The 144,179-nt window shown below is 43.2% G+C and overlaps 2 protein-coding genes across 2 annotated transcripts in view; one reads left to right on the plus strand and one right to left on the minus strand.

The window, feature by feature from the left end:
• The first annotated feature begins 11,859 nt into the window (after positions 1 to 11,859).
• On the plus strand, positions 11,860 to 101,402 carry LOC112221659 (sodium channel protein type 8 subunit alpha). Its single transcript, XM_024383871.2, has 26 exons — positions 11,860 to 12,113; positions 17,704 to 18,036; positions 39,141 to 39,259; positions 42,267 to 42,356; positions 42,741 to 42,869; positions 43,732 to 43,823; positions 55,505 to 55,726; positions 55,889 to 55,952; positions 57,803 to 57,944; positions 62,747 to 62,953; positions 63,790 to 64,077; positions 66,627 to 66,917; positions 69,028 to 69,163; positions 70,968 to 71,206; positions 73,414 to 73,587; positions 74,014 to 74,370; positions 74,630 to 75,103; positions 76,605 to 76,725; positions 76,954 to 77,108; positions 78,062 to 78,235; positions 87,030 to 87,152; positions 92,420 to 92,704; positions 93,079 to 93,270; positions 93,599 to 93,703; positions 94,373 to 94,643; positions 95,013 to 101,402. Exons 2-26 carry the CDS (start codon positions 17,761 to 17,763, stop codon positions 96,161 to 96,163), a joined length of 5,877 nt encoding a protein of 1,958 aa, XP_024239639.1. The 5' UTR covers positions 11,860 to 12,113; positions 17,704 to 17,760; the 3' UTR covers positions 96,164 to 101,402.
• Positions 101,403 to 135,838: 34,436 nt separating this feature from the next.
• LOC112221660 (fidgetin-like protein 2) overlaps positions 135,839 to 144,179 on the minus strand; it is a 30,626-nt gene continuing 22,285 nt past the window's right edge. Inside the window, 2 exon segments of the mRNA XM_024383872.2 lie at positions 135,839 to 138,606; positions 138,609 to 139,211. Of these exon segments, the coding sequence (XP_024239640.2) occupies positions 137,066 to 138,606; positions 138,609 to 139,211 (2,144 nt within the window). The 3' untranslated portion in view covers positions 135,839 to 137,065.

Below are 144,179 nucleotides of genomic sequence, written 5' to 3' on the forward strand. Positions count from 1 at the left end.
CCCGAGAAGCCGGTGTTTGGAGGATATATTGGCACGGGTGTTGTTAGGGCCAAGAAGTGGTCGAGGGCCGGCAAACCGTGCCAATATATCCTCCAAACACCGGAATTGAGGGCATTACCACTTTTATACATCGGGTTACCAACATATTCAAATAATGATGGACCTATTTTCATTAAACACGTTATTTTGATTCATTTACTCATACTATTTCATCCTACAAGATATAGTCTCAACACAAATCTAGTGTTGCTTCCTAACCCGGCTGGTTGTTCGTACAATCGGTTCGGTTGCCAGAGACGCGACCCAGTCGTTGTCTTTTTGTTCTGTATCTACGGATGCATCCCAGTCATTCGTTTTAAATGTTCCATTGCCATATTGGCTGACAACGTTCTTAACCCTTTCTTGCTAGCTAGCCCAACTACGGCTAACTTAGTCACTTCAAACAGTGCAGAAGAACAACAATGTAGCTTCATTTGCATTTGTTTAAGCTGTTATCTAGTGACATTTATTTAGATACATCCATAACAATGATAATAATAATGATGCAAGATTTCACCTGGCATAGAAAATGTACTCTCTCGTTGGGACACTGTTGTTCAAGAGCTAGCCATCAACACAGATACCTGTTTTCTATTGATAGTTCTTCGTATACACTATCGGTCAAAAGTTTTAGAACACCTGCTCATTCAAGAGTTTTTCTTTATTTTTACTATTTTCCACATTCTAGAATAATAGTGAAGACATCAAAACTATGAAATAACATATATTGAATCATGTAGTTACCAAAAAAGCTTTGCACAATCTTGGCATTCTCTCAACCAGCTTCATGAGGTAGTCACCTGGAATGCATTTAAATTAACAGGTGTGCCTTCTTAAAAGTTAATTTGTGGAATTTATTTTCTTAATGCATTTGACCCAATTAGTGTTGTGAGGGGTATACAGGGGGTATACAGAAGATAGAAAGTCCATATTATGACAAGAACAGCTCAAATAAGCAAAGAGAAATGACAGTCCATCATTACTTTAAGTCATGAAGGTCAGTCAATACGGAACATTTCAAGAACTTTGAAAGTTTCTTCAAGTGCAGTCGCAAAAACCATCAAGTGCTATGATGAAACTGGCTCTCATGAGGATCACCACAGGAAAGGAAGACCCAGAGTTACCTCTGCTGCATAGGAAAATTTCATTAGAGTTACCAGCCTCAGAAATTGCAACCCAAATAAATGCTTCACACATCTCAACATCAACTGTTCATCAACTGTGAATCAGGCCTTCATGGTCGAATTGCTGCAAAGAAACCACTACTAAAGGACACCAATAATAAGAAGAGACTTGCTTGGGCCAAGAAACATAAGCAATGGACATTAGACCAGTGGAAATCTGTCCTTTGGTCTGATGAGTCCAAATTGGAGATTTTTGGTTCCAACCGCCATGTCTTTGTGATACACGGTGTGGGTGAACGGATGATCTCCGCATGTGTATTTCCCACCACAAAGCATGGAGGAGGAGGTGTTATGGTGTGGGGGTGCTTTGCTGGTGACACTGTCTGTGATTTATTTAGAATTCAAGGCACACTTTAACCACCATGGCTACCACACCATTCTGCAGCGATACGCCACCCCATCTGGTTTGGGCTTAGTGGGAAAAACCATCAAGGTAGATGAAATCCGTGCAAGGGTAGCCTTCCAGAGAGACATCAGAGATGGTAACGTTCTTTGTTTCACGGAAACATGGCTCACTCGAGACACGCTATCAGAGTCGGTACAGCCAGCTGGTTTCTTCACGCATCGCGCCGACAGAAACAAGCATCTTTCTGTAAAGAAGAAGGGCGGGGGTGTATGCCTTATGATTAACGAGACGTGGTGTGATCATAACAACATACAGGAACTCAAGTTCTTCTGTTCACATGACTTAGAATTCCTCACAATCAAATGCAGACAGCATTATCTACCTAGAGAATCCTCTTTGATTATAATCACAGTCGCATATAACCCCCCTCCCCCAAGCAGACACATCGATGGCCCTGAACGAACTTCATTTGACTCTATGTAAACTGGAAACCACTTATCCTGAGGCTGCATTTATTGTAGCTGGGGATTTTAACAAGGCTAATCTGAAAACAAGGCTCCCTAAATTCTATCACCATATCGATTGCGCTACCAGGGCTGGCAAAACCCTAGATCATTGCTACTCTAACTTCCGCGACGCATATAAGGCCCTCCCTCGCCCTCCTTTCGGAAAAGCTGACCACAACTCCATTTTGTTGCTTCCAGCCTATAGACAAAAACTAAAACAGGAAGCTCCCGTGCTTAGGTCTGTTCAACGCTGGTCCGACTAAATCGGATTCCACGCTTCAAGATTGCTTCGATCACGTGGACTGGGATATGTTCTGCATTGCGGCGAACAACAACATTGATGAATACGCTGATTCAGTGAGCGGGTTTATTAGCAAGTGCATCGGCGATGTCGTACCCACAGCGTCTATTAAAACATTCCCAAACCAGAAACCATGGATTGATGGCAGCATTCGCGCGAAACACTGCTTTTAATCAGGGCAAGGTGACCGGAAACATGACCGAAGTGTAGCTATTCCCTCCGCAAGGCAATCAAACAAGCTAAGCGTCAGTATAGAGACAAAGTAGAGTCGCAATTTCACGGCTCAGACACAAGAGGTATGTGGCAGGGTCTACAGTCAATCACGGACTATAAAAGGAAAACCAGCCCCATCGCGGACCAGGATGTCTTGCTCCCAGACAGACTAAACAACTTCTTTGCTCGCTTTGAGGACAATACAGTGCCACTGACACGGCCCACTACCAAAACCTGTGGACTCTCCTTCACTGCAGCCGACGTGAGCAAAATATTTAAAGGTGTCAACACTCGCAAGGCTGCAGGCCCAGACGGCATCCCCAGCCACCTCCTCAGAGCATGAACAGACCAGCTGGCTGGTGTGTTTATGGACATTTTCAATCAATCCTTATCCCAGTCTGCTGTCCCCACATGCTTCAAGAGGGCCACCATTGTTCCTGTTCCAAAGAAAGCTAAGGTAACTGAGCTAAATGACTACCGCCCCGTAGCACTCACTTCCGTCATCATGAAGTGCTTTGAGAGACTAGTTAAGGACCATATCTCCTCCACCCTACCTGACACCCTAGACCCACTCCAATTTGCTTACCGCCTCAATAGGTCCACAGACTACGCAATCGCAATCACACTGCACACTGCCCTAACCCATCTGGACAAGAGGAATACCTATGTGAGAATGCTGTTCATCGACTACAGCTCAGCATTTAACACCCTCCAAACTCGTCATCAATCTCGAGACCCTGGGTCTCGACCCGCCCTGTGCAACTGGGTCCTGGACTTACTGACGGGCTGCCCCCAGGTGTTGAGGGTAGGTAACAACATCTCCACCCCGTTGATCCTCAACACTGGGGCCCCACAAGGGTGCGTTCTCAGCCCTCTCCTGTACTTCCTGTTCACCCACGACTGCGTGGCCATGCACACCTCCAACTCAATCATCAAGTTTGCAGACGACCCTACAGTGGTAGGCTTGATTACCAACAACGACGAGACGGCCTACAGGGAGGAGGTGAGGGCCCTCGGAGTGTGGTGTCAGGAAAATAACCTCACACTCAACGTCAACAAAACAATGGTCAACAAAACAAAGGAGATGATCGTGGAATTCAGGAAACAGCAGAGGGAGCACCCCCCCTATCCACATCGACGGGACAGTAGTGGAGAGGGTAGTAAGTTTTAAGTTCCTCGGCGTACACATCACGGACAAACTGAATTGGTCCACCCACACAGACAGCATGGTGAAGAAGGGCACAGCAGCGCCTCTTGAACCTCAGGAGGCTGAAGAAATTTGGCTTGTCACCAAAAACACTCACCAACTTTTACAGATGTACAATCGAGAGCATCCTGTCGGGGTGTATCACCGCCTGGTACAGCAACTGCTCTGCACATAACCGTAAGGCTCTCCAGAGGGTAGTGAGGTCTGCACAACGCATCACCGGGGGAAAACTACCTGCCCTCCAGGACACCTACACCATCCGATGTCACAGGAAGGTTCATCAAGGACAACAACCACCCAAGCCACTGCCTGTTCACCCTGCTATCATCCAGAAGTCGAGGTCAGTACAGGTGCATTAAAGCAGGGACCGAGAGACTGAAAAACAGCTTCTATCTCAAGGTCATCAGACTGTTAAACAGCCATCACTAACATTGAGTGGCTGCTGCCAACATACGGACTCTACTCCAGCCACTTTTATAATGGTGTAATAAATGTATCACTAGCCACTTTAAACAATGCCACTTGTATATGTTTACATACCCTACATTACTCATCTCATATGTATATACTGTACTCTATATCATCCACTGCATCTTGCCTATGCCGTTCTATACCATCACTCATTCATATATTTTTTGATGTACATAGTCTTATTCATTCCTTTACACTTGTGTGTATAAGGTAATTGTTGTGAAATTGTTAGGTTAGATTACTCGTTGGTTATCAGCATTTAACATAGATTTAGCATTTAACATAGATAACATTTAGCATTTAACATAGATTACTCGTTGGCATTGTCGGAACTAGAAGCACAAGCATTTCGCTACACTCGCATTAACATCTGCTAACCATGTGTATGTGACAAATAAAACTTGATTTGATGGCAAAGGATGGCTATTTGAAGAATCTCAAATATATCTTTATTTGTTGAACACTTTTTTGGTTACTACATGATTCCATATGTGTCTTATTCATTCCTTTTGTTGAATAAGTGTGTATTTTTTTTAACCTTTATTTAACCAGGCAAGTCAGTTAAGAACACATTCTTATTTTCAATGACGGCCTAGGAACAGCGGGTTAACTGCCTGTTCAGGGGCAGAACGACAGATTTGTACCTTGTCAGCTCGGGGGTTTGATCTCACAACCTTCCGGTTACTAGTCCAACGCTCTAACCACTAGGCTACGCTGCCGCCCCGTATAAGGTTATTCTTGTGAAATGGTTAGGTTAGATTACTCGTTGGTTATTACTGCATTATCGGAACTATAAGCATAAACATTTCGCTACACTCGCATTAACATCTGCTAAACATGTGTTTGTGATATATATATATATTTGTTTGTGACAAATATATATATATTTTTTTTAACCTTTATTTAACTAGGCAAGTCAGTTAAGAACAAATTCTTATTTTCAATGACGGCCTAGGCTCTGGGATTTGAACTTGCAACCTTTTGGTTACTAGTCCAACGCTCTGCCGCCCCTTTGAAGGCAAAGGATGGCTATTTGAAGAATCACAAATATATCTTTATTTGTTGAACACGTTTTTGGTTACTACATGATTCCATATGTGTTATTTCATAGTTTATGTCTTCACTATTATTCTTCAATGTAGAAAATAGTAAAGATAAAGAAAAACCCTTGAATGAGTAGGTGTTCTAAAACTTTTGACCGGTAGTGTATATGAATTTATCAAGCCTACACGCAATACAAGACTCTATTATTATGATGGGAGATTATAATAGTTTTAAATACCTTAATGGACCGCAAAGGAAATCACACTACAAACTATTACCCTCATGCACTTAAGGAAATCACAAATATCATGGATATATTGGAACTAGTGGATATATGGAGGCTTAAATATCCTGACCTTGTGAGATATACAGTACATGGCGGAGGATCAATCATGCTAGTCGTCTTTACTACTTTCTTATGTCATTCTCGTTTGCACCAAAAGTTTAAAAAATGTTGATAGGGAACAGAATGCAGTTGGACCATCAGATAATTGGCATATACATTGCTCTTACAGAATTTCCACTTGGGCAATGATATTGGAAATGTAATCAAAGCCTTTTGGATTACTTAAAAAAAATAAAACTAGGACAAGAACTTATAGCTGACTTTTTCCAACAAAACATAGGTACAGCACATCCATTTATTATATGAGACACTTTTAAATGTGCTTTTAAGAGGCCACGAAAATCTATACTCATATTTAAAACAAAATCAATTTAGGTCAATTGAGTTCATAATAGAGGGACTAACAGTACAGATAGATAGCAATTAAAACTGTACCATAGAGACACAGAATTAGCAAGAGGAAAAACAAAAAGAACTGGAGGAACTTATTCAAGAAAGATCAGGTGTAATATATTGTAAAAAATAAAGTGAACTGGATGGAATATGGGGGATAATGCACCAAATTATTTTTGAACCGTCAACATAGAAATGCTAGTCACCCATCATTCACCAAACTATCTTTTGAAAGAGGAAGCAAAGTACTTTCAGCATATGTTTTCATTTCAGTCTTCTCCATCTCCACTAACCATAGTTAATTGTACAGACGTTTTTTTCTATGAATAATTAACAGCTGTACAGAAAGACTCATGTGAAGGCCAAATTACAGAGGAGAAACTTCTTGATGAAATTAAAGCCTTTTAAATACGGGGAAACTCCAGGGCTGGATGGCATACCAGTTAAGGTACATCAAACCTTTTTGGATGTACTCATAGGACCGTTATTAGCATGTTTTAACCACTCCTAAAAAAAGTGTCATACTCAACAAAAAGGTCTGATTTCACAATTACTGAAACAATATATAGATCCAGTCCATTCAATAAATTGGAGGCCCCTTACACTTCGGTGTTGTGATGCAAAAATTCTAGCAAAATACCAAGCGCATAAAATTAAAAACGCATTGTCGGATATTATTCAGCCTAATCAGATAGTTTTTTTTTACATGGACGATACATTGGAAATAATATAAGACAAGTACTGGGAACAGTAGAACACTATGAAAAATCTGGGATACCAGGCCTGGTATTCATAACTGACTGAAAAGGCTGGAGTGAAGGTTCACCTTCCAACAGGACAACGACCCAAAGCACACAGCCAAGACAACGCAGGAGAGGCTTCAGGACAAGTCTCTGAATGTCCTTGAGTGGCCCAGCCAGAGCCCAGACTTTAACCCAATTGAACATCTCTGGAGAGACCTGAAAAAGCTGTGCAGCAACGCTCTCCATCCAACCTGACAGAGCTTGAGAGAATCTGCAGGGAAGAATGGGAGAAACTCTCCAAATCCAGATGTGCCACGCTTGTAGCGTCATACCCAAGAAGACTCAAGGCTGTAATCGCTGCCAAAGGTGCTTCGACAAAGTACTGAGTAAAGGGTCTGAATACTTATGTAAATGTAATTGCCGGCTGTCCTTCCTTGACTTACCTTTTGCCTGCTCTTGTACTATATATGAACTCTGAGACTCGTACTATCTGCCTCCTGTGTCTGCATCTGGGTCTTAGCCCGAGCCTTGATAATTATAGCATTTCTCCTTTGCCAAAATAATCCATTCACCTGACAGGTATGGCATATCAAGAAGCAGATTAAAAATCATGATCATCACACAGGTGCACCTTGTGCTGGGGAAAAGAAAAGGGCACTCTAAAATCTGCAGTTTTGTTACACAACACAATGCAACTGACGTTTCAAGTTTTGAGTGAGCTTGCAATTGCATTGCTGACTGCAGGAATGTCCACCAGAGCTGTTGCCAGAGAATTTAATGTTCATTTCTCTACCATAAGCCTGCCTCCAACTTTGTTTTAAAGAATTTGACAGTACGTCCAACCGGCCTCACAACCGCAGACCACATGTAACCACGCCAGCCCAGGACCTCCACATCCGGCTTCTTCACCTAAGGATCGTCTGAGACCAGCCACCTGGGCAGCTGATGAAACTGAGGAGTATTTCTATTTGTAATAAAGCCCTTTTGTGGGGAAAAACTCATCCGGGTTGGCTGATGACTGATGACTGATTTCCTTATATGAACTTCAACTCAGTAAAATCTTTGTAATGGTTGCATATTGCATTTATATTTTTATTCAGTATCCTGCGCACCCAAAAAAAGCTACATATAGACAGTACCAAAACAAATGATCTAATGAGTCTGTCTCTTCGTGACCTAAATCTGCAGGGGTGGGATTGTTGTATCCCCTATACAGTGCAATAGGAAAGTATTTTGTTACATTACAGCCTTATTCTAAAATGTATTAAAATGTGTTTTTTTCCCTCATCAATTTACACACAGTACCCCATAATGACAAAGTAAATACAGGTTTCTAAAATGTTTTGCTAAATTATATAAAGTATATGTATCACATTTACGTAAGTATTCAGACCCTTTACTCAGTACTTTGTTGAAGCACCTTTGGCAGCGATTACAGCCTCGAGTCTTCTTGGGTATGACGCCACAACTTGACACACCTGTATGCCAAGGTGTGCCAAGTCTGAGGTCCTGAGAGCTCTGGAGCAGGTTTTCATCAAGGATCTTTCTGTGCTTTGCTCCGTTCATCTTTTCCTCAATCCTGACTAGTCTCCCAGTCCATGCGCGGAAAAACATCCGTACAGCATGATGCTGCCACCACCATGCTTCACTGTAGGGATGGTGCCAGGTTTCCTCCAGATGTGACGCTTGGCATTTAGGCCAAAGAGTTCAATCTTGGTTTCATCAGTGCAGAGAATCTTGTACCTCATGGTCTGAGAGTCCTGTAGGTTCCTTTTGTCAATCTCCAAGCAGGCTGTCATGTGCCTTTTACTGAGGAGTGGATTCCGCCTGGCCACTCTACCATAAAGGCCTGATTGGTGGAATGCTGAACTCTGGAGCTCCCTGACCAAGGCCCTTCTCCCCGATTGCTCAGTTTGGCCGGACGGCCAGCTCTAGGAAGAGTCTTGGTGGTTCCAAACTTCTTATATTTAAGAATGATGGAGGCCACTATTTTCTTGGGGACCTTCAATGGTGCAGACATTTTTTTGGTACCCATCCCCAGATCTGTGCCTCGAGACAATCCTGTCTCGGAGCTCTACGGACAATTCCTTCCACCTCGTGGCTTGGTTTTTGCTCTGACATGCACTGTCAACTGTGGGACCTTATATAGACAAGTGTGTGCCTTTCCAAATCATGTCCAATCAACTGCATTTACCACAGGTGGACTCCAATCAAGTTATAGAAACATCTCAAGGATGATGTTGGAAACAGAATGCACCTGAGCTAAATTTCGAGCCTCATAGCAAACGGTCTGAATACTTATGTAAATAATGTATTTCTGTTTTCTATGTTTTATAAATTTGAAACAAATTCTATAAACCTGTTTTTGCTTTTCATTATGGAGTATTGTGTGTAATTTTTTTTATTTAATCACTTTTAGAATAAGGCGGTAATGTAACGAAATGTGGACAAAGTCAAGTGGTCTGACTACTTTCCGAAGGCACTGTAATGGAGAACACAACTTTATTCTCATAATGAATTCATAAAGGGAAAAAAATGAATAAATTAACCCCTTTTTATAATGCACCATAAGCAGACATATAACGCCTTAATTATGAGACAGGTATAATGCATGGGGTAAGCACAGGGAGCGATTATTTAAAAAAAGTTCAAAATGGTTTATGTCCCAAATCGCACCCTATTTCCCATTTGCTCTGGTCAAAAGGAGTGCACTATAAAGGGAATAGGGTGCCATGTTGGACACACTCACATGATGGCCATCTCACCTGACATGTGTCAACCCCCCCAGTCTCAGAGCCAGCACAGATCATACCATTCCTGATGTAACTGTTGTACCAGTCTATCCGATTACAAGTATTTCTCTCAATCAGCTTCTCCTCAACTTCCTGCAGTATGCCCATCGGCTTTTCTAAAGAGAAACCAGACACACATGCTGTATTCATCTACTGCTAAATTCAACATTCAGCACTGTTGTGCCCTTGAGCAAGGCTCTTATAGTCTGGTCCCAGATCTGTTTGTGCTATCATGTCAACTCCTTGTCATGATGGCACAAACAGTTTGGTACCCAGACTAGGGCTCTTAACCCCTAAACTGCTCTCCACCCAGGGGCACTGAACTGTGGCTGATCCTGTGGTTCTCTCAAATGGGTGTCTTTGTGTTATACGGGGGGTTGAGAGCAGTGCAGGAGACCAGCTTCCGATGGAACAGTTTGATTAATAAAGATAATATTGCACTGTATTGTAATTTCCTAATAGATCCCACACAATCCTTTGAAATAAGTGCTGCCCCAGCTACTGACAAAACACAAATTGAGGTTTAAATTGAATTCCTCCATCTCGTCTTCCACTGTACAGACAGGCTGGACAAAGTCAGTGTACTCCAGTGGAGAGCAGAGACGGAGAAGAGGTAGGTCACTGGAGAAGCTGGGGTGGTCAAACTCATGAGTTCGGACCTCTGTAACATAGCACTGTTAGCACATTGAGTTTTGCCAACATGCGTAGACTGGACATCCTATGGGGTCTAGGTGCAGCAGAAAAGAGAGTTGGGGTGAACAACAAAAATGGCTGTATTTAGCAGAAAAGTGATAGCAGATTTTTTTGCATTGGGCAATGACTAGGAAAAATGACAGCATGTGTGTGTCGGTCACTAGTGTAATTTCAAAGGGTTATAGCATTGTCTTATTTGGCCTAAACAATTAACAAAGTAGTAATCTGAAAGGTGTAGCCAAGCCTGCATGTATCAGTGGCACTGTCAATTACCTATCTCAAGTAATTATACCTTTATGACTTTTTTGGGATTTATCTGCTTTACAGTAATTCCTCTAGCCTATACCAATATATATGTGTGCTCTTGCCAACTACATTGCTGTCGTTGTCCAGCCAAACACATGGCGTGACAATGAGTGACAAGGAGTTGGCATGATAGCGCAATCAGACTGGCATTCAGGCTAGGATTTATCTAATAAAAATATATACTAAATATAGGCTGCCTATTCTTGCAGGCCTGTAAATGACTCACGGAACGACTGTGAAGCAGTGAGAACCCAGAGTTTGTTGAGGATAGTCCCGCCACAGAGGTGCCACGACTTCACCTGCACGCTGGCCTGCCAAGGCCAAGCACCATAGGTGCATCACGCCCTCCGACAACACGTGACCCTCCTGGAGCGTCTGCCAACGGCCGCTGTCAGCATGCGATCATTAACAACACCGAATATTGGACGTTTAGAATGTACATTTATGTTTCAGTTCAAGTTTTGATTTATATTAGAAATGGGGAAGATCTCCCATGTGTCAGTTAAATAGAATCAGCGTTCGCGTCATCGCCTCGGAATGTATTGGCAACTTTGAGACACATTCAGGCCACGTTCAAGCATCATTTAGCGCCGGCTCCAAGTGCAAACCTAGCCTACTCGTTGCGAACAAGTCTACGACTTACTTCCCGGTGCTAAAACTTCAGACAACAATACACTTATATACAGGGCACATAGAAAGATTCCAAATGCCCTAAAGTCCATTATTTGAGTGAGGAAATGTAGGCTAGATGGACTAAACTGACAGGTGGATCCAATCGGGGGTTCCTTCATTGATTGTTTCAAAGTGTCGACATTGTGACGTAATACCACGTTTGGTCACTCTTCAATTAGTACTGCAGGCAGAGGTCACTTGAGTCAATAACCTACTAGGCTTGTAAAAAAACGGGGATAATGTTGATACTCTTGAACAATGTTATAGGTTTATCCTACCATAGCCTACAATCTAATTTCTGATTTTGCATATCCTTATTTGCAACGAATTTTAGGCCCAATTTCAAGTTTCTCATGTAATCATTTTAGTAAAATATTCCTGTAGGTCTATACCAACAACTCATTACTTTGCCCACCATGTACCATGTAAACCGCGTATCATCCATCAGAAATCTTACAAGACTGTAAAAAGTGGTCCACACCATGTTCAGCTGATATGGCTTGGCTCATTCAGTTGCCGTGCCTATGTTGAACGTCTTATAGGCTAGTCTTTTTTTTAACGATTTCACATCTCGTGGAGGTATTTGAGCAAATGTTAGATAACAATTCACCTGTTTATCATAGGCCTATTTTTAAGCGAAGATGAATGGTGGTGGTCACTGATTTCTTCAGTGAAAGGCACTTGGCGACACTCCCTTACATTTCTGCTGAGAGTCATCAATTATGCAGCCAGGGTAGCTGCAAGTACTGAGAGGGAAGATAGCAGCAACAATATGGCGACAACCGCAGTTTCTCCCGAATCTTTTCGACATCTGCAGTCCAACAACGCCTTTCTGGGTTCCTTGTAACGCTTATAAAGTAGGTGAATTCTTAGCTTTTTCTAAAACGGTTGCATGTTTTGACGAATCGGTTGGTTATAGTCTGTCAATAGCCTTATAAAAATGTCGCAGAGCCGCTCTCTGACCAGCATTTTTTTTGTTGCTTGAATAGGCTGCCTGCCAGAGCCTAAACCAGATTCCCGTTATATTTAAGCTTAATCGATATATTGCTAATTTCCTTCACAGAGCTAACCATAATATTGTTCAGATAAATAGGAAAAATTATGAGGTGACGATGTCCCCGATTTTGACTGCTTAAAAAACTAAACGATTACATTTTTTTTTTTAAATCTAAATGTATGATTATCAAACGAAAATGAGTGATTTCATGCTTAAATTTGTATTTATTTTCGTGATAGTTATGCCACGCAGCAAATATGGGCCAATGTATGGCGATTGGAACCAGTAGCCTAATGTGATAGCCTAATTCTCTCCTCCACCATGCATTTAAAAAAATCATCCATCTATTCTAGCCTATTCTAACATGTAGGGAGGGGGGTGTTGGTACCAGAGCCTTTCAAACGGTGCCGCTATCCTTCACACCTCTTTTTCATCCACCTTTCATCTAAAAAAATATATAATCAAAGCAAGAATCTTATTACCATTGTAATTTCGTTGCATACACATACCCTGGTATCGACCTGGTGGTCGACATGGCTTTACGGGTGTGGTAGCCTACATACTGTATCTCCTTCCTTCAAGGAGCCTATTTTAGGACTAGGCAGCGTGTTAAACGCTCAGAATATCCTAGAAACACTGAATTATTGGAGAAAATGATGGAGAACAATATTTTTTTCTTGAGTCTATGATGTTGATGGCGACAAGGTAGGACTATGTGTTCGAGATGGGACTTTTACTCCGTGGAAAAACCTGAGCATAACATAGAAACCACCCACTGCAGCATTTCGCAGTGTTTCCTAGGCTCTGATGGGCCGCACTTTTGGGTAGGCTGCTTGCTAAACGTGTGCATCGCAATATCTCTGCACGATGCTTATCATGCCTTATTATGTAAAGCCTACAAACCGACTTTGTAATTCGATTGGCAACAATAGAATGATCGATATTAATGTTTATACATCAGAACAAACACACCATTCAGCAATAGCTCGCCTATTGCGCCTGTGAAAATGAGATTAGATAACAACGATACAGTGGCCTAGTGTGCATGTCTTTGCCAGGGAGATTGGTGTCATTGAGTTTATAATATAGTAAACAATAGTATAAACTGAAATTGATAGGGCCATCGACTACCAGGAATAATGGCAGGTGGTGCAACAACCCACAGAGACCTGCCTGCTTCTTTACAGAATACAGATTGCCATCAAAGCATGACGCCGAATGTGTAGCCTAGGGTATGTTTGGAAAATGAAAGGGGTGGTCATTATGTAAGGGCTTTTTTAGGTAGCCTAAGGACATTTGGCCACCGGTTTACCTGTGAGACACGGTCGTTAACGGGAAAAGCTGCATGGTGCTCTCTGTCTGAAATGGTTACATAAAACATGCTGGTGCACCGCTACTGGATGAAACAAAATGACTGAAAAACGGTTAATTTCGTATGTCCCATTGGGTCCAAGTAAGAATAGAATGAGGGATGGTTGCTATCACATTATGCTGATGCATAGCCTTATTTTACACCAGCCAGTGTGTAACATTTAAGTCGGTAAGTAAACGCTGTGGCCTAAACAACCATCATGTGCTTTTTGATCTTGCTTGATGAGTTAAGTGTTTGTTTTATCAACGTGACATATTTAATTATCGGATTATACCACACCTGCAGCCCATATCCTTGTTAGTAAGCCATTACCCTGTAGCCTATGTCTATAGGCTCATGGCCTGCATGCATCCCCAAATCTTGTTGTCTTGTTTGTCCTGTCATCTATATCCCTTTTGAGTGTAAAGCAATAACATAAAAACGAGTGACGAAGTTGATATCGCATTAAAACGGCTATTTTGTAACCTGATATTTCAGCCGCTAGTCCCTTTCCTTGCTCGATCTTGTGGTGCTGAAATGGACAGCGCCCGTGAGAAGCGTGAGATGAGGGATTGGAACGCAGTTTTCCTTCTCTTATCTCCGATTTTCGGCTGCAGTATGAGATTTTAGCATTTTCTAAGTGTTTCCTGAGCTGTAAGGTTAGTTATGTTGTCAATCCCTGTAGTTAGTTATATTGTGTGAATGCAAACAACACAATTATACAATCTCTACAGTGGACGAGCATTCAGCATGAGAACAAACCCTGACATTTTTGTCGTTTGTTGAATCGAATCTTTCAATTTGAAATCGTGAGATTTATACAACGTTATTCATTGCAATATGTTAGCAGGAAGTTTCGATATTTACAGGTTTCTAAATGATGAATGATAGGCCCATTTTGGATGTAGGCCTGGGCCTCATCCTCCTTCGACCTTCTGGGTCTGATGAGAGATCTGATTCAGAGGTTAGATATGTGTAGGCTATAGACTGTACCATTTGTAAAATGTGCGATTTGTTCTGATATGTGTTTAACATACCTGTAATCTGGACAGCATGATTTTGCTATATGGACAGAAGTACCCTCCTAGAGACACTTTGAAATGGTCTTTTGACAGATGTGATGCCCCGACATGATTCTGTACTAATGTCATGTACGGTACAGTATCCTATTATGTGAGGTATGATGTGGGAAATAGATCTACTGAATTGCAACTGAATTGGGGCTGTTTTGATACTTTCTTAAGGAAATTCAAAGCAAAGGTATAGTTATACTGTTTTGGGAACCCGTAAGCAAGCTACTGTAAGACAGTGCCAATGTAAGTGAATGTTCCGGTATTTTATTAGTGGGATTAAACTGTGTAGTGACAGTGTGTCAGAGTTTTGCTCTGATTAGGCTCTCTCTCTCTTTGTGTGTGCGCGTGTGTGTGTTTGTGTAGGCTCTCAATGTGTGCTCTCAGGCAAGGGAGGGACTGCTGCTGCTGGCTCATTCATCCCCCTGACCGCTGTCTTAGTATCTTCATCCTTTTCTCTTAAGAGTCACGTGTCCCAAATGGTACCCTATTCTCTGCACTACTTTTGACCAGATTCCTATAAGCACTGGACTACTTTTGACCAGATTCCATTAAGCGCTGGACTACTTTTGACCAGATTCCTATAGGCACTGGACTACTTTTGACCAGATTCCTATAAGCACTGAACTACTTTTGACCAGATTCCATTAAGTGCTGGACTACTTTTGACCAGATTCCTATAGGCACTGGACTACTTTTGACCAGATTCCTATAAGCACTGGACTACTTTTGACCAGATTCCATTAAGCGCTGGACTACTTTTGACTAGATTCCTGTAAGCACTGGACTACTTTTGACCAGATTCCATTAAGCGCTGGACTACTTTTGACCAGATTCCTATAACAATGGACTACTTTTGACCAGATTCCTGTAAGCACTGGACTACTTTTGACCAGATTCCTAAAGGCACTGGACTACTTTTGACCAGATTCCTAAAGGCACTGGACTACTTTTGACCAGAGTCCTAAAGGCACTGAACTACTTTTGACCAGATTCCTATAACACTGGATTACTAATGACCAGATTCCTATAACACTGGACTACTTTTGACCAGATTCTTATAGGCACTGGACTACTTTTGAAAAGAGCCCTATGGGTACTAGTCAAAAGTAGGGCACTATGTAAAGGGAATAGGGTGAAATTTTGGCTGCAGGCAAAACTACGAATACAGTATAGCCCTAAAAGCATGATGTCATCCCATGATCATGTAGCATCTCATGTAGCCATCTCATGTAGCATCTCATGTAGAATCTCATGCAGCATCTCATGTAGCCATCTCATGTAGAATCTCATGTAGCATCTCATGTAGCCATCTCATGTAGCATCTTTAGCTCTGTCAAGTAAGTGTCTATATTGTCAAACTAGAAAACATGACCCTATGAATGCACTTATGAGGCAAAACATTGTAAAACATTTTTTACCTTTAATCAAACCGGGAAAGACCCAAAAGGTAAGAAACCTCTTTTACGAGGGGAAGCCTATGAATGATAGGCTATGCATTGTGCTGCTGTTGTAAAACAGATTCTGTTGTACTATAGTGTGTCTGTGTATTCTCTGAATCAGCAGGAAATACAGGTCAGTGGAAGGTATTTCCTTACAGTTACACATCCCATTAGTCTGTTGTGGTCTGCTGGGTCTGTTGCCAGATGGGTCTCTTATTTCCTGTATTGGCACAGAGATTCATGACATGACACATTTCTATACTACTACTATACTATTACCATAATATTATTGCGTTTTCTACATTGTGCCAAGCATGGTTAGCATGGATTGTGACAGTGAGAAACTTTAAAATTTCATCAAATGAAATGGCAAGTATTCTAATTCTATGCTTGCCATATGTAGACAATATTAGTGTTTTATACTGGGTTGGTAGTCAGGATGAAGCTCCTCCTCCAAGACGCTACCCATCAAATCCTTTCATCATCGTAATAATATCCTTTGAATATTCATAATCCTTTCAGTAAGTTGACACATCTCTGCTTTCAACACGCCTGAATCAACCACACCTTTTAAAAATGATGCAATTAGTATCTTCAATTGATAATGAGCACAAATAATATATCAATCTGAGTAAAACGCTATTGAGTAGTTTCTCCCCCCAAAATACTTATCTTTTAATAAATATATATTTTAATAAAACACAGGGTGTCACCTACAGCACTTAATGGCTTCCTCACAAATGGCACCCTGCTTCCTGTATAGTGGACATCTTTTGACCAGGGTCCATTGGGCTATGTAAACTATGTAGTGACTAGGGTGCCATTTGAGATGCAACCAATGATCAAGCCTACTTGTCATATCTATCATAGATGAAAGCCATTGACTCATATTTGTTCCTTCTTTCTACATCTGTAGTGTGTTTCGAAAATAGCAGCATCATTATTTGATGTTTTCGTTGGTATTTTTAGTTTGATGATCTCACATTAAAACCCTTATCTCTCATTCAGTGTTAGTGTCTGGGGGCCCGTACCAAATAGTACCCTATTCCCTACATAGTGCAATACTTTGGACTAAGGCCCATAGAATTCTGGTCAAAAGTAGTGCACTATATAGGTAATAGGGACACATTTGGGACACACATTCCGTTCTTTTCTTCTTCTGTCAAGACTAGACTGTACTGGTCCATTTCTGTGATGGCTCTGCTGTGACAGAACTAGAAATACCTTCTCATGCTCTGAGGCTCTTCCTTACTGTAGACAAACAGGGGGAGAGTATCTGCACCCAAAATGGCACTCTATCCCCTATATAGTGCACTACTTTTCACCAGGGCACATAGTGCATGCACAAAGAGTTACACTCAGTAATAATAATGATAATACTTCCAGTTCATACAGATACATCTTGCTGTTATGATAATTCATGTATTACATTTACAAAAAATGCAAAAAATTATTCAAACCATTTAAAATATTTTATGCCTTTTATTTTCAAGATCAATTCATCAAAATCTCAAGGGCCTCAACTCCTCTCTTGGCTCAATTGTTCTTCTTTCTCCTCCTCTCTACTCTCTCTCTTTGGCCCCCCAGAGCTGGTTACAGTGGATGGTACAATACTTGACGACCAAGTAGCTGCAGGATGAAAACATGGCTGCACCCCTTATGGCACCACCAGGACCTGACAGCTTCAAGTATTTTACCGCGGAATCATTGGCTAACATCGAGCTCCGGATCAACGAGGAGAAGAACAAACCGCCGCCCAAGCAGGACAGCAGTCACCGTGACGACGATGATGACAACAAACCCAAGCCCAACAGTGACCTGGAGGCTGGGAGGAATCTGCCCTTCATCTATGGCGACATCCCTAGTGGAATGGTGGCGACACCACTGGAGGATTTGGACCCCTTTTACCAGGCTCAGAAAGTAAGTGAGAAACACACCTCCTCCGTATCCCCTTCTCTATCACCCGCACACACACACACACATCCCTTCTTGCCCTTGCTTTTTCTCAACACCTTACATCAAAGATACAGTGCCTTCTGAAAGTATTCAGACCCCTTGACTTTTTCCACAGTTTTTTTAGAAATTTTAGCAAATGTATAAAAAACATACCTTATTTACATAAGTATTCAGACCTTTTGCTATCAATCAATCAAATTGATTTATAAAGCCCTTCTTACATCAGCTGATGTCACAAAGTGCTGTACAGAAATCCAGCCTAAAACCCCAAACAGCAAGCAATGCAGGTGTAGAAGCACGGTGGTTAGGAGAAACTCCCTAGAAAAGGCTGGAACTTAGGAAGAAACATAGAGAGGAACCAGGCTATGTTGGATGGCCAGTCCTCTTCTGGCTGTGCCAGGTGGAGATTATAACAGTACATGGCCAAGATGTTCAAATATGACCAGCACGGTCAGATAATAATAATCACAGTGGTTGTAGAGGGTGCAACAGGTCAGCACCTCAGGAGTAAATATCAGTTGGCTTTTCATAGTCGATCATTCAGAATATCTCTACCGCACCTGCTGTCTCTAGAGAGTTTAAAACAGCAGGTCTGGGACAAGGTAGCACGTCTGGTGAACAGGTCAGGGTTCCAGAGCCGCAGGCAGAACAGTTGGAACTGGAGCAGCAGCACGACCAGGTGGACTGGGGATAGCAAGGAGTCATCAGGCCAGGTTGTCCTAAGGCATGGTCCTAGGGCTCAGGTCCTCCGAGAGAAAGAGAGAGAGAGAGAATTAGAAAGAGCAGACTTAAATTCACACAGGACACCGGATAAGACAGGATAAATTCTCCAGATATAACAGACTGACCCTAGCCCCCCTACACAAATGTTGCAGTATAAATACTGGAGGCTGAGACAGGAGGGGTCGGGAGACACTATGGCCCAGTCCGACGATACCCCCGGACAGGGCCAAACAGGCAGGATATAACTCCACCCACTTTGCCAAAGCACAGCCTCCAAACCACTAGAGGGATATCTTCAACCACCAACTTACTATCCTGAGACAAGGCAGAGTATAGCCCACGAAGATCTCCCCCACAGCACGAACCCAAGGGGGGCGCCAACCCGGACAGGAAGATCACGTGAGTGACTCAACCCACTCAAGTGACGCACCCCTCCTAGGGACAGCATGGAAGAGTGCCAGTGACTCAGCCCCCGAAATAGGGTTTGAGGCAGAGAATCCCAGTGGAGAGAGGGGAACCGGCCAAGCAGAGACAGCAAGGGAGGTTCGTTGCTCCAGTGCCTTTCCGTTCACCTTCACACTACATCCAAGATGGCGTAGCAGTGCAGACGTGTTTTGTTCGTCCTCTCGTGTACTTTTGTATTTTTTCATCTTTTTTGTATATATTTAAATTTTATTTTCAATCTCTTCTCCATTTTAGTTCAATTATACCTTCCGGTAACCTGCCTCACCCAATGTGATACGGAACCACTATTATTTTTAATTTCTAGACCTTATAGCAAGAACCATCTAGCCATCAGAAGCTAACCAGCTAATTAGCTACAAGCTATTTAGTCATTGTTAGCCACTGCTAGCGGCCTTTACCTTCTGCACAGGTACCAGCCCTTTTTTTAGCTTGGATAATACTCGCCAGCCTACCAGTAACGGACTGTCTCTCCACTACAACGCCGGATTCCTGCCATAATCCCTGGACCATTCTCCTGATCTTCACAACTAGCTAGCACCCACCGAGTTACCCAGTACCGAAGCTATCCCTGAGGCCCACTTCCCAGCCTACTCAGTTGTTCACCCGGACTCCACCCAAACACGGCTATAACACACTACTCCACCGGATCCTTGCCGCAAGCTCTGGACCTTGGCAGCGGATCACCGCTGCTACAGAGTGGCTATAGTGGCTAACGCCCCTGCCCCGAAGCTAGCACCAGTTAGCCGTGAGCCAGGCATATCTCCCCGATAGAAAACTAAATTACTACAACTACAATACCTCTTTCGCCATCTGGCTTGGATCCTTAGTCGACACGGCGCCCCGCCGCACCACCAAGACAGGTCTGCCGACGAATACTCCATCCGCTGTGCCTTCAACCGGCCTCCGTCGGACATCGGAGCAAATGTGTCTGCTAGCCCCGGGCTACTAACTCTGTGTCGTCCGGAAGCCGCTACTCCGCGGCTTCCCGGTTCCATCTATTGCTGCGCCCTGGACCCTATGATCACTTGGCTACATAGCTGATGCCCGCTGGACTGTCCATTAATCACGCTACTCCATTCTGTTTATTTAAAATATATATATATATATATATATTTTTTTAAATCTGTCGGCCCCAACCGCAAACTCAGGCTCTGTGTGTAGTTAACCGACCCTCTCTGCCCATTCATCGCCAGTTTACCTGTTTTAGCTGATTAGCTGTTGTTGTCTCACCCGTTGTTGTCTTAGTTAGCTCTCCAAATCAACACCTGTGGTTACTTTATGCCTCGCTGTATGTCTCTCTCATATGTCAATATGCCTTGTATACTGTTGTTTAGGTTAGTTATCATTGTTTTAGTTTACAATGGAGCCCCTAGTTCCACTCATTATACCTCTGATGCCTGCTTTGTCTCCCACACATGCGGTGACCTCACCCATTATAACGAGCTTATCCAGAGATACAACCTCTCTTATCATCACTCAGTGCCTGGGCTTACCTCCGCTGTACCCACACCCCACCATACCCATCTGCACATTATGCCCTGAATCTATTCTACCACGCCCAGTAATCTGCTACTTTTATTCTTTGTCCCCAACGCTCTAGGCGACCAGTTTTTATATATTCTTTAGCCGTACCCTCATCCTACTCCTCCTCTGTTGCTCGGATAATGTGGAGGTAAACCCAGGCCCTGCGTGTCCCCAGGCACCCTCATTTGTTGACTTCTGTGATCGAAAAAACCTTGGTTTCATGCATGTCAACATCAGAAGCCTCCTCCCTAAGTTTGTTTTACTTACTGCTTTAGCACACTCCGCCGTGTCTGAATCCTGGCTTAGGAAGGCCACCAACAATTCCCATTTCCATACCCAGCTACAACATTTTCCATCAAGATAAAACTGCCAAAGGAGGAGGAGTTGCAATCTACTGCAGAGATAGCCAGCAAAGTTCTGTCATACTTTCCAGGTCTATACAAACAGTTTGAACTTCTAACTTTAAAAATGAACCTCTCCAGAAATAAGTCTCTCACTGTTGCCGCCTGCTCCCAGCTGTGCCCTGGACACCATTTGTGAATTGGTCGTCCCCCATCTAGCTTCAGAGTTCGTTCTGTTAGGTGACTTAAACTAGGATATGCTTAACACCCCGGCAGTCCTACAATCTAAGCTAGATGCCCTCAATCTCACACAAATCATCAAGGAACCCACCAGGTACAACCCTAAATCCGTAAACATGGGCACCCTCATAGACATTATCCTGATCAACTTGCCCTCCAAATACACCTCCGCTGTTTTCAATCAGGATCTCAGCGATCACTGCCTCATTGCCTGTGTCCGCAATGGGCCCGCGGTCAAGCGACCACCCCTCATCACTGTCAAACTCTTCTGCGAGCAGGCCTTTCTAATCTTCCTGGCCCGGGTATCCTGGAAGGATATTGACCTCATCCTGTCAGTCGAGGATGCCTGGTCATTCTTTAAAAGTAATTTCCTCACCATCTTAGATAAGCATGCCCCGTTCAAAAAATTCAGAACCAAGAACAGATATAGCCCTTGGTTCACTCCAGATCTGAATGCCCTTGACCAGCACAAAAACATCCTGTGGCGGACTGCAATAGCATCGAATAGTCCCCACGATATGCAACTGTTCAGGGAAGTCAGGAACCAATATACGCAGTCAGTCAGGAAAGCAAAAGCTAGCTTTTTCAAGCAGAAATTTGCATCCTGTAGCTCTAACTCCAAAACGTTTTGGGACACTGTAAAGTCCATGGAGAACAAGAGCTCCTCCTCCCAGCTGCCCACTGCACTGAGGATAGGTAACACGGTCACCACTGATAAATCCATGATAATCGAAAATGTCAAGAAGCATTTCTCAACGGCTGGCCATGCCTTCCTCCTGGCTACTCCAACCCCAGCCAACAGCTCCGCCTCCCCCGCAGCTACTCGCCCAAGCCTCCCCAGCTTCTCCTTCACCCAAATCCAGACAGCAGATGTTCTGAAAGAGCTGCAAAACCTGGACCCGTACAAATCAGCTGGGCTGGACCCTCTCTTTCTAAAATTATCCGCCGCCATTGTTGCAACCCCTATTACCAGCCTGTTCAACCTCTCTTTGGTATCGTCCGAGATCCCTAAAGATTGGAAAGCTGCCGCAGTCATCCCCCTCTTCAAAGGGGGTGACACCCTAGACCCAAACTGTTACAGACATATATCCATCCTGCTCTGCCTATCTAAAGTCTTCGAAAGCCAAGTTAATAAACAGATCACTGACCATTTCGAATCCCACCGTACCTTCTCCACTGTGCAATCCGGCTTCCGAGCCGGTCACGGGTGCACCTCAGCCACGTTCAAGGTACTAAACGATATCATAAACGCCATCAATAAAAGATAGTACTGTGCAGCCGTCTTCATCGACCTGGCCAAGGCTTTCGACCCTGTCAATCACCGTATTCTTATCGGCAGACTCAATAGCCTTGATTTTTCTAATGACTGCCTCGCCTGATTCACCAACTACTTTGCAGACAGAGTTCAGTGTGTCAAATCGGAGGGCATGTTGTCCGGACCTCTGGCCATCTCTATGGGGGTACCACAGGGTTCAATTATCGGGCTGACTCTTTTCTCTGTATATATCAATGATGTCGCTCTTGCTGCGCGCAATTCCCTGACCCACCTCTATGCAGACGACACCATTCTGTATACTTCTGGCCCTTCCTTGGACACTGTGCTAACTAACCTCCAAACGAGCTTCAATGCCATACAACACTCCTTCCGTGGCCTCCAACTGCTCTTAAACGCTAGTAAAACCAAATGCATGCTTTTCAACAGTTCGCTGCCTGCACCCGCACACCCGGCTAGAATATGTGGACAACTATAAATACCTAGGTGTCTGTCTAGATTGTAAACTTTCCTTCCAGACTCATATTAAACATCTCCAATCCAAAATCAAATCTACAATCGGCTTTCTATTTCGCAACAAAGCCTCCTTCACTCACGCCGCCAAACTTACCCTTGTAAAACTGACTATCCTACCGATCCTCGACTTCGGCGATGTCATCTACAAAATAGCTTCCAACACTCTACTCAGCAAACTGGATGCAGTCTATCACAGTGCCATCCGTTTTGTTACCAAATCACCTTATACCACCCACCACTGTGACCTGTATGCTCTAGTCGGCAGGCCCTCGCTACATATTCGTCACCAGACCCACTGGCTCCGGGTTATCTATAAGTCTATGTTAGGTAAAGCTCCGCCTTATCTCAGTTCACTGGTCACGATAACAACACCCATCCGTAGCACACGTTCCAGCAGGTATATCTCACTGATCATCCCCAAAGCCAACACCTTATTTGGCTGCCTTTCCTTCCAGTTCTCTGCTGCCAGTGACTGGAACGAATTGCAAAAATCGCTGAAGTTGGAGACTTTTTATTTCCCACACCAACTTTAAACATCAACTTTCTGAGCAGCTAACCGATCGCTGCAGCTGTACATAGTCCATCTGTAAATAGCCCAACCAATCTACCTACCTCATCCCCATACTGTTTTTGTTTTATTTACTTTTCTGCTCTTTTGCACACCAGTATCTCTACTTGCACATCATCATCTGCTCATTTATCACTCCAGTGTTCATCTGCTAAATTGTAATTATTTGCTCCTATGTCCTATTTATTGCCTACCTCCTCATGCCTTTTGCACACACTGTATATAGATTTTCTTTGTTCTACTGTGTCATTGACTTATTTATTGTGTTATTGGCTTGTTTATTGTTTACTCCATATGGAAATGTGTTGTTGTCTGTGTCACACTGCTTTGCTTTATCTTGGCCAGGTCGCAGTTGCAAATGAGAACTCAACTAGCCTACCTGGTTAAATAAAAGGTGAAATATATATTTTTAAACACTCCTGGGCCAGACTACACTCAATCATAGGATCTACTGAAGAGATGAGTTTTAAAGGTTGAGACCGAGTCTTCCTCTCTCACATGGATAGGCAGACCATTCCATAAAAATTGAGCTCTATAGGAGAAAGCCCTGCCTCCAGCTGTCTGCTTAGAAATTCTAGGGACAGTAAGGAGGCCTGCGTCTTGTGACCGTAGTGTACGTGTAGGCATGTACGGCAGGACAAAAATCAGAAAGATGGGTAGGAGCAAGCCCATGTAATGCTTTGTAGATTAGCAGTAAAACCTTGAAATCAGCCCTAGCCTTAACAGGAAGCCAGTGTAGAGAGGCTAGCACTGGAGTACAGTGGAGTACTGGAGTACACTGGAGCAATATGATCACATTTTTTGGTTCTAGTCAAGATTCTAGCAGCCGTGAAACTCGAAATTGAGCTTAAGTGCATCCTGTTTCCATTGATCATCCCTGTGGTAAATTCAATTGATTGGACATGATTTGGAACACACCTGTCTATATAAGGTCGCACAGTTGACAGTGCATGTCAGAGCAAAAACCAAGCCATGAGGTCGAAGGAATTGTCCGTAGAGCTCTGAGACAGGATTGTGTTTGAGGCACAGATCTGGGGAAGGGTACCAAAGCATTTCAGCAGCATTGAAGGTCCCCAAGAACACAGTGGCATCCATCATTCTTAAATGGATGAAGTTTGGAACCACCAAGACTCTTTCTAGAGCTGGCCGCCTGGCCAAACTGAGCAATCAGGGGAGAAGGGCCTTGGTCAGGAAGGTGACCAAGAACCCGATGGTCACTCTGACAGAGTTCCAAAGTTCCTCTGTGGAGATGGGAGAACCATTTCTGCAACACTCCACCAATCAGGCCTTTATGGTAGAGTGACCAGACGGAAGCCACTCCTCAGTAAAAGGCACATGAATGCCCATTTGGAGTTTGCCAAAAGGCACCTAAAGACTCTCAGACCATGAGAAACAAGATTCTCTGATCTGATGAAACCAAGATTAAACTGTTTTGCCTGAATGCAAAGTGTCTAGTCTGGAGGAAACCTGGTACCATCTCTACAGGGAAGCATGGTGGCGGCAGCATCAGGCTGTGGGAATGTTTTTCAGTGACAGGAAGACTAGTCAGGAGTGAGGAAAGTATGAACGGAGCAAAGTACAGAAAGATCCTTGATGAAAACCTGCTCCAGAGTTCTCAGGACCTCAGACTGGGCAAATGTACACCTTCCAACAGGATGATGACCCTAAGCACACAGCCAAGACAACGCAGGAGTGATTTCAGGACAAGTCTCTGAATGTCCTTGAGTGCACCAGACAGAGCCCGGACTTGAACCCGATCGAACATCTCTGAAGAGACCTGAAAATAGCTGTGCAGCAACGCTCCCCATCCAACCTGACAGAGCTTGAGAGGATCTGCAGAGAAGAATGGAAGAAACTCACCAAATACAGATGTGCCAAGATTATAGCATTATACCCAAGACTCAAGTCTGTAATCGCTGCCAAAGGTGCTTCAACAAAGTACTGAGTAAACGGTCTGAATACTTATGTCCATTTCCATTTTATTTATATTTTTGCAAAAATGTCTATTGCAAAAATGTCTACCTGTTTTTGCTTTATCATTATGGGGTATTGTGTGTAGATTGAGGGGGAAATAACTATTGAATACATTTTAGAATAAAGCTGTAATGTAACAAAATGTGGAAGAAGTCAAGGGGTCTGAATATTTTCCCAAAGGTAAGCAACATAGTAAGCAACATGACTCAGGTCCTGTCCTGTGTAGAATGAGTCAGCTTCTGTGCAGGTTCGGCATTGTCAATGAGTTTTAACCTTATTCAGTTGGTTTAGAGGACAGGATTCCTGTCATCGATGGCTTTGGTGGTTTTGACAGTTTGATGTCAGTATAGATATTTTATGCATATTTAAGAAATGATTTTTATATCAAAATACTGACACGTTGTCCAGTTGAGATATTTAATTAAACCACATAAAGGGGTTGTTCAGTCACATGATATACTGTAGCCGACACATTTACTGTAAGGCCCACTTTGTATATATTATTATTCAATTCCAGATATTATAAACCCATGACACAAATGATCATGGCATCGTGTAAACTGGTGGTATAGGAGTTGCTTATTGGCTCGTGATTGGTCTGTGCACAGTAGCTACTAGGGGTGTAACGGTACACGTATTCGTATCGAACTGTTCGGTACACGGTTCTTAGTTCGGTCCGCACTGAAGCCGAATAAATACAGTAAAACTCAAGGGCCTCAACAATAGGTCAGCCTAGAAAATAATATATAAAGTTGAAGTCGGAAGTTTACATACGCTTAGGTTGGAGTCATTAAAACTAGTTTTTTCAACCACTACACTATTTTCTTGTTAACAAACTATACTTTTGGCAAGTGGGTTAGGACATCTACTTTGTGCATGGTAGTACCCAGCAAACAGGTAGTACCCACAAACCAAAGCATAGGTTTTCAATGAATTGGCCAAAGCACCCTGTGCGTACTTAACAGTGACAGCCATTCCCATTACCCCAGAGTGGGAGATGTACCGTTCTACAGACACGATCATGGTGCATTCGAAACCAAGTGGGAAGTGGGAATTTACCATAAATGATTGGTAAAAATCCACTTGAACGGCTCTAAAACTGGTAATTACTAGTGGGAAACTCGTCTATCATCCCGAGCACCCACTTCTCCCACATGGTGACCTCTGACGTCACCTACACCTAGGAAATGTTTTTTATAACAGCATTTTTGGCAGTTAAATGCAATTATGTATAAAAAGCAATCTATGAATGTGGTTTTTGAACTCTATCATTTGTTTACAAGCATGATAGCTGTGCTTATAGTTTATGGGTGACACAGCTTCTTGGGCGTTAGCCAATTGACGTTTCTCAACGAGTTCAAATCACATGAATGTATCCAACTCGTATTTACAACTTCACAACTGGCATCTCCCACATGGTTATTAACGCAGAATCAGAGTGGCAACTTGAGAGGCCCAACATAACAACCTGGTCACAACAGTAAATGTCATGGAAATTGTGAATGCTGAACATTTTGAATTGCATTTAATTTTCCTGCTGTACCGAAATGGGACCTCAAAACCACATTACCTACTGAATCGTGGGTTTGGTGAACCGGTACACCCCTGAAAGCTACATACAGTATATGTTTTATTATTATTAGGCATTAAAGTTTTAGTGTGCTTGAGTGCAGATTACTCTAGAATACTCTAGTTGTTGAGGTTCAGGTGTTGTACCTGCTTGTCTCCCCCATCTCTCCTCTACCCTCTTCTCTGTGTCCACCTCACTCTCCCTCCCTCTCCCCAATGGCTTAGAGGGCTACTGGGAAAAGGTTAATGGCAGACACTGTTCGTTGAAACACTGACGTTCCAGATGACAGACTTTTCTAATTGTTCAAAAATGTATTCCTGCAGAAGAAATAAGGCAACGCAAACCAGCAGAAATGCATTAGCTAGCTGACTTAAACAAGCAGTGTGGACAGTGTGTTTTTTTGTGAAGAGTGATGCATTGTGATGCATTATGTTGCATTGTTGGTGTGTTTTTTATTTTACCTTTATTTAACTAGGCAAGTCAGTTAAGAATAAATTCTTAATTTCAATGGCGGCCTGAACAACTGCCTTGTTCAGGGGCAGAACGACAGATTTTTACCATGTCAGCTCAGGGATTTGATCTTGCAACCTTCTGGTTACTAGTCCAACACTCTAACCACTAGGCTACCTGCCGCTCCAAGTGTAAGCGTGGCCTTGAAAATGTTTTTTGTCATCATGCATGTTGATATAGGCTAGATATTTCTAAGAGTGTAGCTGTAAAAGAGACAAGGGTGTCCCATCCTTCTCTCTCATCATGGATATCTTCTACACTACCTAAATGAAAATGGAGAAAAACTGTACAAATCAATGGAGGCGAGGTCACAAGAGCGAGAGTCGCACCTTCTGATGTTATGATTTTTGTCTGCACCTTGTCTCATGTTGGTTGAAGTGCTGTCCACTTCCCTCCTTCGTCAGTCTTAACTATGTCGATGTAAATGTAAAATGGCTCCTGACTATTATAGATCATAATGAATGATATTACATTGACGGGGGCCCTGATCTTGGGTCTTTAGCCAAGTAATTGGTAGCGCTGGTGCTCCCAACATAAAAAAGTTAGGAGCATAACATACAATTTAGGAGCACCAGATAAGCAGAGTTTGTAAATTTACTGAGATAAGGCTTATATTGGGCCTATATGAATTTTGTCTACTTTTAAAGCACATCCTGCACCATACAAAGGAATCACATGGTTTATTATAAAAAGCTAAAACGTTAATAGAATACCTGTCATTGAAATTACAAAGCCATTGGTGGAATAGGTTTCTACTATTTTCCTATTGAGGTACATTTTCAATGTCATGCAACACTGTCTCTATAAGAACATCACTGTTGTGAGTGACAACATGCAAGAGATCAGTCATTCATTCTTTAATTACTATGAGTGGGGTAACATCTCACTGCAAGAACTGGCAAATCTGGTGCAGTCATTGATCTCCTGATGAAGCTATCCCTTTTCCTTTCTTTCTGTGCTCCCAAATGATCGGAAACACTGGTAAAGTTACCATGTTATTAGCTTGATAACTGAATAAGATGTAAACAAATGGTTAGCCATTAGTAGTTTTAGAACGGTCCGCGACTTGGTTTATGAATGTAAAAGTCGCCAATGCGTTACAGTAATAAAAAACATAGCGCCAGTAATATGGGTCATATATTTTGAACAGTGTGGGCTAGAAACCATCCGGTTTCTCTCTACTAATTAGGGCTGGGAATTTCCAGGGACATCATGATACAAATTATTATCTTCATACTTATGTGCCAATATGATATATGTTGCAATTCTCACGATCCTATACATATTGCTAGACGATACTGCCATTTTATTGTGATTCGATGTTCCAAACAAATTGCTCACTAAATTGCTTGAATCGCTTATCTGCTGCAGAAGGACAATAGAGAACCATGAGAACGCGTTTTGATCAATCACGGTAACAAAAGTGCTGACAACATGTTGGCTCACCATTTAAAAAGAAGATTATCGCGAAGGAGAAATACCAGATTTTTGGCGCAGGTACAGCCGACTAGCGCTAGCTAACGCCAACTACCCAGCAAAACGTTTGTTTAAAGAAAAAGTAATAAATCGTTCTCCCAAATAAATATTCTAGGTCTTACAGCTAAACCTTTAGGAGCGTTTGCGACCAAAATGGTCACACTTTAGAGCCCATCTATAGCTAACCTCTATGGAAGTTATTGTATTGGATGATGTAGAATTATGTTAAATTATATTCTAAAGAGCCCGCGTGCTCTAGTATATGTGTGTTTCACTTACCTCCCTCTCTCTATCTAGTACTGCTGACAGTTATGTAACAAACAAGTTCAGTGCACAAGACAGAAAGTGTTCTGATGAAATGTGAAAAACAGACAGGGCCAGTAGAGGGAAGGCGAGCCAGTTTATAATCCACCGCCCAGCCACTCTGTTCTTGTCTCTCTCTCACATGAATGCAGGGAGGAACGAGATCTATATTTTTCGTCTCTGTTTTAGGTTATGTCTGAAATGCCACCCTTTTCCCTACAAAGTGCACTACTTTTGTCCAGATCCCTATGGGCCCTGGTCAAACGTAGTGTAATATATACAGGATAGGGTGCTATTTTAGACATAACCTCTGTTTTACAACCACTCTCCCTCCCAGCCTTTTATCAACACCCCTCTCAGCTTTCAGCTAACAGGGGAATCTGATTATGGCCAGCATCAAGTCTTGTGCTACTGCCAAAGGGAATGGATCCTCCTTGGCTAAGATTATAGCATCCCTGTACAGCCATGATGTGAAAACAGTTACTGCTTGAAGGGGCAAAAGCTAATGAAAGGGAAGTCATCCTCCCTGGGCTAAGATTCTTCCATCTCTGTAGCCTATCTACAGTTTCCTCAGCTGGAGAGTCGCGTATGGCTTCCGAGAATACTACAGATGGGAGAACACCATGTTATTGCTAGTAGTCATGAGAGACCATGTTATTGCTTTGGGGAATAATAAGGAAATGAAGGAGACACACCAACAGCCTGTGTACGGAGGATGGATGGACAGATGTGAGGAGAATATAATGTGGAGAAAGCTGGTCTGTCTCCCCTCCCCTGACACAGTACTGGCTCTGTTAGAGTGTGTCAAGACTGAGACTGGGAGAGAGAGGGAAGGGCCGGCCAACGAACAGTCTGGCTGGCTGATGGTTGATGATGCAGCACTCTAACTCAGCCTCAGTCTTCTGTGTGGGGGGCTGGGGCTGGGCTATACTGGGACGCTGTTCTGACTCTCTGAGAATACTGATGCGTGTGTTCCCACTCCCAAATGGCACCCTGTCCCCTTTATAGTGCACTACTTTTACCAGGGCACATATAGGGAATAGGATGCCATTTGGGGCGCAGATGAGAATCTTCATTCAAGGGTATCGCACCCTCTGTGTGTAGGTCAGTTTGTCAGAACACCAGGTCAGCCAACCTGGATGCGGGCTGGGTTGTGTTGGGCTGGGGCTAGGGCTAGGGCTGGCCCATGCTATACTGTCCTGGGTTGAGTTGGGGATTGGCCAGGCTGTGCTAGCTAGATTGTGTTTAGCCTCGATTTCCCCATGTCCGTTCTCAACAGCCGAGTGATGAACGAGACAATGCAGTGTGGTAATGCGAGACTAGCTTGTGCCCGGGTGTGGAATTTTGTCACTACCAGCCCAGTTTAATGGGAGAGAGGCTGGAAAGGAAGGCGGGGGGAAATGGAAGACGTGTGCAAGGATGCGTGAAAGAGTGGCATCACTCTCTCTTAGATGCAGCCAAGCCCATGTTATTGAAATGTATTTCGCTGTGAGGAACCTTTGAGGTACACTTAGACTCAATCCCAATAACTCTTCCCTCACCCCTCCCCCTCATTTTTTTTTGTGTCCCTCGAAAACGGAGCAACTAGTGGTAGGGAGAGATAAATAACGCTATGGAATAGTACATCGCTACAATAGTCACTTGCGAACAGCAGAAGCGGCTAGGATAGCCTACCACACAATTCATTGACGACGTGCCTTGTGTTTTTCACATTGCCTATACTGGCGGCAGTAACAGCTTTCCTTCCTATTTGTCATGCAAAATGCATACTAACCATATGGGCAACATATACTATATATACAAAAGTATGTGGACACCCCTTCAAATTTGTGGATTTGGCTATTTCAGCCACAACCTTTCTGACAGGTGTATAATATCGAGCACACAGCCATGCAATCTCCATAGGAAAACATTTGCAGTAAAATGGCCTAACTGCAGAGCTCAGTGACTTTCAACTTGGCACCATCATATAATGCCACCTTTCCAACAAGTAAGTTTATCAAATTTCTGCCCTGCTAGAGCTGATTGAGTCAACTGTAAGTGCTGTTATTGTGAAGTGGAAACCTCTAGGACCAACAATGGCAAGGCCACACAAGCTCAGAGAACAGGACTGCTGAGTCCTGAAGCGCGTAGCATGTAAAAATCATCTGTTCTCAATTGCAACAATCACTACCGAGTTCCAAACTGCCTCTGGAAGCAACGTCAGCACATTAACTGTTCATCGGGAGCTTCATGAAATTGGTATCCATGGCCGAACAGCTGCACACAAGATCACTATGCGCAATGCCAAGCGTCGGCTAGAATGGTGTAAAGTTCGCCGCCATTGAACTCTGGAACAGTGGAAACGTGTTCTCTGAAGTGATGAATCACGCTTCACCATCTGGCAGTCCAACGAACGAATCTGGGTTTGGCCGATGCCTGGAGAAAGCTACCTGCCTCAATGCATAGTGCGAACTGTAAAGTTTGGTGGTTGGAGGAGGAATAATGGTCTGGGGCTATTTTTCATGGTTCGGGCTAGGTTCTTTAGTTCCAGTGAAGGGAAATCTTAACGCTACTGCATACAATGACATTCTAGATTCTTCTGTGCTTCCAACTTTGTGGCAACAGTTTGGGAAGACCCGTTCCTGTTTCATCATCACAATGGCCCTGTGCACAAAGGTCCATACAGAAATGGTTTGTTGAGATCAGTGTGGAAGAACTTGACTGGTCTGCACAGAGCCCTGACCTCAACTCTATTGAACACCTTTGGGAGGAATTGGGATGTAGACTGCGAGCCAATATCAATTAGTGCCCGACCTCACTAATATTCCAACATTTTCTGGAAAGCCTCCCCAGAAGAGTGGAGGCTGCTTGTTCAAAGTAGAGTAGTACTGAATCAGGACATTCCATAATAGCAGTTTGACATGTAACAGTCGCTTTCCTTTCACTCATTTTCTGCCATTTCTTGGGAATGAATGATTAACCAGTGGAACCAATAAAAAATTAAAACCACTGTTCTGAACTAATAAACTCATAAAAAAATTAATGTTCTCTCACTGTCAACTGCGTTTATTTTCAGCAAACTTAACATGTGTAAATATTTATATGAACATAACAAGATTCAAAAACTGAGACATAAACTGAACAAGTTCCACAGACATGTGACAAACAGAAATGGAATAATGTGTCCCTGGGGGGGGGGGTCAAAATCAAAACAGTCACTATCTGGTGTGGCCATCAGCTGCATTAAGTACTGCAGTGCATCTCCTCCTCATGGACTGCACCAGATTTGCCAGTTCTTGCTGTGAGATGTTACACCACTCTTCCACCAAGGCACCTGCAAGTTCCCGGACATTTCTTGGGGGAATGGCCCTAGCCCTCACCCTCCGATCCAACAGGTCCCAGACATGCTCAATGGGATTGAGATCCGGGCTCGTCGCTGGCCATGGCAGAACACTGACATTCCTGTCTTGCAGGAAATCACGCACAGAATGAGCAGTATGGCTGGTGGCATTGTCATGTTAGGATGAGCCTGCATGAAGGGTACCACATGAGGGAGGAGGATGTCTTCCCTGTAACGCAGAGCATTGAGATTGCCTGCAATGACAACAAGCTGAGTCCGATGATGCTGTGACACACCGCCCCAGACCATAACGGACCCTCCACCTCCAAATTGATCTCGCTCCATTGTACAGGCCTCGGTGTAACGCTCATTCCTTTGAGGATAAACGTGAATCCGACCATCACTCCAGTGAAGACCAATTTTTGTCAGTCCTGTCTGGTCCAGTAACGATGGGTTTGTGCCCATAGGTGACATTGTTGAGGTTGACGTCTGGTGAGGACCTGCATTACAACAGGCCTACAAGCCTTCAGTGCAGCCTCTCTCAGCCTATTGTGGACAGTCTGGGCACTGATGGAGGGATTATTCATTCCTGGTGTAACTCGGGCAGTTGTTGTTGCCATCCTGTACCTGTCCCGCAGGTGTGGTGTTCGGATGTACCGATCCTGTGCAGGTGTTGTTACACGTGGTCTGCCACTGTGAGGACGATCAACTGTCCATCCTGTCTCCTTGTAGCGCTGTCTTAGGCGTCTCACAGTATGGACATTTTAATTTACTGCCCTGGCCATATCTGCAGTCCTCATGCCTCCTTGCAGCATGCCTAAGGCACGTTCACGCAGGTGAGCAGGGACCCTGGGCATCTTTCTTTTGGTGTTTTTCAGAGTCAGTAGAAAGGCCTCTTAGTGTCCTAAGTTTTCATAACTGTGACCTTAATTGCCTACCATCTGTAAGCTGTTAGTGTCTTAGCGATCGTTCCCACAGGTGCATGTTTTTGGTTCATTGAACAAGCATGGGAAACAGTGTTTAAACCCTTTACAATGAAGATCTGTGTATTTGGATTTTTTTACAAATTATCTTTGAAAGGCAGCGTCCTGAAGTTGCTGAGTTTATTTATACCAAACATTTTAGGGTCTCTACACATATTGGCTGCATTGCTATGCATCCATTGGCATATTTTTTATCCTCCACTTCACAATAAGCAAAAATAGTTAGCAAGTTGACATTACTTCAGCTGCATTGCTTGACAGATATCTTCAATCTCTAATGTTAGCGATAGAAATTCAGACTTTTTTATGAACAGCAAGGCAAGCTTACAAAATTGTTTTATTCAATTTGCAGTAACATTAAATGCTTTAGCTACATTCTTTACATCCACTGTGTTTCACAAGATGGTTTGCTGGTTTGCTCAGGAGTACCTAAAAAATGAATTACAATTCATACAAATGTCAAACACCCATATAGCAAACTAAATGTATATGTAGCTGGCTAATGTTAGCTAGCAAGATAGCATGTAAAATAGTGATTTTCGTAAATAGACGTCATGACGAAAAAATATGCAGAATTGTTTGTCTTCTTTAGCTAATATATACCTCTTAACTGTCATTTTTTCACGATTCCTCATGAAGTTATAATGACTTACAATCATCTATTTTCTGTGACAAATGTCTTTTTTTATAGATTAATAGATTTATTTAAACTATTTTCATAATTCCTTATTCATTGTGATAATGTGTGAGTAACCCTTTTAGAGCGTCCCGCGAATCCATGCTAGAATTTCTTTTTATAGCTCTGGTAAAATAGGTCATTAATTTTTAATGGTTTGAGCTAGAGACAAGTGGTTTCCTGCATTGTAAAGGTGCAACCACTGACACAAAGCCATGCTCCGTTTGTTTCTATCGATGGCAGAGGCTGTGGTACAGCTAAGCCTAATCAGACTTGCCTGTGCTAATGGTTCTCATAGGCAAAGTCAAATTCTACAAATAACTTTGCTTGTTATGCGCTCCCCTCAAATTATACAAATGTAACAACATTTCTGAGCGCATCGGACTTGAAACAACAACGATACAGATGTAACCATGTGCTATTCAATCAGTGTTTCCCCTATGTTAATTTATCAGCGACGGATGGTAAAACATTTAAGTGTTAACTTAAAAACCAGATATAAATTATGTAGAAAAGCTATATTTTGTAAAATAACATAATCTTTGAAAATTAACAATCACCGAAATAGAAACTAGATAGTCAAGGAGAATCTAAAATTATAAAAAATATCATGGCATATCGCCCCCCAATTGATTTAGTTATTATGTTTGAGTCGCTCAGATAGCATATGAACATGGCATAAGCCATGACAGAATTGCAGGAATTTAGCTTTAAAACTCCACATTTTCTTTATAGCCCCATGGCAATTGCTGGAAATGACTGTAGCTTTAAAGTAACTGTCCATTGTTTCCAGATTTCTATGAAATACCACAGCTTTTCTGCGTTTGGATGGTGTGGGCGTACCCCAAAAACAGAATGGTGTGGGTGTATACCAGTCATAAAAAATATGAACGTGTGTAGACTGCTGATTGATGGAGGATGATATCATTCTCTGAGGCAATAGCATTTTTGAAGCGGTCTGTTTTGGCCACACAGGCAGCCCAATTTGGATTTCCCCCCCCCCACTAATTGGTCTTTTGACCAATCAGATCAGCTCCGTAAAAGATTTGATGTGATTGGTCAGAAGACCAATTGGTTCTTTGTCCAATTTATGCTTTGGCCACAAATACGAATATAAGATGAATCAATAAAATGTATTTGGGTATGAGTCAACAAAATATTAAATTTGAAAAGTTCGATTTTCACTGGAAAGTTACTTTAAAACTTCGGAGACTCTGCGATTTGCAATGCCAACTACCAAAATGTTGTCAACGTAAAATTGTGTATTTTCTCAACTTGTCTCATATGTTCCTTCAACTAGAAATTATTATTTGGGCGTCTTCACTAAAAAAGGCTGCGGCGCTAGTTACACACACAGTGCATCACAAACAACTTTAGCATTTTAGCTAATTATCAACGTTGCAACTTTTTACTACTTTTTAACTACTTTGCAACTACTTAACATATTAACTAACACTTCCTCTAACCCTTTAACCTTAACCCTAACCTTAACCCATAGCCCTAACCCCTAGCCTAGCAAACATTAGCCACCTAGCTAACGTTAGCGTTGCCACCTAGCTAATGTTAGCCGCAACAAATTGCCATTTGTAACATCTGCTGTTCTGCAAATTTGTAACATATTGTATGAATTTGGAAGTTGTAAGATATCATTTGAAATGTAATTCGTAACATATCATACGAAATGGATGATGGACATCCACAAATTAATACATACCATATGAAACGTAACATATCATACTAATTAGAGAGTCCCAAATTTATGTTTACTATGTTACGTCTACCTCTGAGTCTATGTTGCATAGAGAGGACCACAATGGAATTTAGGTGAATTAAAAAAACAGAGAGAGGATGCTTGACATATGGAAACTGAGAGAGTGAATGACATAGGGGTGTGGTGGCTGGGTAGTGGATGGATGGATTGATTGATTGAAGAAGAGTTGAATTGAGGATGTAAGCACTAAGCAACTGGCCCGGCTAGTTTAAGAGGTTAAATGGCCACTGCTGTCCTTCGGATGCATATCCTGATGCTGCTGCTACTGCAAACAACCCTCTTCTGCTCTGCCTAGTGCCTGGTGACTGGAGCTACGGTCAATGCTATCAGGGATCCTTGGGACATCCCAATTCTGACGTTAGCCCATTAAAGTTGACATTTAAAACGATAAGGGTCGAGGATATTAGGGTTAGCTAAGAGTTATATGCTTAAGGTTAGGGTAGGGGTTAAGGTTTAGGGTAGCGACATCGCAAAGGATTCCAGATAGCACTAACCCTGGAGCTACATCGTTTGAGCTACTGCTTTCTCTCTCTCTCTCACTCTCTCTCACCTCCCCTCCTCACTCTGACTTTCCTTACCGCTCCTTCACCACTCTCCTTCCTTCCCTCTGCCCCCCCGCCCCTCCCCTCTCTCTCTCTCTACCGAGTCTACTGCTACTACTGCTGCTGCAGTTGCTTCTAGCCTGCCCAGAACCTTTTGGTCTGCCTGTCTCTCTCCCTGTTCCTCTGGATTATAAAATGTTCAGTAGCTTTGCAGCAGTTTGGTCATGCGTTACAAAAAGGTCTCTTGCATGCGGGTGTGTCTGTGTGAGACTGTGTGTTGGTGGTGTGATGTCTGTGTGTTTGTGTGCATATGTGTATTGTGTTTGTTCATAAATGTGTCTCCCCTTACATGTAAGTGCATATGTAGCACAACTTGTGTGTGTGTGTGTGTGCACAAGCAACTGCTTCTTTCCAATGTAATGTCATATTGGTATTCTTGGCATATCTAAATGGCAATTGGTACATGTCCAAGTGTATCACACTACAGCTGGACCTGTGTGGTTGGCTTGTAATGTTCAGAATATATGACAGCCTTAATGCCGCTGCCCCGCTATCCTGACCCATATATATATATATATATATATATATATATATATATGTACACAGTACCAGTCAAAAGTATATATACACAAAAGTTTGGACACACCTCATTCAAGGTTTTCACCCGACCTCAACCCAATTGAGATGGTTTGGGATGAGTTGAACTGCAGAGTGAAGGAAAAGCAGCCAACAAGTGCTCAGCATATGTGGGAACTCCTTCAAGACGGTTGGAAAAGCATTCCAGGTGAAGCTGGTTGAGAGAATGCCAAGAGTGTGCAAAGCTGTCATCAAGGCAAAGTGAGGCTACTTTGAAGAATCTAAAATCTATTTTGATTTGATGAACACTTTTTTGGTTACTACATGATTCCATATGTGTTATTTCATAGTTTTGATGTCTTCACTATTATTCTACAATGTAGAAAAATAGTAAAAATAAAGAAAAACCCTTGAATGAGTAGGTGTGTCCAAACTTTTGACTGATACTGTACATACAGTACAGCTCCAGGAGTTAGCACTGTACTGTAGTTAGCACTGTACTGTACTTAATGACTTACTCAATGATCAATGATCACTCAACCCTGCCTTACTTACATCAGGCTCTGATTTGAATTGCAATCAAATTAAGGTATGCTAGCCATGTGACTGAAACAAGTCAAGTCATATGATTTCCATCCTGTGTCTTGTACAGTATTATTCCCCATAGCACTTATCTATAATAACTGTACAATATTTCAAACATAACTGTCCAGGATGTATACAAAATTGCATGTTAGAGCATGTCAGCTGAGGATGATATAGTGTGCTCGCGGTATATGGCCTCTCTCTCTTTCTTTCTCTCCTCTCCTCTCGTCTCCTCTCTGTGAAAGACTAGATGGGGAGCCCAGTTTGAGGTCTCCCAATGGGGCTGGGACACTCTCTCCTCTCTTCTGTCTTTGGGCTAAAACACTGGTCCGTGGTCTATGCTCTGCAAGGCGTAATGCAGGGAAGCCTTGTCTTGTTAAAAGCACAAGGTTACATATCACTTTTACAAATGCACACAGGGTCTCATTAAAGTTTCATGCAAATTGTCATGTTTTATTGAAACAATTATGAGGTTATCTGCTGAAAGAGGTTGGCCAGCCCCTTCCTCCTCCGTCGGTCCCTCTGCTTGCTTCCACTCCTTTCAAAACCACTACAGCCATCAACGGCAGGCAGGGCAGGACACAATGTAGAGGCAGGAGCTGAAACATTACGACAGGACATTTCTCTACACACTGCACATTTCCCGTTATGATTGGGTGAGAGGGGCTGATGTGTAAAACTCAGAGATTTGAGGCTGCCTCTGCCCTGCATCGAGTTTGCTTGGTGGCCATTTTCAGGATGTTGCATAGTACAGTATTTCAAACCTGTAGTTTACCTATGTTGATCTGATGTTAGATAAAGTGGAGAATTAGAAAATGATAGATTTATGCTTTTTTTTAGTGAAAGGTGATTTTTTTTTTTACACAAAACCAACAGTATATATTCTGGTAGAATAGAATACCGGTATTGGGAATTTTCTGTTGAAATAATAGATGAATGTCTATATTATACATAAAAGTTTGGTATGATGTATGTTGTAGACTTGTGTTTTATCTGACATTTTTGTGAGCACATATGGATGGATGAACCACCTCTAGCTATTTTGGGTGTGCATGCCTTAAATGATTACTTCAATATTTCACTTCTCTGTTTCTCTTGATCCCTTTCTCGTTGTTTCTTTCTCTCCACAGACATTCATAGTGCTAAACAGAGGGAAGACAATCTTCCGCTTTAGTGCCAACCCTGCCTTGTACATCATAAGTCCTTTTAATCTTTTCAGGCGAATAGCTATAAAAATTTTGATACATTCATATCCTTTCAAATGGTGTCCTACCAGGAGAGACAACAGTCTTTCCTGTTCGTTTAGAGTATTCACGTTGATGTTGCTCCTTCTGTTTCTGCTGCATGCTGCTATTACTGTTCATATGGCTGCTGCTTCAGTGTTGGTAGTATAGACTGTATCATGTCATGGGTTGATGTTCAAAATGGCACCCTATTCGCTTTATAGTGCACTATATGGAATAAGCCAGGGTGAAGTTTTTGGATGCACAGTTAGCGCTATAGAGTCTGAAAGCTGCAGATATCAGCAAGGGCAAGACTGTTAAACCACAGTGGGAAAAATACATGGATATGCTCTTTAAATTGAAGATTAAACCACCAATGAGAATGGGTAAATGCCAAAGTAGATGATCCTTAATCTTGGAAAGAGTACATGTATGGTTTTACATTTAATCAATCCTTAACCTGACAACCATAAACCCTCTTACTAAGCCCCCTTGTAGAGGGGCTTCTAAAGTCTTCTAAAAAAGAGGGATTACTTTTTCTTCTTTCCCTTTTTTTGGGAGACTTCTAGTATCTATTAACCCAGGCTAGCACCCAATGATTTCCACAGAAACCTTAGGTAACGTAGACATACCTATGTTTACGCTTACGGAACAGATCAGAGCAGATTGTTAAATTGGGAGACCGGAGGAGTGGAGGGCTAGTGTAAGAGTGACTTCGATAAGAATGCAGGTATTAATCCAGTATTATTCAGTTATAGTGTATTAAGACTTGTTATGATAAATTACCCCCTTATAATGTATTATTTCCTCAGGATGACTCTCAGCTATGGAGAAGGGAAGGGAACTCTGACTAATAATGATGTCACATCCCGTCTTTAGATGTTAAAAGAAGGGATAGCTATTGTCTACCAATATAAGAGTAGGTCAGATGGCTTAGTCCATACATCCTACATCCATCGATCTATTAAGATGATGAAAATAGCACTGAAACTGATCCTCATTCGTGATCCTGACCTGGGCACTGACTTAGACATTATATATCGCTACAGACTCGACAGGTAGATGTATAGACATATCCAGTTACAAAATGTGTATTTGACCCACAGTCCATCCATGCACCCACAAGAGATTGTGCTCGAATACCACAGACAATCTGTTTTGATGTATTACTTTGAGATTTGAGAGTGAAATTAATATGGGGGTTGCTGCTATTTTAACAGTCACACAAATCCAGGCCTCAAAGTCATAAACCTTCTCAGACTAGGAGTGCTGATCTCGAATCAGTTTTAAGTTATAATGAATACAAATATATGGACAGGGAGGACCTGATCTTAGATCAGCACTCATACTGTGAGACATTTTGTGAATACGGGCCTGATGAGTCTTAGTTATTGAAATCCTTGAAATTGTTGGTACTATACGGCCTACTACTTCAAGGTTAATCCTGTCTTGAGAAGTTTGATCGTGATGTCAATCACTTCCGAGATTGGACTTCCCACTCAGCACCAATCACAGCCTGCCATGTGGGTCTGCTGACACATCAGGGTTGCATCTCAATAGTCTAAAGATGTGTCCTCTCCTTGTCTCCTACTGGTCGCTTCTCTTCTCTTTGTCATTAAACCACTAGACAGGTGAGATGTAATTCATTGCTAGATAGACTCCGTTTTGATTTTCACATGGTCTGTTTTGAGATCAGTGTAGATAAAGGAAATGAGATGTAGAGGAGAGGAAGTCACTTTAGAATATTGAAATACATCCCTGATTGCTCTACTGCTGACATTGGAGTTTCCTTCACACTACCACGTTTTTTTCCTGTGGTGAAGCCTTGTTAGTCTTGAAATGTAGAGTGCAGTATGGTTCATGGTTACATCCCAAATGGCACCATTATAGTGCACTATGTTTGACCAGGGCCCACAGGGGTCTATAAAGGCAATAGGGGGCTGTCCACTCCCACCACCTATACATTAGATCAATATTTAATGGGAAATAATGGTTTTAGGGGGAACCTATATGTGACCTGTGGACACACTTAACCCATTGTACTAGTATTTCAGTTAGTGTTAAGTTCATCTACTATGAAAAGTCCATTAGGATATACTTTTAGCTAGATTTGATGTGTTCATTCTTGCCTTTTGCAGATGTATGAATAGTTCTACAAATGTAGGATCTTAATTTGAGCCAGTTTGCTACAGCAGGAACATTATCCTGCAGCAACAGGAAATTATAATTAATTGGACATTTTTTTTGTAGGGGTCGATACATTTTTCATAAGGAAAAATCAAGTCTGAATTTTCAAAATGGAAATGACAAATGTCAGAAGCCTTTTTAATCGTCACATACACGTTTTAAATATTCTGCATTGCAGGAAAGTTCTCCTGCAACAGGGTGATCAGATTAAGATCCTAAATCTGTATTTATAGTATGCAGTAGCATGGTTCAGTAGTACTACAGTAGTAGGATATGGGTCATTCTACAGAAGGGGTGCAAAAAATAATACCATTTGGATCCTATTTTTCCCAAACTTTCAGCAATATATAATTTATACTACTCACACACTTTGCTTGTATTAAATATTTGAAATATTTACCTGAATTCTTTACCTCTCCACTAAATTTGTCGCTACCGAAACATAGTGAAGAAGTAATAGAGAGCCATGCACAGCCACCGCTCAATATAAATAGGTGCATAAACAATGACTTTGTTCTATTTTAATTGAACAATATGTTTGTAATAGCCTTTGGTTGAATTAGAACATACAGTACTTGTATCATGATGTAAATAAATGTCCTAAGTTTGGAGACAACTGTTTTTTAAAATTGTTTTTTTGGGGTTGGGACTGCAATTTGCACCACTTCTGTCGAGTCATCCATATCTCCTATGAGAGAGAGTGAAAAGGGTGTACATAATCTGCATGAACTGAATGGAAAATGACCATCAAACGTAATGTGATAGATAGTAAACTGTTTTGGATGACATTTTTGGGTTTGTTTTCCACTGTGAATCTCTGGACTTTTCCTTAATTCATTTCCTCACTCTTTTCAGCATGATCATTATGTGTACTATTTTGACCAACTGTATATTCATGACTTTTAGTGATCCTCCTGAGTGGTCCAAACAAGTAGAGTAAGTACACGTTTATTATATTTATCTACACAAGTACATAGTAAATACTAGAACAAGTTTATTATGCATGTCTCAACCAACATCAGTTCAATTTTGTCATTGGTGTATTACTAACCGTGCTCAAAAGTCATAGGTTGTGTCTGAAATCTTTCTCGCCTACTACTTACTAAAACTACATACTGTGTAATAAAATTAAATCCTGCCAATTAGGCCATACTCATTTCCAACATACTATAAAACGGTCTATTTAGAACGCAATTTGGGTATTCAGATGACGCCTTAGTGTTTTACCAGTGCATCATTTCAACAAATAAAAACTCTTTGTTGTTCATGGATTTGATAAATTGCTAATTCTGATCATGCTTCTATGCTTCTGTCTTCCAGGTACACGTTCACAGGGATTTATACGTTTGAATCTCTTGTAAAAATTGTCGCTCGAGGATTCTGTATAGATGGGTTTACATTCCTAAGGGATCCATGGAACTGGCTGGATTTCATGGTCATTTCTATGGCGTAAGTATCAGACTCATACCTACCTGTTCCTTCTTATAAGAAATACTTAGCATTATTACTGTGTGAGATCATTGAGTAGAGCATAAATACATCTCAAGTTATTTTTACTGTCCAGTCTTTCTTTCTTTCCCTTTACTTTGGGAAAGAGTGGTTCAATCAGGTGTTTACAGAAAGGTTCCTGACTGTTCCTGTATACTTCCTTATCTCTCCCCCATTCTCTCTCTCTCTCTCTCTCTCTCTCTCTCTCAATCTCCATTTTTCTATCTCAATTTGCTCTCACCATGTTGAATTTGACATGATATAGATGTATATAGATGTATAGTTACTAATACATGACATTTTTTACAAACTAACTATAACACTAACTATTTATAACTATATACTACCATGTTTTTGATGATACGTAGAACTAGTTCAGCGACTTGGGCTTTGAATATCTTAAACATCAAGAAGTGCTTCTGTTGAACCACTACATTTGTGATTGTATCTGTGTGTAAATAACAAGAGTTTGTAACTTTGATTTGATTCTGCAGGTATATAACAGAGTTTGTAAACCTAGGCAATGTCTCAGCTCTGCGCACGTTCAGAGTGTTGAGGGCATTGAAAACTATTTCTGTAATTCCAGGTAAGACAGGATGGGGGAATGGGGGTTTGGTCCATTGGGTCAGTGTTAGGTGTATTGTGGGTTGTGTTTTTTCTTTCCTTTTTCCTTTCCTCCCCTTCAGTGGACAGGCTCTGTGAGTGGCGTCGTGGTTACTTCCTGGTTCGGTGCGTGCGTAGCGTGCGTGGTGGTGTTGTGGTGCTCTTGCGTGTGGTTTTGTCATTGGTGTTTGTTTGTGTGTGATCCTTCCCCTGTTTACAGATATATAACAGAGTTTGTGGACCTGGGCAATGTCTCTGCGCTGAGAACATTCAGAGTTCTCCGAGCATTGAAAACTATCTCTGTCATACCAGGTGAGATTCAGTTTAAACACTAAGGCTGATACTTATATCTCACCCTTTTACTTTTCTTATACTCACTATTATTATAATTTGTAAGCAACAAAAAAAAGATTTGGAAATAATAATCATTTTTATTTTATTTTTTTCCAAAATTATCAAAAATGGTACTAATACATTTTTGATAGGCTTTGCAGTCTACTCCAGGGCCCTCCAACGTGTCTGCACTCTCTTCTACTAAAACTCTCATCCTAAATAAGGCTCTAGTTTCCAAGGCAGCTGTGGTTCTCCTCAGAAATTGCTGTAAGCCGCTGCTAATGGCTATTATAAAGAAAAGGACACTGACAGTACCAGTCCGATAGCATATCACTAGAATATAACCAGAGACAAAGTCAAATATATATGTTGATTATATATGGGATACATTTTTCTTTAGCTTAACATAAGGAATAGCTTATAGTTAACCAACCTTTACTAATTCGCTGTACTATACACTTTGTCGAAGACAGTTGAGCTCATCAGCTACAGTAAAGCTCATCCATAGTACTTTCACCATTGGATAAAGCCTCAAGGTTTTTTTGGAAGATGAAGATAATTATTCATATAATATAAAAATAACTTGATAATTGGCTTGGAAGAAAATATTCAATTAACAAAAATCCATTTACATTATTTATTACAAAGGATGGAAATTTCCGAATTTTACTCTATGTATCCGACTTGAAGAAGAAAGCTAGAGTATGTTGACGTCAAGTTGAGAGCTGACATAGCTCTTAGCGACAGCCCACAGAATATATCCAGAAACATATATATAGAGAGTTAGACCAGGTTTTAGAACGGCCTCATGTTAGCCTCCATATAGAACTGTACTCTTGAATTGTTGGTGTTGATGTAACAATACGAGAGCACCTCCGACAAATGACCTATGAAATGACCCACTGTAAACAAGCAAAACAGAGCCTGCGAATTGAACAGACTTTCTTAGTGATTAGCATTCTGGATAACGTGTTGTATCTTCAACAAATTGCATATCTGCTTTCACGTCTTAATAGGTTTTGAAAACTATCCGAAATAAACAGCCTCCCAAGTGGCGCAGTGGTCTAAGGCGTCACTACAGACCCATGTTCGATTCCGGGCTGTGTCACAACCAGCTGTTGAGAGTCCGGTAGGGCGGCGCACAATTGGCCCAGCGTTGCCCGGGTTAGGGGAGTGCTTTACTTGGCTCATCGCGGTCTAGCAACTCCTTGTGACGGGCAGGGTGCCTCCAGGCTGACTTCGGTCGTCAGTTAAACGGTGTTTCCTCCGACATATTGGTGCGGCTGACTTCCGGGTTGGACGGGTGTTAAGAAGTGCGGTTTGGCAGGTCATGTTTCGGAGGACACATGACTCGACCTTCGCCTCTCCCCAGCCCGTTTGGGGAGTTGAAAGATAAGATCGCAATTGGATATCACGAAATTGTGGATAAAAAAGGGCAAAATACAAAAGAAAAAAGAGAAATGTAAAAAATAAACAGCACAAATGGAAGAATTAATAATCACTTAATAATCGCTATGGAGGAAAAAGTGGCGTCTCGGAACGTATGGCTGTGAACTCTCTATATATATGGCTGTGAACTCTCTATATATATGGCTGTGAACTCTCTATATATATGGCTGTGAACTCTCTATATATATGGCTGTGAACTCTCTATATATATGGCTGTGAACTCTCTATATATATGGCTGTGAACTCTCTATATATATGGCTGTGAACTCTCTATATATATGGCTGTGAATATATCTATTATTGATGAAGACTGCCAAGCCTAGTTTGTGGACATATTTTATGCTGCATGATGCTTTTTAGTCACTTGCTTTACAGTATTAGGCTTCCAAGAAGCTTGGCTGATATCAAAATGGCATTGAAATCGTTTGTTTTTCCAGTTTTCGGTTGCTGTTTTGTTTATTTTGATGATACATTTTTAGAAATAATACTTGACAAGAAAGTAGAACACGAGCATATTTTCTGCTGATATTCTAAAGCGTTGTAGAATGCTGATGGGGGGACTGAATGACCCACTAACCTTTAATTGAGTCAACTAATACGGTACCTACAGTACATACAGTACCAGTCAAAAGTTTGGACACACACTCATTCAAGGGTTTTTCTTTATTTTACTATTTTTCTGTTTGTAGAATAATAGTGAAGACATCAAAACTATGAAATAGCACAAATGGAATCATGTAGTAACCAAAAAAGTGTTAAACAAATCCAAATATATTTTAGATTTGAGGTTCTTCAAAGTAGCCACCCTTTGCCTTGATGACAGCTTTGCACACTCTTGGCATTCTCTCAACCAGCTTCATGAGGTAGTCACCTGGAATGCATTTCAATTAACAGCTGTGCCTTGTTAAAAGTTAATTTGTGGGATTTCTTTCCTTCTTAAGGAAAAGTTGTGTTGTGACAAGTTAGGGAGGTATACAGAAGATAGCCCTATTTGGTAAAAGACCAAGTCCATATTATGGCAAGAACAGCTCAAATATGCAAAGAGAAATGACATTCCATCATTACTTTAAGACATGAAGGTCAGTCAATCTTGAAAATGTCAAGAACTTTGAAAGTTTGATCAAGTGCAAAAACCATCAAGCGCTATGATGAATCTGCCTCTCATGAGGACCGACATAGGAAAGGAAGACACAGAGTTACCTCTGCTGCAGAGAATAAGTTCATTAGAGTTAACTGCACCTCAGATTGCAGCCCAAATAAATTATTCACGGAGTTCAAGTAACAGACACATCTCAACATCAACCGTTTAGGGGAGACTGTGTGAATCAGGCCTTCATGGTTGAATTGCTGCAAAGAAACCACTACTAAAGGACACCAATAATAACAAGATACTTACTGGGGCCAAGAAACACGAGCAATGGACATTAGACTGGTGGAAATCTGTCAATTGGTCTGGAGTCCAAATTTGAGATTTTTGGTTCCAACTGCCGTGTTTTTGTGAGATGCAGAGTAGGTTAACGGATGAGCTCTGCATGTGTGGTTCCCACAGTGAAGCATGGAGGAGGAGGTGTGATGGTTTGGGGGTGCTTTGCTGGTGACACTGTCAGTGATTTATTTAGAATTCAAGGCACACTTAACCAGCATGGCTAGCACAGCGTTCTGCACCGATAAGGCATCACATCTGGTTTGCGCTTAGTGGGACTATCATTTGTTTTTCAACAGGACAATGACCCAACACACCTCCAGGCTGTGTAAAGGCTATTTGACAAAGAAGGCGGGTGATGGAGTGCTGCATCAGATGACCTGGCCTCCACAATCACCCGACCTCAACCCAATTGAGATGGTTTGGGATGAGTTGGACCGCAGTGTGAAGGAAAAGCAGCCAACAAGTGCTAAGCATATGTGGGAACTCCTTCAAGACTGTTGGAAAAGCATTCCAGGTGAAGCTGGTTGAGAGAATGCCAAGAGTGTGCAAAAGCTGTCATCAAACCAAAGGGTGGCTACTTTGAAGAATCTAAAATATATTTGGATTTGTTTAACACTTTTTTGGTTACTATATGATTCCAAATGTGTTGTTTCATAGTTGTGATGTCTTCGCTATTATTCTACAATGTAGAAAATAGTAAAAATAAAGAAAAACCCTTGAATGAGTGTGTGTGTCTGAACTTTTGACTGGTACTGTATATGATATGATATATGAAGGATGGTCAAATGTGGTTCTTTATCCTCAGCACACAAAGCTGGGCAAAACTGGTTGAAATTACCTAATGATAACTTCATGCTGAAATGACATCATGATGACCTGTTTCTGGTTGTAATGATGTAATTTTAACCTGTTTACTCACTGGGTTATTGTTCTTCTCACAGAAAAGAGTATCTGCTGTTTTCTCTTATTTTGATGGAACATTTTTGGGGGAATCTGTTGTATTGCCAACTCAGGTGATGTTGAAGCAGTGAGGTGACAAAAATAAACAAATATTGATCTCAGATTAATTTAAAGTAAACGCTGTCTGGATAATAGTCAATGGCCGTGTCCGAAGTTTCGCCTACCACTTACTAAAACTACTTAATGTGTGCTAATCATACTACATACTTTTTTAGAAAGTACTGTGTAGTAAAAATGTATGCAGTAAAAAGAAATATCAACATACTAGACTCATAGATAGCTTGTGGTGCATACTCGAAAAAGCAAAATTTGGTAAGAATTAAGTATGTGATGATGGGTATGCTTAGGCAAACAAACTATGAAGGGAAATAAGTGGCTACTGTTAACACAGATTTTGTTGCTTCATAAAATATATATTTTTAGAAAAGCAGTGTTTTCCCCCTCTGTTGAGTTAAAATTAGTGTATTGAATTATATTTTATTTATATATTTTTTTGTAGTTAACTCTTAAAAACTAAAGTCTACACTGTAACGCAAAACTGTAAATTATACGGTAATATTTTGTATTATCAACAGTAAAATACGTTTTATTGCAGAATACTGTAAATTATGGTGCATTGTGGGAAAATGTTGTGGCCTGGGAAATAATTGCTGTATTTTGAATGGTTCTGTAATTTCACCCCACAGAATACAGTACAGTACCGTATTTTCACAGTGCCAAAAACCTTTTGACCGCTAGTGTTTTTACTGATGCATTAACATATTTTGTATCGTGCCTTGTAAGAGGCTATATTTGTTGCACCGTTAAGTGAGAATGCTGTACCAATTTAATTCGTATGTGGTTACAGTGCCCCATCAATTAAATATTTACAGTGGACAGATTGGAGTCGCAGCGTCTTAAACCTTAAATGGTTGAGCATTTTGCCATGTCCTTTTGGTTTGTTTTCCCTGTAGTCGCTGCAAGTTTGGAAGCCTTTGTTAAGGCCTCTAGAAGTGCAGTTGATATAAAACACCAAATATTCATTAATATGCTGTAATGTTTGTAAACACTTGATTTAGCAGCCTACCCGCTTGCACCAATCCCTTGTAATTACAGTAAAATACTGTCATTACACAGTACTTGCTTTGATACCATGTAATATGAAATACCAATTTACTGCTAAATTCATGGTAACCCCTGTACAGTGTTGGTATCTTATTTGAATCAAATATTGAAACAAAATGGCATCACACGTTACTATACAGTGCCATTGGGAAAGTATTCAGACCTCTTGACTTTTTTCCACATTTTGTTAGGCTACTGCCTTATTCTAAAATGTATTAAATGTTTTTTTCCTCTCATCAGTCTACACACAATACCCCATAATGACAAAGCAAAAACAGTTTTTTAGACATTTTGCTCATTTATAAAAAAATATGACATTTACATAAGTGTTCCGTCCCTTTACTCAGTACTTTGTTGAAGCACCTTTGGCAGTGACTACAGCCTCAAGTCTTCTTGGGTATGACACTACAAGCTTGGCACACCTGTATTTGGGGAGTTTCTCCCATTCTTTGCAGATCCTCTCAAGCTCTGTCTTCTTGGATGGAGAGCGTTGCTGCACTGCTATTTTCAGGTCTCTCCAGAGATCGGGTTCAAGTCTGAGTTCTGGCTGGGCCATTCAAGGACATTCAGAGACTTGTCCCGAAGCCACTCCTGCGTTGTCTTGGCTGTGTGCTTAGGGTTGTTGTCCTGTTGGAAGGTGAACCTTCGCCCCAGTCTGAGGTCCTGAGTACTCTGGAGCAGGTATTCATCAAGGATCTCGATCCTGACTAGTCTCCCATTCCCTGCCACTGAAAAACATCCCCACAGCATGATGCTGCCACCACCATGCTTCACCGTATGGATGGTGCCAGGTATCCTCCAGACCTGATGCTTGGCATTCAGGCCAAAGAGTTGGTTTCATCAGACCAGAGAATCTTGTTTCTCATTGTCTGAGAGTCTTTAGGTGCCTTTTTGGCAAACTCTAAGCAGGCTGTCATGTGCCTTTTGCTGAGGAGTGGCTTTCGTTTGGTCGCTCTACCATAAAGGCCTGATTGATGGAGTGCTGCAGAGATGGTTGTCCTTCTGGAAGGTTCTCCCATCTCCACAACTCTGGAGCTCTGTCAGAGTGACCATCAAGTTCTTGGTCACCTCCCGGACCAATGCCCTTCTCCCCCGTATGCTCAGTTTGACTGGGTGGACAGCTCTAGAAAGAGTGGTGGTGGTTCCAAACTTCTTCCATTTAAGAATAATGGAGGCCCATGTGTTCTTGGGGATCTTCAATGCTGCAGACATTTTTTTGGTACCCTTCCCCAGATCTGTGCCTCGACACAAACCTGTCTCGGTGCTCTACGGACAATTCCTTTGACCTCATGGCTTGGTTTTCGCTCTGGCATGCAATGTCAACTGACAGGTGTGTGCCTTTCCAAATCATGTCCAATCAATTTAATTTACCACAGGTGGACTACAATCAAGTTGTAGAAACATCTCAAGGATGATCAATGTTAACAGGATGCACCTGAGCGCAATTTCGAGTCTCATAGCAAAGGATCTGAATACTTATGTCAATAAAATTTTAAAAAATGTTTTAGCTTTGTCATTATGAGGTTTTGTGTGTAGATTGCTGAGGATCTTTTTTTTATTTCATCCATTTTAGAATAAGGCTGTAACGTAACAAAATGTTGGAAAAGTCAATAGGTCTGAACACTTTCCCGAAGGCACTGTATATATATCCTCACTATGATGAGGCTTTGGGTGTAAGGTGCCTCCTTTCATTTCTGCACCAAATAATGTCCCAAAAAATGTATGTACCATATACTTGCATTTGATTGCTCCAATCATACTCACCTTAAATTGTACTGCTTTATTAAATTAGTAAATTATAAATGTTTAGGCTCCCCTAATGGTATATATATATAACTTATTTAGATTATACATTAGTTTTTCTTAAATTATTAAATATGAAATACATTTACCTCAAAATTGTTTTGCTGGAATGACTTTTAGTTTTTGTTTCGAGGAGAAATATTAGATTATTAGTTGAGCAAGAAGTTTGGCAGCCAGGGAAAGTGTCCCAAGTAAAATTGGTGACATAAAGTGGTTTCTGTGAGAATTATAGGCAGGGGGTTAGATAGCCCACGTTCGTCCTTAGAATGCATCATCTAATATTGTTTTCCACCATTCCATAATTTTGGTATAGCGTGTCCTCTTATCTGATTATCAGATGACTATCAGCTGTTGTCAAATACACGTGGGTATGAAAAGACAATTCTCTTCCTCAATAGCATGAAAAGCCGAAAAGATTATGACCTCCTGGCATTTAAAGCATAGCATTTTCTTTTAAACTTTATATACTAAAAAACATTATATTCGCATATTCGCATGCTTAATATTTAGACCGCAAGTATGGGTATTCGGGCAAGGCCATTAAGAATAAATAGATTTTATTATGTATGAAGTAAATTCACGCAGGAGCGTCACTGAGAATATAGCAAAAATGGTTTCTTATTATGTCAACGATATATTGATTAGGTGCATGACGCCTTATTAGTGGTCCATTTTTTTGCCACTAGTCGGCATCGTAGTGGTTTCATTTTTTGGTGCATTCAAGACAACTGGGGAATCTGGAAAAAACTATGAAAAATTGTGTCGTCAGTGATCTCTTCATGTCAGAGAGGTCGTGACTCTAGGAAGATGCCAGAGTTTCCGATTTGTAATTCCAAGTTGAATGACAGTTTTAAAAAAAAATCGTAGTCTGAGCTCGTTTTTTTCAGAGTTCCCAGTTCTATTGAATGCACTGATGTCAGAGTTCTGAGATTTCCTTGTTCCGAGTTCTGAGTTCCGAGCTGTCTTGAACACACCATAAGATGGGAGCATATTATAGAATGAGAGGCAAAGCCTGTTGTACCACTAGTGCAGGCTTGGTCTAAACCAAAAATGGGCCCTGGGTATGTTGAGAGGTGAGTCGCGAGTTATGAGAATACATCTATAATCACACCCTATTTTGTTCTTAATTTGGGTTGTTGGATGACAATTTGGGTCACCGATGTTCAATTTCACATTTGCGTCTCGAGCTGAAAAGGTTTAAATACCCCTAAAGTAAAGAGTCAACAGAAGCCCCTCAGGGGTTTCGGTTCCATGTTTGAGGGGACTTTCTGGTTTCAAGAGTAAGAGACATTCCGTTTCCAGAAATGTTTGGAATCCTCCTGCACTTTATGGACCCATTGCTTCAGCCACTGTGAGTTCTACCTGAGGATGATGCCTGTCCTGAAGGTAAAATAATATGATTCTGTCTTCAGTAAAGCGCTGTAGGTTTGGAGAAAGAGTCTGGCTGTAGTAGGGTTGGGCTAAGAAGGGGTAAGAGTCTGTGCTTCAACCTAACGACAATAAAATACAAGAAAAGAAGAAAGGAAAGGCCACAGAGTGGCAATGGCATTGAATTGTTTCTGTTCAGCCTTGGAGTTTAAATGACCTGCATGTGGTTGGTTTCGATTCCTGCCTGCTTGTGCCTCTGTCCTCTTATCATGGCCCCCTTGTTGTGCTGCTGTGCTTCCTTTCTTTCTTATGGATTTTCACTGTTCTGTTTCGTCCTCCCCCTCTAGTTCAGGTGTAATCCACCATTGGCCCTGCTGGCTAGAAGTGCAAATCTTTTGAAAGGCAAGATACTATAGGTCTCTTCCTGGTTCAATAGTGATATCTCTTCCTGGTTCAATAGTGATATATTACTTCTGTCATATTTTTCTCTGACTAACTGTATAAAGCCATTGAGTGTCTCAATACTGAAGCTCAGAACAGAGGGGGATGGCTCTTTAATATTTCTTGTTCGTTTTGTATTTAAAAATGTGTTGTATGTGTTCAGTTGTTGAAATTTGTCTAAAGTTTGACTGTCTTTAACCAATGAAATGTAAATTTAAGTGGGATTTCTGTGATTATGTTAATGAAACTACTTTCAGTATTCTATTTGCCAAGATTTAATCAAATGTCAGTTTTTCAGCCCACCTTCTTAAAGACAATTTTACCTTTCTGATAGACACTGAGTATAACAAATATTAGGAACACCTTCCTAATATTGAGTTGACCCCCCCCCCAACAAAACCTTTGTCCCTCAGAACAGCCTAAATTTGTTGGGGGTATAGACTCTACAAAGTGTCAAAAGCATTCCACAGGGATGTTGGCCCATGTTCTCTCCAATGCTTCCTACGTTTGTGTCAAGTTGGCTGAATGGTGGAGCATTCTTGATACATAGGGGAAACTTGAGCGTGAAAAACCCAGCAGCGTTGCAATTCTTGACACAAACCTGTGTGCCTGGCACCTAGTACCATACCCCGTTGAAAAGCACTTATATTTTTTGTCTTGCCCATCCACCCTCTGAATGGCACACATACACAATGCATGTGTCAGTTGTCTCAGGGCTTAAACATAATTATTTAACCTGTCTCCTCCCCTTCATCTACACTGATTGAAGTGGATTTAAGAAATTACATCAATAAGGGATCATAGCTTTCACCTGGATTCACCTGGTCAGTCTATGACATGGAAAGAACAGGTGTTCTTAATGTTTTGTATAATCAGTTTACGAAGTGCATTCGGGAAAGTATTCAGACCCCTTGACTTTTTCCACATTTACCTTTACAGCCTTATTCTAAAATGGATTCAATTGTTTTTTTTACCCTCATCAATCTACAAACAATACCCCATAATGATAAAGCAAAAAACAGTTTTTTAGACATTTTTGCAAATATAAAATTAAAAACTGAGTGCACATTTACATAAGTATTCTGCTCCTTTACTCACTAATGTGTTGAAGCACCTTTGGCAGCAATTACAGCCTCGAGTCTTCTTGGGTATGACACTACAGGCTTGGCACAGCTGTATTTGGGGAGTTTCTCCCAGTCTTCTCTGCAGATCCTCTCAAGCTCTGTCAGGTTGGATGGGGAATGTCGCTTCACATTTATTTTCAGGTCTCTCCAGAGATGTTCGATCGTGTTCAAGTCCAGGCTCTGGCTGGGCCACTCAAGGACATTCAGAGACTTGTCCCGAAGCCACTCCTGCGTTGTCTTAGCTATGTGCTTAGGGTCGTTGTCCTGTTGGAAAGTGAACCTTCGCCCCAGACTGAGGTTCTGAGCACTCTGGAGCAGGTTTTCATCAAGGATCTCTGTACTTTCCTCCGTTCATCTTTCCCTCGATCCTGACTCCCAGTCCATGCAGCTGAAAAACATCCTCACAACATGATGCTGCCACCACCATGCTTCACCGTAAGGATGGTGCCAGGTTTCCTCCAGACGTGACACTTGGCATTAAGGCCAAATAGTTAAATCTTGGTTTCATCAGACCAGAGAATCTTGTTTCTCATGGTCTGAGAGTCTTTTAGGTGCCTTTTGGCATACTCCAAGCGGGGTGTCGAGACTTTTACTGAGGAGTGGCTTCTGTCTGGTCACTCTACCATAAAGGCCTGATTGATGGAGTGCTGCATAGATGGGAGAACCTTCCAGAAGGACATCCATCTCCACAGAGGAACTCTGGAGCTCTGTCAGAGCATTTGTGTCTTGGTCACCTCCCTGACCAATGCCCTTCTCCCCCTGATTGCTCAGTTTGGCCAGGCAGCCAGCTCTAGGACAAGTATTGGCGGTTCCAAACTTCTTCCATTTAAGAATGATGGAGGCCACTGTGTTCTTGGGGACCTTCAATGCTGCAGACATTTTTTGGTACCGTTCCTCAGATCTGTGCCTCGACACAATCCTTTCTCGGAGCTCTACAGACAATTCCTTCGACCTCATAGCTTGGTTTTTGCTCTGACATGCACTGTTAACTGTGGGACCTTATATAAACAGGTGTGTGCCTTTCCAAATCATGTACAATCAACTGAATTCACCACAGGTGGACTCCAATCAAGTTGTAGAAACATCTCAAGGATGATCAATGCTGGAAACAGGATGTACCTGAGCTCAATTTTGAGTCTCATAACAAAGGGTCTGAATATTTATGTAAATAAGATACTTCTGTTTTTTATTTTTAATACATTTGCAAAACTTCCTAAAAACCCTTTTTCGCTTTGTCATTATAGGCTATTGTGTGTAGATTCAGAATAAGGCTGTAACGTAACAAAATGTGGAAAAAGGGAAGGGGTCTGAACACTTTCCGAATGCTCTTTACATAACATATAACATATTTTAAACTGGGTGGTTTGAGCCCTGAATGCTGATTGGCAGACATCCGTGGTATATCAGACTGTATACCAGGGGTATGACAAAACATTTTTACTGCTGTAACTACATTGGTAACCCATTTATAATAGTAATAAGGCACCTCGGGGGTTTGTGATATATGGCCAATGTACCACGGCTAAGGGCTGTGTCCAGGCACTCTGCGTTGCGTCGTGCTTAAGAACAGCCCTTAGCCATGGTATATTGGCCATATACCACACACCCCCAGGCCTTAATGCTAAAATACAAACTGTGTATTATACTGATAACATTTACATTCGTATTGTATGTGATTAAATACCCAGCTCAAGCATTAGGTTTTAATATGCGTATTATAAAGGCTGCTCAGAACAATCCATTCCCTTCAAACAATATACTGTTAGTTGAATACTGTCTGATGAAGGAATGGCCTTAAAACAGACAGGATAGTACAGTACAGTACTGTAGCTATAGCATCTTTAAAAAATTGCAGTCACCTTGTTTGGGAACTTCAAGACACTTCAAGTATACACACCTTCTGCATCACCTCTTGGTTTGTGCGTGTGTGCGTACGTTTGTCTGTTCGTTCGTCTGTGCGTGTGTGTGTGTTTCTCCCTCTCCAGGCCTGAAGACCATTGTCGGTGCTCTAATCCAATCTGTGAAGAAATTGTCAGACGTTATGATCCTCACGGTCTTCTGTCTCAGTGTCTTCGCTCTGATTGGACTACAGCTCTTCATGGGCAACCTACGGCAAAAATGCGTGATTTGGCCAATCAACTCCACCGAGAACTACTTGGCCAACGGCAGCAAAGGCTTCGACTGGAATGAATACATCAATAACGACAGTAAGTAGCCTAGTCACAGTCAAACACACCAGGGTTGTGTTCTGTGGCACACCATAGCAAAAGGTTTCAATTCTCTGGAAACCTTTGTCCTATATCCCTCTACATAGCTAGAGAGAGATGTTTTTTTGATGCTGTTCTGTGTGTGTGTGTTTCTTTCACCAGCCAATTTCTACTTCCTGCCTGGACAATTGGATGCCCTTTTATGTGGCAACAGTTCAGATTCTGGGTGAGTACCTACTCTGTCTGTCTGTCTGTCTGTCTGTCTGTCTGTCTGTCTGTCTGTCTGTCTGTCTGTCTGTCTGTCTGTCTGTCTGTCTGTCTGTCTGTCTGTCTGTCTGTCTGTCTGTCTGTCTGTCTGTCTGTCTGTCTGTCTGTCTGTCTGTCTGTCTGTCTGTCTGTCTGTCTGTCCTTCTCCTCTTCAGACCCACTCTTCACTTATCCTTTTATTAAACCAGACAACTGTACGATACGGCAACCATGATGTTTTTGTATGTACAGTGCATTTTGAAAGTATTCAGACCCCTTCACATTTTCCACGTTTTGTTACGTTACTGCCTTATTCTAAAATGGATGAAATAAATAAAAAATCCTGATCAATCTACACACAATACCCCATAAGCGTAAACTGTTTTTGTGCAAATTTATTACAAATAAAAAACAGAAATACTTTATTTACATAAGTATTTAGACCCTTTGCTATGAGACTTAAAATTGAGCTCAGGTGCATTCCGTTTCCATTGATCATCCTTGAGATGTTTCTGCAACTTGACTGGAGTCCACCTGTGGTAAATTCAGTTGCTTGGGTCCAACAGTTGACCGTGCATGTAAGAGCAAAAACCAAGCTATGAGGTCAAGGGAATTGTCCGAGACAGGTTTGTGTCGAGGCACAGATCTGGGGAAGGGTACCAAAAAATGTCTGCAGCATTGAAGGTCCCCAAGAACACAGTGGCCTCCATCATTCTTAAATGGAAGAAGTTTGGAACCAACGAGACTCTTCCTAGAGCTGTCCGCCCAGTCAAACTGAGCATACGGTGGAGAAGGGCATTGGTTCGGGAGGTGACCAAGGTCACTTTGGTCACTTTGACAGAGCTCTAGAGTTCCTCTGTGGAGATGGGAGAACCTTCCAGAAGGACAACCATCTCTGCAGCACTCCACCAATCAGGCCTTTATGGTAGTGACCAGACAGTAGCCACTCCTCAGTAAAAGGCACTTGACAGCCCACTTGGCCCACTAAAGACTCTGACCATGAGGGACAAGATTATCTGGTCTGATTTAACCAAGATTAAACTCTTTGGCCTAAATGCTAAACGTCACGTTTAGAGGAAACCTGCACCATCCCTACGGTGAAGCATGGTGGTTGCAGCATCATGCTGTGAGGATATTTTCAGCGTTAGGGACTGGGAGACTAGTCAGGATCGAGGCAAAGATGAACGGCGCAAAATACAGAGAGATCTTGATGAAAACCTGCTCCAGAGTGCTCAGGACCTCAGACTGGGGCGAAGGTTCACCTTCCAACAGGCCAACAACCCTAAGCACACAGCCAAGACAACACAGGAGTGGCTTTGGGACAAGTCTCTGAATGTCCTCCCAGCGAGAGTCCGGACTTGAACCCGATCGAACATCTCTGGACAGTCCTGAAAATAGCTGTGCAGCAACGCTCCCCATCCAAACTGACAGAGCTTGAGAGGATCTGCAGGGAAGAATGGGAGAAACTCTCCAAATCCAGTTGTGCCACGCTTGTAGCGTCATACCCACTAAGACTCAAGTCTGTAATCACTGCCAAAGTTGCTTCAACAACATACTGAGTAAAGGGTCTGAATACTTATGTAAATGTCATATTTCAGTTTCTTATTTTTAATACATTTGCAAAAATTTCTAAAATACAGTTTTAGATTTTTAATGATGGGACATTGTTTGGAGATTGATGAGGGGGGGGGTGATTGAATCCATTTTAAAATAAGGCTGGGACATAACAAAATGTTGAAAAAGTGAAGGGGTATGACTCTTTCCAAATGCACTGTATACAGTTTAATGAGTCATTGAATGGCTGTGTGGCCCTCTCTCCTCTCCCCCCAGCCGCTGCCCCGAGGGCTACACATGCATGAAAGCTGGGAGGAATCCAAACTACGGTTACACCAGCTTCGATAGCTTTGGATGGGCTTTCCTGGCTCTCTTCAGACTCATGACACAGGACTTCTGGGAGAACCTCTACATGCTGGTGAGGATGATATACAGTATAAATTATGATAAACAGTATGGTTTACAGTATTATAAACATTATGCAGTATGATATACAGTAGGACATACAGTATGATATAGGGTAAACAGTATGATATACAGTATTATATACAGTATACACTACCGTTGAAAAGTTTGGGGTCACTTAGAAATGTCCTTGTTTTTTAAAGAAAAGCTATTTTTTTGCCCATTAAAATAACATCAAATTGATCAGAAATACAGTGTAGACATTGTTAATGTTGTAAATGACTACTGTAGCTGGAAACGGCTGATTTTTAATGGAATATCTACATAGGCGTACAGAGGCCCATTATCAGCAACCATCACTCCTGTGTTCCAATGGCACGTTGTGTTAGCTAATCCAAGTTTATAATTTTAAAAGGCTAATTGATCATTAGGAAACTCTTTTGCAATTATGTTAGCACAGCTGAAAACTGTTGTTCTGATTACAGAAGCAATAAAACGGCCTTCTTTAGACTAGTTGAGTATCTGGAGCATCAGTATTTGTGGGTTCGATTACAGGCTCAAAATGGTCAGAAACAAAGATTTTTCTTCTGAAACTCATCAGTCTATTCTTGTTCTGAGAAATGAAGGCTATTCCATGCGAGAAACGGAAGATCTCGTACAACGCTATGAACTACTCCCTTCACAGAACAGCGCAAACTGTCTCTAACCAGAATAGAAAGAGGAGTGGGAGGCCCCGGTGCACAACTGAGCAAAAGGACAAGTACATTAGTGTCTAGTTTGAGAAACAGATGCCTCAGAAGTCCTCAACTGGCAGCTTCATTAAATAGTACCCGCAAAACACCAACATCTCAACGTCAACAGTGAAGAGGCGACTCCGGGATGCTGGCCTTCTAGGCAGAGTTGCAAAGAAAAAGCCATATCTCAGACAAGCCAATAAAATATTAAAATTTGCAAAAGAAAACAGACACTGGACAGAGGAAATTTGGAAAAAGGTGTTATGGACAGACAAATCTAAGTTTGAGGTGTTCGCATCACAATGAAGAATATTTGTGAGATGCAGAAAAAATGAAATTATGCTGGAGGAGTGCTTGACGCCATCTGTCAAGTATGGTGGAGGCAATGTGATGGTCTGGGGGTGCTTTGGTGTTGGTAAAGTGGGAGATTTGTACAGGGTAAAAGGGATCTTGAAGATGGCAGGCTATCACTCCATTTTGCAATGCCATGCCATACCCTGTGGACACTGCTTAATTGGAGCCAATTTCCTCCTACAACAGGACAATGACCCAAAGCACAGCTCCAAACTATGCAATAACTATTTAGGGAAAAAGCAGTTAGCTGGTATTCTGTCTATAATGGAGTGGCCAGTGCAGTCACTGGATCTCAACCCTATTGAGCTGTTGTGGGAGAAGCTTGACCGTACAGAGGCCCATGGTACGTAAGAAGTGCCCATCAAGACAATCCAACTTGTGGGAGGTGCTTCAAGAAGCATGGGGGGAAATCTCTTCAGATTACCTCAACAAATTGACAACTAGAATGCCAAAGGTCTGCAAGACTGTAATTGCTGCAAATGGAGGAATCTTTGACGAAAGCAAAGTTTGAAGGACACAATTATTATTTCCATTAAAAATCATTATTTATAACCTTGTCATCGTCTTGACTATATTTCCTATTCATTTTACAATTAATTTCATGTATGTTTTCATGGAAAACAAGGAGTTTTATAAGTGACCCAAAACTTTTGAACGGTAGTGTATATCTATGATATTGTATCTCTATGCTGGTGAGACAGGCTTGTTGTTTCACATGGTCATCCTTTACCAAATTATATATTGGTTTGGTTTTCACTTTTGAGTCAAATGCAAAATGTGTTGTCCACATATTCAGCTGTCCGATTTGCTTAACTTTGGGTGATATTATACATTACATCTTTACACCCCCCCATTACAGTATAGATTACAGCACAGTATAGCAATAACGCCTGGGGGAAGGGAGGATAGTATTTTCTTATACCTGAGATACAGGGAAAATGGCACCCTATTCCCTATATAGTGCACTACTTTTGGCCATATATTTTCTTGGGATTTTTGTGTCTGATGGTGTCTCAAGGAGAGTGGAATATGCAACTGGCCAATAGTAGTGCACTACATATAGGTATTGAATGCCATTTCAGACACATGCAAGGACAACCGCTAGTAGAGAACACTGGATTCCTGTCAAGAGAAAGATATCCCTCCCACCTTCCACCTGCTACTGTATGACCCAAAAACTCCCCATCCTCCAGTCCAATATAAATACTGTGTTCTCCGGGCTCAACTCGCACAGGCTTTCAGCCTAGCAGCTTCACCTCCATATGCTGGCTCTTGGATCGACTCATGCTGTCTTGCAGCTCAGCGTTCTCATATTCATACTATGGCTCTTAGCTCAATTTATCCTGTTTTACAGTTCAGCAATTTAATCTACATACTGTGGCTCCTGGCTCGACTCATGCTGCCTGTTTTACAGCCTAATCTCCACACTGTGGCTCCTGGCTCGACTCATACTGCCTTCTTTACAGCCTAATCTCCATACTGTGGCCCCTGGCTCGACTCATGCTGCCTGTTTTACAGCCTAATTTCCACACTGTGGCTCCTTATTCCATAGTGCACTACATATTTAGGGTGCCATATGGGATGCAGCTCCTCAGCCAGACAGGCTCTCTAGAATGGTGGAAAGAGACGCTTAGGCTTTGTCATACGGAGCAGAGGGGGCAGGAGTGGTCAGAGGGAGGAGAGGGAAATGATGAGGACCTGGGGATTACAGTATGGGAAATCAAGGAGACTACGTCTGCATCCCAAATGGCACCTTGTTCCCTATATAGCGAGCCACTTTTGACCAGGGCCCATAGGGCTATGGTTAAAGTAGTGCACTATATAGGGAATTGGGTGCCGTTTGGGATGCAGGTTACATGGCTTCTTCTCTCTTAGCTCAGAAGAGAGCCGTTTTTTGATCAGATCTCCAAATCTACTGTTGTGCATGTGCCAGTGTTCGCTCATCTGAGCTTTGTAATATGGAGACTCAAGTCACCGTTTGCATTCATCTGTATTCCAGAAGGATATTTGTGCTCTCCTGTTTTAAATCAAGATACTACAGTACAATATTTGCTGGTTTTCGAAAGGAGGAAAATCTGAAATGATCTCAAATGATTTCCCATTGTATTGTATCAGATTGTCAGACCATCATGGTTCAACCTAGCATTTAGATTATGCATGCATTAACTACCCGCTCAAAAATGACCAGGTTTTAAGATTGCAGCCAATCCTATGCACTGTATCCAGAGTATGCTCAGGTGTGTGTGTGTAGAATATTTGGTCTGCAGTACATTTACATTGTGGTCATTTAGCAGACGCGCTTATCCAGAGCGACTTACAGTGAGTGCAGTCATCTTAAGGTAAAACATTTCAAAATGTTTTTGAAACGTAAAATGTTAAGATAGCTTTGAAAGACAACCGCATATCACGGTCTTGGTGAGCCAGTTATTTTATGGACTCTGCTGTCCTAATGTCAGGGGGAAGTCTACGTGTGGAACAGGAGGACAGTAGAGTTCCTGTCCTTTTGGCAGTTTGTGCTCCTACCCTGTCTTGCTGGGGAGTGTCGCAGTGTGTTGTGTTGAATATTCTTACCAGCACTACATGTAAACCGCATCTATAATTGATGGGGTAGGGAATTGCTTCTGCCAGAACCCAGGAAGTCCTCTCTCTCTGCCTCAACTCTGCTCCCTACAGACCATACACCCTCTTTTGAAGGGCCCTAGTGCAGACCATACTTTACTCCCTCTTTTGAAAGGGGAACTAAATGTGCATCCAAAATGGCAACCTATTCCGTAAGTGGACTACTTTTTTTTCTAGTAGACTGAAATATTGCCTCTGCATTTATACAGTAGAAAACTAGTCCATGACATGGATCATGTAATATATACATGGAATTATGAATAGTACTATGAACCATTTAAGCGACGGGCTATTTTTAAAGGCTGCTTTTAAAGGTATGTTGGAGTCTTCTTTGTCTGCTGCTCTGTGCTTCTGCTCGAGCCTCTTAATCCTCTCTCCGCTGGGGATAGCATCCCAATTCACTGAAATCATTGGGCTTCAGTTAGCTAGCTCGCTGGCTCGCTGGTGGAGTGTGCTTCCACTGCACTGCTTGGAAATCTAGGTCAAAATGCAGATATTGGGGAGTTGTGCCCATGCTGGGAAACTAATACACACACACACACACACACTGGGATCCTAGCGAAATGCAGTCAGTGCATGGAAGTGCTTCTGGTGCTGGCACACCCAAGAATAATTCCTACTTCCTAGTTTCAAATCAGTTATAAATCATTGATTATCAGCGTACATAATGTACATGACAGTGAATTCGAATCAGCATCACGCTCTAGTATGCAGAAGGGAATCTAAATATAATTGATTGTGTTTAAGGAAGTGAGGAAGTGTTACAGTAGATTCTACATTTCCACACAGCCTGGATATCTTCACGACTACTCAGTAACTGATACATAACCTCTGACCTCTACCCTCTAACTCTACCTCAATATGAACCTCACAGCCCTGTCATATGTTAGCAGTGGAATGAACCAGATCTGAGTAGGGGGGGAACAAAGTGACAGCCTATTCTGGAGGACTGGATGAGTGACAAGTGTCTGATGCTCTGCTGTACTCTCTGTTCTCTTCCAGACCCTGAGGATGGCAGGGAAGGGATGTTGTTTGGTTTAGAGGTCAGTGGTTATAGGTCGAATATCAGTGTATCTGACCCTCTGTTGTCTTCTCTCTCCCCTCCCAGACCCTGCGGGCAGCAGGGAAGACCTACATGATCTTCTTTGTGCTGGTGATCTTCGTGGGTTCCTTCTACCTGGTCAATCTGATCCTGGCTGTGGTGGCCATGGCCTATGAGGAGCAGAACCAGGCCACCATGGAGGAGGCCGAGCAAAAAGAGGCTGAGTTCAAAGCCATGCTTGAGCAGATCAAGAACCAGCAAGAGGCTGCACAGGTCAGTATCCCAGTGTCTTTGTGTCTCAGCATGTCTATGAGGTTGCGAAATGGCACCCTTTTCCGGATATAGTGCATATGTGTTTGGTCATTTGTGTTTGTTTCTCTGTCTCTGTTGTCACTGGCTCTGCAGGAGGCCACACAGGTCAGTGTCTGTCTGTCTGTTCTGTTCTGTCTGTCTGTCTGTCTGTCTGTTCTGTCTGTCAGTTCTGTCTGACCGTCTGTCTGTCTCTCAGCAGCTTTCTGTGTATACTGTATGTGCTTGTCTTTCTATTGCCACTGTCTCTGCTTACTTTACTCCTATCCTTGACTGTCTCTTTGGTTTAAATCTGTTGTGCCTAATATAAGCAGTGGAGCCGTGTTCGTTACCGTGCTCCTATACCTCACTGTGTTTGTGACGGAGGTGAGTAACCTTGCCTGAGACCTGAAGATCTGCATGGGCTTCCTGAGCCAATGCCTAGGCTTTGGCTTAGCGGGCTAATGCACTCTTCTGGCTCACAGCAAACCGGGGTTCCGAACCCTGTCTGTCACATATGCTTAGTTTAAGTCTGTTTAGCCTGATATAAGCTGTACAGCCATGTCTCTGAAGCCTAGCTACGCAAAATGGCCGTTTTGCGTACTTGCTTAGCAAAAAGATGCACACTTCCACAGCCCCAAGTGAAGTAAGTCAAGTGCAGCTGCAGCCCCGCAATTTGTATCTTGATGGAACTATGCAGGATTGCCATTTTGAGTAGCTAGCTAAATGCATTGCGTATTTGCACAGTGTATAAATTAGGCTTCAGGAGGGCTGGACACACAGGTGTTTTTTTCACTCTCTCTGTCCTGGTGTTGCGATAGGCCAACGCCATGGCGACGTCGGCAGGCACGGTGTCGGAGGACGTAGCGGAGGACGACGGTGGGGGGAACCTGTCCTGTAGCTCGTCAGAGATGTCCAAGCTCAGTTCCAAGAGCGCCAAGGAGCGGCGCAACCGCAAGAAGAAGTGGCGCCAGAAAGAGCAGTCACAGAGGGAGGAGAAGGGGGACTGCGAGAAGTTCGTCAAATCCGAGTCAGACGACGGCAGCAAGAGGAGCCGCTTCCGTTTCCCTGACAACCGGTTGGGTCGAAAGTCTTCCATCATGAACCAGGTGAGATGACGAAGGTTGAAGGTCACGGTGCAATGTATTCTGGGGCATAGATCATTTAGCCTTGAGCGATAAACTCAGATAAACACTATTTAGAGCTTTGTAATGTATCTGTTTAAGGCTCCTACTACAGTGTGAAGTATATTGGTTGTAGCTAAAGGTTATAACCAGTTTATAGCATCATAACATATACAGTACTGTGCGTATATTTGTTGTAGCTGAAGATACAGTAGCATGCATTCAAGGCTTGAATTATTAACAGTGAGTACATGAATGTTTCAGTGAAAGAAGAGCAGTCACACAGTGTTGTTTTGCTCTGGCATCTTTCATAGGGTACTGCTACTGTATCTGTTCAACAACACAGGGCAGTATTCGTTCATGCGTTCATGTGAATTCTATGGGTGTTAGAACTATGTTTTGTCTGAGATCTTGGTCATCGTCATCATCAGTATTAGAGAATAGACCCGCTAACCAGATGAGTACTTAAGCAGGCTTACAGATACAGTACAGGTCCAGGTTCACAGTGAGAACAGTGGTATGCATACAGCTCATATTTCCATAGAATAAGTAGAATGGAGAATCCCAATCAAGTCAATGTTCTGACTTTGCGTGGACTGGCAGCAATATTGAGTGTACCCATAGAAGAAAAACACAAAGTAGAAGCAGGAAGTGAATCTTTTCCCATGCAGCATTGGGCTCAGCTGTGTGTTTCTCCTGTCTGACTGTCCTGTGTTTGACCTTGCTGGGGTAGGATGTCAGTCACCTAATTATTTGATTATACGACACGGTGAACCATCATCAAGTCCTGCTCACCAGACTTGAGGGTCTGGGTATGAGGGCACTGCGCTTTACTGGCTACAATCATACCTTACCAACCGACCCACTACATCTCCCTCAATGGTCATACCTCTGACTCCGCTGCTGACACACATGGTGTTCACCAGGGCTCTATGCTGGGTTCCCTACTCTTCATCATCTACATCCTCCTCCTTGATCAGATCCTCCGCCACTTCAATCTCGACTTCCACTGCTACGCCGATGACACCCAGATCTACCTGAGCACCAAATCCCTCCTCAACGCACCTCTGACCCGCATTGAATCCTGCCACATTAAAAACCTGGATGCAACACAACTTCCTCAAGCTAAACAGTGGCAAAACCTCCTTCTCATAGGCACCAAAACCACACTCTGCAAAGTTGGCAACCTCACTCTCACCATCGATGACACCATTGGTCGTCCCCCCCCGTGCACGCAACCTTGGCGTCCTCCTGGACTCCACCCTCTCCTTCGACCACTACATCCAACAAACTGTCAAATCCTCATTCTTCAAACCTTCCGTCCTGCAGCTGAAACCCTCCTTCACACATTCATCACCTCCTGTCTCAACTACTGCAACTCACTACTCTCCAGCATCAACTCAAGCTCCCTCCGTAAGCTCCAAATGGTTCAGAACTCTACAGCCCAACTCCCCACGCACACTTAAGCCCTGGCAGCACATCACCCCCATCCTCTGTGAACTCCACTGGCTCCCTGTCTCCCAACGCATTAACTACAATATCCTCCTTCTGACCTACAAAGCCCTTCATCAGCTTGCCCCCCTACCTCTCTGACCTTCTTCTCCCCTAGCACCCTACTCGCTCACTCCGTTCCACCACAGCAGGCCACCTTGCCGTTCCCAAGTGCGACACATCACATTCTTTTCCCTTCTTTAAGCCCCTCCCCCTTCTCTTTGTTAAATGTTCTGTTTCTTCCCGTTGTTAGTCTGCCGTTGTCTTGTTTGGATCTCTGTTTTTTGTTTAGTTTTGACAATTGTAAAGCAGCATTGGATCATTGAAAATATAAGTCCAATATATTCTTTTTATTATGATGCATTTCCCTGAGTTTAGTAGGTCACTTGATCACTCTCCATCAGCATTTCCCTAAGTGACACACACACACACACACACACACACACACACACACACACACACACACACACACACACACACACACACATATGTTGCCTTTCATTTTGACCCCAGAATTGATGACAACGAGGATTGTCCCAAGTAATGGCACAATCAATGACTCAAAACAACCCCCTTCGTCTCTTTTCTTCTCTCAAGGAGATTGGACTTCTCATAGGGATCCTATAATTCCATATGAAGTTCAATAGGAATTCCACCTTCCTTTCATGTTTTTGAAGCTACATTTAGACCAGGGCTCTCCAACCCTGTTCCTGGACAACTACTTCCTGTAGGTTTTCACTCCCAACCCCAGTTGTAACTAACCTGATTCAACTTATCAACCAGCTAATTATTACAATCAGGTGCACTGGATTAGGGCTGGAGAGAGAACCTACGGGACGGAGATCCCTGATGTAGACAGTACTAAAACAGATAAAGACGTAAGGCAGGAGGACAGATAGTAGGAAAGGTGGTTGTGGGGATTCAACCCTCGACCTTCAGTGCTCTTTTGTATGCTTTGTGTCAGGAGTTTTACACAGCTACATCAATCTCTCCTCTCGTTTCCTCTTCTCTCCTCATCTCATTGTCTTCTTGTCCCCTTGCAGTCCCTCCTCAGTATCCCAGGCTCGCCGTTCCTGTCGAGGCACAACAGCAAGAGCAGCATCTTCAGCTTCAAGGGCCGCGGCAAGGACGTGGGCTCCGAGAACGAGTTCGCCGATGACGAGCATAGCACTGTGGAGGAGTGCGAGGAGAGGCGGGACTCCCTGTTCAGCCCGTACCGACGGAGCAGCTACACGGGCTACCACCATGGCGGCGGGAAGAGGAACTCAACGGTGGACTGCAACGGCGTGGTGTCGCTGATCAGTCCGGGGACCGGCGGACGCCTTCTGCCTGAGGTGAAAATAGATAAGGCATCTGCTGACGACAGTGTAAGGAAGTCAATGAGTAACTCAGACCCGTCTCGTCTAGGCATGGCCCCCTCTTTCTCAACTTTCTCTCTTCCCTCACTTTCTTATTCTCTCTGTCTCTCTTCTCAACTTTTTTCTTTGCAAGCCCGTATGTCTGCGCTATCTGCGCTCGCCCTCCTCCCCTGCTCCTAGTGTCTCGTGTATGATATGCTGCCCCCCAACCCAAAGAAGCAAAATAGAGAAACTTTCGTTTACTTTATCAGAAAAACATGTTCTTATTGTTACTTTATAACTGGGGTTTTCAGTGACTTCCAGCATACTGTTGTTTTATATCTCAACGTTTTCATTTTCTCACTCCAAACGGTGTTACATTGCATTGACATTAAAGGGATAGTTCGAGATTTTGGCAACAAGGCCCTTGCTCCTGTAGACTTCCAGTCATTGCACTCATGCTAGTTAATAATGGCTCCAGAAACTACCTTCAACTTCCTTCAGACTGCACACAGAGACATAATGGTATCCATGAGTTCATCTGACTCTGTGTAAGTAGAAAAAAGGGCTTAATTGCCAAAATCTTTAACTATCCCTTTAACATTTGAGTCATTTAGCAAACTGTCTTATCTTAGAGCGACGTACAGTCAGTGCATTCAACTAAGATAGGTATAAACAACCACATATAACAGTCATTGTAAGTAAAAACCCTCTTCAAAATAGAGGAAATATTTCCTTCCTTTTCAAACAATCAACAGTGAGCAAACCAAAACAAACAAAATGAAAAAAACCAAACCAATCTTTCTCTCTTGCTAGTAAGCAGCATGGTAGTTTGACCTGCCCTTCTACCAGGTCTTGTACAATGTTTTGAACTAGCCAGCATGATAACAACCAAACTAGTGGCTATGATGTCTATCCTATCCTCTCCTACTCTTTGACTTGGTGCATGCTCAATGCATGACGACTGGAACGACCGCAATCCGAATAGTGTTGCCCCTGTGTTCTCCTAGTGTTCTCCTACAGTAACCAGACTACTCTTCCCTCTATGTTCTCCTCAAATGCTACAGGATTTGTTACAGGACTTGAAGGTGATATTTCAGGGTCAAATAGAAAATGGATTACTATCAGATAGTGTGGAGTTCTGAGTGTGGATGGGGTTAGGGACAGGATAATGCTTGGAAAGTAGAAAAAAGGCTGTGTCTGAAATCTTTCTTGCCTACTACTTAATAAAACAGCATACTGTGCACTAATCATACTACATACTATTTAGAACGTACTGTCTAGTATAAATGTATGCAGTAAGCAACCAATATCAACATACTAGGCTCACCCCATACTGAGAAGGCGTCGTCTAATGCGCAATTGCGTCGTTTCCCGCCACTCCTTCATTTGGGTATAGCGCGTCCTCTTATCTGATTATCAGCTGTTGTCAAACACACGTGGGTCTAAAAAGGCGCTTTTCTCCCTCAATAGTGTTGCAGTGAATTCTACTAGATATAAAAGGCGAAATTAGTATGACATCCTGGCATTTAAACCATATGACCTTTTCAAAACGTCAAAGACTTTAAAACGTTCAATTTTCTTATACTCAATCAGCCTACTATTGAGAACGCAAGTACGGGTATTCGGACATGGTCAAAGTGGCAGCATTGGAACATTTAGGCAGGGGGACATTTAGTTAGAATGGGTGTGATGTAATGGTGGTTGGAACCTATTTTACACGTTTCAGAGAATAGGTAAGTCACAACGTTAATACCTACACACACAAATACAAAACACTTCCCTGCTCAATATCAGAATGTTACATTCTTATTCAAGTATTATGTAGCTGTCAAATATCCCCATACCACTGCTCCCACACTGGCTGCGTATGACCTGCATGTTTCTAGACACAACATATTCTCAACATCTAGCAACAACAAGACAAATACAGTACTATCCGTTGTGCCAACCAAAGAATGACCAACCTCCAATATGGGCCTAACCCCTCCTTCCAATCCAGTCTTGTTACAAGAGCACATCCCTCCCTGGCCAGCGATGGCGCTGTGGGATGGTGTTCATGGTTTGACTACCATCAGTGCTTGATTCTTCTTCTTCCTCCTGGCAGCCCACTACTGAGGTTGAGGTGAAGAAGAAGCTGTCTGGTTCCCTGATGGTGTCTGTGGACCAGCTCAATACCTCCTTCGGAAGGAAAGAGCGGGCCAACAGTGTCATGAGCGTCATCACCAACACACTAGTGGAGGGTACTGTCCCTATACTATTCATACTATTAATTTCCCGACACTAACTAACTAGCTATTTCCATGCTCTATTGTTTTCAGCTGACAGTGTAAAACCAAAAAGTTTCAAATCTGATGTCGAAGAAAGGCAGATCTTTACTTCCCATATTTTCTTAGTCTAAACCTTAGACGCCCTTTTTTTTGGACAAACAGTTCTTTCTATTTCGCTATTTCTTTTTTTAACTGATTTAAGATAAGATTTTTACGTTAAGACTTTATTGATCCCCAAACGGGATTCAACTGAGGTGCCCTTCTCTCTCGTTGGACGAACAGTTCAACATCTCCTATATCTATATCTATATACACTACCGGTCAAACATTTTAGAACACCTACTCACTGAAGGGTTTGTCTTTATTTGTACTATTTTCTACATTGTAGAATATTGGTGAAGACATCAAAACTATGAAATAACAGGTATGGAACGTAGAAACTGAAAAAGTGTTAAACAAATCAAAATAAATGTGAGATTCTTCAAATTAGCCACCCTTTGCCTTGATGACAGCTTTGCACACTCTTGACATTCTCTCAACCAGCTTCACCTGGAATGCTTTTACAACAGTCTTGAAGGAGTTCCCACATATGCTGAGCACTTGTTGGCTGCTTTTCCTTCACTCTGCGGTTCGACTCATCCCAAACCATCTCAGTTAGGTTGAGGTCGGGTGATTATGGAGACCAGGTTATCTGATGCAGCACTCCATCACTCTCCTTCTTGGTCAAATATCCCTTACGCAACCTGAAGGTGTGTTGGGTCTTTGTCCTGTTGAAAAACAAATGATAGTCCTACCAGATGACAGTCCTGCAGAATGCTGTTGTATCCATGCTGGTTAAGTGAGCCTTGAATTCTAAATAAATCACAGACAGTGTCACCAGTAAATCACCATCACACCTCCTCCTCCATGCTTTGCGGTGGGAAATACACATGCGAACATCATCTGTTCACCCACACCGCGTCTCACAAAGACACTGCTGTTGGAACCAAAAATCTCCAACTTGGACTCCCGACCAAATGACAAATTTCCACCGGTCTAATGTCCACATTTTCCGTATTGACTTACCTTCATGTCTTAAAGTAATGATGGACTGTCATTTCTCTTTGTTTATTTGAGCTGTTCTTGCCATAATATGTACTTGGTCTTTTGTCAAATAGGGCTATCTTCTGTATACCCCCCTACCTTGTCACAACACAACTGATTGGCTCAAACACATTAAGAAGGAAAGAAATTCCACAAATGAACTTTTAACAAGGCACACCTGTTTATAGAAATGCATTCCAGATGACTACCTCATGAAACTGGTTGAGAGAATGCCAAGAGTGTCCAAAGCTGTCATCAAGGCAAAGGGTGGCTATTTGAAGAATCTCAAAATATTACATTTATTTAGATTTTTTTTAACACTTTTTTGGTTACTACATGATTCCATATTTCTTATTTCATAGTTCTGATGTCTTCACTATTATTCTACAATGTAGAAAATAGTACAAATAAAGAAAAACCCTTGTATGAGTAAGTGTTCTAAAACTATTGCTTGTCATTCTTGTACTTACAGACACACTGCATGACATACATATTATTACTACATAAACAGAACATATTATCATTATTTTATAACATGTATCTCTGTTTTCTTTCAAATACTTTGAGTGTTTCCTTAAGCCTGGCTGTAGCGCCAGGTGGGCAGGGACAGGATACGCGCTGTTGGAGACTATTCTATTATTTGGAGTTTTGATATATTCCTTTCCTGGCGTGGTCTCTTAATCAATTTTCTCAGAACTGGAGGAGTCTCAGCGTAGTTGTCCACCTTGCTGGTATAAGTTCTCCAACATCTTCCTCATCTGGGAGTGTTGTCCCATCTGGCTGAAGATCAAGGAGATTGTCAACCTGATCGTCATGGACCCTTTCGTGGACCTGGCCATCACCATCTGTATCGTCCTCAACACCCTCTTCATGGCCATGGAGCACTACCCCATGACCCCGCACTTTGAGGAGGTGCTGTCTGTGGGAAATCTGGTGAGGATCTCTTTTTTTTGTGTGTGTGGTATTTTACAGCCGTTATAAGCTGGTACTTAACAGGGCATTTTTTAACCTCATATTCACATGTAGACACTGGTATGGCGCTGTAGATAATGAATATGAGGTTAAAAAAGTGGTGAAGTGACACTTTAAAAAGTACTTTAAGCTGGTACTTCAAGTTAGTACTTTATTTGGTATTAACTTAGAAAGTATATGGTAACATTAGACACTTTCTAGTATTTAGCTCAAATAATTCAACCCACTTGATAGGACAGTCAGTAGAGGGGACGGGAAAGACAGGAGGAGAGTGTGTGTGTCAGACAGATTCATACGTGTGCACCTGGGGGCGGCCACACTAACTGCGAGCTAGACCACGATGTGACCACCGCAGGCCTCTCTCTCTCTCTCTCAACTCTCTGTCTTGTTTCCATTGTATATCCCATCATTGATAGTGTGTTCATTAAAAAACTGAACAGAATCTGGCATGTGATCATTATCTCATCCTTGTCGTGGTGCGTTGACAATGACATCTCCTCCTATAAGATCTATTCGCTTGTCGTCTGCTGAGAGAGCTGTGTTATTTTGGTACACATAATTGGCAGTTCTTTCATTGGCTATTCAAAGCTAAATGAAAACGTTCCCGGACCCCCTACCTACAGTGTCCCTGAATCTATACACATCTTCCTTGTGTCTTTCTCCTCTCTGCTCCTCTCCTCTCTCCTTCTCTCCCCCCTCCTCTCTCCCCATTTCTTACATGGGGCTGGTCTGTATACTGTAGGAGTCTCTCTCTCTCTCTCTGTCCTTTTTCCTTTCTCTCAACCCCCCTTATCATATGATTCTTCTGTGCTGCTATTTCCTTGTCCCATGCAGCAATCTGCTTCTCGCTGCCTGCTCTGTCTCTGTGCTGCATGCCAGGCTGGTGGGTGGCCCACATTAATATTTTATGCTGCCTGATCGATGAGCTCCCCTAAAATGGTGCCTGAAGAACGGCACTTTCTTTTCTGAAATCCCAACCTGGCCCTTTTTACAATTAGCATTTCTACAGGAACTGAGTCAAATTCCTGAGCTGCACATTCGGTTTCAGCATATTGCTTAGGGCCTTAAGCCTACTAGCTAATGCAAGCTAAAGCTATAGCAACTAGCTGATGCTGTTATCATGGATGCTATTAGAATTTCCACAGAAACACAGTAAAAGTAGAGCTAATGCACATAGGATTTTACTGTCTAGTTAGCATGTTAGCTAAAGCTACTAGTTCATGTTGTTAGCATGGATAGCATATTAGTAGAACACAGTCTCTCTTTCTGTGGTATGGTTAGGATATTGACATTAGCGGTTTGATCAATTTCCAGCAGCTGGAAAATGTATCACTTTCAGTAAATTGTGAGATCAGTCTTTTACATATTAGACCAGTGTGTGTTTGTTGTGAAATAATTTGTGATATTCAGCATCGGCAGTGTGTGTGTTCTGTTAGAGGTATTTTCATTCATGGGTTGGGTATAACCTTGAAGCATGAGTCATCTTCACGCACACAAATGCTCTCATGCACACACATACACACACATACACACACACACACACACACACACACACGCGCGCACACAAACACTGCACGGCCACGCCTTGATCTATGGACACCCAGGGTGTTACATCAGCTGACTCCATGATTAACTGTGACCTTTAGCCATTCATTAGACTCATTAGCAGAACACAGAGGTGTCACAGTGGCCTTACTGACTTCAGAGCAGCTGTAAGGAATGGAAAGTAATGATTTTAAGCACTGACTAGCCGGGCTAGTAAACCACAATTTCTACTAGCTTAGGTGACATTCTGCTAGCCAAATGTCTGCCCTGTGATGAAAATGTCACTGTCCTAAGGGAGCTAGTTTTGCACATTATGAATGTGAAGGCAGCCTACACAAGGGTCTTCTTTAGACAGAGAAACACACGCCATGGAGACATTGGAAATGCATTCAAAGAGACTCCAGAAAGCGTTCTTGAATCTTAATTGAAGTAAGTGCTAGCCTCTTGCTAGTGGGCTAATCTTAATTTCCATCTAAGGTAGTGCTCACCGCTAACTTTTTGAAAGAATTATCGTACCAGCTCAGTTCCTACAGTACGTCTGACCTCTGTTTGTCACTTTGGAAGGTAAATGTTTCCGTAGCAGCTACTCTAACTGACCTCTGACCTCTATTTGTCCCTGCCAGGTGTTCACAGGGATCTTTGCTGTGGAGATGTTTGCCAAGCTGGTTGCCATGGATCCTTACTACTACTTCCAGGAAGGGTGGAACTGCTTTGATGGCTTCATTGTGACCCTATCGTTAGTGGAGCTGGCATTGGCTGACGTGGAGGGGCTGTCCGTGCTCAGATCATTCCGATTGGTAATCTCTCTTTTAGCCCCTTCCTCCCCCCAAATGTACGTGTCTGTCAGTTGTGTACACAAATCATATCAATTCCACAGTGTGCATTGATTCACGTGCTGAATGATTACATGGTGTTGCTCAACTACAGCACTGTCTGTTGTAGTGTTACATTTACTTGTATGCAATACAACTTACTCTATATACTGCCTTACTAGTCTATGTACTGCTAGTTTTCATAATGACTACTTCTGCTCTATCAATTATCATACCAATACCCCAAGAGCCATTTCCGCAACCAGGACTATTGATCACTCAAACCCCAGCTGCTAATGAGTATTTTCCTCTCTCCCTTCTTCCATCATTCTCACATCCTCTCTTCCCCCCTCTCTCTCTCTCTTCCTCCCTCCCATCTCCATCACTCTCTTCCATGCCCCTCTCCCTCAGCTAAGAGTGTTTAAACTGGCCAAGTCATGGCCCACACTCAACATGCTGATCAAGATCATCGGTAACTCTGTTGGCGCCCTGGGAAACCTGACCCTCGTCTTAGCGCTCATCGTCTTCATCTTTGCCGTGGTCGGCATGCAGCTGTTCGGCAAGAACTACAAAGACTGTGTGTGTAAGATCGCCCTGGACTGTAAGCTGCCCCGCTGGCACATGCACGACTTCTTCCACTCGTTCCTGATGGTGTTCCGGGTGCTGTGCGGGGAGTGGATCGAGACCATGTGGGACTGTATGGAGGTGGCCGGACAGGGCATGTGTCTCATCGTCTTCATGATGGTCATGGTCATCGGGAACTTGGTGGTAAGTGTCCCCAGAGTGTATCTTTGTATACAATACTAGCCTTCCTGATGGTCCTCAAACCCCAGTCGCCATAACCGAGGGCGGTGACTGTAATCGCCGGCCCAAGAAACGTAACTCCCTGGGAGCAGTTTGCCGTCTTATGAACGGCAGGTTCGTTGCACTACACATACCAGGTCCCATGTGTACACACATCTCCGTTGGCCATACCAGTTCCACCCTCACGTCTGACCTAGTGTGTGCCTGATTCTCCTCCCTACAGGTGTTGAACCTTTTCCTTGCCTTGCTGCTGTCCTCGTTCAGCGCAGACAACTTAGCCGCAACAGATGACGACGGAGAGATGAACAACCTTCAGATCTCCGTCATCCGCATCAAGAAGGGCATCGCCTGGTTCAAGATCAAGCTGGCAGAGTTGGTGCTCAGCTTGACCAAGAAGCCGCCGGTGGAGGATGAACAGAAACCTTTAGACGACATGTACAACAAGAAACTGAACTGTATCGCCAACCACAGTGGTGTGGATATCAACCGCGACCTGGACTACACCAAGAATGGTAACGGCACCACTAGTGGTATAGGGAGCAGCGTCGGGAAGTACATGATCGACGAGGACCACATGTCCTTCATCCACAACCCGAACCTGACCGTGTGCGTTCCCATCGCGGTCGGAGAGTCCGACTTCGAGAACCTCAACACCGAGGACTTCAGTAGCGAGTCGGAGAACGAGAACAGCAAAGAGGTGAGTGAACAGAGAGTTAGAACCTGGTACCTCAATATGGCTCTGATGAAAAGTAGCACATAGCCAGGAATAGGGTGCCATTTTAGACAAACCCATAGTTTGTCTCTTGATAATGATGTCGTTGTAATGTTGTGGTAATGTTGTGGTAATGACGCAGGATGTCATTTGAAGATTATGTTGTAGTAATGTTGTGGTGTTTTTGCAGGGGGTAAGTAACGTTGTGGTTATGTTGTAATGTTGCAGCGATGCAGTAATGTTGCATGGGGGGGTAATGTTGTGGTCGCCAAATGGTGTGGTTATGTTGTGGTAATGTTGCATTAATGTGGTACTGCTTTGGTAATGTTGCGGCAGTCTTATTGTAGTGTTGCGGTAATGTTGTATCAATGCTTTGGTAATGTTGAGGTAATCTTATTGTAATGTTGTGGTGATGTAGTAATGTTGTAGTAATGCATTGCTCCATGGTTGCTGTTTTGTGGTCTCCTGGCGGTAAAGCACGGGTGTGGTCACCAGTTTAACATTAGTTTCCGCTGCCCAAGGCTCTTATTACTCATATATACACACACTCATATAGTAATGGCTACAGCTGTGGATGAAATGGATATCTGCTGACCTGTTTTTTTTTTTTTCTTAAAACGTTGCCAATACATTTAGCAGTATGGCTACAGTGGAGGGTTATTTGATATTCCACCCCTGTAGGCTACAGTACGTCTTAAATCTGTGGCATATCACAATGTTAGGAATTGCAGTCGGCTGCTGTGGCTTTGATATTTACAGTTAAGCCTCATCGTCTGTAGTTTTGCATTTTAAGGCAACTTGAATCGCTCATTGGAGGCTCTCGTTTAACATCTAGTGCTCGCTAATGCAATGTAAAGTCCAGGTGAATCACAACCAGGTCATTGGTACTCTGCTAGTCATGCCATGTGTTTCCTCAAGGTCATTTAGAACACGTCGAGCATGACAGATCACACACTCAGCATGTGGACATGGGTAGATCCAACTCATTGTGTGTACGACCAGAATGTATCTTAGCCCCAGGACTATGTCTACATCATCTTCTTCTTCATCCTTTAATCTTTGTATCGTCATCTGTCTGTCTACCTATATGAAGCCTCAGGGAGGTAGCTATTTATACATCGAGACAGGAAGTGAGACCCGCTGCAATGCACGCAGCAGTATGTATGAATGGCTGTGAGAGAGGTTTCGCTGTTTGTCATGTCTCTCTCTCTCTCTCTCTCTCGTCTGTCTCTCTCTGTGTACCAATAACCCAGGATCCATTGCTGCCGACAGGGCTATTGATCAGTCAACCTGCTGCTGATGATGTGTGTCTCTCTGTCCCTTGTCCTGTCATTCTCTCTCTGTGTGTTTTTGTGTCTGTGTGTCTCTCTGTCGCTCGCTCTCTGTCCCTCTCTCGCTCTGCGTCTGTCTGTATCTCTGTGCATGTGTGTGTGTGTGTGTGTGTGTGTGTGTGTGTGTGTGTGCGCATCTCTGTCTGTGTGTGTAGCTGGACGACACCAGCTCATCGGAGGGCAGCACCATAGACATCAAGCCTGATGTGGAGGTGGAGGCGGTGGTGGTGGAGGCTGTGGAAGAGTACCTAGACCCAGAAAACTGTTGGACACCTGGTAGGACTGCACCTTGCTCTTCCTTGTCCCGCCCCTCTGTGCCCTGCCCCGCCCCTCCCTGCTCTGCCACTCTGAACCACTCCTTGCCCTCCCTGCCCTAAACCATACCCTGACACTCCCTTGTGCCCCTCCCTGCCCTGCTCCTCCCAGTTCGTAATTCATACATTCTTTTCAATGCTTTAGTAACGGTATGATGTTGTGTGTTTGCTCCTGTCCCCTTCCGTACAGAGTGTATTATCAAGTATCCATGCTGCGACGTGCCCATCACTCACGGGTGGGGAAAATATTGGTGGTTCCTGAGAAAGACATGCTATCTAATTGTGGAGCATAACTGGTTCGAAACCGTCATTATCTTTATGATCCTACTCAGTAGTGGGGCCCTGGTAAGTCACAGTGTGGAACGTTAACACACACACAAAAAAATGCATGTTCACACACACAGTGAGACAGATAGGCTTTGGTCAAAATTTGTGCGCTAGAGAATAGTGTAGGGTGCCATTTCGGGCACAGAAAGGAGTGTGAGTGGAGAAGGCTGGCTATTTAAGGGCTGTGTTTCTCTCTGCTTGGCTTTAAGGACATAGGACACAACATGGACTGGTGCAGTCAGCAGGCCCAGTCACTGAAAAGGGTGGGGGAGGGGCCAAGCAGAAGCATCACAGCCAGTCACTGTACTAAAAGGGTGGGGGGCCGGGCAGGAGCATCTCAGCCAGTCACTGTACTAAGAAGGGTGGGGGATGTGCCGGGCAGGAGCATCTCAGCCAGTCACTGTACTAAGAAGGGTGGGAGGAGGGGCCAGGCAGGAGCATCTCAGCCTGTCACTGTTCTAAGGAGAGTGGGGGGGGGGCTGTGTACTACATAGGGAATAGGCTGCCATTTGAGACACATATGGACTCTCTCTGTGATTAATGGACTGTACCATTTATCTGAGAGGGGATCTAATGGACTGTGTGATTTATCAGATAGGATAGGCGGGGGGAATCTATTTCTGGTGCCAATGGAGCTATGTCCTCAGGCATGACGTCAAATCAGCAGGAATGGAATAGTGCAATCAATACTACATTTTTCCTGGGAATTTTAAATATTATTTTTTTTGTCATGATTGAGCAACAGAACCGTTGCTGTGTACATTTTCATCACTTTTAATGTAAATAGTCTGTTGACTTTATTGTGTTTCTAATCCTCCATGATTTGTTATATATTCATTGTTGTACTTATATGGCTGAGGCAAATGATAGGCTATGTATTTAAAATCTTTCAATAAATTCATCAATCCCAGAGCATGTTCGTTTTACCCACCAATTCAGCTGAAGATAACCGTGTATGTGCCTCCCCCCAGGCTTTTGAGGATGTGTACATCCAGCAGAGGAAGACCATCAGGACCATCTTGGAATACGCCGACAGTGTGTTCACATACATCTTTATCCTAGAGATGTTGCTCAAGTGGGTCGCCTACGGATTCCACAAGTACTTCACCAACGCCTGGTGCTGGCTCGACTTCTTTATTGTCGATGTAAGTAACATTTTCTGGTTCTTTACGGTAGATTTGGTAGCCATTTTGTATAGGCAGGATAGGAGGCTAGGACCTTAGAAATAGAGTTGACTTGAATGGGGAGGCCCATTCTAGGAATTCTATTTCTATGGCAACCGCACTCTGTTGAAGCAACATACTATACTGTGTACATTCTAAAACACTGCCTGTCATGTAGAGTTACAGTGAAAAACACACATTGTTATGTAAAAATAGATATATTCCATATATTATATATAGGGCCTATGGCGTGCTTTCAGTCACACAGTACACTGTTAAAGTAGCTGTCCAGTGTTTCCAGATTTCTATGAAATATGATCTATAATTAATTACAATATTCCTTCCAAATCTTTTTTTATTAAGTATGTTTGAAAAGCAGCTTTTTTGTGTTTGAATGGTGTGGGCGTACACCAACAACAGAATGGTGTGGGCGTATACCTGTCAATAAATAAATATTTTTTATGACAAGTAAACAGCTGATTGGCCAGTTCAGCCAATGAGACGTCTCAGACAAAAACATTATGTCATACTCTATGAGGAAATAGAAAACATTTTTTAAACGGTCTGTTTGTGACACAAGTTTGAGTTTTTTTTTTCGAATTTATGCTCTGGCAACAAATATGACTATAGGACGAGTTAACATCTCGATTTGAGTATGAGTTAACAGATGATGTGTTTTTAAAAGTGAGATTTTCACTGGACAGTTACTTTAAGTTATCCCTTATAGAGGTATTCGGTACTGTGATTCCTAACATAGGCTTCTATCTAACAGGGTGTGGTGTGGTATGGTAGGGGTTGGGAGGACAGATAGAGTAGTAAACAAACAGCAACTTCATGTTATGCAATGGGTGAGAAGACATGATGATATTCACATTAACAGAAAGTGTAGGATTCATCAATCTTACAATATCCAATATCCATATCCCAAGAGAACATGGAAGTGTTTACTATACCATGAGTTAGTCCATCAATTTTAAGTGAATCTATGTCTCTCACCACTTGCATCTCCATGAAGTAATTTCTCTCTCTCTCTGTTTACTTGGTTTCTTGTCAATCTGCAATGCTTGAATATGAACGGCAATTCTCTGTTTGTGAGTTTGGCTATTATGTACCTTCGTGTGCGATGAAGCAAGGAATTGTGCGCTCTCTGTTTCCCCATCATGTGCAAATAGAAACCAATTCTATTGTTTTATGACATAACAGCGGTTAGAAAAATGATTCAAATTTGATGACAATGATATTGGAATGTGAATGCTGGTAGCTAAGCAGCAGTACAAATTGGAATCAATCAGCCAATCAATAACAAGATTATTGATCAACATATTCAAGCAATGCTCAGCAACAACAGGGTATGCATCCTCTACTGTCCTCTACCATGTCTCTGACCTGTCTACAGTGCAATCTACTGTATGTCTAATGTACTGGATGTCTTTTATATATCTGTGTTATTGGTCATTCTCTGCCCCTTCTGTGACACAACTCTTGACAGTCTTTGGAACAGTGGAATTTCTTTAATTCCGTTATTAAATTCTAAGTTGATTAATTCATTCTAAATGAATCCAGGACCATTGAATTGATTAGTTATGGGAATGATAATTCACGGTTGGTTGCTTTAACAGTAATATATATATATATATATATATATAAAACAGGCAGAGAAATTCCTTCAGACTTGAAAGTTGACGCCTCAGCAAGGGGCATTGAGTAATGTCATGGTGCCAAGATATGATCCAATCCCCTGACTGAACTGTGTCTGTGGTGTGGAAATCCTGCTTCGATGGTCAGATTTGGCCAATGACCTTGGTTCTTACCTTGCCATTGGAAAGATGAAGAAGCTCTCTTCTGTGTGTTGTTGAACTCTTACCTCTGTCCTTGAACTAACCACCTCTCAACAGTCGCCGACACACTGTTTGTGTGGTCCAGACCAAGCCATCTCTGTCTGACAGGAGTTCTATCTGACCCCTAATGGTTGGAGGTTAGATATGATCAGTGGAGGCTGGTGAGGGAAGGACGGCTCATAGTAATAGCTGGAATGGAATGGTATCAAACACATTGATGGAATTACGTGTTTGATACCATTCCGTTCCAGCCATTACCGTGAGCCCGTCCTCCAATTTAAAGTGCCACCAGCCGCCACTGGAGATGATACAGTATGAGAATGTGACTGTTGACCCCATAGAGATCCTGTGATTCTCTATGTATTTCCGTGGTTGACCCATCTATTCTTAAACACCGAACAAACACTGCTGAGACGCACCGAAAAGACAAACGGCGAAAAGCAGCGGGTGGCCGTGCTCTGTTAGCGAACACCTGCTGGGTGTCAACGAACGGTGGTGATACAATATGTAGACTCGAAATGAACAGAAAATGACGCCCGCCCGCTGTTTTTAGCCGTTGGTAGTCATGGTGTGTTTTGGCCTTTACGGTCACAGTATGCTTGACTTTACAATAGGCTGTATTGATTGGCATCAGCCATTGTCAGAGTTAAAGGCATGTTATACCGATCTCATTTTAGTACAGTTACTTCCTTTTCATGCCTTTTAAAATGACATTGTTACTCAGTAAATCCCTAAGGAATAATCAACTTGAATGAATTAGTCTTTTTGCTAACTAATTTCAGTCGTTGTTAATGTCAAACATGTTCCAGATATGGTGCTGTTTTATGTACAGTAGTAACTGCGGTAGAATATAGTTAACACTAACCTAAAACGTACCGTAGTTTACAAAACAATCATGTAAAACACAAGACACCTTACCTTCAGTGTTGATTCTGGTAGAACAAATTCTACCTAAATCTAATTGAAGTCCTATATGTACCCCACAGAGTTAGTGACCCCTCTATGGACTGACTGACTCCAATGTAACCCACGACCCAGAGCCATTGATATACACTACAATAGAGTTAGGTGGTGAGTTTGGTGCCACTATGGGGTTCTATCAGAACACTTCACCAAACTCTGTATATTGATGGCTCTACCACGCCCCTCCCCAACCCCTTCTTTACCCACAACCCTCGGCTTCAGCCCGAGCCAACAGGGTTGTGATGCACAGAGCTGCAGTGTGTTCATTGTTGCGGTGTGAACCAACACTTGGGAGGATGGCCGTACTGTACTACGGCTGTACAGTGGCCTACATTTCCCAAGATGCACTTGGGATGGTCGTATGGTATGGGGACCGACAATTCCCTCCCAAGCTGTCAATGTTTGACAACAAAGTGTGACATACCCCCAACCCCTATACCCCCTCCCTCCCTCGACCCAACCCCCACCCCCCTCCTGTCCTCCTTAAAGTCTTACGCTTCCTCTTACCCCAGGAATGTTGTGAGTGACCTTTGACCTTGTGCTGAGGTGATGATGTAATGATGGTGGCAGCCAGTTGGTAAGTTTGGTCCTCCAGACTGGCAAACAAGCAGTCAGTCCCTCTTAAAATGCTGCTGTGCCTCACCGAGTCTAGGTCGTCCTGGGTAGTCCGTCTGTTTGTGGCCTGTCTGTGACTCTACTGTCTGTCATTGTCACTGTGATGTCTGTGGTTTGGTTTGGAGTTAACCATGTCTCTCTGTGGGCACCATCAGAAGGGGGACACCATCATTGCTTAAGTTTATACGAGCATGAATTACTCTCTGTGTGTGTGTGCGTGTTTATCTGTTCCACATTCCTTTTGTGTTTTGATATATTTCTGTTGAGTTATATTTTCATTGGCCTCTCTGGTTCTTGATTTGTATTTTAGAAATGTGAAGAGCAAATGTGATACAGTAGAATTACTATGAGAAGACAGAATAACTTACTGGGCCCTTGCTTTGTTTAGCCATACATTACTTACCTCTAGACTATTTGGTCCAAAAGTTGAAGAATAGATTTTTGATCAAATCAGGTGCTTTACATTGTTAAGAAAACAGTCAGTTACAGTACACCGCTATCTTAATGACACTATCTTAATAATACAGTACAGTATTTCTTTGGATACCAACGTTTTTATGCAGGACTCAGTACTCTTCAATTATATAACCACAGTGCTGTAAGGTAGAATCTAGATCAAAACAAATCCTTCTAGTAAAGCTAGTAGCCAGTCGAGTTTGGGGATGGAGTCGTTACGTAATAGCGGAATGAGGCTGGATCCATCCATCCATCCTTTTATTTTATAAGACATTTAGCCATTTTCATCATTGTTGTTTTTGTTCTGTTTGATTTTAGTTTCCGTTGTCTTTCTGTTTTTCTTTCTGTTTCTGTTCCACTGTTCCTCATTGGATCACAGCCCAGAGATGTGATTGGCCTTGCCTTGCAGAGCTCGACGCTGATTCGCTGAGGGCTGCCACACCCACACAGCAGGCCCCTTGATCTCTAAGGGGGAGGGGCACTCCAAGGGGTCAGGCTGAGGCTGAAGGTGACAAATACCCCAAATACTGTGACGGTAGAATAAAGGCAAAATCTTTATTTTATTTTTGTGTATCTGTTTAAAAGAAGCACAATGGAAATAAGTCAGTGACTTATCCTTGAAATGTGTTTTTTTCTCTCGAAATGATTAAGAAATTCAATCAATTTATCATCGCCATGATCATACAGCTTGCTGGGTTATTATACAGCTATACTGATTATTAACAAATGGGAGGTCCTCAACTAAAAGAATTGAGCCACCTAGAATCTGATGGAATCGTGTGTAATATACAGGTCATACGGAGTCCTGGAGACTCAGGAGCCCTTGAACCACATAACCCAGAGATGACTCATCATGAGTCACGTGTCCAGTGGTGAGTTCCATGCCGATAGCTTCATCGCCGTCAACTGGAATGACCAGAGTGCCATTGTACGTAGTATATCAGTTTTCATTGACTGTAGTACCGCCAATGGCCTTAAAATCGAAATAAAGATTTTGCCTTTGTTAGAATCCCCCCTCTATCTGTGACTGGTCTGGTCAGCTTTGGATGTTGTGTTCTTTGCAGTGAGTTTGACCAGTATGGTCTGGTTGGCTGGTTGGAGGTGCCTTCACATGTTTTTACTGTGCACCACTGTTTTCCCTTTGTTAAGGAACTGGTGCTCTCTCTCTTCCCAGTCTCACCACCTGAACAATGGCAGTGTGAGAGATCGGGCCAAACTTTTTGTGTTTGCCGTTCTAAGAACTATTAGATGGACATCTGTAATGTTGAATCAATGAGATACTGAAGTACCATTTAGACACGTCAGGGTGGGGGGTCAATTCTATTTCAATTCAGGAAGTAAACGGAAATGACTAATGATGAAAATTGACATTGTAATTTCAGTTTACTTCCTAAATTGACAGAAAAAGCCATTGCCACAACTGGCCTTGCTCTCCTCTCTTCACTATATGCCTACTGGTTCTGCTTTCCAGACTCATGGTACTCCGACCCCAATTGTGTCTGAGATACAACAGGAAGTGGCTACTGTACAGGCCTACTGGTCACAGCAGCTCCCCTTCATCTTCTAATGACAGACATTGCCTCCTTGAGGTGACCTCATCATTCCTTAACACCCTTCCCTCGCTTCTATACAGTGCATACAGTATGTGCTGCTGCCTATTTATCACCAGACTGTCCTGTTAATGATGACTCTGCAAAAGCTCCCTTTCCACCGAGTGTCTAATCTGACGCTTGAACTTAGTACCAAGGTTACTAGTCCATTTCCATAGGCTAAAACAGAGCTTAGAGAGTCTGAGGCCCAGCTCTGGGCTAAAGCACTTACTGAGCGGTCCAATGCATTATTATCTAGCTATATTACAAAACCTCTGAGATGGAAGCAATTAATTTGTTGACTGTCGGTATGTTGCCTTTCTATGAATGATAAATGTGAAGAATGATGACTAATCAATATTTAAAGTGTCAAGCTTAGGGGAATTGTTTGTGTTGATTACAGAAAAGTCACTGCTGTAAACGTTTATTTTTGGCTAGTGTTATCCCCCAAAATCATGTTTGCAAGTACAAATAAAACCTGATTAACGCTCATGAATTTAAAAAAATAAATATTTAAAAATAAAAGAACTTGGGCCTCCCGGGTGGCGCAGTGGTTAAGGGCGCTGTACTGCAGCGCCAGCTGTGCCACCAGAGACTCTGGGTTCGCGCCCCGCTCTGTCGTAAACGGCCGCGACCGGGAGGTCCATGGGGCGACGTACAATTGGCCTAGCGTCCTCCGGGTTAGGGAGAGTTTGGCCGGTAGGGATATCCTTGTCTCATCGCGCACCAGCGACTCCTGTGGCGGGCCGGGCGTAGTGCGGCTAAACACCTGCCAGGTGCACGGTGTTTCCTCCGACACATTGGTGCGGCTGGCTTCCGGGTTGGATGCGCGCTGTGTTAAGAAGCAGTGCGGCTTGGTTGGGTTGTGTATTGGAGGACGCATGACTTTCATGACCTTCGTCTCCCCCGAGCCCTTACGGGAGTTGTAGCAATGAGACAAGATAGTAGCTACTAAATAATTGGATACCACGAAATTGGGGAGAAAAAGGGGTAAAATTCAAAAATATATTAACATTTTCATTTTTTAAAGAACTCGGACCCCATGACTGAGTGGCAGCTGCGGTACTGTGTGTGAGAGTGGGGGAGCAAGGTGGAGCTATTTATTTATTTTTATTTCACCTTTATTTAACCAGGTAGGCTAGTTGAGAACAAGTTCTCATTTGCAACTGCGACCTGGCCAAGATAAAGCGTAGCAATTCGACACATACAACAACACAGAGTAACAAAAAATACAGTCAATAATACAGTAGAACAAAAGAAAACAAAAAGTCTATATACAATGAGTGCAAATGAAGTAAGTTAAGGAAATAAATAGGTCATGGTGGCGAAGTAATTACAATATAGCAATTAAACACTGGAATGGTAGATCGGCAGAAGATGAATGTGCAAGTAGAGATACTGGGGTGCAAAGGAGCAAGATAAATAAATAAAATAAATAAATACAGTATGGGGATGAGGTAGGTAGATAGATGGGCTGTTTACAGATGGGCTATGTACAGGTGCAGTGATCTGTGAGCTGCTCTGACAGCTGGTGCTTAAAGTTAGTGAGGGAGATGTGAGTCTCCAGCTTCAGAGATTTTTGCAGTTCGTTCCAGTCATGGGCAGCAGAGAACTTGAAGGAAAGACGACCAAAGACGACCAGATATACCTGCTGGAGCGCGTGCTACGAGTGGGTGCTGCTATGGTGACCAGTGAGCTGAGATAAGGCGGGGCTTTACCTAGTAGAGACTTGTAGATAACCTGTAGCCAGTGGGTTTGGCGACGAGTATGAAGCGAGGGCCAACCAACGAGAGCGTACAGGTCGCAATGGTGGGTAGTGTATGGGGCTTTGGTGACAAAACGGATGGCACTGTGATAGACTGCATCCAGTTTGTTGAGTAGAGTGTTGGAGGCTATTTTATAGATGACATCATCAAAGTCGAGGATCGGTAGGATGGTCAGTTTTACGGGGGTATGTTTGGCAGCATGAGGGAAGGATGCTTTGTTGTGAAATAGGAAGACATTTCTAGATGTAATTTTGGATTGGAGATGCTTAATGTGAGTCTGGATGGAGAGTTTACAGTCTAACCAGACACCTAGGTATTTGTAGTTGTCCACATATTCTAAGTCACAACCGTCCAGTGTAGTGATGCTGGGCGTGTGGGCAGGTGTGGGCAGCGATCAGTTGAAGAGCATGCATTTGGTTTTACTTGCATTTAAGAGCAGTTGGAGGCCACGGAAGGAGAGTTGTATGGCATTGAAGCTCACTTAGCCCTGACAAATCCTTTCAGTACTTCACAAGTGCATAGCTTAGGGGTTGATTTGGTGTTGGGCCATTGTGTGTGAGAGTGGGGGAGAAGCACCTGTTTCTTTGAGGTTGTGTGTTGTTACCTGTTCCTGTGTGTAACTCTACTGTACTCAGTGTCTCTCCAGTGGTCCTTTAAGTGCCATCCAGTGCCAAATAACTAATGTGTCCAATCTCCCCTTAACCCTCTATCCCAACCCTTTACTACTGTCAGTGTGTGGTTAACTGTATGAATTGTATGTGGCTCCTATTTGATTATAATGCTGTGTGAATATGATAAGGAGATTTTTGGCAAATCAAAATGACGTACATGTACATATTTACCTGTATTCTTTCTCTTAGGTTCCGTTAAGTTTGTCTGTCTTAAATTATATGGGATATTATGCCTCAGCCGAGCGCGACAGACATGGAGAGACAATGTTAGAGGGGCCAGGGTAAGGTTCCACAAGTCTGTTGGGTTTTTATATTAACTTCTACAGGTTGTAACCTCTCTCCTTTCCTCCCTCCCTCCCTCTTCCTCCTCCTCCTCCTCCTCCTCCCCGGTCCCCTTCGTTCGCCTGTCTGTATCTGTACTGAATCAGTCGTGTGCTGTGGCAAAACATTTTGGCCTATTTTTCCCTTCCTTTGAGTCTTATGTATTTCTCTTTCTCCTCTTTTTCTCTCTCTCTCTCTCAACCACAAGTTTCTTTGCAGGTACAAAGGAGTTTGTCAAGTCTCGTCCAACTGCCCTAAAATTACAGAAACAAACCCCTCCTCCTGCGGCCTACCTACTACTGCTACTAAAACACTACGCACATAAAACCTATACTAAACATTGACCTTCTCTCTCAATGTATATACATATATAAATGCAATATTATACATGTATATACATACATATAGATTTATGTGTGTATGTCAAGCAACTCTCTCCACCCAATGCCAGCCCTATTGCTCCAAGGGCTCTCGTCTGAGTCTCTCTTCTACTTTTAGAGAATATTCTCACTACTTCTAACAGTTTGGAACTCTTTTGCTTCTCTGTTTGTGTGTAGGTGTCTATAATCAGTCTGGTAGCTAATGCACTGGGCTACTCGGATCTAGGTCCTATTAAATCACTAAGGACACTAAGGGCCTTGAGACCCCTCAGAGCCTTGTCGCGTTTTGAAGGGATGAGGGTAAGATCCAGAAGCTAAGCAGCTGATCCTTACGCATGCCCATTCAACAGTTCATTAAAGCATGCTAGGAACTGAAATATTTTCCAAAAAGTAACCAAACTCAATTTTTTTTTAAATGACAAAAAATGATACATTTATTTATTGGGGGATTTTTTTTAATAGTAACTTGAAGAAAATAGTCAAGACAAGAAGTCATCTTTTCATGCACACAAATCCTGTACCATACTTTACACATACAATGTATATATAGATATATATACGCACACGTCATGATGCAGCTGGAAGTGTAAAGTAATGTTAAATAGTAATGCTACAAAGTTATACAGTATTACCAGCAGGAACTATTTCCCTGGTTTCAATTGAATAAAAAAATATAAATACTAATTCATATTTTCAGTATTACTGCTATGAACAGAAAGAAAATAACAAAAAAGAGTGAACTAGAGGGACGTCACAAAGCTGCCTCATCACATAAAAACGAGTGAAATGAACTGTTATTTTTTTTTGTTTTAATGATTGGCTCGAGGGATAAGATAAAAATTTATGTTAGTCAACACTACATGTCAACAAAGCCAAACTACATTTCAAAGCCAAACTACATTTCAAAGCCAAACTACATTTCATGGAACATTTGAATCAACAATTGGCTGTTCATTTGGCCTGATTCTCAATCTCTGCTTTTAATCGAGAAGCCCCCCCCCCGCACCCCTACCACCACCTGTCCCCAGTTCCCCTAACCCACCCCGACTCTCACCCCAACCACTATACCCACCCTATCATTTAACACATCTATCTGGCACAGATAACAACCAGTAGGAACCAGGTACCTGGTGGTAAAGACAGGTTACAACTGGTTGTTGTCACCCCTAGTCCCTCTTTCTCTCTATCACATGTAGTCCCTTTCTATCTCCCTATCTTGGATTGGTTGCGTTGTCGTCTAGTTTGAGCTTACCACCCTCTCCACCCTCACCCTCTCCTGAAGCCTCGTATGTAAGTGCAGCACTGTGCAGCACCCCCTTACCTCTGCCCCTACCTCTCCTCCTAACCTTCCACTGCTCACTCCATCTTTGCCAAGTAGATCTGCTGGGCCTGCAGCAGGTCTCAGTCTGTCTGCTCCTCTCTGTTTCCTGCTTGTCCAGGATCTATCTGCATCATCAGGGACTGAGAAAGAACCACACATACACTCCACACTCCCATTGTTGTGGGTCTGAGAAGAGAATATTTTCTAAGCTTCTGCCTGTGTCATTGTGATTATCACTTTGTGTGATGTTAAATGGCTGAATCGCAGAGGTCAGTTAAGTCATGTCAGCTAGTTCAATGTAGACCAGGGGCTTGAAACTCACGGGCCGTTGGCCAGATGTGGCCCGAGAGCCGATTTAATGTAAATGCAGACCAGATTCAGTATCTTAGCTTTTTTGTCTTCTTCTTGACCCTAAGGCAGAAGGTTAGGAAATATGCTGATAGGCTGCCATCTCACCTAAGGCATTACTATCCCCATGTCATGACACAATACATTACATAGCAACTATACTGCAGGTCTTATAGAGCTTCCTGCTTCCTGTTGCCTTCCACTCCCACAGGAAGTAAAACTGGGAGGCAACATTGTTTAGCACACTGGCACTTTCTCTTATATGTTATATTTTCTCATATAAGAGGAGTGGGTTGGGTTGGGTGGCAGGCAGGCAGGGCCGATATTATATTAAACTACAAGGACCGTATTAGGACAGCACTCGTCTTTCTTAACCCCTAGACAGTCACAGAGCATTTCCCCCATTCCTCTTCATAATGTCCCAAAAATGACAGACCAGGTGTAGTGGCTTAGACGTGTGCTATGCACTACTGTTACTACGGTACAGGAGAGGTTAGCTAGCTAATCATCAATTTGACTGACATTTCTGTTCACACTGAAGTGCCCATTCATATTAAATATCCAGTGGCTAAATATGAGGATGACATTGCAAATACGAGCTGATGACATCACAAAGCCGCTAGACTGGTCAAAATTCCAATGTCATTTTTGAGTGAAAAACCATGGTACATTTTTTAAGGAATGTTGTAGTCAAACATTGCATTGCCCCTATGAATGATCTCATTCATTGGGTGTGTGTGGTAGGAGGTGAGGGTGACCCAGTAGGCCAATACCTGAGGCAGTGATAAAAAAAATTAAAAAATTACGTACTCGCCTATTCAAGACCATGTCTATGTTCATCAATTGCTATTTTGTTTTGAAAACTTGAAATTAAAATGGACAAATCAATGTAGTAAATAAATTGATAGGGGAGTACGAGAATGGAGAGATGACACCGACAACCATAATAATGAAAAGAGATTCTGGAGAGTTAGAATGTTGAGAACTCTTGCTGACTTGAATTTCCTGGCCGTTGCAATGGAAGGTTGTGATTGGAGGAGGCCAATGCAAGTCAACAGCTCTGAGAGAGCAGCATAACACAGCTTTACATTTGAATATATTGCACTGCTTAACATGCAATGATGCAATGGGCTGTTCCTACCTACCTGACTGCCTATGGTCACTTGTTAAATGCTATATCTTTAATTATGCTGCTTTGTAGCCTCATTTTCTTTCTTCTTTTGGAGCAATGCAATGTACTGTACAAGCATGACACAGTCGCCAAGTCACCCTTACACCTGTCTAACTATATATTTTCTAATGAGCTTGCTCTCTAGTCTTTGGTTGCATTTACAATGTTTAGTTCAAAACGTTTTTTTTAGATGATTAACTTTAAATGTAAAAAAATAAATAAAAATACCTTCCAGCTGCATCATGTAAAAAATGTGCAGCAGACACATTAGCAGGAAACATCATGAGTTACAGACCAATCACGCGGAGACCTTAGAACCACGGGACCTTTAGAATTGAGTTCTGAGAACCGTAAAACGGATGTCTGAGTTCTTAGAACAGAGGGACTGAATTCTAACTCTGCACCATCTACTCCTGACTGGTCTTGATTTGTGTCAAGAAGGTACACAAGTGTCAAATCCACTTGTCAGATAGATATGTAACATAAAGACAAGCAACATTTTTGGGGTGGTTATCTCTTTATCTCTCTATCCAAAACATTTCTCTCTCTGTTTAGTTATCGATTTGAACGGTTCTTGAGATTGCACAACAATGCCATCCATGTAACAACACGCATGTACTCTAATTGCCGATGCACTTTATGCACTTTTGAAAGCCATTTTCCCTCTGCTTTGAGAATAGATTTATAATATATGATATATACAGGTATATATATATATTATATGATATAAGGCATGGCCAATTTGATTATATAAGGCATGGCTAATATTACCTTGAATCTTTGAAAACAAGTTCAATTATACTACCTCAGTAGGAGCAAGTAGTTCATTCTCTCAGCATGTGCAGTGATATGTGTTCTCTTATGGGAAAGGTGGGAGGTGTGATGTTAGTGAGATGATGCGGCATACTGCTAACTCTTTACGCATCGTGATTGTTCCTCTCAAAAGGTAGCTTTTCCTTCACAGCTATTTCATTTTTCACAATAGATTCTTACGAATGTATTATTGGAGGTCCAAGAACAAGCCTTCAGCTAATTCAGCTATTTCAGTAAGCTATTTTTATAATATTTTTTGGGATGCTCACACAGAAAGAAGTTGGCACCCAACTACCTGAAGCGTCCATTCTGGCCATATGGTGTTTATCCAACCCCAGTGCCATAGCAGCCAGTTAGCAGCCAGTATCTCCATATGCCATAATCATTCAAGAGGAACAGTCAAAAGCCTGTAGTTAACACTTCCAATAACATGTAGAAAGAGAGTACCTATGATGTCATAATTTACATGTTAACCTCTAAGAGAAGAGTTAACCTATATTTTTGGTTAAAATAAAGACATCCACTTCCGCTAAGCACTAAAAGCATTTGTAAGTAATATTTCTACAAGAACCAATGGGTAAATCAATAAATATCCATCATTGACATGACCGTTGAACAGCTCCCAAAATCCCTGACTGTAGCTTTAAATAATCGTTGCAATGTCCTGCACGTTGCTGAGAGAATGCTGATCGGGAAGCTCTCGTTCTGCTCTCTGTCTGCCTGACTGTATGCAAGGAGGGAATATGGCTCCACAAAACAAGTCTGTCTGCTAAAAACAGATGACATGCATGCTTAGCTCAGCTGTGTGCCTGAGAGCTGCTGGTCTGGTCGGCCTGCCTAACACTGTTAGTGAGCTAGTGGTAAACCCCACTATGCACTACCCTCTTAGAAAAAAGGGTTCCCGAAGGGTTCTACTTGGAACCAAAAGGGTTCTACCTCAAACCAACAAGGGTTCTTCAAAGAGTTCTTCTTTGGGGACAGCCAAATGACCCTTTTAGGTTCGAGACAGTGTAGAATGCTGAGCTTAGTGCACATCAGTGTATGGAAGGCCGGTCTGGGGGGTGTTGTGGAAGTGGGACGTAGTCTATGTGTTGTGCCTCAAATTGCACCCTATTCCCTATATAGTGAACTACTTTTAACCAGAAAGTGCACTACTTTTGTAATATAGTAATGCGCTATACAGTATAGGGAATATGGTGCTATTTAGGATGCACCCTATGGATCAGAATGCTTTCCATTGCATTGAAATGATAATGTTAGTCTGGGTGGAGGGTGTGTAGAGTCTGTTTTATGAAAAGGGACAGAGGGAGGGTGGTGGATGTTTGGGAAGAGATGAGGCCGCATACTGGTGTGGCAAAACACTTGTAGTTCAATTTGTTTGACAGTTATATGCTCACTCTAAAGGAAGGTGTGGCGTTTGTGCGCAGACTCCTTAGGCAACCCTAGCGGTGTGTTCGAACAGATCCTAGACTATTAGTTCTAATTAGAACAGAGCTGATACTGCTCTTTTGCTGTTATACTATATTATATATGATTTTACTAAACTATACTATATTATACTGTAATATACTATATGATACTGTACTACACTATACTATACTGCTGTATTACATTATACGATGCTCTACTATACTACAATATACACAAACATACTCTAAATTGTACTCTAACTATATTCTTAACCGTAGTGTAAACTATACTATACTTGATACAAATATTATAATAATGTTGAAACACAATTTGTTATGTGACTCCAATAATAAAACATGTCAAATTCAATTCCGCTACCACTTTCTGCTATAAGATGCCATGACAGTATGCTGCTGCTCTGATGGGGGTTGATAGGTATCATGGAGTATGTTTTGTCTCTCACACTGTTCTATCCTCCTGTCTCCTCCGTCGGGTCGGGTCTAGGTGGTAGTCAACGCCCTGGTGGGAGCCATCCCCTCCATTATGAATGTGTTGCTGGTTTGCCTCATCTTTTGGCTGATTTTCAGTATCATGGGAGTCAACTTGTTTGCGGGCAAGTACTACTACTGTTTCAACCAGACCTCAGAGGACAACTTTCTTGCCACCGAGGTCAACAACAAGACACAGTGCCTGGCCCTTATTAATCAGAACTTCACTGAGGTCAGGTGGAAGAATGTCAAGATCAACTTTGACAATGTTGGTGCTGGATACCTGGCTCTGCTTCAAGTGGTGAGATTGTCACTTCATCCCCTCTCTCTCTCTTACACCCCCCCCCCCACACACACACACGTCTATTCACTGTTTTTAACCTATTTTGTCATGTTGTGTCTACTCTTCTCTCTTCCTTCCATCCTCTTTCACAGCGCTCTGAGGCTCTTCTCTCTCCCTCTATTCCTCTCCTTTATGCGTTTGTCCATTTATTGGTTCTTTATACTGTTTTCCACATGCCCTCATTTCTTACCATGTACAAGCTCTTCTCCAGGACACACGTCAAATTTGGGTTTGAGTTTGACATTTTTTATTTTCCTTCATATGAAAACGAGACTTAACTTTTTTTTGTGTTTTGAATATTCTAAGTTAATCGGATCTCTTTGCCTCCAAAGGCAACATTCAAAGGCTGGATGGATATCATGTACGCAGCCATAGACTCCAGAAGAGTGGAGGACCAGCCCATCTATGAAGACAACCTCTACATGTACATCTACTTCGTCATCTTCATCATCTTCGGATCCTTCTTCACCCTCAACCTCTTCATTGGTGTCATCATTGACAACTTCAACCAACAGAAAAAAAAGATAAGACCTATTTTCTCTCTTCCTCTTCCTCCTCTTCCTCCTCCTCATCCTCCTCTTTTTGCTAAAACCCTATAGCATATTATATACTGCTCTGTTGTAAAAAAAAATGTATAATGGCTCAAACATGCTTATAACATGTTATAAAGCATTATACCTGGTCATATGAAAGTATCACAGTTTAATGTAGTTATTTACACTGTTTGCATACGGCTCTGAATGTGTGATGCGGCTAATGGTATTGTTATCAACGTTTGGCTAATGGCTTAGTGCTGTATTATTGGTTAGGGTTAGGTTTGGGTTGTAACCAAATGTTTGTGTGCCCCTATACTTTGGAGGTCAGGACATCTTCATGACAGAGGAACAGAAGAAGTACTACAATGCCATGAAGAAACTGGGTTCAAAGAAGCCCCAGAAACCCATTCCCAGACCACAGGTTGGCTGTTGCTCTCTGCCTTTATTAGCCGGGCTTTATGGAGTGATATTAGTACCAACGGTTTGTTGGCAGTAATTTCACTCCATATTTGTTTAGCCAGCTCAACACACAGTATGGGACAAGGCTAGGCCTTTGTGGTGTACAACACTGCCACAAAAGAATGAAATCAGTATTGTCAGTATTTCATTGTTGACGGAACACTGAATAGTGATATGGAAAGATGACAGAGACTGTCGCCTTGTTGCTAGCGCCTACTCAACTTTGCAGTTTTCGGCTGTTTTTAGTGGGGGTTTCTTTTTGTTGCATTATTTGAACTCTTCTCATGTGTCCTTTTTTATTCTTGTATGTATTATATTTTATGTGACTTAGTATGCATAACTGTATTGTTGAGGAAGAGCTTGCAAGGAAGCATTTCACTGTAATTTTTACACCTGCTGTATCCTGTGCATGTGACAAATAAACTCTGATTTGATGCTAAACACTGAAATATTGATTTCAATCGATTGTGACAGTGTTTCCCTGCGATTAACAAAATGTGTGTGTGTGTGTGTCGTCGTTGTTGTTGTTGTTGTTGTTGTTGTCTGTGTGTGTGTTTTCTCTGCATGCGCATGTTTCTGTCTATGTGTGTGTGTGTGTGTGTGTCTTGCTGTTGTCTCCTTGTCTCTACAGAACTATATCCAAGGGTTGGTGTTTGACTTTGTGACCCAGCAAGTCTTCGACATCTCCATTATGATGTTGATCTGCCTCAACATGGTCACCATGATGGTGGAGACAGACGACCAGTCGGACGAGACGGAGAACATCCTCTATTGGGTCAACTTCATTTTCATTGTGGCTTTCACCATCGAGTTCGTCCTGAAACTCTTCGCCCTGCGCCACTACTACTTCACCAATGGCTGGAACGTGTTCGACACGGTCGTGGTCATCCTGTCCATCGCGGGTAAGTAGAGTGAGGCTGTGTAAGAAGTGTGAGTCTCTGTCTAGAATGGCACTCACTTCCTTATGTAGTGCACTACTTACTGGCCAGGACGCAGCGAAAAAGTACATTCTGTTAGCACTACCTCAAAACGCACTGATTTTTATCCGCAACAAGTCCTTTTTGTGGAAACAATCTGCTGGTGGGGAAATGGCATATTTTCTTTATGCGGATTGCAGAATATTCGCATGAAATTCTGGAGCCAATTGGATGGAAACGTAACTATAATTCCAAAAATCGTAGAAGGGAAGAGACATTTTGAAGGTAGACACTGGGTTGAGTCATTTCTGCTGACTGTGTGCTCTGTCTTGTCTCTACCTTCTCCCTCCACAGGCATGTTCCTGGCTGACATCATTGAGAAGTACTTCGTTTCGCCAACACTTTTCAGGGTTATCCGATTGGCTCGAATCGGCCGCATCCTGCGTCTGATCAAAGGAGCCAAGGGCATACGGACTTTACTCTTCGCCTTGATGATGTCACTTCCAGCCCTGTTCAACATTGGCCTCCTGCTCTTCCTGGTCATGTTCATCTTCAGCATCTTCGGAATGTCCAACTTTGGCTACGTCAAACACGGGGCCGGGATAGACGATATGTATAACTTTGAGACCTTCGGGAACAGCATGATCTGCTTATTCATGATCACTACTTCTGCAGGCTGGGATGGTCTCTTGCTCCCAATCCTCAACTACCCTCCTGACTGTGACCCAACCATGGAGAACCCAGGTGCACCGTCTACAGGCAACTGCGGCAACCCCTCAGTCGGCATATTTTTCTTTGTCATGTATATCATTATTTCCTTCCTTGTCGTAGTCAATATGTACATCGCCATCATCTTAGAGAATTTCAGTGTAGCGACAGAAGAGAGCGCCGACCCGCTCAGTGAAGACGACTTCGAGACCTTCTATGAAATCTGGGAGAAATTCGACCCCTCCGCTTCCCAGTTCATCACCTTCCAAAAACTGGGTGACTTTGCCGACACCCTGGAGCACCCTTTCCGCGTTCCCAAACCCAACACCATCGAGCTGATCGCAATGGACATGCCCATGGTCAGCGGCGACCGCATCCACTGCCTGGACATCCTGTTTGCCTTCACCAAGCGTGTGCTGGGCGACAGTGGGGAGCTGGACATGCTACGCACGCAGATGGAGGAGCGCTTCGTGGCGGCTAACCCGTCCAAGGTCTCCTACGAGCCCATCACTTCTACACTGCGCCGGCGCCAGGAGGACGTATCCGCACGGTGCATCCAGAAAGCCTACCGCGCTCACCTGCTTAAACGGGGCTTCATCTGCAAGCGCAGGCCCAAGACCAAGCTGGAGAATGGTGGGACCAACAACGAGGAGAAGAAAGAGAGCACACCCTCCACCGCCTCTCTTCCCTCATACGACAGCGTGACCAAACCTGACAAGGAGAAACAGGAGGAGAACGAGGGAGAGAGGAAAGAGAAGGACAGAAACCAAAAAGATGAGCGTGAATCGAAGTGTTAGTTAGGGTTCAGTGACTTTCATTAGCAAATTAAGACACACAACGAGAACAGACTCTGAGCCCAACAAACAGACAACTGTATAAAAAGATCATTTGCAAGTTAAAAAAAAATGTACGAAAACTATATAAAAAAAAAAAATGTTTACGGACTTAAATACAATACAAAATGAAGGATCGAGATTCGTCGTTGGATACTTAGGGTCGGTTGAAGAAAACCACCGATGGCGATGTACATGTTGCCCACGATAAGGATTTAGTTAGGACACCATCATTATCACAAAAGGATTTTACTGCCTAATGATGAATTTCTTCTTTATATCTTGGAAATAATGTGAGGAAGAACCATGATAATATAAATAATTATCAATAATAACTCAATAATAATAAAAGTGTGCCCGCCATTGACATACTACATATTACATATATGTTGGGTATTGTCGGGAAAAAAAGGGACAGAAACCCTTGCAAACAAAATGGAGGGAGATTTATTGGAGCAAATAGTCTCTGACTGCCACCACCCTGTGTGGACGAGCCCCTGCAGCGAAAGGTCCACCACTATGGGAGCACCCCAGGAGTGGAACGGAACGGAACACTACAGAACCCTCTAGAACTGTTCTACTACGCAGTCTGACTGGGACTCTGGAACATCCAGTTCCTGTACTGTCCTTCTTATCAAGGAAACGCATACAATAATCAACATCTAAGCAAGTTTTAAATACAAAGAATGAGAGATTAGAGAAAGAAGGGAAAACCCCCCAGAACAGTAGACAAAGGGTTTTTACTTTTCGTTTGTTTGTGCTGAATATACTTGCGTCTTTACATTATTTGAGCAGCAAAAAAAAGAAAGAACAAATAACGTTTAGCCCCATGTCACACTTGCCTCTTCTCATCTTCTCTCTCTTTGTTATACCGACATAATGGAAAATACATTTTCTACATGGGCTTTCACACTGTCACACTGGGTAGGGGGCATTAGTCGGCGTTTTGACTTGGGCTGAAGAAGGGCGGGGACTCGCTCTGACCGACCGAGTCTCAGATAACTAATAATTATTGTGCTCGTTCAATGCATAGAAATGACTTGCATGAAGGCATGTTTTGATCAGGAATCATGCATGACGTAATCATAGTCCACAAGACACGAATTCTCTGACCACTACAATGGCTTGACCATACGTTTGAGGCCGTCCACTGGAAAAATGTATAAGAGAAATATAACTGGAAAATGATTTATATATATATATATATATATATATATATATATATATATATATATACATCTATATATACAATATTGAAGGAATAAAGTGGTATGACCTACCCTTTACTATAATGTTGCTTTTCAACTGCCAGACCAATCTTTTTATGAAGCCCGTTGGGATTTTAACAGGGGATGTAGTGAGGCACTCAGAGGCAAAGCTTTATTCAGGCACATTTATGAAAAATAGAAACTAGAAGGGTTTTCTGCTGCTCTGTTTGTGCTGAGAGGGATAGGGAAAGTTGCTGCTGAGTTGTACCAAGAGTATATCTTCAGGATGAGGATGCACAGATTTAGAAAAAAAACTTTTCAGACCATTCTAAGGAAACCAAATCTGGGGCTTAGCAACATACCTTGATTTACCTTTTGACATCCAACGGTTACCACCCTTGCCTGTGTTACTATGGTTACCAGTCTTAACTGTGTTTACTACGGCTACTCCCCTTACCTGTGGTCTCCAACCAACTCCGTCTTGTTGTTGTTGCTGTGGCAGTACGAACAGGCAATGTTTGATGCCATATCCTGTATAGCCATATCCTTTACAGATTTGTGTGTAGCGAGCTCAAGTGTCAGTTGACATGTTTAATTCTCCCCCAATGCTTTGTCTATCTGTGGACAGAGAAGAGAGAGTGTCATCTGTAGGGGGAGATGTAACCGATTTTGAAACAGCTGTTTGAAATGTACTAAAGATATAGCGATGCTTCCATAGATTCCTTCTTCTTTTCCTATCTGTTTCGTCCACTTCTGTCCTCTTGTCACTGAGTTTAGTTCCCTATTAGAATATTGTTCACTGTGACCCAGTGGTACATCGATGGCCTTTTCCAGACACTTTGAGTTGCCAGCTCTGAAGTAAATAGATGTACCTTCTCTGAATCTGATGTCCTTGCAGTGCAATCATTCTCAGAAGAAAGCTCGAATTTTCGAGCAGTGAGAATGTATGTGGCGTAGCCTTCTATAAAGCAGCACAAGATGCATACTGTAGAAGTAACATAGAGGACAGATAGAGGATACATAGAGCAGATGCAGCAAGACGTGCTCAGTCACTCCTGGCATGATGTGCTGTAGGACTAAAAGACGGTCGGCCATGGAAGGTTTGTAAGAGAATAAAAACGGATCTGATTTGATAGGCTTAATTAGGGAGGTGGAGGATGGTATAACAATGGACCAATGGAGAGACTCGACAGATCCTCTCCCGGACCCTCCACAGTTTCTAGACTGACTGCCATGAATGAAAATGATCATAGAAAGTCAAGACGGCGAGCCAGAGCAGCAGGGAGAATAGTGATTTTGTCTTCTTAGGAGTGAGTGCTGAAAGTCCCATGTTTGTCAGTGTATCATTGCGCTTTGTGGGACCGCTTCAACACTGTTTGTAGTGTATGGATGTTGGACCCAGGCTTGCATCACCATGTCATATGCTAGCAGGCTATTATTTTATTGGTCACCTGCTGTATGTTTGATAAATGAAAAATCTGCCTGGGGTAAGCTCAAAGTGGCGTGAACCGTCCAACCATAGTTTCTCACAGATAGAAGTCTCACAGACTATCAGATAGGCCTTGTATGATCAACTCGTATCAACTCATGGTAAGTTGATTCATGGTTCACAGTAGAATCGTGCCTTTAAGAACACGTGAGGCGTTTTCAAAGGCAGTTTGAAGCTACTACGACTCAGATGAAACAAGATGAGAGCGCGAGCGCTAGGCCAGGCCAGGCCAGCGTAGGCCGGACCAACGATACGAGTCAGATCTCTGTGAGTGACAGGCAGGTTAGACAAGATGAGACATAATATTAACACTTCCTCTTTAAGGTGTCTGCTGTTTTTTTTTACACAGGCGTGATGGTCGGTCCTCTATACAAACAAACAAACAAACGGATGCCTGGTCGAACAACGACCTGGTATCTACAGACACACCACTAAAGCCATTGTGGTGTGTTGATTGAACACTGCCTGTACCCGTACCTGATATCCCCATGTCCTGTCTATTATAATACTATCTAGAGGACTGTTTACAATATGAAGACATGTCTCCAGATAACGTCCGTCTGTTTGGCTGCTGCACACTTAAAACCAAATACATTCCCGATTGATCGTTCACTGACGATACAACCATAAAAGCAAACAATGCCATCCAATTTTAACCCGTGTTCATTTTGGATGTGATGTTTTAGATGAGTGATGCATTGATCATTGAACTTACTTGGAGAGAAAAAAAAAATGAACAAAAACAAGAAATATATGTACAGTGCAGGCTATGGTGGCACAATCACTGAAAAGGAAGGAACTTTTTGAGAGAAACTATAAATAATGTACTATATTCTTTTATTTTATCGGCATGCTTTGTTGTGTTTTTTGTAAATACGGAGTTTTAAAAAGTTACCACTAATAATGTAAAATGAAACAATAACAGTATAGAATGGCTTCCAGCTATGCCCTTTGTCACATTTGTTACCTTTTGGATTTTTTGAGACACTTTTCACTTTGTTGACGGAAATTGAATGAAATATAGATATTATATAATACAAAAATATATATACATGTATACATATATATGTCTATATGTATATACATATTACAAAAGAACACTGTTTGTTTGTCACATTTGATTTATGTGCAACATGTTCAGTGGCTGTCTAAAACTGGTTGGTTTCCAGCACCCTACTGTATGTGTTGGGGAATAGCTCATACAATGTCACTGGAGCTGCTGCCATGGATTGTAGCCTGATATGATTAGAGGTTTATGCTACCAGCACATTTCTCACATTCTCCTGCAAACGTTTCATACTTTTTCACCTTCACTTAACAAAACACAAACACAGAATAGACACACACACACACACACACACACACACACACACATCCAAATAAACACACAACTATTCACTCACCAACCTAACTAATCAGTCATTTGTCCCAACAAGATGAAGTAGGTTGGATGTGACTGCCTCTTCCAGTGAAGATGGAGTATGTCTATCCCAGCCGAGGCGTAGTAGATCTATCTATGGATATGTCCAACGCTCTAGTATCTATCCATCTACACATAAGATCTAGCAGGCCAATCTATCGTTACATGTCAATGTAAATGTATCTATCCACACCTACAGCCACAAAGCCTACTAGGAGTAACTACCCACACATAAATACAGCCACACAACATCAGTACTGTTACAGTTCAACACTTCAATGTCTGATCATTTGTGCTTCAATCGTCTCTCACTTTTACTTTGAATGGTTTGTTTCTAATCTAGTGTTTAACTCCACTCATTGGCATGTGCCTTTTTCTGCTTTTTTCTGTGATTTTTGGGAAGATGATAATACCACACTTAAATGTTCAAAACTGTGTAAGGAGGGAACAGGTGAGGGTGGGGTGGTCATTGAGTTGAAACGTATGGAGCACAACGTATATCGGGGACTCGAGACTACAGCACGACACCGTCTGTCCGTACCATACGGCGCAAGGAGTCAGAAATTATACTGCCGAGGATCAGATCATCCTAACAACTATTACAGGCGAGAAAACAAACTAACACCCCACTTCTTCTCTTCTAGATAGGCTTCAACAATGTGATGTTACCTAACAAAACAGCTCAAACTCAAAATGTTATGTTTCTTGTGCTTATGTGTGTCACCCACTTCTATCGCTTGTGAAAAAGCAGCTTGCCTTCTATATTTCTGTTCTTTCCATCTGAAATTTATTTTTGTATCAATATTGAATTAATTAAATTACGGGACTCTGTTTTCTTTTTTTCTTTCTTTTTTTTTGGCATGGATTTATTACAGGCTTTTTTCTTTTTTTGCTGAAAAATAATTAAAAAGTGCTTTTCAAACTGTTGTTTATCATTTGAACACCGTGATATAAAACAGGATATATACAGTATGATGGTAGTGATGCACAACCACTTGGACTCTTAGTAAGAACTTATGAAAGATTGTCTTCATTTGAGCACGAACCTTTTTATTACCAATAAAGCAGCCTTCCAGTTACAAACTGTATTGTCTGTGGGTTATTTTTAACTATAGATCAAGATTCAGAATATCAGTATTCTTACAGTACAGAAGACTTGTACAATATTGTGATTTATTAAAGCAATTGGTTGAGATTTCAAAATATTTCCACATGCAGTGCCTTCGGAAAGTATTCAGACCCCTTGACTTTTTCCACATTTTGTTACGTTACAGCCTTATACCAAAATAGATTTTTTTTTTAAATTCCCTCATCAATATACACACAATACCCCATAATGAGACAGCAAAAACAGCGTTTTAGAATTTATTTGCTCATTTGTATATATAAAAAAACAAAACTGAAATATAACATTTACATAAGTATTCAGACCCTTTACTCAGTACTTTGTTGAAGCATCTATGGCAGTGACTACAGCTTCATGTCTTCTTGGGTATGACGCTACACACTTGGCAAAGCTGTATTTGGGGAGTTTTTCCCATTCTTCTCTGCAGATCCTCTCAAACTCTGTCAGGTTGGATGGGGAGCATTGCTGCACAGCTATTTTCAGGTCTCTCCAGAGATGTTTGATTGGGTTCAAGTCTGGGCTCTGGCTGGGCCACTCCAGGACATTCAGAGACTTGTCCCGAAGCCTCTCCTACGTTGTCTTGGCTGTGTGCTTAGGGTCATTGTCCTGTTGGAAGTGAACCTTTTACCCAGTCTGAGGTGCTGAGCACTCTGGAGCAGGATATCTCTGTAGATGGCTCCATTCATCTTTGCCTCGATCCTGACTAGTCTTCCTGCCTCTGAAAAACATCCCCACAGCATGATGCTGACACCACCATGCTTCACCGTAGGGATGGTGCCAGGTTTCCTCCAGATGTGACGTTTGGTATTCAGGCAAAATAGTTCAATTTTGGTTTCATCAGACCAGAGAATCTTGTTTTTCATGGTCTGAGAGTCTTTAGGTGCCTTTTGGCAAACTCCAAGTGGGCTGTCATGTGCCTTTTACAGAGGAGTTGCTTCCGTCTGGCCACTCTATCATAAAGGCCTGATTGGTAGAGTGCTGTAGAGATGGTTGTCCTACTGCAAGGTTCTCCCATCTCCACAGAGGAATTTGAGAGCTCTGTCAGAGTAACCATTGGGTTCTTTGTCACCTGCCTGACCAAGGCCCTTCTCCCCCAATTGCTCAGTTTGGCCAGGCTGCCAGCTCTAGGAAGAGTCATGGTGGTTCCAAAGTTCTTCCATTTAAGAATGATGGAGGGCACTGTGTTTTTGGGGACCCTCAATGCTGCAGAAATTTGTTGGTACCCTTCTCCAGATCTGTGCCTCGACACAATCCTGTCTCTGAGCTCTACGGACAATTCCTTCGACCTCATGGCTTTGCTTTTTCTCTGACAGGATGATCAATGGAAACAGGAAGTACCTGAGCTCAATTTCGAGTCTCATAAGCAAAGAGTATGAATACTTCTGTACATTTTTTAAAACTTATTTCATCCATTTTAGAATAACATTTGGAAAAAGTCAAGGGGTCTGAATACTTTCCAAAGGCACTGTAACTACAGTATAGACGTATACAATATTGTGATTCTTCACTCATTTTAGTGACAGTAGGCAACACTTTTGATGCAAATTCGAATATGGAAGTCTTTTATAGTTCTTTTTTTACTGACTCTTAGTCATCATTTACCATGTGTTGTTACTAGCCTAGCACTTAGAATCCCTTGCCCTGCACTCTTTCACCATTCTGTGTGTATTAGCTCGTTTTGTTTGGTTCCTACAGTACTGTGGATGTCATTAGTGCATCAACACACACTCCAGGAAATAGAGTCAAGTGTGGTATGGCATAGCAGCTAACAGTCCTTCCTGGCCGTTGAAAGCCATCCTTTGAAATGTAAGGGCTGTATTGAATTTGTTTAAAGCCCCATGTTAACGACATCCACCCCACAGCCATAAGACAGACCAAAGACCATTATGTTGGTGAGTCCATCTGTATAGCAACACGGCTGCTCCTCTTTGTGGTTCATTGTAAAGAACCAGAGAGTAGATAGCCCAATGGTCCAGTATCACTATCACCCCCTAACCTTAAGACCCTGCATGCGTCCCAAATGGCACCCTATTCCCTTTATAGTGCACTACTTTTGATCAGGCGTCCCAAATGACACCCTATTCCCTTTATAGTGCAGCAATATTGACCAAATGGCTCCCATTTGGGATGCAGCATATGTGTGAATTTCTGTCATCGCCTGAAATAAGAGCAGGAAGAGGGGAAATACATTTAGGAGGAGATGGAGTTGTATGTATCTGATGTGGTAGAGTTGTAATTGCTGACATCCACACAGACAGTGTATGGTACTGGCTCTCTTTATGTGTATATTGCACTCTACACATTCACATTTCCTTCCTCTCCTTTCTCTCTCCTTCTCCCTGTCCCATCCCTCCCTCTTTCTCTCCTTCTCATCGCTCCGTCTTCTTGTCCCCTCCCTCCCTCTCCCTTTTTTTCACTGTCACAAAATGTTCAACCCTGCCTGGTTCTCTCTTCTAGTCACATGGTCTCCCCTGCTCTGCTCAGCTCTCTCCCAGCGTTTCTCTCTTCTTCTTCCCCCGCTCCTCCTCCTCTCTCTCTCGTTTGGTCTCACAGTTTTTTTCTACATTAAATGTTTTTCTCTATCTTATCCATTCATCTAGACAATTATGCACGTCGGACCCAGTCCTTTTTTCTATTGACCGTCTCTTCTCTTCCTTTGCCTCTCCCTCGCTCTGCCGGGGATGGCTGTGTGAGTGCAGTGAGGTGGAGAGAGAGAGAGGGAAGGGGAGGGGGAGGGAGTGGTGGAGTGGAGCACTGCAGTGCAGATAAATTAATGCAGCAGAGCAGGCTGACTCAGCAGCCCACTCCCAGTATGCCCCCCCCACACACACACACATGGCCCAGTCACTGGGAGACAACAACCAGAGCACTGGGACATCACCATGGCACTGGGATATGCTGTGCTAGCTACTAGCCTCACTGCCTCCACCTTGCTCACGCTACACACGCCAAAAACACATATCACATTCATAGAGCTTAATAACCATTATAACGGCCAGCCCTTTTACCTCTCTTCGTCTCAGGACAGACATGTACTGAGGGTGTAGTCAGGGATGTTATTTAATGTTTTTATTTTGTGGAGGCGGTGTGATGGGATGTGAGCTGGTGTTCAGCGAGTGCTCTGCTAGCTAGCTACAGTACAGTTAGCGCTGGTCCAGGGCGTTAGTGCAGCTTGCTAACGCTGAGCCTTCCTGAAGGACCAGAGCTACAGAACAAAGTCCTCTTGTCCCATGTGTTGGTGGGAGGGGAAGTTGGCTTGTAGGCATAGGCTGAGCCCCGGAATGGTCATGTGTTTAGTGTGAGCAGGCAGGCTTACAGTCCGACCTACTTCATAGACAGCCACACCTACCGCTCTCTCTCCTGTCTCTTTCTCTGTTTCTCACTTTCCCACTCACTCTCTCTCTCATTCTCTCTCTTTCTCTCTCCCTCTCGCTCTCTCTCCACACTCCTCCCCTCTCACTGGGGTGTATTTGGTCATGTAGCTGCAGTACTTAGCATGTGATTCCTCTCTTTATGACACGAATTGGGGGCCATTATTCTGGCTAACAATTTACGTCTATAATAATCAACCATTATTGTTTATTGGTATAGCTTTGTTATGATCTTTCAATTCCTGTATCACACAGGAATAGCATGTGTATAATATATGACAGGTGTATTGTGCTAGCTATTAACCATTTGAGACGTTTAACACAGAATTTAATCAATATGGAATTAGCCTTTTTCAATACACCCAGGTGGTGAAAGCCAAAATCAGCAGTGAGAACAGCATGTGTGACTTCTCTCAGCATTTTCTAGCAACTCCTGTTCCTCTCTGCCTTCTCATCTACCCTTCTCTCGCTTCTGTCTCTCTCTGCCTTCTCATCTACCCCTCTCTCTCTTCTGTCTCTCCCTGCCTTCTCATCTACCCCTCTCTCTCTTCTGTCTCTCCATGCCTTCTCATCTACCCCTCTCTCTCCCCGCCTTCTCATCTACCCCTCTCTCTTTTCTGTCTCTCCCTGCCTTCTCATCTACCCCTCTATCCCTGCCTTCTCATCTACCCATCTCTCTCCCGCCTTCTCATCTACCCCTCTTTTTCTGTCTCTCCCTGCCTTCTCATCTACCCCTCTCTCCCTGCCTTCTCATCTACCCCTCTCTCTCCCTGCCTTCTCATCTACCCGTATCTCTTTTCTGTCTCTCCCTGCCTTCTCATCTACCCCCTCTCCCTGCCTTCTCATCTACCCCTCTCTCCCTGCCTTCTCATCTACCCCTCTCTCCCTGCCTTCTCATCTACCCTCTCTCTCCCTGCCTTCTCATCTACCCCTCTCTCTTTTCTGTCTCTCCCTGCCTCCGCTATCCTCCCCTAGTCCTACTGCCTCCTCTCTCTCTCCTTCTCTTTCTCTCCCCACCCCCCTCTCTCTCTCCCAGTCCTCCCTGCATCCTCTCTCTCTCTCCAGGGAGCTGTGTAGGGGAACCCGGGTAGAGGAGGGGGGTAGCCGGGAGGGGGCTCTCTCCATGTCAGTAGGGAGCGGGCTCTCTCCATTTCAGTAGTGGCCAGCAGCCTCTCCCTCCAATGAGAGGCAGACACAGACTGCGCTGTACCCCTCCCTCCCCCCCTCATGCATCTACATCCCCTCCCTCCCACCTGCTCCCTCCTTCCATCTCGCCCTCCTTCCATCAGTGCAATTATATTACCGGTAGTCATTCCTCATAGATATCTATCACATGATACAGCCAGCACATATGAGTAACATGGATGATAGCCTGCAATAATTACTGTGGTGGGAAGACACTGTTGATGTTTGCAGTGTATTTACTGTGATTGCTAAACATATGCTGTTACTCACTCCCACGCATAGCGTTTCTAGGCTACATTCCCAAGTCAACATACATGTCTGTGGTGGGAAGCTGTGGTTCTGTTGTTGGTGACTGGTGTGCCATCTGAAGAGCAAGGGTGCCCACTACTGGTTAGGCAATGTAAGTGTACTGAAACTAGTAGGCTGGCATCATTGCTAGTCTACCAACAGTCCCTCTCAGTGGGTCTCATTTCAGATGATGTATTATCTCAATTCTTCTTTCCATGATTCCTTGCGTTCATGATCTCCTTGCCCCTCATCTCCTTCTCAACTGTATTGTAGGAGAAAGTCTAATGTTCCTCCCCTTCTCTCCTCCAACACAGTTTAATAAAATAAAATAAATTGGAGGCTGTCCAATCTGTAGCACTGAACAGTTGCAGGCGTGTTCCTGTGGTCGCAGAGACTGCGTTCACAGTAAATGCTGCATATGCCAGAAATTAACTTGAAATTTTAACACAGGTCTTTGGCGATATGGATTAAGTCCAGCTTGTTTTTACAAGTTAGTATCACAACTTTCCCTGACATTGTTAATGGAGACCCTGGAGCATTTAGGGTTAAATGGCATGCACAAGGGGACAAAGACAGATTATTCACCATGTCAGTTCAGGGATTTGAACTACTGACCTATCTGTTATTGGCCCAACACTCTATCCACTAGGCTCTCGGCCTCTGAGTAAAAGCCGAAGAGAGACGATAGGAGTAATTGAGGAAGGATTAATTGCGAAATCCCCATCTCTGTCACAGCCCTGTGTCTCGAGCGTGACTATGCACTAACAAGGGCAGCGCGTGGCGCCTTCCCGGTAACCAAATAGTTGCTAATAGTTCGAATCCCCAAGGTGAAAATCTGTTGATGTGCCCTTGAGCAAGGCACTTAATCCTAATTGTTCCAGAGTCAATGTTGATAATGGCTGGGACAAATATAAGCACCATTAAAATATCAAACATAATGTACAACCTCTAATATAGAGTGTATCAGTCTGTTGAAATTAATCAGCTTTTTTCCATAAATGCAGATTTTCAGTTCACAATTTCATGCTCAAAATGAAATACTTCACAGTAAAGGTAAATGTCATTATGCAAGAACACGTTTTTTGTCATCCCTTATTATCATCCAATAAAAACCCTTAAAATAATAATAGTACATGCCATTTATCCAAAGCAACTTACAGTTATGCAATTTATTTTTTACATATGGGTGGCCCCAGCGGGAATCAAACCCACAACCCTTGGCACTGCAAGCGCCATCCTCTACCGACTGACATTGTATAGTGTGCTATCTCTGACCGAACTGTCCTTTGATTTTGGTTGATGTGGATTTTTACGGCCCTATTTGAAAACCAAAATGGCCACTTTTACTAACAATACATTGTAAGCTGTTTTGATCAGAAGGTTGACATTCTGTTGCATACCAAACTGAATTTGTATGTTATCACCTGGACTTTTGTTGTAGAAAATCAAAACAGCCGGTAACCATAAATGACATAGTGTAAGGGGTGCGTACTTGCGGCAGAGAAGTCAGACGCAGGAGAGAAAAAACTGTGTTTCCAACGGCGCGGTTTAATAATAAAAACCGGAAAACAGAACAATCAATAAATGGGTCCAAAACCCGACGCACACCAGACATCACGTGCACAAGCACTCACAATAAACAATACCGGACAAGGACATGGGAGGAACAGAGGGTTAAATACACAACATGTAATTGAAGCCAGGTGTGTGGGAAGACAAGACAAAACAAATGGAAAATGAAAGGTGGATCGGCGATGGCTAGAAGACCGGTGACGTCGACCACCGAACTTCGCCAGAACAAGGAGAGTGACCGGAGGAAGTCGTGACAGTACCCCCCCTTGACGCGCGGTCGACACCGGCCTCGGGGACGACCTGGAGGGTGAGGCGCAGGGCGATCCGGCCGAAGACGGTGAAACTCCTGCAGCATTAAAGGGTCCAACACGTCCTCGATTGGAACCCAGCACCTTTCCTCCGGACCGTACCCCTCCCACTCCACGAGATACTGAAGGCCCCTCGCCCGACGACTCAAATCCAGTATGGAGCGAACGGAGTACGCCAGGGCCCCCTCGATGTCCAGAGGGGGCGGAGGAACCTCCCGCACCTCAGACTCCTGGAGCGGACCAGCCACCACCGGCTTGAGGAGAGACACATGTGACGAGGGGTTAATACGGTAATCGGGTGGAAGCTGTAACCTATAACAAACCTCGTTCACTCTCCTCAGAACTTTAAATGGCCCCACAAACCACGGACCCAGCTTCCGGCAGGGCAGGCAGAGGGGCAGGTCACCCGGTGCCTCACTGCGGTGGCGTTCTGCGTTCTCCTTTTGGCGCAGCACGGCCCGCTGAAGGTGAACACGGACAGCTTCCCATGTCTCATCCGTATGCCTGAACCAAGTCGTCCACCACAGGAGCCTCGGTCTGACTCTGATGCCAAGGTGCCAAGGTTAGTGGAGGAGTGACGAAGCGAGTTCTGTGCCATCTCGGCCCAGGGCACAAACGCTGCCCACTCCCCCGGCCGGTCCTGGCAATAGGACCTCAGAAACCTGCCCACATCCTGGTTTACTCTCTAAACCTGCCCATTACTCTCGGGGTGAAACCCTGAAGTAAGGCTGATCGAGACCCCAGACGTTCCATGAACGCCTTCCAGACCCTAGACGTGAATCGGGGACCTCGATAAGACACTATATCCTCAGACACCCCGTAGTGCCGGAAGACGTGCGTAAACAAGGCCTCTGCAGTCTGTAGGGCCGTAGGGAGACCGGGCAGGAATGCGAGAACCAATCCACAATGACCAGGACCGCGGTGTTACCCTGTGAGGGGGGAGATCAGTTAGAAAATCCACCGACAGGTGCGACCAAGGCCGTTGTGTAACGGGTAAGAGGTGTAGCTTCCCTCTGGGCAAGTGCCTAGGAGCCTTACACTGGGCGCACACCGAGCAAGTGCCTAGGAGCCTTACACTGGGCGCACACCGAGCAGGAGGGAACATAAACCCTCACGTCCTTAGCCAAGGTAGGCCACCAGTACCTCCCGCTCAAACAGCGCACTGTCCGACCGATCCCAGGATGGCCAGATGAGGGTGATGTGTGAGCCCAATAGATCAACCGGTCACGAACAGCAGAAAGGACGTACAGACGCCCAGCAGGACACTGGATGGGAGCGGGCTCTGCACGCAACGCCTGCTCAATGTCCGCGTCCAGCTCCCACACTACTGGCCCCACCAGGCAGGAGGCGGGGAGTGGGATCCATGGGCCGCTCCTCTGTGTCATACAGCTGGGACAATGCGTCTGCCTTCACGTTCTGGGAGCCTGGTCTGTAGGAAAGGGTAAACACAAAATGGGTGAAAAACATGGCCCACCTTGCCTGGCGAGGGTTCAATCTCCTCGCTGCCCGGATGTACTCCAGATTGCGGTGGTCAGTCCAGATGAGGAAAGGGTATTTAGCCCCCTCAAGCCAATGTCTCCACGCCTTCAAAGCCTTGATGATAGCCAACAGCTCCCAGTCCCCCACATCATAGTTTCGCTCCGCCGGGCTGAGCTTCTTCGAGAAGAAGGCACAGGGGCGGAGCTTCAGTGGCGTACCCGAGCGCTGAGAGAGCACAGCTCCTATCCCAGCCTTGGACACGTCCACCTCCACTATGAACGCCAAAGAGGGATCCAGATGGGCCAGCACGGGAGTCGAGGTAAACAGAGCCCTCAGGTGACCAAAAGCCCTGTCCGCCTCAGCCGACCACTGCAAACGCACCAGGCCCCCCGTTCAGCAGTGAGGTAATGAGAGCCGCTACCTGACCAAAACCCCAGATAAACCTCTGTTAGTATTTGGCAAACCCTAAGAACCGCTGCACCTCCTTTACCGTGGTGGGAGTCGGCCACTTACGCACGGCTGAAATGCGGTCACTCTCCATCTTCACCCGAGGTGGAAATGCAGTACCCTAGGAAGGAGACTGACGGCTGGAAAACAGGCACTTCTCAGCCTTGAAGTACAGGGCATGCTCCAACAGGCGACCAAGCACCCTGCGCACCATGGACGGCGCGTGTAGTGGAGTATATCAGAATCTCATCAATATACACCACTACACCCTGCCCGTGCAGGTCCCTGAAAATATCATCTACAAAGGCCTGGAAGACGGATGCCGCATTCATCAACCCGTACGGAATGACAAGTTACTCATAGTGCCCTGAGGTGGTACTGAAAGCCACCTTCCACTCGCCTCCCTCCCGGATACGCACCAGGTTGTAAGCGCTCCTGAGATCTAGTTTGGTGAAGAAGCGCACCCCAGTGCATTGACTCAATCGCTGTGGCTATGATTGGTAGCGGGTAACTATACCTCACGGTGATCTGGTTCAGACCCGAGAGTCAATACACGGGCGCAGACCTCCCTCCTTCTTCTTCACAAAAAAAGAAACTTGAGGAGGCGGGTGAAGTGGATGACCGAATGTACCCCTGACCCAGGGATTCGGAGACTTATGTTTCCATAGCCTCCATCTCCGCCTGTGAGAGGGGATACACTTGACTCCTGGGAAGTGCAGCATCTACCAGGAGATTTATTGCGCAATCGCCCCGTCGATGGGGTGGTAATTGAGTCACCTTCTTTTTGGAGAAGGCGAGAGCCAAATCGGATATTCAGAGGGAATGCGCACGGTGGAGTAGTAGCACCAACAGAAACCCCTAATCACCTCCCCGAGCACTCTCGCAACCACCCCGTGAGAGACTTCTGTGGCCAAGAAACAGTGGGGTCATGACAAACTAACCAGGGTAGGCCTAGCACCACGGGAAACGCAGGAGTTAATAAGGAAGAGACTAATTCTCTCCTTGTGACCCCCCTGCGTCACCATGCCCAGAGGAGCGGTGGCCCCCCTGATCAACCCTGATCCTAATGGTTGACTAACTAAGGTGTGAACGGGGAAAGGCACAGCCACGGGGAAAGGCACAGCCACGGGAACAATGGGGATCCCTAAACTATGGGCGAACGATCTATCTATGAAATTCCCAGCCGCGCCTGAATCGAGGAGCGCCTTGTGCTGGGAATGCGGGGAAAACTCAGAAAAAGTGACATACACAAACATATGTGCGACAGAGGGCTCTGGGTGAGAATGGTGCCGGCTCACCTGGGGTGACGCCAGAGCGCCCTGCCTGCTGCCTCCATACCCAGAGGAACCAACCCGGCACCGACCTGCAGTGTGACCTCTGCGGCCACAGATGTTGCACGAGCTGGAACCCCCTCCGGTCTCCCTGCGCACCGCCCCTCCCAGCTCTATGGGTATCAGAGAGGGGGTGCGGGGGGATGGAACCAACAGACCCGGATCTGACAGGTCCACCAGCTGGTTGAACGTGAGGGTAGTGTCTCTGCAGGCCATCTCCCAACGGACGTCCTCGCGCAGACTGCTGCGATAATGGTCAATCAGGGCCCTGTCATTCCATCCTGCGCTGGCAGCCAGCATCCGAAACTCCAGGGCGAACTCCTGGGCGCTCCTCGTCCCCTACCAGCTAGTTTTCATTTTCCACTTCCCACTCAGACCATTCCAAGAGAGTCCTAGCAACATTCTTGCTTGAGAAATTGCTCTTTGCTAAGAAGCTATTTTGTTTCTTATTGACCATTTTAGTAAGGTATTTAATTGTTACCCAGAAATAATTTGATATTGAGATAAAAAATGACTGCATTGAACCTTTAAAGGACAGCTTTATCATCAATCCAAATGCTGAAATACTTCTGTTTGTCAAAATTGTTAGAAAATATCAACTTTTTTGTTGTTGTTAGAATTGTTGGTTATTACATTGTTATTGAAACAAATGTGAGGACCTTCCCCTCCTTAACCTAGAGGGGGTGTGAGATGACCCAGACATCACCAGAAGTACCACAAGGACATTTCCTAGCTCCTTATTACCATATACAGCAACATAAAACAGAACTCTACCACCAAAAAAGAAAAGGCAGTGTCCTGTCATTGGTTTATGCTGTGGTAAATTACATAGAAACCTGGACGTTATTTCTCAACTGTATTACAGGCTATGTGTCACACCTTCCTCCGAAGTCGGTCACTCTCCTCGTTCTGGCGACGTTCGGTGGTCGACGTCACCGAATGTTGCTAGGACTCTCTTGGAATGGTCTGAGTGGGAAGTGGAAAATGAAAACTAGCTGTTATTGGCAAAGAGGTTTGGAACTCTTAAGCAACGTTTTCATTTTGAAGTCAACCCAGGTTGCGCTGGCCTTGGTGGGCTAGCTCAAATTGCATTTCCACTGCATCCATTAATTATAAACGATGTCATGTTGCTAGGTAGCCAAAATGTGACTGCAGCTGGCTTCGCTAATGTTGTAAGCTAGCTAGCTATGACGGTTAGCGTCATTGGTAGCATTACAGGCTAGCTAGCTTAATTCTTACCTTAATTCCTACCTTGCTTGCCATGGTATTGGCTAGCTAACCAAGCAAACCAGATGATAGGTTTGATGTGATGTAGCTAGCTAGATTTAAACACGACCTGGCCAGCTAAAAGTACTGCTAACTCACATTAGCTAGCTAGCTTGTTCAACTCTGATTTGCTAGCTAACGTCAGGTGGCTAGCATTTGAGGGCTAACTGTTCTCATGACATTAGCTAGGTAGCTAAACGGTTCGCGTCATTGTTAGCATAACAGGCTAGCTAGCTTAAATCCTGCCTTGCTTGCCATGGAATTAGCTATTAGCTAGCTAACCAAGCAAACCATGTGACAGGTTTGATATGAGGTAGCTAGCTAGATAGCTAGCTTTCAACACGACGTGGCCAGCTAAAATGACTGCTAACTCATATTAGCTAGCTTGTTCAACTCTGATTTGGTGACTAGCATTTGAGGGCTGACTGTTCTCATAAAGGTTTCTTTGAACTCAAGACTGGCGGGTTTAGAGGTTTCACTGTAATAACAACATGTGCCTGGTGGTAATTGCAGTCTGTAATTACAGAGTTGTAACAACAAATTCTTGTTACCATGTGTGTTACAAAGATATCACCAATTTAGTGTTTATTTTCTTCTCAACGAATAACTGTCACATATTTACTGTGCATTCCTGTTGGTTGGGTAAGGGATACCTAGACTAGAATTCCCCTGGAACCTGGGAGGAGGGAGAGGAGGAGGAGGTGGAGGAGGAGGAGGTGGAGGTAGAAGAGAAGGAGGTGAAGGAGGAGGTAGAAGAGGAGGGAGGGGAGGAGGAGGTGGAAGAGGAGGAGGAGGTGGAAGAGGAGTTGTGGACAGATGCGCTGGGTGTCCAAGATTACAAATGTTGGAGGCTCAATAGGCTCTAATTACCTACCCGAGAATGTGGACTCTTCAAAATCTCCATTCAGTATTGTTGCTAGTACCAAAAGTGTACCACCTGGGTGAAGTTGAGTGTAAAGAAACAGAGCAGAAATAGGTCAACCTCACTAACTTGGGTCTACCATACACTCTAAAAAGAAAAGGTTCCTGGAGTATCCTTTAGGGGTTCTTCATATTGAAACTGTGAGGGAACCCCAATAAGTTAATCAAATAACCCTTTAAAAGGGTTCTTTAAAGAACCCCTTTTAATGGATCCTCGAAGAAACTTTTGGGGTAAATATTTGAACTACCCCCCCTCCCCTATTATTTTTCGCATAACAATAACAACAATAACACACTATTTTAGTTCTCAGTGTTTATTACGATTTTAGTGTAAAGCAGCCCCAAGTCCAATGGGTATATCCTCTGGCTTGCAAAATCATTTTGGCATGGATACGGAGAACAGAGGATATACCTTATCCAGTGATGTTAATGTGTTGATGTTCTCCGTATCCATGCCAAAATGATTTTGCAGTGCATGGTGAATCGAACAGGTTTCCTGATCACCAGGTGTAGGAAGGGAGAAGTCTGTGAATCCCAAAAACAGTAATTACAGATGATTAACAAAACATTCACACAACAGAATTCATACCATGGTTTTGATAATGGTTTTCATACACATACACATACCTTGTCCATAATGTAGAGGCCTATGGTAAACCATTGAAGAGGTAAGGGAGGAGGATGGTAAATGGGATCTGCATAACATACAGGTAGTCTAGTGGTTAGAGCGTTGGGCCGGTAACCGCAAAGAATCTGGATTGAATCCAGGAGCTGACAAGATAAAAATAAAAGTTAACCCACTTTTCCCCGGTGCCCGAAGATGTTGATGTTGATTATGGCAGCCCCCCACACCTTGTACAACTGACTAGGTATCCCCAATAGCAATTGACATACCTTTATATGCCTCCTTGTCTGTATACCTGCAGACACAAAAGTGAGCAGTTCAGTCATCTGCACACAATACAGCTAGCCTTCAACATATTCTTATAGACTACAAATTCTTACCTCTTTGTTGATTGATATCCATTGAATTGTATCCATTTTCTGTTTTAGAAAGATTTGCACAAATATGAAAAGATAGATGGTATCATCATAAAACAATATCTATTTAGATCATAGACAAACCTTACCTTAAATTGAGGAGATCTTTACATTTTTTTTTACATCTTTACATTTTTCAGTGCCTGCACCTGCTGTCCTTTCAAATCCAAATGTTTCAGTTGGGCAGTTAGGTTCCTGCAGAAACCCCCACCAACTAAGCAGGTTCCTCGATGAACCCCACCTCCTATGGGGTCCTTGGAAGAACCTGTTGGGGGCCATTTTCAGTGACAATAACCCTAAGGTTCTTCTAAGAACTTTGAGGGACTTAGAAGAACTCTAGTTTTTTTTAGGGTGCATGGGGGTCACACCAGATTATAATAATAAAATAACATTTAATTAATGTGTACATTACCCATTATGACAACCTAAACCTCCTTACCATCCAAGTGAGAGGATAAACCCATAACGCAGTGCTTAATTTGAGCCGGATCCTGCCGGAACAAGATCCGGCACCTCTCCATTTTGGACTACTTTGTTCCGGAACCTATATGGCTGGATCCGGTAACATTCATGGCATGAACATTTCTTTTGCAAAGTAACATTTTTAATAAAAACGATCAAAGTTCATTCGAGTTGCCTCTTGCTTAATTCTCCTCTTCCCACAAAAAACATCATGTGAAAAAGTCGATTTTCAGCCCGGGCCTATATTCTAAGTGTTGATTGGGGTTGGGCCGGCCCGGGTTTATGGTTTGCGCAACATTGTAACTGACTGTATGTGAGACCAAGGGTGGCTGTGTGAGAAGCGTGTCTGTATCACTCACATAACTTCAATGAGATTCACTTTCTATGTTCTCTATCCTTCTCGGCTCTGATAGACATGAGCCTGCAACTCATCTGTCCAATGTGAGAATATTCCTCAACAATGACACCCTTGCAAGGTTACATGTCTTATGATGGGTTTGTCTTATGACCATTTTAAGTGAATTTATAAACCATTATTCAATCAAGCTTAGTTAATAGGCTTATCATTTGGGAAGCACAAATTATTTTCATCATCATTTTTTATTAATGTGTCTAAAAAAAATGTAATTTGAAGGTTAAAGTAATTGACCCATTGTAAAATACACCATTAAATGATTTAACAATTTAAAGTATTTTTAATGCAAACCATTTGTGAACCCATTTTTGCCATTGGGCCTGGTCATCAGACTCCAGGGCCGTTTATTACAGAGTTGTGCCATTGAGGTGGTGGGTTTTCAATTGGCTAACACTTATCACATGGTTTGTGCAGGCTAAAACATGGTGCAATGGGATGCTAATGGAAGCTTTAACAATTGTTACAGGCATGGTAACAAGGATTCGTTGTTACACCCCTGTATTTACAGACTGCAATGACAACATGTTATTACAGTGTAACTATGAATTATTACAATTAGTTACAAGACTCGTTACAGTGTAATTACATATGTAATAAGGACCCCTTAAAATGAAGTGACTTGGCTCGGGTTCTGCTTGTCTCAGGGGTGTCAAAGTGTATAAGGTCAGTCACATCATCAATGGCCTGCCTGCTTTACAATACCCTGATCCTGTCTATCTGTGGCATGCTACTAGACAAAATGTCTGTGCCATTACCTCTCTCGTTTGGTGCTGGCCAGCCACTGTACAAATTCTTTAGCCTTGATCTTATCCAGGGAGTGGGTGTAGTCATTGGTGAACGTTCCGTCGGAATGCCTTTTGAAGCTGTTGATGCCATTCGGTCCTCTCTCCAGCTCATATGTATGGCACCTTGGAGAGACAAGGAATGATGAGGGGCCACAATTTATTCTCCTTATGATTTCCATGTTAATAACTACTTGATTAGAGTTAATTTTGTAGATTTTGAAACAGAATACTTTTACAATGAGGATATTTCAATATTGGAATTTCAATTTACACCTCGGACTGACTGGATAAACCTTGAATAATGTATTATTCAATCACTTCAACTTCATGGCTCAACAAAGATAACTAACTACCGGTAGATAAGCATTGAGAGTAGCCTAAAGTGTTACCTTGACTGGCTGGCTAAGGCTTTGTCCTCCAGCACCATTTCATCAGTACCAGGACAGAACAACAAGAGCAGGAGACACCACACTGCACCACACATCGCTGAGTCTGGGTCTGGTCAGGTCAGGTCCCCACACTGGAGAAACAGGGAGACAAGCATGAGTAAAGCTCATGTACCTTGCCTGAGTCCTGAAGACTTGTGTTGGCTCCCCAAGCTAATGCGTGTAGGATTTATCTCAGCGGGCTAACACAGTGGTCTTGTGGCTCGCAGACGACCCAAATTCAAACCCAGTTGGTCAAACAAACATGCGGTCAATGGAAGAGTTTTAAAACGGACCTTTAGAATGTGCAGCAGCAGAGTTTTGACGCTGGTCCTTGGAAGTCTTCCTCCAGCCTTTACGTTGCTTGTGGCATGCAAGAGGAACCGCTGGGAGCTGAAGTCTATTGTAGCCAACAATCTACCTAAAACAATATCTGAGAGAGAGGGGTACACTACACACACTACTGTAGATCGAAGACACTTTGAGTAAGAGGGATTCTTCTCACAAACCACTGGAGAGCTGTCATCATCCCTGTCACTTTATAAGGATACCTTTCTGTGACAGCTAGGTCACCTCCTCCCACACTGTCGGGTCCACAAGGGGGTCTTAACACTCTCTGAACACTCTCTCTCTCTTTCTCTCCCATTCTCTCTCATTATGATGGCCCACATGGTGCGAAGACTCTCCCTCTCTCTCTGTCTCTCTATGTCTGTCTCTTCCTATCCCCCCTCTCATTAAGGTGGAAGTGATTAAGTTATTAGAACCTGTTTGAGGTGACCTCGTCATACAGGTCCAGGGTTCAGAGTCTTCCGTCAATCACGACTTATGACTGTCTCTCATACAGCAGGTGTGAACAGGGCAGGAAGTGTCTGATGGCTGACATACATAGAGAAGGATAGAGGACACACTTGCCACAAAGCCTGTTTTAAAAAGGGCATGAGGATTTTGTTCAACGTCAACTGTGTGGGACTTGCTATGGGTTAAGGAAGGATCAAATAATCCCATCCAGGTCAGCAGGAGGTGTCAGCCAACTAATTATACTCCTGACCAAACATTCCATTACTGTAGGTGGCAGTAAATCACCAACCTTGGCTATTATACCTGTCCAGATTATACACACTCCTGGACAGTAGATAGTTGTATTCAGTGTGTCTACTAACTACTGATATCCCCCCTAGAGTTGATTGGCACACCGGTGTGTCAATACATTTAAGTAGCATAATACAAAAATCCCTGTCAACATCCATCAGTTCAAGCTGGAGAAATCTGTTTTTTTTTTTGCATTGGGTGCATCCCAAACCACCGCATCCGCTGATGTCAGACCATGAGACATCTTCTCCAAAAAACGTGTGTAGCGTCCCAACAGTGTGTCCCCACCGTGCAAAGGGGAGATTCTCACGAAAATGATGGTGCTCTTGCTCTATGACCCCTACGAGTGTCATGGGACTCATCTGAAGATAACCAGTACAGGTAAAACAAATTCTAATGGAAGTATGAAGGTAGTTTTGTACCTACCCAAAAAAGGGGTTAAATATGTGTAAAAAAAAAAATATACAGTTGAAGTCGGAAGTTTACATACACCTTAGCCAAATACATTTAAACTCAGTTTTTCACAATTCCTGACATTTAATCCTAGTAAAAATTCCCTGTCTTAAGTCATTTAGGATCAACACTTTATTTTAAAAATGTGAAATGTCAAAATAATAGAGAGGATGATTTATTTCAGCTTTTATTTCTTTCATCACATTCCCAGTGGTTCAGAAGTTAACATACAATCAATTAGTATTTGGTAGCATTGCCTATAGATTGTTTAACTTGGGTCAAACGTTTCAGGTAGCCTTACACAAGCTTCCCACAGTTGGGTGAATTTTAGCCCATTCCTCCTGACAGAGCTGGTGAAACCGGGTCAGGTTTGTAGGCCTCCTTGCTCGCACACGCCTTTTCAGTTCTGCCCACAAATTGTCTATAGGATTGAGGTGAGGGCTTTGTGATGGCCACTCCAATACCTTGACTTTGTTGTCCTTAAGCCATTTTGCCACAACTTTGGAAGTATGTTTGGGGTCATTGTCCATTTGGAAGACCCATTTGCGACCAAGCTTTAGCTTTAACCTGACTGATGTCTTGAGATGTTGCTTCAATATACCCACATCATTTTCCTTCTCATGATGCCATCTATTTTGTGAAGTGCACCAGTCCCTCCTGCAGCAAAGCACCCCCACAACATGATGCTGCCACCTTCATGCTTCACGTTGGGATGGTGTTCTTCGGTTTGCAACATAACGATGGACATTATGGCCAAATAGTTCTATTTTTGTTTCATCAGACCAGAGGACATTTCTCAAAAAATTGCGATCTTTGTCCCCATGTGCAGTTGCAAAACGTAGTCTGGCTTTTTTTATGGCGGTTTTTGAGCAGTGGCTTCTTTCCTTGCTGAGCAGCCTTTCAGGTTATGATATAGATATTTTTGTACCCTTTCCTCCAGCATTTTCACAAGGTCCTTTTGTAACGGTTTTCTGTATGTGAAAGAGAGGCGGACCAAAATGCGGCGTGGCTATTGTGATCCATGTTTAATGAGACAAAGTAAACACGATCAAATACAAAAACAAATAAACGTAACACGAAAACCGAAACAGCCTAATACTGGTGCAAAGTAACACAGCGACAGAAACAAGGACACCCACGAAACACTCAAAGAATATGGCTGCCTAAATATGGTTCCCAATCAGAGACAACGATAAACACCTGCCTCTGATTGAGAACCCCTCCAGACAGCCATAGACTATGCTAGATACCCCCACTAAGCCACAAACCCAATACCTAACAAAACCCCAAGACAAAACACACCACAATAAACCCATGTCACACCCTGGCCTGACCAAAATAATAAAGAAAACACAAAATACTAAGACCAGGGCGTGACACCTTTGCTGTTGTTCTGGGATTGATTTGCACTTTTCCACCAAAGTACGTTCATCTCTAGGAGACAGAACGCATCTCCTTCCTGAGCGGTATGACGGATGCGTGGTCCCATGGTGTTTATACTTGCATACTTTTGTGAACGTGGTACCTTCAGGCATTTGGAAAGGATTAACCTGACTTGTGGAGGTCTAGAATTGTTTTTCTGAGGTCTTGGCTGATTTCTTTTGATTTTCCCATGACATCAAGCAAAGAGGCACTGAGTTTGAAGATAGGCCTTGAAATACATCCACAGGTACACCTCCAAATGATGTCAATAAGCATATCAGAAGCTTCTAAAGCCATGACGTCATTTTTTATTTATTTTACAAGTTGTTTAAAGGCACAGTCAACTGAGTGTATGTAAACTTCTGACCCACTGGAATTGTGCAACAGTGAATTACAAGTGAAATAATCTGTCTGTAAACAATTGTTGTAAAAATGACTTGTGTCATGCACAATGGAGATGTCCTAACCGACTTGCCAAAACTATAGTTTGTTAACAAGAAATTTGTGGAGTGGTTGAAAAACAAGTTTTAATGAGTCCAGCCTAAGAGTATGTAAACTTCCGACTTCAAATGTATATATTTTTTCTGAGCATTCTTATATCTCCTAGATATAGGAGAAACACTTCAAAACCTTGTTTCTTGTGATTTTCATTTATGAATATGTTATTCAATGTGTTTCTCTGGGCTAAAGTAGTAAAGACAAAATTTTATATGAAGGAAAATTTAAAATTAAAATTATTTTATGAAGGAAAAAATATATATCTAAAGGGGTCCTAAAATTATAAATCAAATATCTAAATGATCCATCGTACCACCATATTGAAACAATTCCACATGTCATCCTAGACCCCCCCCAACTGCTTAGACCTTTTAAGAAATAAACTCATAGAAGAGATAGCCAGCCCACAATTTCGTTACCTATGCTGTCACAGAAGCCATTATGGAAAAGATAGGAAGTGTTCTTTCTTTGCATTTCAATGCTGACATATTCCATCAGTGTCAGGGAGTGTGAAGGAGCATGGGCCTCATTAATCAAAGGTGCGTGCGCACAAAAAAAGACTAAACCTTGAGTGCGCCAGTTTCCCCGCAAAGGTAGGTATTTATCCCTTCCGAAATTGACCGGAAAGTGTATGTATCTCCACCCAAATCTCAGACAATGAAAATGCACAACTTGTAGTGGTTGATCAATTGTATTGTAAGCATAGTTAAGCCTAGGCCTAATGATAAAACAGACGCATTTGCGTTTGGTAAGGAGATAGCTTAGCAGCAGGCCGTTATTTATTTGACTTTTATTATACAGGCCTAAATCCTAATCATATTGCAGCGCATGTCTCTCCTTTTCTGACATGACTGGTTTATTCCCGCCGTACAACAGATATTAGGTTACCAATTATATCCATCGTTCATTCAATAGCCAATCATGCTCGAAAGTAAATAGACCAGTAGCCTATTTTAAATATTTGACAGTACGGGTAGGCTACAGTAGACTTATTTCTGTGCGATAGGAATGTGACGTCATAGCCTATTCAATCTCCGAGCCTATACCAAGGCAGTAAATAGAAACACAATCATGTATTGATAAACAAAATGCAGCACAATAATTTGTCTTTTGTATAGAAGTGTGGGCTTGTAGGCAACATTTACTTTTAAATTGTAGTATGGCTCTGATATATCAATGAAAACATAGGGTAAATCCTAATGGTTTGTTGCTCACGCAAATCCTAGAATCTCAATTTATGCCAGAAATGAGTCAAATGTGCCTTGATAAATAAGGCCTCCCGGAGAGCACCCAACACTGCGGTTTAGAATGTTCCTAGTTTAAACATTTAAATGTAATTTCAGTTTCTCTTGGCAGACATTAACATTTAATAAAAGTCCAATTGAATAGATGGCCAGCATTCACCTCCAGCATGTGCGCCTTAGACTATGTACTAGCCTACAACTCACTTGAATAAATTGCTAAAAACTCCAATTACAGTTTACATGTACATTTATCTTTGCTAGGGGCATTACATGTGGCAGTATTCTTCAAACGTTATTTGGCACAGGTGATGTTTGACAGTTGATGTCCAACTGATCAGTAGTTGGATCAGTAGTTAGAATTCCTTTGAAATAATCCATAGCATACTAATAGAGAAGCCAGAGATGTGTGGCCACCCTGTGGTCTGTCAGCTGCTTTGGGACAATCTTTTATGTCTGTCATTCATTAGACTCCTCTCTGTGACCCCAGGATTGGGCCTGTGATGATGTCAGAGGTCAAGGGTTAGGGGTTGTATGAGGTCAGGCCTGGTCCCTGTCACATACCGCAGGACTGCAGAAGGCCACACACTCCTCAGCTGTAATTGGGATATGAGTCAAGCCAGATGGCTGTGGTTTACCCACCTCTCTCACGGTGTGTGTGCTGTATAGCCTACAGCATGAGAAATACTACAAACAGACACAGACTCCAGGTTCCTATTTATTAGGCACCAAATGGAAGAAAACAGGAGAGACTACTTGGACTTAATCAATAAGATTTCTGTTACATGCCGTAATGAACACGACCTCATCCTCCCCTTCTTCCTCCTCCCTTCCTCTCCCACTGTTTGGAGCCCTTTGCCCCTGGGTCTCATCCACTCCAGCACCAGCAGCTGAGACTATACTGATTTTGTTTGTGAGTTTGTGAGTGTGTTGAACATCATTATAGTGCAACCATGCTTGCTTTCCTCTGCTCTACTCCCAGTGCATGTAGTTATAAGTATTCACCAACAGATGGCAGTATTACTCTCCGAGGCTTATACTGTACCTCTACAGGCTCCAATGCTATGGTCTGAATGTACTTGCAGTGCCTTCAGAAACTATTCACAGCCTGGATTTAAAATGGATTAAATTGAGATTTTGTGTCACTAGCCTACACACAATACTCCATAATGTAAAAGTGGTATTATATTTTTAGACATTTTTACAAATTAATCTAAATATAAAGCTGAAATGTCTGGAGTCAATAAGTTTTCAACTCCATTGTAGTAATAATGTGCTTAACAAGTCACATAATAAGTTGCATGGACTCACTCGGTGTGCAATAAAAGTGTTTACCATGTTTTTTGAATGACTACCTCATCTTTGTACCCCATACTTACAATTATATGTAAGGTCCCTCAGTCGAGCAGTGAATTTCAAACACAGATTCAATCACAGAGACCAGGGAGGTTTCCAATGCATCGGAAAGAAGGGCACCTATTGGTAGATGGGTAAAAATGTAAAAAGCAGACATTGAATATCACATTGAGCATGGTAAAGTTATTAATTACACTGGATGGTGTATCAATGCACCCTGTCGCTACAAAGATACAGGCGCCCTTCCAAACTCAGTTCCGGAGAAGAAGGAAACCGCTCAGGGATTTTACCATGAGGCCAACGGTGACTTTAAAACAGTTATAGAGTTTAATGGCTGTGATAAGAGAGAAATAAGGATGGATCAACAACATTGTAGTTACTCCACAATACTAACCTAAACACCAGAGTGAAAAGAAGGAAGCCTGTACAGAATACAAATATTCTAAAATATGCATCCTGTTTGCGATAAGGCACTAACGTAAAACTGCAAAAAATGTGGCAAAGAAAGTCACTTTATGTCCTGAATACAAAGTGTTATGTTTGGGGCAAATCCAACACAACACATCACTGAGTACCACTCTTCATATTTTCAAGCATGGTGGTGGCTGCATCATATTATGGGTATGCTTGTCATCAGCAAGGACTAGAGAGTTTTCTTTTAGATAAAAAGACATGGCATAGAGCTAAGCACAGGCAAAATCCAAGAGGAAACCTGGTTCAGTCTGCTTTCCAACAGACACTGGGAGACATATTCCCCTTTCAGCCAGAGCTTGACTTAGGCAGGAGCTCACTAGAGGTGAGAAACTGGCAAATCAAAATTTATACTGCTTGAGCTCCTGTTATTAGAGCAAAAGTATTGCTTGAATTATATATATATATTTTTTAAAGAATAATGCCCAAATATTGTACAATCCAGGTGTGCAAAGCTCTTAAAGACTTACCCAGAAAGACTTCACAGCTGTAATCGCTGCCGAAGTTGATTCTAACATATATTGACTCGGGTGTGAATGCTTACTATATGTAAATTTGATATTTCTGTATTTTAGTTTCAATAAATTTGCCAGAATGTCTAAAAACATGTTTTCACTTTGTAATTATGGGGTATTGTGTAGATGGGTGAGAACAAACATATTTAACCCTTTAACTGGCACAGCAAGAAATAAATATCAGAACAAAAATCCCAGAAAGACGTATTTAGCCTTAATATAGGCCATACATTAATATGTTTTATTTGAATGACTTAATATTTGATAGCTAACTCATTGCAAACAACTCAACCAGCTGGTTAAGTTGCCCAATTAGGGTAAACTAATTTTGTATTGGAATTTGCATAGACTTTATGAATCATTAAAAAAATATATATTAATTAACATTGTCTGCTTCAATTACTTAATAGAAGACAGGCCTAGTTAAATGAGGACTGATATCAAATAGGAATAAAATATGATACATTTGTGTCAAAGTATGTATATTCAGCCTCCCGAGTGGCGCAGCCGTCTAAGGCTCTGCATCGCAGTGCTAGAGATGTCACTACAGACCCGGGGTTGATCCCTGGCTGTACCACAATTGGCCATGATCGGGAGTCCCATAGGGCGGTGCACAATTGGCCAAGCGTCGCCCAGGTTAGGGGAGGGTTTAGCCGGGGGAGCTTTACTTGACTCATCACACTCTAGCGACTCCTTGTGGTGGGCGGCCGGGTGCTTGCAGGCTGACCTCAGTCGTCAGTTGAATGGTGTTTCCTCCGACACATTGGTGCGGCTGGCTTCCGGGTTAAGCGGGCATGTGTTAAGAAGTGCCGTTTGGCATGTCAAACTGGAGGACGCATGACCTGACCTTCGCCTCTCGAGCCCGTTGGGGAGTGGCCGTGATGAGATCGTAATTGGGGTGAAAAAAAAAGAATATTGAATTATATGTAAATGAATGTGTTAACTGTTAATATGCTCATAATAACTCTAAAATGACATGAATAATATTGTGAAACATATTGAAGATAACAGGCAGACGGTAAATACTGATATGAAAATATTTGTCTATTTGCACAGACAATAAAATCCCATAACATATTTTCCCATTGTCCATAATAGCTAGCTTTGACTAAATTGCATTCCTTTAATGGGCAACTCAACTGCCTAGTAGAGAATATTTTTCAAGAGTTCTTAAAATTATAAAACAACATTTGAATAATTTCATAATTCCAAAAGGATGTTTTAGAGATGAACAACATTTTACAGGCTTGTAAATTTCCCATTTTATACACAATTAGGTCTGAAAATGTGTGATTAATGAGGTTCGGTTTTGCTTCACTTCCTGGTTTTCAACCATATTTGAATGTGTGTTAAACAAAAATGCAGGAGTCAGATAATGAATGATATGATAAATAATTTTACTAAATGGCAATGGTTGAGATGATAAAATATGCCAAACAAAATTCATGTTTGATTTCATTTAAAATGAAATTAAACAGGCAGTTCAACCACCCGGTTGAGCTGCCTGTGAAGGTTCATCCATTTTGAATTCAGGCTGTAACACAACAAAATGTGGAATAAGTCAAGAGATATGAATACTTTCTGAAGGCACTGTTGGCCTTCTCTGGTCGAGGTAAAAGTTGGGTTGGGCTGATCTCTTAAATAGTGAAAAGGCCTTATTTTCATAAATATTACTACAATTTGTCTGTAAATAAACAAAACAACAGTAGTACTGTTCCAAAATATGATATCAACTGACTGACTTACTTCCTGTCAAAAGATTCCATCAGAATCTACCAAGAGGTTTCTACCAACGCTCTACCAAGGTCTGACGACAAACACACCCCCAACCAACATGCCAATACAAATAGGATAACTTACGTTGAGGCAGCAGGTAGCCTAGTGGTTAGAGCGTTGGGACAGTAACTGAAAGGTTGGATCGAATCCCTGAGCTAACAAGGTTAAAAAAAATACGAATCTGTCGTTCTGAACAAGGCACTAACTTGCCTAGTTAAATAAATGTTACAAGGGCATTACAAATTCTGGTTATATTTTCTTTAATTTACTGGGTGAAATAGGATGAAAATATCGCTGCTGATCTATCAAGGACAAGATGGCTATAAAATATGAGAATATGACATTTGTTTGAGGCAATCCTATTCATTCAATTTTGAATTCAATAGTATTTTGAAATAGCCTCTCCTATGGTTCAGCCCCATTCTTTCTCTCAGAGAATTGATGTGCATGGTAGTAGGGGTAGGGTAGAGTATTGGCTAGGGTAGATGCTTGCAGGGATTTCTTTCTCCTCCCCGCTACCAGTTAGTCTGTAATCATTTTCGGGGTGCTCCTAGGTAAATGCCCTCCACTGCTGTTATTGCTGGACTGGTCTGGGCTGCACATCTGGAACCAATACAGCTGTGCAGGGTAGTAGGAGTAGGGTAGAGTATCTCATGGGGTGGGGGGCTCTGGGCTTGTGGACCAGCCAGAGTGGGGCACAGGGTAAGTGGGGGCTACAATAGGTGGGGGCCGGGGTAGAGTGAGGGCCAGAGAGTGGGGGCTGTCAGTGTGGAAGCTACAATTCGGGCCATAGGGGTGGTGAGGGCCATGATAGTGGTGGAGGCTATAGTGTGGGCTCAGGGGGGGATGGTGGGGGCAAGGATTGTGGAGGCTTCTGTGGGACTTGTAGGGAAAGGGGTAGTGTGGGGGCTGTAGGGGTTGGGCTGGTTGCTGCTTTGGCCCTGGGGGTCCCTGCATCCCTGACTTCAAAATAGACTTGATTGCTAGCAGCTGGCAGCTCTAACTCACCCCGTGTCAGGTCTCTCCTCTGATGTCAACCTTGTCAGTATCAAGGCTGTTGTGCTGCATGGCCTGGACAATGGAGTGGCAAGAAGAAGCGCTGAGCTGGAGAAACGTACTGAGGGAGAAAGAGGGGTGGGGGGCCTGGACAATGGAGAGGCAGGAGGCAAGGTGGAGAGAGAGAGAAAGAGAGAGAGAGAGAAAGAGAGCGATAGGGAAAAGTTGGAGAGAGAGAAGGGGGAGGGGGCAGACTTCACATTGTGTCCATGTGCAATGTGATTTAAGTTTTTGTAAGCTTGTTGTGAGGCCTTATTGTGACTCTCCTCTCCCCCTTGTCCTCCCTTCTTCTCCTTCTCCCCCCTTCCCCTCCCCTCCCTTCTCCACTCATCTCCTCCCTTCTCCTCTCCTCTCTTCTCTTCTCCTCTCCTCTGTCAGTATTATGAGTAAATATGATGGTGGATCATTAGCATCTTTTATTATCTCATTATAAACTCTACTCGCCTAATTACTTCCAATTAACAACACTGACAGGAAGATGATTGACTTCCTGCTTCTTGTTGGCCAAGAACCAATCAGAAGACAACAACAACACTTCATTAGCAGAGTATGGGAGTATAGCTATTTAAGAGTATCTTTGCAAATTAGCTAGTAGTTATCACTATAACGCTTTGCACCAAGGTATAGAGTATTTGCAATTATTTAATAAAAGTTTAGAATTAGTTTAGCAACTGTACAGTTGAAGTCGGAAGTTTTACATACCACGCCACCATTTTTTGTTAACAAATTATAGTTTTGGCAAGTCGGTTAGGGCATCTACTTTGTACATGACACGAGTAATTTTTCCAACAATTGTTTGCAGACAGATTATTTCAATTATAATTCACTGTATCACAATTCCAGTGGGTCAGAAGTTTACATATACTAAGTTGACTGTGCCTTTAAACAGCTTGGAAAATTCCAGAAATTATGTCATGGCTTTAGAAGCTTCTGATAGGCTAATTGACATAATTTGAGTCAATTGGAGGTGTACCTGTGGAGCAATTTCCAAACGCCTGAAGGTACCACCTTCATCTGTACAAACAATAGTACCCAAGTATAAACACCATGGGACCACGCAGCCGTCATACCACTCAGGAAGGAGACTCGTTCGTTCTGTCTCCTAGAGATGAACGTACTTTGTTGCGAAAAGTGCAAATCAATCCCAGAACAACAGCAAAGGACCCTGTGAAGATGCTGGAGGAAACAGGTACAAAAGTGTCTATATCCACAGTAAAACGAGTCCTATATCGACATAAACTGAAAGGCGGCTCAGCAAGGAAGAAGCCACTGCTCCAAAAAAAAGCCAGACTACGGTTTGCAACTGCACATGGGGACAAAGAAAGAGAAATGGAGAAATCCCACGGGGGTGGCAGCATCATGTTGTGGGGGTGCTTTGCTGCAGGAGGGACTGGTGCGCTTCACAAAATAGATGGAATCATGAGGAAGGGAAATTGTGTGGAAATAAATGAAGCAACATCTTGAGACATCAGTCAGGAAGTTAAAGCTTGGTCGCAAATGGGTCTTCCAAATGGACAATGACCCCAAGCATACTTTCAAAGTTGTGACAAAATGGCTTAAGGACAACAAAGTCAAGGTGTTAGAGTGGCCATCACAAAGCCCTGACCTCAAACCTATAGAACATTTGTGGGCAAAACTGAAAAAGCGTGTGCAAGCAAGGTTGCCTTCAAACCTGACTCAGTTACACCAGCTCTGTCAGGAGGAATGGGCCAAAATTCACCCAATTTATTGTGGGATGCTTGTGGAAGGCTACTCGAAACATTTGACCCAAGTTAAACCATTGACTTCAATGCTACCAAATACTAATTGAGTGTATGTAAACTTCTGACCAACTGGGAATGTGATGAAAGAAATAAAAGCTGAAAGAAATAATTATCTCCATTATTATTCTGACATTTCACATTCTTAAAATAAAGTGGTGATCCTAAATGACCTAAGACAGGGAATTTTTACTTGGATTAAATGTCAGGAATTCTGAAAAACTGAGTTTAAATCTACTTGGCTAAGGTGTATGTAAACCTCCGACTTCAACTGTATATTAACACCGTCACCGTGGCCAGATTGCAGGGACAACAGACAGTGTTTCTGGGCGTTGTCTGTTGTGCCCATCAGACCTCCACCAACACAACAGATCTCCTCTGATCCTCGAACACATCCTATTATACATCACCAGACATAGGCCTGTTGCCTCCATGGACTAATAGTAATAAGTGGATAAAGGGTAGATTAGTAAGTGATGTCTTATGCATTCTTGGGATGCTTTGGTATTCCTTGATCGGATGAAGAAAACCACATGTTAAAGCAAGGATCAACTAGGCCTATAGGCTCTATGGTACAATTAGATAAAGGGGTAGATTAGCTTGAGCTGGCTTATACATTCTTGGTATTCTTTGGTGTTTGTTAGTACTCCTTTCTGATGTATTCACTCCAGTCTTCTACAGGAAAAGGAACACTGTCGGTCGCTGCCTCGCTCTCCACCCAAGGTGCTATTGCTGCCTTGCTCGCTAACCAAGGTGCCATTGCTGCCTCGCTCTCCAACCAAGGTGCCATTGTTGCTTCACTCTCCAACCCAGGTGCCATTGCTGCCTCGCTCTCCAACCAAGGTGCTATTGTTGCTTCACTCTCCAACCAAGGTGCCATTGTTGCTTCACTCTCCAACCAAGGTGCCATTGCTGCCTCGCTCTCCAACCAAGGTGCCATTGCTGCCTCGCTCTCCAACCAAGGTGCCATTGCTGCCTCGCTCTCCAACCAAGGTGCTATTGTTGCTTCACTCTCCAACCAAGGTGCCATTGCTGCCTCGCTCTCCAACCAAGGTGCCATTGTTGCTTCACTCTCCAACCAAGGTGCCATTGCTGCCTCGCTCTCCAACCAAGGTGCCATTGCTGCCTCGCTCTCCAACCAAGGTGCCATTGCTGCCTCGCTCTCCAACCAAGGTGCCATTGCTGCCTTGCTCTCCAACCAAGATGCTATTGTTGCTTCACTCTCCAACCAAGGTGGCATTGTTGCTTCACTCTCCAACCCAGGTGCCATTGCTGCCTCGCTCTCCAACCAAGGTGCCATTGCTGCCTTGCTCTCCAACCAAGGTGCTATTGTTGCTTCACTCTCCAACCAAGGTGCCATTGTTGCTTCACTCTCCAACCAAGGTGCCATTGCTGCCTCGCTCTCGAACCAAGGTGCCATTGCTGCCTTGCTCTCCAACCAAGGTGCTATTGCTGCCTCGCTCTCCAACCAAGGTGCCATTGTTGCTTCACTCTCCAACCAAGGTGCCATTGTTGCTTCACTCTCCAACCAAGGTGCCATTGCTGCCTCGCTCTCCAACCAAGGTGCCATTGCTGCCTCGCTCTCCAACCAAGGTGCCATTGCTGCCTCGCTCTCCAACCAAGGTGCCATTGCTGCCTCGCTCTCCAACCAAGGTGCTATTGTTGCTTCACTCTCCAACCAAGGTGCCATTGTTGCTTCACTCTCCAACCAAGGTGCCATTGCTGCCTCGCTCTCCAACCAAGGTGCCATTGCTGCCTCGCTCTCCAACCAAGGTGCCATTGCTGCCTCGCTCTCCAACCAAGGTGCCATTGCTGCCTCGCTCTCCAACCAAGGTGCCATTGCTGCCTCGCTCTCCAACCAAGGTGCTATTGCTGCCTCGCTCGCTAACCAAAGTGGTATTGCTGCCACGCTCTCTAATCAAAGTGTTATTGCTGCCTCGCTCTCCAACCAAGGTGACATTATATAGAAGGGAACTCATGAGAAGAGAATATTCATCTACTCTTGGAGGAAAATGGGAAGTATAATAAAAAATGGTATTACAAATTATTATTATTAAAACCCACATGTTCTGTGTTTTACCTTCAGCACTCTTTCTCCCACTCCCAACCTCTCACTGCCTTTTCAAGGTTATGTTTCGGTCTGTTGTTTGTAAGTGTGTTCATGATGATAATTTTAAAAAAGAATGATAAAACTCATTTTCTAACAGCTGGGGAAACAATTATCCTTGATGACGGGCTGAAGGACAGCCACTAACCACAAGGATGTGGGAACAAAACAGCTATATGTCATTATTAGACTATTATTAATCACACAGTTAACACTCTCCCCACCCCCCCTCCCGACACACACTCACAGGCGCATGCACGCACATACCACCACCACCACCATGACCACCACTGCCGCCACATGCTACTCTACAGGACTTTATAGCTCAGTTAAGATGTTGACATTTATGCTATCCCTAACCCTAGCCCTAGCCTCAACCACAACCCTAACCCTAGCTTTAACCACAATCACAACCCTAGCCTCAACCACAACCCTAACCCTGAACCACAGCCCTAAACCTAACCCTCAACCACAACTCTAACCCTCAAACACAACCCTTAACCATCAACCACATCTAGTAACTGACTAATTTCAGAGTTAGCGCTTGATTCAATCCGTTCAGTGCTATAGCGCGTTTGAAATTTAAAGGCAATGTTCCCAGGTTCTCACACTATAGCTCTGAACTTCAACAAAACGGATTGAATCGAGCCCTTATACTATTATTGTTATTGATTGTTCCTCTATGGAAATTCTTGGATTGCAGGTTCTTGAGAGATGGATACCAGTTGCTATAATTCACTTCACTTTTTCAGAGTTAACTGTAGTTGTCACTGACCGTCCCTATACATAATTTGTCATATATTCACATTCAGTCTGTGTTTTCTGAAAGGTGTCAAGGAAGCCCAGAAATAGCAAAGTTGAGACAGTATGGGGCATGGTGTTGTTTACATGGTATGACAGGGATGGAGGAGCTCAGTGCTCTGGTGCTGCTGCTCTGGGTCCTCTTGGGTACTGTGTAATTATTCAGCTGTCTCTGGCCTGGGTCAGCTACTGCCGCTGCTGCTGGATCTTTGCACTAAAGGAGGTGAAAAATATCCAGCAGCTCTTTGGAGAACAGTGGAGGAAACTAAGGTTTATTTGAACAATAAATCATTATTTTTTAAACAAACTTCCTTTGACAGTTGCTGGATAGTTTTTTAAAATGTTTATGCAGCTTGGTTTGAAAGCAGTATTCTTTTTTTCCTTCTTTGCTGCCTCTGAACCCCGAGAGCACTGAGGATGACCACATTCCCAAAACACAAGCACCAATACAAAAAACAACCACCAAGACAATATACTTTATTTGAATCTACACTTGGTTCTGTGTACATCATTCATGTGTAGGCTAATCTATTTCACCAGAGATGCCTGTGTGAGTCAGTTAAGGCTGCTGAGGGGAGGACGGCTCATAGTAATGGCTGGAACGAAGCTAATGGAATGGCATCAAACACATGTGTTTGGTACCATTCCACCTATTCCCCTCCAGCCATTACCATAATAACGTTCTCCCCTCAGCGGCCTGTGGCGTGAATATATAGCACAGCGGCAATATAGCCTAACTATGCTGAACAAAAATATAAACGCAACATGCAACAATTTCAAAGATTTTACAGAGTTACAGTTCATACGAGGAAATCAGTCAACTGGAATAAATTAATTAAGCCCTAGTCTAGGGATTCGCATGACTGGGAATACAGATATGCATCTGTTGGTCACAGATACCTTGAAAAAAAATGGGCCTCGCCATGGGCCTCAGGATTTCATCACGGTATTTCTGTGCATTCACATGGCCATCGATAAAATGAAATTGTGTTCGTTGTCCATAGTTTATGCCTGCCAATACCATAACCCCAATGCCACCATGGGGCACTCTGTTCACAATGCTGACATCAGCAAACTGCTCGCCCACACAACGCCATGGTCTGCGGTTGTGAGACTGGTTGGACCTCCTGCCAAATTCTCTGAAACAGCATTGGAGACAGCTTATGGTAGAGAAATTAACTAATTAAATTAAATTAATTAAACAGCTCTGGTGGACATTCCTGCAGTGAGAATGCCAATTGCATGTTCCCTCAAAACTAGAGACACTTGTGGCATTGTGTTGTGTGACAAAACTGCACATTTTAGAGTGACCTTTTATTGTCCCCAGCACAAGGTGCAGCTGTGTAATGATCATGCTATTTAATCAGCTTCTTGATATGCCACACCTGTCATGTAGATGGATTATCTTGGCAAAGGGGAAATGCTCACTAATAGGGATGTAAACAAATTTGCTCACAAAATTTGAGCAAAGTAATATTTTTGTGCGTATGGAAAATTCTGGGGATCATTTATTTCAGCTCATAAAACATGGTACCAACACTTTTATATTTTTGTTCAGTATATAAAGCCACGTTACTGCTAGCGCAAAAAATCATTAGCATTTTGATTAATTAAATGATTTGTTAATCAATTGAAGTGACTTAACTGACCTTAACATTGGGGTCAGTCCAGGATATGGATGTAGAGTGAGGTAAGATGAAACCATGTTGTCATTCCAGCACTCTCTGGAATTGGATTTTTTTAACAACCCAATTGGAATCCGAAATCAGAACTCCTCAACCAAAACCTTGATCAAAGCTGTGTTTGAGTGGCAAGACTTCTGGCACATACATCAAGCTCCCCACTGTAGACCAGGGTTCAATCCCCACATCCATTCTTCCCACCTATCTGTATCCTCTTCTCATTGTAGACCTGGCAAAATACTCACACAAAAAAATCATACACTCTGATGTCATTAAAAAAAAGAATGACAGGGCCAACAGTCCAATATTGACATATTTCTGTTTAATATTGTGTAATAATCTTCTCTTAAAATACAGTCTTTTCTGAGGTAGACCATGATTACAGTTCAAGAACATTATTATCAGTTTGAAAACAGACATAAAAAAGACATGAAATGAATACTTTCATGTACAACATGTTGCCAAATGAGGTAGAAATGGTTACAGAAGATATACAAGAAGCAAGAACAAAGTTACTGTAATATTAGATTCAAAACAGCTAACAAAAGCCTATTTTGTTGAACAAACTGTTGTATTTTTTTCCTCATTGGCTTCAAGAAGACACAACACTGGTTAAACAAAGGTGTATTGTCGACATGATATCAAGGACATGCGTGAGTCAAACATTGTGAGGTTATTTGACATTCCTTTAGGAAGTACTACCTCACCCAATCATCAATGCCTCTAATGATAAGACCTATTCCCACTCATTATCTCTGATTAATACATGAAGCAGTAACATATGTAGAGTGAGGTAATGCATTAATGAAAAACAAAAACAACTGACAGAAGAATGAACAAAATGATTGTTTTTCTGAAATCTACATGTTTGACAAACACGGACGATTTTGTGAATCTGAGCTCTGGGAAATAGAGAAAAGATTTTTAATTCATCAAATTAACTAATGATAGTATTGATATCGGCTGCCTTTCATGAACTAAACTCCCATGACTTCTGTTATAAACTACGACAATTTGCCTCAAGCCCCAGCCCCTGCCTGATATGTAACACCACTATCTGAAAACAAAATATAACTGCCTCTAATGATCCTTATAAATTATGTATCTTAATCTTATTACACATAAATTATTACATATTTAAACCCATCTCTCAGAGGCTCCCTAAGGCTTATTTCTCCTGCTAAGTTTGAAGATGTATTTTCAGTTTCTTAGACCTACGATGTGTCCCAAATGGCACCCTATTCCCTTTATAGTGCACTACTTTTACAAAATGTGTATCAACCCTGGGGTCAGTGTGTTTGACCCGGCTCTATGGCATGACTGAAGCCACCAGCTGTACAGGGGAGACTGGAGAGAGGCCAGGGTTGTGATATTAGGTTCCCGGACATCAATCAGAGCAATGCCACTCCAAAAGGAGGAGGGAAAGAGGGGGTAGGAGGAGGGGAGGGATGGATGGATGGAGGAGGGAGAGGGCAGAGGGGGGCCAGCCACATGGTCACTGGGGCCAGCAGCTAGGGCTATAGGGACGACCCTACCTCTATAATAACTGCATTGGGTACAGAGAAAGAGAGATAACGAGAAGAGAGAGAGAGATGGGGAGAGATAAAGAGAGACAGGAGAAGGAGAAGAAGCAGAAGACGATTACATCATCCTCCAGTGTACCTCCGGTCTGCATACCATGGTAACGGTCCAATAATCATGACCTCACCTCGGTACCTGCAGCTCAACTGAATGACAAGATATTTCCAGGCTGTTGTTAAACAGAGTAGTAGCGATAGCACAACCCTGTGTGTATGCTTTTCTCTGGATTGTCATGTTATATCTAGGATTGTATTGTACATAATGCATAATACTGATTAACAATATATGGTTATTGTTAGACATGATTAGCTGCCGACTGCATATAGCTGATTCATCTTTAGTTCCTTGCTCATTTTCTATTTTCTTTCTGCTGTATATGACAATGAAATGTATGTGACACTTAAATGTATATAAGAATGAAATGTATGTGACACTTAAATGTATATGAGAATGAAATGTATATGACAATGGTTTTACTGCTTCTTGTCTGTGTCCAGGCTTGGGAAATAAATGTGCACCTTTTATTCATAGATTTCGATAAAGAGTTGCAATCTATTACAATAAAATCTGTATTTAACAGTAATGCATGAATATGACATGTTAACTCACAATGCCTTGGGTTGATTTGTAAACAGTTTGTCCAGCAAAAAAGGGATATTTTCTGTGTTCTACATAACACTTCATAAAGACAAACATTATTCCACCAAAAACATCTACATTAAAAATAAAAGGATAAGATTTTTTTTGTATTTATATATTCATATATAATAATAAAAACATGGATTTTATGGGATCAAATATCCTTTGAAATACCTGAATTACATTCAATGTTACTCTTTGTATCATTTTCAAGTTTCTCCCTCGAGGCATATGCACAGACAGCTGCAGTGTGTATACAACAGGACTGTGTGAGGTCTTTTCACCTTTTGCTCGTCAGCTCTTCCTCCCCTCTTTTACTCTCTTCACTAAGACTGAAGACTACATACATTCTTTATTTCTTTTTTGAGGTAAAGAAATTCTTCCTGAGCATTTCAAACAAGACTACATACATACATACTAAGAAAACAAGCAGATAGGTGAAAGAGACAAACAGACATCAAAGATACCGCCATCTTGCCTTGCTGTGCTTGTCTGTGTTATAGGGCTGTAATTAAAGCAGCATTCTCAGGGAAAACTGCACTGAATGAGGAATGTGTGATAAACCACAGTTCAAATATACTGTATGTGTGGATGTTATACTCATGGCTTTGAATGATAGTGTTGTATATTCAACCACAACCTAGTCTCATGACCTTTATGTTCTATTTCAACGTTTTTGTAAAGTTGCATATTAACGTTTTTTTTTTTGTACGTAGAGTACCATTCAGGATGTACACAATTGATGAGTTATTGTAGTGGTTTTGTCTCAAAAACAGCTGTGAATGATGTGATACTGTACTATAGGGGAAAGAGGGACTATTGATCCAAAGTGTCCACGATAAGACCAGATCAAATGATGATGATGCTTTTTGTTGAATTATTTCAGCACAATGCCATGACTTTGGTGAGAAGCTAAAAGCTGTGTTTTAAGTTAATAACCCATAATGCTAAGAGACAATGAGGTATTGTTGATCATTTTTTTGTGGAAAAAAAACCCACTATAGTTGTTCAAATTGATTCTAAAGCTGTTTTCACACACCAAATGACCAATGAAAACTAAAACACCACAGGAGTGGACTGGTAATAGATAGGGTCCTGAGAGTAGCAGTCAGACAACAGAGAGATCTCTCAAAAAATCCCTGGGTCATGTTCATTAGGAAACAAATGTTTTAAAATGTTTTGCAACGAAAATTGCTTTTATTGAATGAGTCCAGGTAGTCCTGCCCCCTTTCAATCTGTTTTGCAACGGAAAGCAAAAAAAAAAAGTGTTTCTTATTGGACAAGTCCAGGTTGTTCCTAAAGACCCTGGTGATCCATCACCTTGGACTACGTCACCTTGACAACACATCACTGACTTATGTCCTGTAGTACAAAAAAAGATGGATCTTTGGGTGGAATCCTAACTGTCTAGAGATGCACGTTGCACTCAACTCGGCTTTTGCGTGATTCATGCACTGATGTCGAGATTTGAGAGACAAGTTATGCACATAGATCTCAAGTTAGGATTTGAACCTTTGAGAAGTAATCTCCAATGATGCAGTTATCCCACCATATAGGTTCAACTACTACTGTAATACACTGCCCCGTCCACAAAGGCATCATCTATCTTTTTCTTTGGGAAAAATAAAGTATATGTATATTTAATAGGAACATCAGCATGCTAACCAGAGAAACCTACGTTAAATCTGCTTCTCATCTCTCCCAAACCTTCGATCTTGACAATCTAACACCTTTGGTTGCATAATAATAATTAATTGCAAAAAACTAAACAGTAAAACATTCCCAAGACTTGTCATCATGTCAAAAGTGAAGACAGGGTTTACATTCAGTCCCCTACATTATATTACATACAGTGGCTGTCTCCCTGCCTTCCTGCCTTCTCAGTGGCTGTACACCTTGCTCCACTCCATACAAGTGTCCAGTTCTTTCGGGGTGGCGTTCGACTGCGGAAGCACCTTGCAGAAGGCGTTCTCAAAGTCTTTGAGGGCTGGGGGCCCTGTAGCCTGTCCTGAAAGGCTGTGTAAGGGCCCCTGAGGGCCCGAGGTGGATGCTGAGGATAGGGCCTGCTGGCAGAGCTGCAGCAGCTCCCACACAGAGAACCCCTCTGACCGCTGCAGTACAGCCCCCAGCTCCCTGTCACTGAGAGAACATCCCTGGGGCACTAGCGCCTGCAGCAGCACCTGTCTCCGCATCCCCGCATCTGGCAGACCCACGTGGTAGTGCTTGGCGAAGCTCCGATGCACCGTATCCTGGAGCAGGTCTGGCCTGCCAGTGGTACACACTACGATCACCAGCCCAGGGGCTCCCCCCGCCGACCCTAACCCCATCTGGGCCTTCTCCAGGGCGGATAGCAACACCTGCCTCAGCCCCTCCTCATCCTCCAGAGCCTCCACTTCACTGAGCAGCACAACAGAAGGCTGTCTCGCCCCCGCCACCTGCAGCGTGGCCCCCAGTATCCCCTCGGCATCCACCTTGCCTTTAGAAGCTAACATGGCCCCGCTGAGCCTATAGAAGGAGGCCCCAAGCTGGGCGGCCATGGAGCGGGCCAGAGTGGTCTTCCCGCTTCCCCGGGGGCCGAACAGCAGCACGGTGGCTGGGGGCAGGATGGCAGGGCTGGGCCTTAGACAGGGCCACAACAGCTCCTCCTCCAGGGCAGCCTTGACGTGGGTCAGCCCAGCCAGCTCCCCCCATAGCAGGGCCGGGCTGCAATCCAGCACTTCCCCGTTGACTAGATCCAGAACCATGGGGTCTGGACTCTTCATGCTGGCTGTCTCCCCTGGTCCAGGCCCAGGATGGCCCTGGCCGTGGAGGGAGGGGCGTTTCTGGTTGTGAGCCTGGGAGGAGCGGTGCTGCTGCTGTTGCTGCTGGGAGTGGGAGAAGACCTGGTTTTCTGACCCCCCTCCTCCTCCGTTCTCTCCAGTCATCCCTGCTGCCGGGCTGTTCTCACCTGCCACAGCCACCATATAGGGAGGGGACACCAGGGGCTGGGAGGAGGGCTTACTGGGCTTAAATGCCAGGGGATCTGTGCTGCCTGTGGTGAATCTGATGTTTCCTTTATCCCCCATGCTGTAGGGAGAGAGAGAGTCCCCTCCTCCTCCGGACTTCATTGGGTCGTAGCCTGAATACTTCCTGTATCGAGAACCTTCCCCCTCCTCTTCCAATGACATGTCAAATGCCTTCCTCTTCACCCCACTTCCAGACTCCTGGTAGCTGTAGCTACCCCCGACTACAGTGGGCCGGGAGGGGAGAGGAGTAGGGGCGGCCAGCCCGGAGTGTAAGTACCCTGCAGAGGGGTGGCTGTAAGCGGGGGCCAGGCTGGGCTGGTGGGGGTAGCTGGTTGGCGGGTAGTTGTAAACTTGGGTGGAGGGTGAGTAGCTGGGCACCAGGGTGGGCGTGGGCTGGAGGGGGTGGTGGAGGGAGGCGGGGGAAGTGCTGAGCCAGGCAGGGGCCCGGGGCAGTATCCAGACGAGAGGTAGGTACCGTTGTAGCTGGGGGGGTTGTAGTCACCGGAGTGAGACCCAGAGCAGGAGCTGCTACCACTATATCCAGAGTCTGAGAGGTTACTGTTGACCACTGACACACTGCTGGCACCTGGGGGCCCTGCTGATGTGGCCCCAGCCTTGGGACCTGACAGACCATCCAGGGACACGGGGTAGGGCCCCTCCGCACTGTGGCTCAGGGGCCAGGGCTCCAGCTCAGTCTTGAGGCCATTGAGGCCCCCGAAGGCCCCTGGCTCTGGGTAGGCCCCTACAGCGGGCCCCGGTGGACGGTTGTAGGGCGAGTCTAGAACACCAGAGTACTTCTCTGCATAGCTCTTCAGCAGATTGGAGGCGGTTAGGGCACCAATGTCGTCATTGGCCCAGGCGTAGCCGTGGGTGGAGCCTCCTCGGCCGTGGGTGCGGCCAGCGGCGTACAGCTCGGACTTGTGGGCCGGCGAGGAGGTGGTGGAGGACACATCCAGGTGCTGCTCAGGCCACTGGCTGAGAGACTGGGCATGCTCCGGGTTCCAGTGCATCTTATACAGGCCTGGAGGAGAAGAAACAGAGAGAGAGAGAGACACCAGGTTGTCAGGTGCTGTTTAGGACAGTGGTTCCAGTGCATTTTTTACAAGCCTGGAGGAGACAGAGGCAGAACTCAGGAAATTTATACGAGACATCACAGAACAATAAATGTGTTGAAACCAGTGGAGGTCGGTGCCGTTTAAGATGAAGGGAGGACAATATATTTTTTTTCATGAGCATGGCCTATTAAAGCATATTGGATGACTGTCAATCATATTCCATTCACCCATTTTAATGTAGCAGAGATGCTATGTTAGCTCGCTATGTTAGGCTACTACATGATACTCAAATTTTTCCTTTACCCATCATGAGGTTGCTACAACCTCGCCTATGAAAAGTTTGTGAACAGAAGCTTCGGAATGAATATACCCCTAATCACACATGAACACAGTTCACTTTCATAGCAGCCACGATGTATTCCTTCTCGCATCTTTGCAATCTCCTCCGCTTACCTTTTCCCGTCGCTTGTGGACTTCAATGCACAACACATCAGCTGTATGTGACCAGGCGAAAAAACCTTTCCAAGCCAAACCTCATAATAACAGCTACACACATTCTACATCGGTGTCACCATATTAGCTAAAGTAACGTCGTAGTCAACATATTTAATAGAACTAACACATTATTAAACCCCCTGCAATCATGCAGTAATGTTACGGTGTACAGTCAGTAAGCAGTTTAGCACTTACACCAGCGGGCCCTGGTGGCAATAAATTAGTAAAACCCAAAGCTTACCTTGACCTGGAAGAGTTCTAGTGTTTTTAAACTTTGTTTCCATTGAACATGCCATACAAATAAAGGCATTTTAATTAATTATATGAAGAGTGCCTTCTTTTGATGACCAATTTAACCCTTTTACCAAAGAGCACCTTCCGTCTACCAAAATCTGCTATTGTGTACCTTAGTAGTGTTTCCCTTCCTTCTTTTGTTCCAGTGTTGTGTTGAATAGTCATAGCCAGCGAGCTAACATAGCATCCCTCTGTTTGAGCAGGGTGTTTGAGTAGGCTAGACTACCTATCTGCATTTGCTAGTTAAGTAAATATGTCTCTAACTCCCTCTTGCTTCTCCTTCCTTTTGAAAAAAATGTATTTGTTCAAAACTGTTTTCTCTCTCTTTGAGTCTTACACATTTTATGCACTGCAGCGCTAGCTAGCTGTAGTTTATGCTTTCAGTACTAGATTCATTATCTGATCCTTTGATTGGGTGGACAACATGTCAGTTCATGCTGCAAGAGCTCTGATAGGTTGGAAGACATTCTCTGGAAGTTGCCATAATTACTATGTAAGTCTATGGAAGGGGGTGAGAACCATGAGCCTCCCAGGTTTTTTATGGAAGTCAGTGTCCCCAGAGGAGGATGGAAGCTAGCTGTCCCCCGGCTACACCATGGTGCTGACCTACAGAGTGCTGGTGAGGCTACTATAGACCTTCATTGCAAACAATGTGTTTCAATCAAACATTTGGTGACGTGAGTATATTGAGTATAGTTTTGTCTAAAAAGGATAACTTTTTAAGTTTCACTGAGGAGGATGATCCCCCCCCCCTTCCTCCTCTGAGGAGCCTCCACTAGTTGAAACACTATAAAAGCCTATTGTTTTTGTGTGCAACCTATTATCTTCTTCTCACATATATTATTATTGGAAAACGTCCCTCAACCTCACTTGTCTTTTAACATTGTTTTAACACAGGCCTTTCAACGCTCCTTTAATCAACACTCTCTTTTTCCTCAGCCTGTTTTCCTCTTTGCTACTACTGTGTCCACAGTGACACATGGCCAGAACACCTCTTATCAGAGAGGCTGTTCGTGGGAATGACTTTCTCCTGTTTCTCCTGCTGGTAGTGGATTGTGTTTTAGTGTTACCCTCATGCATGGCAACAGAAGGAGCTCATATTACCCAGAGAGGGGGGGGGGGGGCGGTGAAGAGAGGGAAAGGGAGAGAGAGAGAGACTGGGGAGAGGAGGAGAATAAAGACAGAGGGAGGGAGAAAGAAAGTGAGAGAGAGATAAAGAGAGAGCGCGAGAGAGCGGGGAGAGAGAGTGAGAGAGAGAGGTAAGAGGCCAGGAGGAATTGGATGGAGCTGTTTCCCATGTTGTGTTACTAGTGTGGTGGTGATAGTATTGATAAGGTTATCCTACTTCTCCCTGCACCAGCAGCACTCCCAGATGACCTATTGTTATCTCCCTGCTGCATGCTGTCACCCCCTTCCCCTCCCCCCTCCCACCCCGAACCAACCCCTTTGCGCACACCATCGCTTCAAAACAGACCACTGGCCGTCTCGACAGAGAAAGGGGGAGGTGAATGCTGGACAGTGGTTTGGAGAGAGGGGGAAGAGGGATGGAGGGAAGGGGAGAATGGACACTGGACAGTGTTGTGGAGAGAGGAGAAAGGAGGAGGGGGTTGGGTGGGTTTGGAATAACAGAATAGTGTGCTATTCATCTGCAGCCTCCCATGGAACATTGGGAGAGTGGAATGCCTGTTCCTGTCTGTTACTCTGTACTTTGGCTGACTAGCTGGCGCTGGTGTTCCTCTATATGTGTGTGTGTGTGTGCTTTTGTTGGTGCACGTTTGTGTGTAGCACAACGCAGGGAGCCTCTGATTGATCATGCCTGTTCAATACACTGAGAAGACCAGCAGAAAAGGGAGAAAGGGAGCATATGGAAGAATGCAAAAGGGAAAAAACAACTGAGGTTAGGATCAGCCGCTTCATATAGACTCACACAGTCAGGCTGCTTCTTGCTGAGGCGTTAGCTTGACATTCCAGGAATAGTTTGGCATTATTGAACTGTCACGATTTGGCCTGGGGAGTGGAGGACTAGGACTATTGCCAGGCAGAACAGGCAGAGGAGAGGAGGAGTGGAGGACTTGAACTATAGCTAGGCAGAACAGGCAGAGGAGAGGAGGAGTGGAGGACTAGAACTATAGCCAGGCAGAACAGGCAGAGGATAGGAGGAGTGGAGGACTTGAACTATAGCCAGGCAGAACAGGCAGAGGAGAGGAGGAGTGGAGGACTAGAACTATTGCCAGGCAGAACAGGCAGAGGATAGGAGGAGTGGAGGACTTGAACTATAGCCGGGCAGACAGAGTGAAGAGGAGAGGAGGGGTAAAGTAAAGGAATAAAGAACAAGAAGCTGTCATTATTACTTGCCTGGCCTCTTCTAGTCTGCGCCCCAGATGGCACCCTCCCCATTCCTTTTCTAGCACACTACTTCTGGACCCATAGGACCCATAAGAGTAGTGCACTTCGTAAGCTGCCATTTGGGATGCACCCTAAGTATTCCCTTCAGCAATAGAGAGAGGCCTAGCTGCTTGATGATCCATGATTCATTCCTCTGTCTGTATGACTGTGAGGCTGGAGCCTGGACTCTTATTGCCATTTAAATCAAACCGCTAATATCCACCGACCGGCAACTGCCAATCTCTCTCTGTCTCTCTCTCTCTCTCTCTCTCTCTCTCTCTCTCTCTCAAACCTCAACAACATCCACCAACCGCTGTGCCTTTCCTCACTCTTTCCTTTGCTTGTCTCACTCTGACTGTGCTGCTTTCCTCGACTACTAAACTTTGGCCTCCATCGCTTTCTCTCCGCCCAGTGGGAACCTCCAACCTCCAGCCCTCTCCATGTTTTTGTCTTCAAACGGCATCTTTTAAATCAATCATTTAAATCAAATCAACCTCAATATCCACCAACCGCGGTGGCTTTTTCACTCTGACTGTGTTGCTTTCCTCAACCTAAACGTTGACCTTTTTCTCTCTCTCTTCCCCCCTGGAAACCTCCAACCTCTCTTCAGCTTCTCCGTGTGTTTTCTTCAGCTTACAGCCTCCCTATTAATTCAGTCCCATCAGATCAGAGCAGCAGAGCAGATGGCTGTTGGATTATGAAGTCCTTCATATTCAAATCCGCAGACTGCCTTAAGTTCCCAACGTCCAAACCAGTTAAAGTAATCAGTCCCCTAAGCCTGCCACACACTGCGGTCCTTCCAGAAACATTGACAACCTGTATTAGGACACCACAGTCTTTTTCAGGAAACATGCTTAAAGACATTTGGACATTCTCCACTCCACACCCAGCCAGCTGACCATATATTTCTGTGGTCTGACTTAGAAGTCGTTGTCCGGCAGATTGGAGAGAGAAACGGAGAGAGAGAGCGAGAGAGAGAGTGAGAGAGAGAAAGAGAGAGAGAGAGAGAAACGGAGAGAGAGAGAGAGAGAGCGAGAGAGAGAAAGAGAGAAGAGAGAGAGAGAGAGAGAGAGAGAGAGAGAGAGAGAGAGAGAGAAAGAGAGGGTAGAGTAACTCCAAGTCCAAGAGACAAAGAGAGAGAAACAGAGAGACAGAGCGAGAGAGAGAGAGAGAGAGAGAGAGAGAGTGTGTGTTGCTACAGAGAGACTTAGCTCCATGTCCTTCAGGCCAGTCCGTTCCCATCTGTGGCAGCAGGCAGTTTGTGAGCAGCGTAAAGCCCAATAACGGAGCCAGTGTGGGACAGAGACAGATGGAAGCCCAGGGGATCTCATAAAACCTGCAGCGGACAGAGGGAGGAAGGGGAAGGTGGAGAGGAGTGGGGGAGGGAGGGAGGGACTGGACAGCAGGCGTGTGGACCCAAAGAGGATGGAGGAGGGCGAACGTTAGGACATTAGGATGGTAGAGGACTCATTGAGAAATCCAGGGGGGTCTAACTTCTGGCCACTCCATCATCAGAGCAGCATGCCAAGAGCTATACAGACGGATCCTGTTCCAGGGAGACCTGGGGCATATGGTACAGGTTGGGTGAAAAAAAAATTGGTACAGGTTGGGTGAATTCTTTTTTCTCATATTAGAAAAAACCTCACTCCCTCTTTTCTTAATGATGCGATCACTGGCGTAACGCAGTTTCTCTGGACCCCCAATATGGTCGGAGTCCCCAGACATTTAAAAAATAAATACATTGAATGCGTCACCCAGAC

This window comes from Oncorhynchus tshawytscha, linkage group LG22, assembly GCF_018296145.1.
Source record: "Oncorhynchus tshawytscha isolate Ot180627B linkage group LG22, Otsh_v2.0, whole genome shotgun sequence".
NCBI classification, from domain to species: Eukaryota; Metazoa; Chordata; class Actinopteri; order Salmoniformes; family Salmonidae; genus Oncorhynchus; species Oncorhynchus tshawytscha.

Excerpts from the sequence above, each read along its gene's own strand:
- LOC112221659 (XM_024383871.2), top strand. The coding sequence starts at position 17,761 with ATGGCTGCACCCCTTATGGCACCACCAGGACCTGACAGCTTCAAGTAT. Across the intron at positions 64,078-66,626 it reads AGTCTTCCATCATGAACCAG|TCCCTCCTCAGTATCCCAGG; the intron begins GTGAGATGACGA and ends GTCCCCTTGCAG. Across the intron at positions 92,705-93,078 it reads ACCTGGCTCTGCTTCAAGTG|GCAACATTCAAAGGCTGGAT; the intron begins GTGAGATTGTCA and ends TTGCCTCCAAAG.